Source organism: Polyergus mexicanus, unplaced genomic scaffold (assembly GCF_030449975.1).
Source record: "Polyergus mexicanus isolate NDT 795.1 unplaced genomic scaffold, iyPolMexi1.0 SCAF_2, whole genome shotgun sequence".
Taxonomy (NCBI): Eukaryota; Metazoa; Arthropoda; class Insecta; order Hymenoptera; family Formicidae; genus Polyergus; species Polyergus mexicanus.
This window is the reverse complement of record NW_027223322.1, coordinates 4,726,735-4,870,913: the sequence shown is the minus strand read 5'-3', so window position 1 is coordinate 4,870,913 and position 144,179 is coordinate 4,726,735. Positions and strand designations below refer to the sequence as shown.

The 144,179-nt window shown below is 33.7% G+C and overlaps 6 protein-coding genes across 9 annotated transcripts in view; 2 read left to right on the top strand and 4 right to left on the bottom strand.

Moving 5' to 3' along the window:
* LOC138944686 (sialin) overlaps positions 1 to 10,512 on the bottom strand; it is an 11,154-nt gene extending 642 nt beyond the window's left edge. Inside the window, exons 1-8 of one of the 3 annotated variants that reach the window (XM_070315559.1) lie at positions 9,922 to 10,512; positions 2,307 to 2,614; positions 1,693 to 1,938; positions 1,349 to 1,433; positions 919 to 1,136; positions 451 to 600; positions 206 to 338; positions 1 to 22 (exon numbers count right to left, since the gene is read on the bottom strand). The exon at positions 1 to 22 is cut by the window's left edge and continues 642 nt beyond it. In XM_070315559.1, the coding sequence (XP_070171660.1) occupies positions 1 to 22; positions 206 to 338; positions 451 to 600; positions 919 to 1,136; positions 1,349 to 1,433; positions 1,693 to 1,938; positions 2,307 to 2,614; positions 9,922 to 9,949 (1,190 nt within the window). In that variant the 5' untranslated portion in view covers positions 9,950 to 10,512. Of the gene's footprint in view, positions 23 to 205; positions 339 to 450; positions 601 to 918; positions 1,137 to 1,348; positions 1,434 to 1,692; positions 1,939 to 2,306; positions 2,615 to 3,559; positions 4,048 to 5,207; positions 5,230 to 9,921 lie in introns of those variants that run through there. The other 2 variants (XM_070315560.1, XM_070315561.1) reach the window with 2 other exon arrangements.
* A 2,024-nt stretch (positions 10,513 to 12,536) lies between these two features.
* F (espin protein forked) lies at positions 12,537 to 27,602 on the bottom strand. Its single transcript, XM_070315558.1, has 12 exons — positions 26,497 to 27,602; positions 21,793 to 21,921; positions 21,212 to 21,485; positions 19,770 to 19,965; positions 18,899 to 19,077; positions 18,503 to 18,569; positions 17,724 to 17,872; positions 16,126 to 16,378; positions 14,981 to 15,333; positions 14,492 to 14,667; positions 14,093 to 14,283; positions 12,537 to 13,451 (listed from the first exon to the last, which is right to left on the bottom strand). The coding sequence occupies exons 1-12, from the start codon at positions 26,506 to 26,508 to the stop codon at positions 13,220 to 13,222; spliced, it is 2,211 nt and encodes a 736-aa protein (XP_070171659.1). The 5' UTR covers positions 26,509 to 27,602; the 3' UTR covers positions 12,537 to 13,219.
* Positions 27,603 to 32,009: 4,407 nt separating this feature from the next.
* Positions 32,010 to 38,323, top strand: Hgo (homogentisate 1,2-dioxygenase). The gene is made up of 8 exons (XM_070315555.1): positions 32,010 to 32,119; positions 32,463 to 32,598; positions 33,027 to 33,172; positions 33,383 to 33,569; positions 33,656 to 33,835; positions 34,100 to 34,323; positions 34,645 to 34,771; positions 37,039 to 38,323. The coding sequence occupies exons 1-8, from the start codon at positions 32,102 to 32,104 to the stop codon at positions 37,350 to 37,352; spliced, it is 1,332 nt and encodes a 443-aa protein (XP_070171656.1). The 5' UTR covers positions 32,010 to 32,101; the 3' UTR covers positions 37,353 to 38,323.
* A 979-nt stretch (positions 38,324 to 39,302) lies between these two features.
* LOC138944682 (uncharacterized) lies at positions 39,303 to 42,907 on the top strand. The gene is made up of 9 exons (XM_070315554.1): positions 39,303 to 39,653; positions 40,234 to 40,294; positions 40,369 to 40,524; positions 40,641 to 40,871; positions 40,947 to 41,255; positions 41,339 to 41,443; positions 41,506 to 41,663; positions 41,822 to 42,227; positions 42,446 to 42,907. The coding sequence occupies exons 1-9, from the start codon at positions 39,498 to 39,500 to the stop codon at positions 42,670 to 42,672; spliced, it is 1,809 nt and encodes a 602-aa protein (XP_070171655.1). The 5' UTR covers positions 39,303 to 39,497; the 3' UTR covers positions 42,673 to 42,907.
* Positions 42,908 to 42,936: 29 nt separating this feature from the next.
* Positions 42,937 to 95,783, bottom strand: Ret (Ret oncogene). Its single transcript, XM_070315557.1, has 20 exons — positions 95,576 to 95,783; positions 94,779 to 94,872; positions 65,727 to 65,948; positions 65,497 to 65,618; positions 65,048 to 65,187; positions 63,554 to 63,800; positions 62,031 to 62,211; positions 61,816 to 61,913; positions 58,536 to 58,813; positions 57,620 to 57,814; positions 55,834 to 56,018; positions 55,192 to 55,404; positions 54,787 to 54,889; positions 52,969 to 53,137; positions 48,644 to 48,951; positions 47,600 to 47,804; positions 47,215 to 47,344; positions 46,560 to 46,761; positions 45,654 to 45,832; positions 42,937 to 45,366 (listed from the first exon to the last, which is right to left on the bottom strand). Exons 1-20 carry the CDS (start codon positions 95,633 to 95,635, stop codon positions 44,963 to 44,965), a joined length of 3,735 nt encoding a protein of 1,244 aa, XP_070171658.1. The 5' UTR covers positions 95,636 to 95,783; the 3' UTR covers positions 42,937 to 44,962.
* Positions 95,784 to 109,242: 13,459 nt separating this feature from the next.
* LOC138941562 (synaptic vesicle glycoprotein 2B) lies at positions 109,243 to 116,219 on the bottom strand. Of its 2 annotated transcripts, XM_070311379.1 has the most exons (12): positions 115,900 to 116,219; positions 115,137 to 115,184; positions 114,886 to 115,047; positions 114,343 to 114,505; positions 113,854 to 113,975; positions 112,987 to 113,225; positions 111,652 to 111,821; positions 111,387 to 111,564; positions 110,851 to 110,968; positions 110,363 to 110,522; positions 109,930 to 110,057; positions 109,243 to 109,528 (listed from the first exon to the last, which is right to left on the bottom strand). In XM_070311379.1, the coding sequence occupies exons 1-12, from the start codon at positions 115,943 to 115,945 to the stop codon at positions 109,443 to 109,445; spliced, it is 1,620 nt and encodes a 539-aa protein (XP_070167480.1). In that variant the 5' UTR covers positions 115,946 to 116,219; the 3' UTR covers positions 109,243 to 109,442. The 2 variants fall into 2 exon arrangements, with proteins under 2 accessions (XP_070167480.1, XP_070167488.1); XM_070311387.1 differs by lacking the exon at positions 109,930 to 110,057.
* Positions 116,220 to 144,179: the final 27,960 nt, after the last annotated feature.

Here is a 144,179-nt window from a genome sequence, read left to right as displayed (position 1 = left end):
AGGATGCTGGGAGTTATAATAGCTGAAAATTAAAGTTATTTCATTAATCAAAAATATAAAATCCTTTGATCCAATTAAGAGAATTAATAATTAATTTATTTATTAGAAAAATTTAATCTTGAATTATTTGATTATCTAAGAAATCTTGTTGTCATATTTAAACGAAGAGAAGAAATGGCAAAAAGTTTTGCGTAGCTTTACTCACCAAATGTCGTGAAAATTTTGCGTATTGCAGTTACGGATAATTTGTTCGCGCGACGCAGATAATCGGCCAGAGTGGACATTGATAAAGCGAAAATGTATTTGCCGAGATAGGGTAACGAGGATAAGAGGCCGTTCTACAAATCATCATTTCCATATCATTTCCATTCTCGAATAAGTATAAATAGAAAAGAAGCGATAGCGACATATATGAATTTTATCTATTATTATTAAATTAATAATATGTACCTCCTTAATGTTGAAGTGTAAGATATATTTCATATAAGTCGGGAGTTGATTTACAATGGTGAAGTAACCGAAAACGCTGCATGCGTGCGTTATCACAATAGCCCAAACAGGTCCCGAGGTAACAATTGAGCGCCATGGCACTGGCAAATGCTGCAATTAAAATATTGAATTAATATCTTAATATTAATCAAGTTTTTTTTTTAAAGAAAAAAATAATAAAGCATTTTTTATAACCGAGACAGATAATTATAAACGAACTGCATTATTTAAAAATTAAAGCAATGTGTAAACTTTATTTTAAAGATACAAATCTATTTTTAAAAAGAAATTTTTAATGCTTTTTGAAAACATTTTTATTTGCTTGTTTTTTAAAAGATTAAAATAAATTAAAATAGTTTACTACAGGGATTAAAATAGATTCTGAAATTAAAATAGACACTTTCTACTGTTATTACAAAGACCCTTAACCTTGTTGGTGGCGGTCGTTCCAATCGAATCCTCGATATAACGTCGCTCCTCCACGCTGATACGCGGATGCTGCGACGGTGAGTCGAACACCAGCAAGAACCACGCCACGCTCCATATAATCCCGATCACGCCGGTCACATAGAAGACCGACTCCCAGCCGAGTGAGTCGATGAGGAAACCGCATATCGGCATAGTTATCGCGGCGCCGAGCGACGAGGCTGTAAATAACGATTGCAATTTATGGTGCGGAGTTTGATGCGGCCGGCGCGCATCCGCGATCATAAAACGTCTGCTATTTTCCTGTGTACGTTTCGAGTTTCTCAAGTTTTTCGAACGATGGAAAAGGGCGATTATGGCGACGGCGACGATCTCACGCGGAACTGATTACGCAGTCGCGCGCGCGATGCAAATTACATCATGATCCATTTACCCATCATGTTAGAGACGAACTTGCTACGCTCCATCGGTGGAATCCATCGAGCAGTCATTGGCTGGATGGCAGGCCAGGTAGCACCCTGATTTACGAGATATTAATTAATGAATTTTGAGAGATTGGCAAAATGACTGTGCAATCGTTTGCGATCATGCATAATCCGTGCGTGAAATTCGACTGATTTGGATATAATATAGAATTGAATGTATATATACGAAGAGAAAGAGAGAAACGCTCGATAGATTCATTTCACGCGAGTCGCCTGTTAGATTATTCTCATCCGAAGCCGGACGCGTACATTTGTCATGATTATAGTAATCCGTAGAAAAATAACGACGTACCAGCATAAATCCCAATATGACTCTCAACGCGGCAACGATGGCGTAGCCGAATGTAGCAGCTAATGGTGTCAATAGAGTGATGAAACTCGATACCAGCATGCTGTAACCGAAGACCTTCCTGGTGCCAATTACTTCTGCAAGTCGACCGCCCGGTATCTCCGTGCATATGTAGCCCCAGAAGAAACTGCCGAGAATCAGATTCACTTCGTATTCGTTCCATGGATACTTGGTCTGGTCTCGTTCCTCCTGAGGTTGAAAATCGAACAATTCACGAAAGTGGATTGGGAAAAATGAGTGAGAAAAAGATTTTGAAATTATAAGAGAGAGAAATTAAGACTAAAGAAAAGATATAAACTCAAACGAATTGAGAAAATGCTTTTCAGACCATCGTGTGCGCGCGATTAAAGCAAAAGAATTTATTTTAAATTCTAAAAAAGAATCTTGTATAATTAATCGTGATTGGATTAGCATGAATAAATTTCCGTGTCGATTTCTCGATAATATATTAAACGCGAGTGAAAATAAAATATGTGTTTAAATGTAAGAACTCGTTCTTGGGCAATCGATAGGGTCGTTAACCGTTCAAGTTCGACTTTACGTGAGTTTCAACGAACCGGCTGCCGTTGGAGGGACGATAGGAGCGTAGTAGCGTTGTCCGTTTCGTTAACTCTATTAACATTGATATGGATCGCAGGGGTGGTCCTGGTGTCGTCGATCGTGGTAAGGTTGTTCGTCATCGTCGTCCGGGCAGCGCACTCGTCCAACATCGACAACGATTCATTGGAATGCGAATGTTGACTGCTACTATTGTCCGATGTCACCATTGAGACGATCGCTATCGTTAAATTCACGCGTAGCATATAGTTTAACATGAAGCCGAGGATCACCATGATATTGAGCACCTGTCTGCATGAGAGGCGATCTGCACAAACGCGTTTCCGGTCATTCTTGTGACTCTACATCGATCGCGAATATTCGATCAATGGGTTGAGTTAATGAAAAAGTAATGATCAATTTGAATATTCTTTCTGATTTCTTGCTCTATATTCTTTTTCGCGAAAGAATTTTAAAAAGAAAATATTTATATATTATAAATATATGTATACTATTTTATAATTATCTATATAAAATCGAAATATATTTAATAGAATTGATCACACTATTTTGAACCGTTTTAACAATTCTTATTAAATCTTTTACCAATATTGTATATAGTATTCGTATTATAAAATTATTAATATAAATTATAATTAATATAATAATCTCTTTATTTATTTATATTACAATTTGTTTTTTCTATATTTTTTGATTTATTTTGTATAATTAATTCTTTAAACTATTTTATATATAAAAGTAATTCGAATATCTTAAAAATTATAGTAATCTGTATTTATAGATATCCGAAAAAGATTATATTTTTCTTGATTTCCGCTTTTATTCGAATGATGCTGATTTAACTTTATTTATATTATCATTGTATCGTCTTTGATTCTAGGATTTTTACACAATTACAGTCGATGCAATATATTTGATCGAAAACAGGACGTTAGCGTATATATATGTAAGATTGATGAGTGATCTGCGTCACATGTTTTAAGCGGCGTAAACAATTTTTACGTAATATACACGCGCCTGATACACGCGATCACATATATTTTCGGTCCATCATCAATCTCGGTGCGTTGCAACATCGCGTACCGTGATTCATCTGATATGATTGCTGTATATCCCGGATGTTGGGACATGTGAGAGATCATGCCACTTCTTCGTCTTCATATCAGTTCAAATTTTGAATTTTCCTCTCATTCTCCGCGAATTACAAACAGAATAGATTAATTAAAAGTGCGTTGCGATTGTGCCAACTCACAAGTCGTCTGCTCGTGTCTGTTTTGCTTTCACAAGTTGTCGTATAAGTAGTGTCGGACCTTGGTCATGATAATTTTCCCATTCATTGGCAGATCATTGAAATTATTTCAAGAATAATGCGAGTTGGCCAATTTTCGTGCACGTGTAGTGCGAAAGCTCCAAGTTTTGCGAAATGTTACGTCAATGGATCGAACGAGTTCGAAGAAGCCAGCAGAAAATAGCGGGCAAGCCCGCACTTTAGTCGCACCGCACAAACAGGCGCACCTCGTCCCCGATATTAATAGTCTGTTGAGCATTAGATTGTCTTGCAATACCTATGCAATACTCGTGGCAAGTCGGCTAGTTACTTTGCTTATCGCAAATGTGCGTTGGAGGTTATCGCACAAATATACGATGCTTCAATATACACACAATGAATCGCTATATACTTTGTACGACAAATTCCGGCGCATATGAGTAAAATTTCAATGGCGAATTCCTTGACCTACTTTACATTGATTTAAAACCGATATTTTTCTCAATGTAAATAGTGATCTATGATAGTCTATGATTTTCGTGTAATGTCGTTGAATGAAAATAAAGCTTATCTTGCGATTTAAAAAAAAAATAGACGCTGGAATCGTAATCGCACAAATTTTTATTTCATGTATGAATTTTTTTAAATTTATTTTGACGGGGTTAAAGTTTCTCAATACTTCTTACGTTAATCTGCTAAACGTTCTTATCTTTGATACATTTAATTATTACAACAACGAAGCGCGAATCAAGCGACAAATAAGTTGATTCCAATGATTTGTTGCATAATTTTAATGCACATGTTTGTCTCGAGCGATGAAAGTGAACGGTAATCAACCAGTGAACGATTAAGATTTCGCTCGAACCGTAAAAGTACGTAAACGCGACGCTTATAAGAATCGGTACGGATAATTCGCGGATTAAATTTACATTTATTGACGCGGACATATTGTCGATGTATTGTCATGCTATAACCATCGTATCTGACGTAACCACGTCCGCGAGGAAGGTCGAACAAAATCGCAGGCAGACGGATTCTTATTGTCTAGTAAGCGCGCGTGATTCAACCGATTTTATGTTTGTCAAAATCGTTTCGTCTTTCGCATTTTTACGTGAGGATCAACTTAACTACCGAGTTAAATAATAGCTACTTTTTCGTGCTATTGCTTAACTTGTTCGTTTTAACTGGCGACTGTTAAAAAATATATTGAAAGAAAAACATGTTCAGTGTTAACTGTGAATACATTCCGGATCTCCGTGTCTTACAATAAATAAAGAATTATTATATGTATCTATTTTACACGCGTGTAAAGTAGGTAAACATTTACACGCTACGTTTTTTTAATTTTGATATTTTATGTAATAATTTATATAATTTATGTAATTTTATTCATTTATTCATTTAACGCAAAACACTTCCGCGATTAGTTTTATCTATGTGTATATTGGATAAATGAATTATACTGGATTAATGAAATTATTAACTTTTGAAAACTTCGTTTCTTTGACGGGTAGGTTACATTGTTTCACTCTATTCGCTCGTGTCGCACGAGGAAATGTTATTACTAGTGAACCATGACAATGATGACGAAACTGATTAGAAACGAACGTCTCTGTTTATTTCTTATTTTCACCTTAATCAGCCTGTGTCTTTATACACGGTGTCCCATAATAATCGTATCACCTCTCGTGTGCAAGTAGAGCTGAAACCGAGAAGAAAAGTCCTTTACCATTTTGCGATTTTTGTAATTATTATTGAGAAATTAATTTAAAAAGATCGACCAATTTGCGTGAATATAAGCGCGCAATAAAAAGGGACAACCCATTGATGTGTAGTTGTTAAGACGCGAGAATCCATCGTTATGTACCACTCGTATGTAACCGTTATCATTTGTAGAGCTCTCTTCCCAAAATTTCATCCTGCGCCTAGCGACCACAAACTTTTGGGTTGTCTCTAGTTTATTCTTTCTTGCCGCGTGGATCTTTTTTAATTAATTTCTCAATAATCATTAAAAAAATCGCAAAATAATAAAGAACTTTTTTTCTCGATTTCATCTGCTCTACCTGCACACGAGAGATGATACGGTTATTATGAGACATCCATGTATATTTGTTGACATATATCTATTAGTATATCTATTAAATTCCATGAATTCTCTTTTCACGTTTGATCTGAATAGTCAATTGAACGTTTTAGCACATATTAATTGCAGGCTATTCCATATTATTTATCGTATTAGCCATACGTTTCTATTTATTTTAGTATATTGACTTAAATACACTGCTTGTGTACGTAGAATTGGATTAAAAGAGACGATTGGAGAGGAGTACCTGTTTAAAAATTCAATCTAGTCAATGATAATGATGCTTGCGAATCAAGAGTCTGCCTGTTTCGCATATCGTGCTATTCACTTAACCACCATTACGGCTATTATACTCCCCGATCATACAGCAATTGAGTATTGGTATAATAGTTAAATGCAAGCGATATATCATGTTTCTAGTATTTAAAATATGTTGGTTTTGTACGTTCGCTAATAATAAACATAAAATAGCAATATGCTTGTTGAATTTAATTTAAATTATAATGAAAAATTCCGGTTGTTAATGAAAGATACTGATAATATACATGAAAAATTAAATAAATCCGTGAAATCAATAATTTATAACTAATTACAATCCGACATAATTCACTTTCAATCCGCGTTTCAATCTATTAGTTTTGGTTATTAATATATAATTTTAATGAATATTATATATTGTGACTATCAAATCAATCAAAATGAGACATCAAAGATTGACATAATAAGAAATAAAATTTATCTCTAATGATAATTATAATTATTTACTTTTTTATTAACTATTATCTAGAATAAATAATATGTTGTATCAATATATTATTTATTCAAAAACAGTAGCGTCGCTCTTTCTTCAACCATAATAAGCAATCTGCGCTATTCTATCTCATTCCGATGCGCTTCATACAAATTGCGCTTCGTGTAAATTTGTATAGAACAATGTTAACGCACACGTCAGTTGTACCTCGGTTTACCCAGCGTTGCAGGATCAGTTTAAACGGTGTCGTTAATTACAACTTTTATGATCATCTTTATACTTGATCATCAAGACTTGACTCGAGCCAACTTTAATAACCTCGCGATATAGTATTATATTAGTTTTAATGATCGAAGAAATTGTGGCGCAAAGCAATTTAATTTCTACAAACTATATGTAAAATAAATTATAAAAGCTTGGAAATTTATTAATAGATAATATTATTTAACGTGACTTTTGTTTTACGTCACAATTTCTTGGGGATGCAACTTTGAACCGACATGTATTTCGTTTGTCATTCTATTGTATAGACGCTATCACGACCTTCACCCAGGACTCTCCGCACGTTTTCCCGTGAGCTATTTATATCGGGTGTATCTCATCGTTTCGCGTAGATCTAAAATAACTTACCTGTGTGCTCTTCAAAGCCGAGTTTGATGACTCGCTGTTTTAAATGATCGAAAACATCGATTCGGGTCAAGACTCGAGTTTAACATGCACATGGTATTATCTGCGGGCGTCGTTACACGAATTCGCATCTCATTGGATGGAGATTAGAGACTGATCCATCATCGCGTGAACTATGAGCGACTATTAATTTGCATGACCATCTTCTGTCGATAATACGCGAACGTTGTCGATGACACATATTAACCCCAGGAGCATCCAGTCGATAGTTCGAGATAAAGAATTCTCGCGATATTTTCAGTTATGATAAACGACATGCTCATTCGACATGTTATTTCATGGAAATTTCATTTAGAAATTATCGATTATATACGCGTATGATCATTTCTTCTATACATATATGCTAAATATCAAGATTATATCAATTTAATAAATTATTAATATTTTTCCTCCTGTTCTAAATTCTATTTCATTTATGTTCTTTATATCTTAAGAACGCATTAGAAAAAATTAATCTTATTTCTTCAAATATATAATATTATATAGCATTTATTATTATGTTCTTTTTATTTATTCTTAGATGTTTCATCATCACACTTGACTTTTATTTTGCAATTCGCGTACAATTAGTAACATATCAATAATAATAATATAATAGTTATATGTATTTTTTAATAAGAGATATTTTTCTATCAATATATTTTAACATATGTATTATTAAAAAATAATATCTATTTTTAAAGTTAATATTCATTAATAATTATACAGGAAGGAAGATTATTTCCAGGAAACTGGCGCTTTTTATTACTTTATTATTTTTTTATGACTTTAATTTGTTAAATTATGCGATTTCTTGATAAATTACTATCTCTTTTTATAATGTAAGAATACATTAACGCTTAAACGGAAACCGCGTTCATTGCCGTCTGTCGCGGGATTTATGCGCGACTTAAGTTCTATCCACACTTGAAATCCATTCTTTTTTTTTTTGTTTCGCATCTCTGCAGAAAAACATTTTTGTGAAACAAAAAATAATATTCCTAAAAAAATATAATAATGTTAACAAATAAATTTTATATGCATTGTATTGCCAGAGCTATATAATATTGCAATGAGCATCTCATACATTTTTACGTTTCTGTTTTCTTTTTCGCATCTAAATATAATTCAGTTTTACAATTATAAAGTCTCTTTTATTTAGACTACTATACAAGATCATTTTTGAAAACGTTACAATAAAACTTCAATTAATACTTAAAATTCTAAGAATGTTAAACAGAACTATTTGGACCTTATCTTATAAAAATGAAAAATAGATTAACATAAAAATATAATTAAAACAATATTTTGAAGGATTATATACATTGTTTTGCTACAATTGTTTTATTTCGAGAAATTATCGTTTTATCAAGCGTTAACAAAAATGTGCTATAACGGAATAAAATCTCTTATATTTTACTTATGCTTGATTAAATCTGAAATAATTTCTTTTTCAATTTTATGTTTGGAAAAAACAAAGCAATTTCGTCGATTATCAAACAGTTTTTTAAAAATATTTATGGACGCGCCAATTATGATACTTAGATCCCTGTACTAATGATGAGAAAAATCTAACACGGAGTTAACTGTGGAATCTTTTCTCACTTTTGTGAATTGAAGTCTAATAAACACATGTTACGTTATACCAAACATTAAGAATAATATTTGTAAATTGTAAGAGGACATCAAATATCAAATCAATCATATAGAGATATAGTATTTGTTTATACTTATATATCCTTCTAATAATAATATCACCAATGCGGAAGATTAGAAAATTTTGATTTTGTAACTGAAAGCATATATGTGATCTTTTTGTGTTCTCTGACACACACCATACAATAAGATATAGAAATATTTTATATATTAATTCAATGAAAGGGAGACAAAATAAACATCAATTCAGACTACTTCTATTCTCCGTTAATTTGTTTATGCTTTCTTCTTTTTTACGTTAATTAACAATTATTATAAGTAATTGTGTATTTAATTGTGTAATTGTGTATTATAACAATTATTTTAAGTAATTGTGTTCGTAATAATGATTCTTACTATATTCTTTACACTTTGTAAGATTCTTTCATTTTGTAACAATTATTTGAAACAGTTATGTTAATAGAGCTCTGAATATGCATACACGCTTCGTATTTTCATTCATGTTTATATTAGCTTGTTGAAAATACAAAAATTTTTTTTTTGTAGAGGAAAGAAATAGATATAGATCTTCTAAATCGATATATTTCTATTTTTCAGTAATTAAATGGTGCATTTAATTAGAGTTGATATGAACTTGGTCAGCTTAATTAGTTTACTTGTTAGCAGATTATATTTTGTATATTCGTTGTTTGTTTATATGCTATTTTTGAAGTTTAAATATCTTTTTCTCTGAATTTCTTTGACGAATTATAATCTAAATAGCAAAATATCATTTTTGATATCACGTTATTTGTTTGTATTTATAAATTATTTTATTCCTATTTTTATTTTTTTTACCAAGATGTGTTCACGTTTCTGTAATTTTCAATGGATACTTTTGGGGATCAATGTTTCAAACCTTAATTTTTTCTTGCTTCTGATAAAACTAATTATTGAAAATAAAATTTTGAACAATATTATCAAAACTATGATACACATCTGATAAAGAAACGCAATCTCTAATAAATATTTGTGGACATAAATTTCTATTTTAAACTTTTGATTGAAATTACAGAGCTCAGAGACAAATTAATATATCTATCTTCTATGTTTTTAAAGGACATAGATGAATAGGATATGATAATAAACATTCCTATTTATCTATTTAACTTTTCACTTCTCAAACTTTTCACCATTGAACCATTGACTTACCCTTTAACACACTGCGATTGGATGCCATTTCACTAGTATCTGCCAATTTTTGTTTAGCGATAATTAAAAATCAGGCACGCTCACTATATAGAAGGGGTGCACCAGTTGAACCAGTTTTCTTCGCCCTTATTACTTTAATGCACTATTTCGAAACTCGGCTATAATCTTGTTTCTTTATTACTTATACACTATTATTGATTTATATTGCCTCCGCAACTGTAATTCTTCACTTCCGTGCGTTCACAATCATCATATCATCTGAATAGTATGTGTGACACAAATTATCTCAACCCCGTAAAAGTTTCGAAGAAGACTGGGAATTCAAGAGAGCGTTCTCGTCAGCCGTTATAACTCGCTCGCTTGCTCGCCGCTCTTTAACTATGTTTACTGTGTTTCGTTAACGCTGCCAAAAATCGCAACTGCGATTCGCCGCTTGTTGCTCCGAAGACGAGGATGGCGAAGAGGCCCGTCTATAACATCAGCAACGTTGCAACACCGACGTCTTCCGCGGGCCGCGTCGTTCTATCGCTTCGCTAACGTTTCTCGGTAGCGTAACGAAGGCTACGCATGATGGAGGTGGAGAAGAAGAGAGAGAGAGAGAGAGAGAGAGAGAGAGAGAGAGAGAGAGAGAGAGAGATAAAGAGAAAGAGCGGCACGACCACGCACGTCACAAGCACACGTGTCTATGCACAATGACGCGCTCTGTTCGCCGTATCGAAGAGAAGACGAAGTGCCCCACCAATAGCTTTTTCTACCCCCCTTATAGTCTACCTCTATCCGGAGAAGAGACGCAAAATGGGAATTCAGGTATGTGGACTAGAGCAAAATTTTCTCCGTTACAATAGGGGAAGATGCGTCCTATATTGTGCAAACAGAAATTCAAGGAAGAAGAAGTCAGCCTGCAAAATTTGAGGCTGGGCGATTAACCCTTGAATATTTGTGAATATTTTTTTAAATTCTTGTGGTGTTTTATTTTTTTTTGTCTCTCAGATCTACACACATTCATTTTCTAAATAATTTTTAGAAAAACTATAAGTATATTGTGTTTTCTCTTTATGCACACACTTGAAATTTATGAAAAATGTTCTTTTGCTATTTAAATCTTTATAAATCTTTTTTAAACAATTTATTTAAATAACTAATAACGCGTGAAAGATAATAGTAAAGTACACGCATATACATACACATATACATATATGTGTGCATTATTTAATAAGTAAGGTAAACAACAAGAGAAAAACAACATTTAGATTGAATAATATTTACTTTTCAACATAATCTTCTCTTATTAATTTGACATACATACAATACACATTTACGCATGTTTAACGCAACGATGTTCGAAGGCCTTTATATCATTTTTATAAAACAATTTGTTCGAGCTAAACGAGCTTTTCAAGATAACCATTCATCATTTTGACAACATCGATGAGACATTTCTTTAGGTTTGGGAATAGATGGAACTCGTAATAGGCCAAATTTGACAAGTAGGCCGGATGCAGTAGCAATTTGAAACTCAATTTGTGTATTTTGCTCGGAGGAAAGAACTTGTCTGGCAACAGTGAAATCATCCATGCTATTTTGGCTATTTTAAAGAGTTTATTTAGTTCAAACAAATTATTCTATAAAAATAATATAATGCTCCATGAACATCATTGGGCTCTGTGTGCGTGTGCATGCGTGTGTCAAGCTAAAATCAGATTATGTTGAAAGATAAATATTATCCAATTTAAAAATACTTATTCCTTTTGTTTTTCGTTTATTTTTCTTATCAAATAGTATATATATATATATATGTGTGTGTGTGTGTGTGTGTGTGTGTGTGTGTGTGTGTGTGTGTGTGTGTGTAAATATAATATAGTTTCAATAAGTTATTAATTAGACAGATATTATATATGTAAAATTATTAGTTGCTAAATAATTTCTCGCGTATAGTTGTGGATTCGCAAATATCCAAAAGTTAAGGAGTTAGTATAATTCCACTCTCTTAAAATATCTCGTAATCGTTCCTTGCTCCGTTACTTCACAAAGAGATAAAGATTAATCATTGCAAAGTGTCGGAAGATAATCGTTGTCTGGAACAACACACACAGAAACATACATGTTGTAACATCCCGGCATTATCGTAACTTCGTAAAGATCAATCAATGTCAGTATTAATTCGTTGATCTGTAGCTTCTGCGTTCTAATGACTGTCATTGTAGTTACAAGCCGTATTTATCGCTCTACTGCTAATGTTCTCTCTCTTACATGATTAATCAGATCTAGAATTGCCAGCTGTCTCTTGACTCAAATATACCTACTTTTTCATGAAATTTCACAAACTTTTTTTTGTCATTTAAGTATTGAATGAAATGATTGTCGAATTAAAAAGTATATATATAAAATTCAGAAAAATAAAATTAAAGTAACGAAAGAACGAAATTTTTGTTGAATTAAAGTGATCCTTAACCGAAAAAATAAAATTACAGTAACTAAACCAAAAACGGGGAGTTTTAATATTTTTTTTCAACTTTTAAGAATGGGATTTTAAAATTAATTACTTAGAGTTTGCTTTTAACTTTATTATGCAAACGAAATTATAAGACTTATTCATATGTACATATATCGCTTTTAATTCGTATTACATAATTTAAAACACGATGATTAATTTTTTACATATATAGTTTCCGTATTTTCTTGATATCTATATTTTATGGAACGCTTGCGCAATAATTTTTGTGAGCTTATTCAATAAACGTATTTTCAAAAATTGTTTTCTTTTCATCGATTTGAGGGAAATGTCTTGCGGGAGATTCTTTCTCTGAACCTCTCTCTCTCTTACAATCTTGCTCTTTACAAACATGCATTAAATTTCGCTATGCTTCGGTAATTTCCGTAAAAAAAGATATAAATTCAAAATATATATCAAAATTATAATATTAGTTATGAGTGAGAATATTTGCAAAGACGTGTCCTTGCAATGATACTAAACACATTGAGTATATAAAAATATCTATTTAATTCCTTTTTAAAATATTTATATCAGTACGTGCTAGTCTTGCAGAGAATATCAAACACACTTCCTATTTTGTGTAATTCCGTGAATCATCCTGTATGTTCGTTTATATCTCAACTAGCGAAAAATCTCTCTCTTTCATATTTATTTTTTGCACATAAGTTTCCTTAACTTCAGGCAGATTTCATAATATGCGAGACATGCGCGTTTAATAACAAATATTTTTAGCAGAATACTTACATCACGCGAGTTTTTTTGAGAGAAAAAAAAAACGAAAGAAACGTTCGTAACGTTCGATGATTAATCAAGGATATTAAGCTTGCTATTAGTCTTCCTTAATTGAGCCCGCCAAGGTATAATTTGACCGTCGTCGGAATCGTTCTGGACGGGATCGTCCCGTTTCTCGTCGACCTCGGATTTCTCTTCCTTCTTAGAAACGCACGATATCGGTACCGGTGAAGGATCCCTCTTCGGATTCGTCGTTGTTGCCTCCAGCTTCGACGTCGACGCGGACGGCTGTGTCTGGTTCAGTCTGTAACCAATAACATGATACTTGAAAATTTTTTACGTTAATATATATTATAAATTATTAAAATAAAGGGTAAAATAAAATTGTTGAAATAAAATCATATAATGAAAAACATAACAAAAAATAAAACATGAAAAGAATGTATAAAAAATATTGTACGATATAGAAATTCTTGATATTCCTATTTTGCTCGAAACTTGAAAAGCTCAAAATGTTTTGAATAATGTATGTGTGTCATCGGATAATGACGTATCTTTCCATATGGACAAAGATATTGCTCGACAGATTCGACTGGCCAATCTTTTAATTTACGCATATAATATCACGGCGTACATTACGTAATTTTTCATGTAACACGAGGCAGAGGAACTTAAGGTCAATTGCAACAAGGGGCAATTGTAATACTTGCGATAATTCAAGCACTTAATCCCCCTATATACTTTGAAAGCAGATAGGGCTAAATCCCATATAAACTAACATGACGTAAGTAAATCTCTTCTGAAAAATATCGAATGCCATTTTATTGGGAGCAGTTTAAAATGTTTTGCATTGCTGTGAAATAGTTTAATTAATTTCGACTTGTTCTAATCGCTATACAATTATATCACACTAGTTGATGATACAAATTTAATTAATTTTTATACCTCTTTTCCTCGTTATCCTTCTTGGCAAGAAGCTGTCGTTTCCACGGCGGAATCGCTTTTTGCCGCCTCTCTTCGTTCTCTCGCGCTATTTGCTCCTCGAGTTCCTTCTTCGCTCGTTCGGCGGCTTTTCGGGCCAGCATTTGCCGCTTCCAGATTGGTATCATATTTCCCGAACTGTCCTTCTCTGGAATCTACAAAAATATTATATGAAAATAATCGACGATTCGGAATTGTTAATCGAACTGTAAAAAAAAACACTCTCCCTTCTGAAAAAAAATTAAACAAACATCTAGAAGAATAGACATCTTGCATTTCTTTTACATGGGAGAGGGAGGGAAGGTAATATGTATATATATATATATATATGTCTTTTTAAAAAATGTAAAGTAAAATACTTACTTGATCAACGAACTTTGTGACGTTAAACGCTTTGCTGATTTCCGACATGAGATTCTGCTCCTGAGTCTTTTCGACTTGTGCTCTTTCCACCTTTAGTTTTTTGATACCAGGTATGTCCTTGGTACGCTTCAATTCGGCGATTAGATCCGTTTTTTGCACGAAGAACGGCTCCGAAACTGGACAATTTCATTTTTTATTTGTTAATTTATTTGTATCTTAAATTTTCGAATTTTACAAGAATTTTGCAAGAAAATAATGAAATTTTATAAATTTTTCAAAATTTAAGGATTTGTTATATACATAGTTATTGTATAAATATATTTTTATCTTTAAATAGGGAATATATATTATATGTAAAATAATCGAAATGCTGAGATATAAATGTTGCTAATGTAATATAGAATATAGCTCTTGAATACGAGGTGAAAATCTCGCATGTCGTTAAAGCATTAAATTATGTGTACATGTGTGTCGCGCGGACTAACTTACCGTTAGTCATAGACACGCTGCGCGGTGGCGGTGCGGAGAACGTCTTGGTAGCGTTCATCTTCGTGCTTGTCCGTCGTAGCTGGATGCTCGTGAGGTCCTGGATGCTGATCGTGGCTAAGGGTTGCGGAGTCTTGGAGGTTTCGGTCTCGTTGCCGACACTGGCGGAATTCGGACCTTGATTCGCACCTCGTGCTCTCTGCTGCAAAGGAGACAACGGTGGTGGCGGGGGACCCGTAGGAGACCCCTTGACCTCCTCGTTGCTCCTTCGCGTTCCTTCCTCCTCGTCCGCCTCTTCCTCCTCCTCCTCACGCGGCTCCGTATTCCGACTCTGAATGTCCAAGTTGTCCACTGACCTGCGAGCGCGATTTTCGCATTGTCATGCGAGTAGAAAATTTGAAAATAACGCTGCTCGAAAATATAAATCCGTTTTCATTTGGATAAGATAAATGAAAGAGAAAAACTTAAAAATTTGAATTTATTTTACTCCATGACATTATTATACGATATATATTAATATAGATAGATTTTAAATATATTAATATCATAGATATCGAAAAGATATTGCTTTGGTTTTAATAAGCAAAAAATAATTCCTCTGAGAAAGAACATTAATTATAATTCATGTTTTATGTTCTTGTATATATCATCTTGTATGTTGTCAGAAAATTAAACGCGCACGCGAGTTTACGTTTTTATTCTAGCTGAAAAAACTTTAATTCATGGCACCTCTCAGCCGTGAAATAAAATTTGTTTTTTAAATATACGAAAATTGAATTAATAAATCATAATTACTAACGATAAATAACGATATTAGATTTTTCTCAATACTATGGAATGAAGCAGTGAAACCGCTTGAGTCAAAGATTTAAAAATCACCAATTTAAGAGCAGCAAATCGAAATGGCTAACACTATAATTACATTGTTTTTCGTTTATTTGAATCACACATAAAACAATGTTGTGTATACATCTTCTAAAAGTACACTATACGTTGAATATTCAAATTACGATTTTGAGAGAAATCGACTTAATTATTAAAACAACGAGATGTAATCTTGGCGGTTTCTCGGAGCAACTTACACGCAAAAGATTACGAAACAAGCGGAAGTAAACACCGTTCTATATATGACAGAAAAGATCACTGACCTCGCCTTCGACAGACTGTTCTTAGACGTCGTCTTGCAGATACTTTTGAGATACTCGGACGGTTTCAGCAGGGTGTTGGAGTCCGCGTTGGCGAACTTGGGCGGTATGAACGGCAATACCATGTGCCTGTTTACCAGGTGGGACGCCTGGTTCGCTTTAATTTCGTCCGCATCCACCGGCGCACTGGCGAGAGGCGGCACTTCCGGCTGCTGCTGATGCTCGCCACAGGATGATACGTCGGACTTGTTGGTCGCTGTTCCGAGACCGGCGATATTAGAGAAAGAGAGACAGACGCGGAAGAGAGATAGAGAAAGAGCGATAGGGTGTAAGAGGTAAAGGAGGTAGACGGGTAAGTAAAAGGAGAGGGGCAGATTGGGTCCTCGTTATATCCTCTAGCATTGGATGGGATGGTCGTTACCGACGCGGGCAAGTGAAATCTAGGTAAGTATATTATATGCCCGATGAGCGCCATGGTCTAGTAAGTGAGCCGACTATCTCGGCGCTAAAGCGTGATCCGCTAACAGTTTAATTAATCGGCGAAGTATGGGGGCGCAGCGCGATCCCAAATCGAGATCGACGGGACGGGGCCTCGCCAGCGCCAAATCGCAAGCCGGTCTAATTAGAGCCGCAGATAAACATCGGGCGAATTAATTTTCGCCCGAATCTAACTGTAATCGCTGCTTTATTCGATTCGCGTTAATTGCTCGCTCGATGACGTCACATGAATGCATCGAAGCGTATCGGGAGGAACGCGCCGAAAATGTAAGCGTAATTCGCGCGAGGCAACACGGCCGGCCGATCATCGGGTGATTAACGCCGTGATAAAAACACGGTAATTCAGCGTAGATTATAAATTTTTATATAACGCACGCGCGGTTTCCTGGTAGCCCGATAGTTGCCTCGACGACTTCGGAGAATCGATCTTCTCTCTCTGATAAAAATTTATTAATTAGCGAGGATTATTAAATTTCCGGAGATGTTATTATCGATGACAGACTCTAAACTCGACAATGTATTCTGCGAATAACAGTTATTATAACGAATGAATTCATTAAGTAGAACCTGTCGAGGAAGTGATTTGAGTACGGTTGCCTTCGACCGGTAGTCATTAAACTACCGATTGGCAATAAAACTGTTCATGCGCGACGTGATTTCTCGAGATGAGCTTTCGGCAGGAACTACAATATATTCTTTTCGCTTAGTACGAGAATCCGTTCGCGATTATTGCGAATAAGGTGAAACAGTTGATGCGTTCTTTTAATGCCTCGGAATTATTTAAAAAAAAAAAAAAAAAAAAAAAAAAAAAAAAAAAAAAAAAAAAAAAATCTTCATAACCGTTAGTTTTTAAATTATCGATAAATGCGATCGCGTTTATAAAGATATTCCGGAAGTAACGCGTTCTCTTTCGATTGCAAATCTTTCGTTAGGCAAAACGTTTGACTTGAATCGAATGCGTTTTTTTTTTTTCGCAATAAACATGCATGGAAATGTCAAGTTATTAACGTGTTTAAAATCAAGCTGCAACTTTCACGCGGTATTTGTGCAAGGCAGCTAAAGAATTGTAGACTCTGTAGAGAAACTAAAGTACGATTCCTTACCGGAGGACTCGCTCCTTCCATCCTGGCTGCTCCCTCGCGCGTCTTTCTTGTCAGCGTTTATATCTATATTCGGTTTAGCGTTTACTAGAACGACCACCACGTCATCATCCGGCGGCGGTGGCGGGGGCGGTGGCGGTGGTTTTGAGAGACTAGAAAACAAAGATCTCTTGGTATTAATACAATGTTTGCGAAAAATAGAACAAATGAATGAGAATTTGATTAAACTTTGTCATCTTTATAAAAGCACGTAAAGGTAAGAACAATTAAAGTAATAGATACGTGCACTTAATAACAGGCAACGAGATAATAAATAAAGATAAAAAATAAATAAAGAAATGCAAAACATGGAAAGCGGTTAAAGCGATAGATAAAAAAAAAATGACGGGGGTGTTTTTTTATTTCGTTTCGATGGCAATCCTTTTTCTTTGAGAGAGAGTATTTTTTAATCCAAATCTTTTTAGGTTGATATTGATCCATTTAATAGCCCGCTAGATCACCCGCATGTTTCGTCATCGCGATTATTCACATCCGTTTCGTTGTGTCGGTGCGTTTGTAACCGGAAACAGTTATGTGGTAAAAAAGCGGTTATCCTCTGTATGCGCGTGACACGGGATATTTCATCCGCGCGATGTCTCAAGACGAAAGAGTCAGAAAAGTCAAAGGACGAAGTGAGTGGAGTCGCGCCAAATGATGGCGAGCGACTCGATCGATCTTCCCTTCTTCTCTAAATGACGCGGCCAAAGTTAAATCCCAATCCGGTATCGATCCGCCCTACTTACCTAGGTCCGCCATTCACACGTATTTCCTTTTCACTTTCCGCTTGCACGCTGGACAAGTCCTTCCTCTCTGCGAATCGAGAACAGAGATGATTAATCACAATCGTTCGTTTCTTCGATCGATTCAGAGCTCTACAAGGTAGTGATCATAATGTTAACTATAATTACCATTTTTTTTCAATGTATTTTTATTTTTAAATTAATATTGATATCGATTTCTCGATATACTTTCTCCGAATACGACACATAATGAACGAATACGTCTTTCACTTTACATTTTTTAATAGATGGCAAAAAGATTGTAAAAGTCGAAGAAAGTTTCACTTTCTCGTTTTTTTTAAAAACATCATCATTTTTGTCATTGTATTATCCTTCGGCTACTTTCAATTTTCGACGTACCATGAGACGCTTCCCCATTTGTTTTCATTCCTGGCTTGACGATTCGTTCGTTACTGCTGTGTCGCGATAAAGACGGGGTGGATGTCGTCGAAGACAAGCCGTGGATCTCGCTGCTTATGTTGGAGGATTCGCTGGCGCTGCTGGATCGACTGTATCGCCTGTCGGTTTTTCGGGAACGGCTGAAATGTCAGAGACGAAATCTATCGATGTTTCGCGTGCTCGCGATTATAAGAAATATCCGGCGATTAAATTTAATATCCACCCGCAATCTCATTCGACTGCTTATCTACAATATATGGTAGATAAACGATGAGCGTGAAAAATGACGAATCGAAAAATCGCCGCTCTCTATTCGCGTTGCTTGCGAATGATCATCTCTTTCTAACTAAGAAGTCATATACATATTCACAATCTTGATTTCGTAATACTGTTACGTGTCGTTTTTAGATGTTGATACTACTGCATCGGTATTATTTACCTTCGTGGCTTTGTAGTCGCCGATATAATTTTTGTTATGCTACGCTGTCATTAAATATTCTCTTTGCATGCGCGTGATTCGATATTGAGAACGATGTTAATAACATTATATTCATGCTACAAAGTATGTTCGCTGTGTCAGATAAATTTTTATGTGTAATAATTCTTGTAAGACAATCTTTTTCTTATTCTTTCTAAACGATTTCTTTCGTATTTTATCTGTACCGTATCTTTGACAATCATTCGGAAGATCTCTTTTTCAGAAAATTAATTTCATAATTGAGAAAATTAAATTTAGATTAATTTTCTTAATCTTAAATGAGCTGATATTGAATCGAATACTCTGTGATTTGACTTTGTTTACGATGAATCTCGCCCTCATAATCTGTGTTACCTGCTGTCGGAGGCATTGTCCGCCAGCTTTTTGCGCGACGACGAGCTCACGCCACCCGTTTCCTCTTGTCTCACGCAGATCTGCTCGTAAGCGTGTTCCGAGGGCTCTCTTGCGAGCTCGGAGCGGGCCGTGTGTCCGTTACTGGGATGCGGCCTGCCAACGAATCCGTTGTTGTTGATGTGCACGTCCACTTTCACTGAAAGCCAAAGCCTCGCTCGGAATATACGCACGAGAAAACGTAAAACGACGAGGTATGCTGTCGCTTCTCATGCGAAACATCATTATTCGAAAAGTTTTGCAGAAATTGTGTTTTTGCGCAAAGCTCGATGCGATAAAGGTCGCCAATCGATCGATTATTTCATAAAGATGTAATTTTAATTTCTATAAAAATTAATTCCAATTTCTCTTTAATTACTTTTGTGCATTTAGCGATGCTGGGACTTGCCTCGATCAATCCGTCGATCGCACTTCTTATTACTCTTACTTATTAAGAGCCACTGCACTGTAACCGGCTTAACGGTATCCGCGGTAAATCGCGCGCGAGTCTTTAACCCGGTTTCGCGAAGCGTGCGTGTAGTTCGCGACGCGCGTAGCTTTTTTCGCTCCCTCGATAATTATTCAAGTATCTCCTCTTCTCTCTTTTCCCGAGACAAATCCCGCGAAATTTTGCGCACATTAATCATACGTCGCTCGTAAAACTCGCGATCAAAGTTATCGCTCGCAAAGTAAAATGAATGGGAAAAGATAATTACGAGTTAAGTTCTCATATACACGGGGCGTGCCGTGAATAGTCGATTTACGCGCGTGATTTTTTTTTAAATATATTTTTATACATTTTTTATATATATATTTAATTATTGAATAATATTTGCCAATGAGAGAGAAATCCTAACTTCTTAGAAATTCGATCAATCAATACATTATTGGGGAAGCAACGAAGGCAAATGACTTCAGCTTCGCTTAATCGAATGCGATACTTTGTAAATATCATCGGGGACAAAGAAAAGAGAGATAGAGAGATCGACAATGCCGAACATTGGATGCGAATTGAGGTCATTCTGGAGCCATGCAGTTGTCGAGAGTCAACAGAGCGCATAGAGTGCGCCAGAAATACTGCCTTAATTTATTTCATCTATAAATAATTCGATCGACGGATTCATCTTTCTTTATATTCGAATCGCGCAATATTTTATCAAAAAATATCTTTGAACTTTATTTTTTTATAATTATAATAGCTAAGATCTTGCTAAGACTAATCACTGTTGTTTATATCTAAGAATTAATAATAAATATAAAACCGATGATTATATATAATAATAAATTCGAATAATCATCACTCTGCGATGCTTTTTCACTTTCGTTAACACTGAGCATACTTCCTGGACACCGTATGTATCGCGGATTATAACGTAGCGATGAAGTATCTGGGACGTGCTACTTACCAGTCAGAGTATCGTCTTTCCTCTCTGCCGCATGACGTTGATCCGCCGCGACGTCGTTCCGCGGCTTCTCGGCGTCGCCGAACAACCGCGTGATCCTGGTGTAAACGAGATCGTGCGGGCTGTGAAGGTAGAAAGACTCACCAGTGTCCTTGGGTCTGGGCGGCTCGCCAATATACGCGCTCATAGGGTTTATGTAGATGCCGTCTCGCGGCCGAGAACCTGGCGGATGCAGGAAGAACGGTTCTTGGAACACCCTGCAGCCTCGTAGCGAGCACTGCAACACGTTTTTTTTTTTGTAAATTTTAAAACCTGGTGAAATAATCACGTTTGAGTATATGTATTTTGTAATAAATTCCGCGAGATAAATAAAAATAAAATTAAGAGAATTCTAAATTTGTATATACAATCATGAAACGAATCCTGCCCTAACATCCTGATAAAGACAAATTTCTTATTAGCGGAAATATCCAGTGGTATCTGATAACTTTATTTTAAAGGAGATGAATTTGAAAATTTTATATTTTTTTTCGATAATCATCAATTATAATAAAATTATTTGGATGCATAAAATCTATACTTGCCTTTTCGATGGAGCTCGTGACACAGCTGCACGTGGTGGTGTCGCTCATGTGACCCGAGTGGTCCGACCCGGCTCGATCCCTGGCCATTTTCGGGGTAACATTAGGGGGAGGAGGCTTGCCGGTTTCCTGCTGCATGTCGGGACAAACGGAAAATGATTAGAACTATTCGTCAATGATTGGCGAAACGAAAATGATTTTAATCTCAAGTGGAGAATCTGTCTGCGGAAGCAATCGATCCTTTCTTATTACGTGACTAACAGCGACACTTGTACTCTCTGTTTCTTTCCTATTTTTTCTTTTATCTCTTTAGTGTATTTCAACGTATCTCAATTCAGAGAGAAAGATTGCATTTGTCGAACTCGCGATAATACACGTTGCTCAACAGCGATTACCTACGGTTGCGCAAATGTCTGTGTGACTGACCTCGTTTGTGTTTGCCAGAAGAGTTTACTTCATGAGAGAAGAAGAAAAACTCCGATGATTCGGCGAACGTCGCGAGAACATCGTTATTGTTACGAGAGAATGCAATTATTTGGAGACCTTGCATATGTAAGCGGCTTGTAATAAGGCGAAAGTAGAAGCGTGCAGAATGTGATTAAATATTCCTATGCAATTTTTACGCGGGGAAGGATCTTTACGTCAGAAATTTATATCCTTCTTCACCGAACTATTATGGAATAGTTAATAGAATAGTCCGAAACAATAGAGAGAAATTAAGTTTTTTCCTTGATTCAAAGTTTTTATCATTCTTTATTATTTTTTTGTATATCTATATTTATTATTAATTTCGATTTTCTCTTTTTCTTTCTATTTTGTACAGTTTTTTTTTTTAATAATAGGAAACGATTTAAATAATCAAATTTTTTATATATTTTTTTTACATATTAATTTCTATGGGCTTATCAAGAAACACATTTCTACTATCGATTCTTGATTTCACTAAATAAACTCAAATAAATATAAGTATTTAACGATAAACGATGTAATGCAACCAAAGCGTTTCGGTGATAGATTAACAAAGTTATAAAAGGAAAGCGGCAATTATAATCGGTAAATTTCGCGTAATATCGATTTAAATACTTTGTTCCGCATTGGCTTTGACACAACGGAAAATAAGCAATGTAAAACGAATTTAATCATTTGTACGAAGGAGTAGCGAATGTCGATATTTTCTTATCGATCACTCCGATCGGCAGTAAAACGGGAACAAGCTAGATATGTACGTTCCAGAATACGACGCGTGTCGCATGCTTTAATAAAATCGTGGCGAAAATTTTACTCTCGCATGTTGCCAGTCGGAAAGTCGGATTTATAGCGTTTCGCGTTAGACCGCTGGCGCGTTAATTAGATTATACGATAAGCCACCGGGCTCGTAACTCCTTTTTCGCGTAATTCGTGTACGTGGAAATCGCGCACCGCCACTTCCCAGTCGTTCTTTCATCGAAGTGAAACTACGTGTCGATATAGCACGAGATTCCGCACTCGCGCGGTTCGATTAAGTCGACAAAGTTTAATTACCCGAAGGGTAATCTTTCTATAATATATTACGGAGCGTTTTTTTTGTGGGAGGCGAATAAAACTAATTTATTATTGATCGAAAAATTAGAAGTTAAATGTAACATTGATTAAAAATAACACGCATTATTAAATATATATATATATTTTTTTTTAGCACAACTGTTATATTAGTAATATTTTCATTATTTATTATTTAATTAATATTTATTATATATTTATGATATTATCTGTCTAGAATTAACACCATCTTCCATTTATAAAACTTACGATATTAATATATCGTTTAAAGAAATATTCGACAGAAAAGCTGAATGAATGATTATAGAATATTAGTTTAAACTTATGTCCGAGCATCTTAACATCGCGGACTTGTACGTCACACTTATGTTGTTATGTAAATTTGTATGTTTAACCCGTGGTGTAATTGGGTTGCGTGACGAAAGAAGGAAAGGAAAGAGAAGCGCGCGATCGCGTAAGAGGAAATTCGTCTCTATAGTATTGCAATCAAAGTGACAAATCTCGTATCACTTAATTATAGCGGGAAAGTGGTACTTAGACGACCGCGTACATATAGATATATATATATATATATATTCTGATTTCCGATCCAACCGAGAAGAGAAATTCGCACTATGAGAGATCCCTCAGTATTTAAATATCTCTCTAAATATGGGTCAACCAACATCTCATATTTACTGTTTTGTCGATCGCAAAGTGTTTTGTACCATAAATTCATCAAAATTCATCTTTTTCCAAGAAACAGATCTTTTTTTTAAACCTGAATTCTTCTTCTGACTCGAAGAAATTATTTTTTTTTGTTCTACTCTTATTTTAAATTGTCGAGACAAAATACAAGTATGATTTTAGAGTCTGCTGCATTTTTATGGCTTCTTGATCAGAGCGTCGCGTGAGACAAGATACCATTTGGCTCTTTACGAACGTAGGTACGAAAGTATATCGTGACGCAGATTGTGACAAATAGTCGTGACAGGGCGATGTCACCGATCCGTGATGGGCACTACCACGGAAAAAAATGTCCGTCCACGCGAGTCCTTTCCCTTGTGACGTGTATCCCGTTGCGTTATGCGCCAACGATACGCTTTTCGCTCAACCGGGTGAAGGACGATAAAGCGAAAAAGGAAAAAAAAAAGATAAATTCGTTCCTACGCAGAATTAAAGAATAGAATTTGAATAGAATTTATAATGTGAGAAAAATAAAACTATAACCTTCTAGAGATTTAAATCAAAAATTTTTTGGTTTATTATTGAGGTATCTGCCAATTATAATAAATTTTTCAGACTTATGTTTAAGCGAAGATGTAGACGTCGATTAAAGTGCCGCTAACGTATTAGCTTTGATCATCGGTTTATTATTTACCGTAATTATGAATTAATGCTTGACGCGCCTTTCTTGTTTCCGATTAATTTAGGTGGGAAATCCTTCTGTTTTATACATTTATCGTCAATATAATTTAAATCATTGCGAAGTAGGTGAGTTCGTGTGTGGGCAATGATGAATATTAGAAAGCCACGGATGAAACTATCGTTACATTTTTATTATCGGATCGGTGATTTCAGACACGCACCAAATCAAATGTATCGGTCTTGAGAAAGTAGACAAAAACTATCTTTTTATAATTTCACTTGAAAATAATCTAATATTATAAGTTTTAATTTCTATTATGCTTATCATTAATATCAATAGATGAACTGCCGCAAATAGATTGTTCACAAATGTTTAAAAGTATCAAAAAAATGTATAATTGGATATAGAAATAAAAGTCGCTCTTTTAAAATAAATAATAAACATAATAAAACGACAATTGATGTAAAAAGGATGCAAATTAGACTTATTACATTTTTCAGTTAGAATATTTTTATAATTATCTGTTTGACCAGTCATAAATATTTCTTTGTATTATATCTTTTGAAAGCTTTTAAAAGCGCATTAATTTCGTTATTGGCTGTGAATTGCATATCGTAGAGTCTCTTTTATTTTTACAAGCGTATTTGACGTTCGACGTTCAAGGCGATACGCGGAGAAGGATCTAGGTATGGTACTGATCTACACAAGGTCGCGCGATTCCACGCTATTATAAATGCGATTCGCGATATTGCCGCGATTCCTTTTCAATCACCGTAAACGAATAACTCGATGATATTTTCTATCAAATACAAAAAAAGTTCGCTATCGGCTAAACTTTCACTAAAAATCGTTTTCAAGTTTGACAAACGATCTAGAATTCGGAGAAAGTGCGTGATGTACATGATATATCTTTTATCCTGTATTTTACATCTTGTATACTTTTATGACAATATATTTTGTGTTAAATATGTGACTTGTCCCCACATCTGATATTTTAAGTTTAAGGAAAATTAAATACGCGCGCGAATATAATTATATGTTGCATGCTATCTTAGCAAAATATGAAATAAAATGTACGTTAAAAGTGTCGCTTAATTTGTGCGAGAATATAAATATCGCTGAATTATTGAAATAAATTGTAATGATCGATCTGCCATTTACTTGTAATTATTTTGAATATTGTTTTTGTGCAACTTTTTATTTCAGTAAACCATTTTTTTGCACCTGAGTATGTATTTATAATAAATACGCATGAATGTGCGTGCCGTTTGTGGAAGTGAAAAGTAGCTGCTATTAGATTTGCACGCAAAACCGGATCGTACGATAGAAACCGCAGTTCTCCGTTACAGCGAACGGATTTTACAAGGAACTTTCAAGTCACCGTCGAGAAATTTGACGCTAGCGTTAGAATTGATCTTCAAGATAATTCGGCGAATTAAATTTTATACTTTACAATAATTCCAAACTTAAAAAAAAAAATTATCATTTATTAAGTTATATCAATTGAACAAATTGAATTCTTCTATTCCGAATTTTCATAAATATGTGTGTATCTAGTCTAAAATATATGTTCTCTAAAAAAACGTATATTTAGAAAAATATGCAGAAGCTTTATGCAAAATATTTCCGTGTATTTTTCGCATAACTCTATTTATTTAATGTTAATATGAAATGATGTATAATATTATTTCAAAGCCACAAAGTCACACTGTGGGTTACAAAGAGAATTTATCAACGCTGAACGTTGCTTCTTATGAACATGGAGAAAGGGGATAATGTGCTCATGATATTACGGTACTTATGGATTACGGTTCACTTACGTATACACCCATGCAAAACCGGATTTCACCGCTGCTATGTATAATGCCGGAAACGAAAAGTCTCAGATCGACCGTTTGTTGCTCGAGGAAATTTACTCCAGGAGAAGAAGAAGAAGAAGAAGAAGAAGATTTCCATACATTTATCGGAATAGACGATCCGGTGTCCTAGTTTGGACCAGATCGAGACTCGCCGAGACTCGTGCCGTCAAGGCCGTTCATTCGCGAATCCCCAGAATGATCGGAGAGACAACGGTACTTCCGCTTCGTGTCAGTCTTTCAAATTGCTGATCTTCCTCGCAGATAAATCCTCTAGATCCAGATTCTTTCAAAAATAGCCGTCGGGAATTTCTAAGCTGTTATAGCCACTCTTGATCTCCTTCTTGAATCTCAAATAAATGTTTAAACTTATTAATTTTTTTAAGATTCAAATTTCAAAAACTGAATTTTCTCACATTTATGTATGCTGACTTTTTATCTTTCAAGGAATATCTAGAACTTTGTTAAATCTTTACGGTCACTTCTGATCGCATTAGCCATACTTAAAAAAATATTCTCAGAATCTCCTGGATCTCTTGCAATTGATCTAACAATAAGATTATCTTCTATTCCATCCAAAATGTTCCATTTGGAAAAAATTCTCAGGATATCTTCTGGTATCCAGATTTTAAAACTGCTCTGCAGAAGAAACGTCCGAAATCTTGGAAATTTTCTAACACACAGTCTCTATTTTTCATTGACTCTCGTCAGTTTGGCCAGCACGTTCGGCCTACGCGAGCAATCGTGCGACTGTGACTCGAAGCTAACACCGGAGTCACGCGCGAGTTAGCACCTGCCGGCTGGCTGGCCGGGTGACGCGGGTCGATTTCTCGAACTGCGAGTGCATCAGGTTTTTACCTTTTCGATCGACGAAGCGGGATCGAACCGGCATTAGCCGCTAGTCGGGTCCAGGTACCCTTTTCCGATCCGGTTTCCAGAATTCACGCTCAGCTTTCAGAGAACAGCGAGCGCGTGAGCGATCGCGAAAACGGGCGCGCGCGGGTGACGGTCGGCCAACGAACTCGCATCAGCACGATTCTCTCTCGGAGGAGGCCGATGCGAGCGCAGGAAGCGACGGACCGGGACTCTCTCATCGCTCTCGAGTAAATCGCCGAGAGCCCACCTGTTCTCGTACGATAAATGTCGAGGTAGGGATACGATTCTTCGGCGCTCTGCCCATCGGAGAGACTTTTCTCGAATCTCTCGTCCTTTTGCCTTTCCTCGCGCGTTTGTCCTACTCCCGACACCGTCATATCCTACCGGCTTATTCCGCTATGCTCCAGTTTACCAGTGATTTTTGGAAGGATGTCGGCTAATTCTCGTGGAAAGTTTTTACTGACAGAGATATCTTTAAATTTCTAAATTGTTTTGATAAATATTGAAAACATTTTTGAGAATCGTTCTTTATATTCGTACCTATATAGACGCTTTAATTATTTATTGAAGGATTTTGTAGCTCTTTCTGTATATTAATTCTGTATTATTATGGGACATTCAAGAGAATATAACGCATTAGATCAATTGTCTAACATAATTTTTACATTAATTTAAATGAAAATTAACAGAAAGAGTTGATTTATCATTTTTATCACTTTTACTTTCTTCCAAAAATTTTGGTTACGAAAGATCTTATCAGAACATAATATAATTATCAGCATAAATTAGCATCAACATTCTTATTTTTTATTAGTTTGACGAAAAGCATCCTCTTGAAAAGTAAATGCGACTTAGAAAGCGTGCACAGGAGATTGAGTTCTTTTTCTTTCAACATGGATTTGCGTTCGCCGTTAGTTCTCTCTCTCTCTCTCTCTCTCTCTCTCGATATGCAAAAGGAAGTCTCCTCTCCTGCAAGGAGATGGACAACAGAAAAGTCGTCGTCACCACGAGGTGGCACCGCTCTTCCCTCTCTTAGAGGCATCTTGTGTCGCTCCCACCATGCTCGGATTTCTCACCTTCTCCTCTTGCCTGATCTCACTATAACTGTAAAGAACAATCTTTTTGCTGCGTTGCGTCTTTTCTCGCAGATGCCGCTGCGAGTCTTAGTGCAAACCTCGTCAGTTTTTGTAACAATAAATGTTTATGAATAGAAACTCATAATTCGTAGGATTATCACGCATACAATTTCTTGCGAATACTAATACTAGTAATTTATAGGATTGAGCAATTCTAAAGAAGAAAGCCGATCTTTTCAGCATCGACCATTTCTTTTTTTCCATTCATTTTATAGTTAGCGATAATGGTTACTTTAGTATTGTTCTTGTCTCGTGACTAATTAATCGAACGAGGCTAATAGTCTGAGTATAAAAAAGAAACCTGACTCATTACTTTATAATCAACACAAAATATAAATTAATGTCTCAAAGGAGAGAGTAATAAAAATAATTCAAATTTTTTTTTTCAATTGCGCTTGGCAATTATTAGAGAGATTAGTTTACCAATAATTGTAACATTTTTTAATAACAAAATTATTACTAACTAAACTTTTAAATTATTCCATTTACTTATGTTGAATTTCATTTTTTTAACTAATATAACATGAAGAAATGTCATAAGTAATAGAATCAACGAATGGAACTAAATCAAAGGTCGCTAAATTTGACATTTATTAAATTAGCTTTTAAGCAATTTGACATTTTCCGCAAACGGAACGAAACTAGTTCAAGCGGTTTTCGAGACAACGTTCCAAAAATTTAGTACTTCCCGATATGTAACCGCTCTCTTAGCAAAAAACTCTGCACTATCACTTCAGTTTTTGTCAGTTCGAAAACTGGTTTGAGCGATATTTTATGCAATGTATAAAGTGCATCCCATTAGAGATCTTCGTCGGTTTTTCCGAGCGAAAAATTAATTTTTGCAAAATGGAGTAAAACTTGGTAAACCGAATTTATTTATATAAATATAAATGAAAATAAATAGATATTTATTCCACCATAAGCAATCAAACTTGCAATAAATATATAAGCAGTATATGAGCGCACGATAAAAAATAATAAACTAATTTTGCAAATAAACTGATATATTAGGAAAATAAATATTAAGCTACATAATAAATTTTATTTTTGCAAGAAATGCAAAAATTTGATTTTTGGAATGTATGTTAATTAACGCTTATTTTTTATCATAAACGTACTAAAACAGGCGATTTTTGTAGGAATTGTACTATTGCCACAATGTTGCGAATTATTTTATTTGTCTTATCGTGATTATCGTGTCGTGAGATTGTCATGCAAACGCTGTAATTAATATAAATTCCTCTTTTTCTGCGCGATCGTCGCTCACAAAAACAACGCGTGATCGTATGCAAATCCGTTACGCATTTAAATTAAACTCGTCGCAATTTCCATTTACTTGCTAACATCGTGACCGATACTTGAAAGTGTTTCGTTGCGTACGATCCTGTTCGTACTGCAAAAACTAAAAACTTTTGCAAGTGAACGTGATTGGCTTGTCATTATGTGTCATCAGTAAATAACTAATTCTACTCGCGGTGAAAGTTCGAAAATATAGAGCACAATTATAGCAAATGCCTTGTTTATAGCGAGCGTTATTTTCTGCATCGCAATCGCAGCTATTTAAATGAGTTTAAATCTGAAATTTTATTATTATTACTGAATGTTATCAATTATCAACTGATGCAAATATAACTCTATGTAAAATGATAGAAAATTATTTGACCAGCGTATAAATAAAATCTATTTTATATATTTATATATATATATAATTGCAATATACAAGTATATAGATAAATCTTATTTATATAATAATTATTATAACACACACACACATCTTCTTATCTCCTTTCTCCCAACAGTTATAAAAAGTATTATAAAAGGATTGTCAATAATACGAGTCAGCGAATTCTGGAATTAAAATGATCTCTTTCGTTGACTTTACCTGAATCATGATGAAATAAACGTCTTTGTTGTAATCATGATTAATGGAAACTCGCGTGTAATTACGCCAAAGATGCGAGGAGGCGTATTCGTTCGGCGTGACGTGAAACTTTCTCGCGGTCAACAAACTTTTCGCGAAAACCGATAAGTAATCAGCAAGATGAAAACGATTAGATAAATTTATAAAATTTTCTGATGAATGCGCTTCAATGGAAGCATGCTGCGGATTTAGATATTTCCGGGACTGTAAGATGATCGATTAAGTTCGATGAAAAATAGAACGAATATATTTATTGTTTTTATCAGGAAGATATGAGAAATTTTGAGACTTTTCTTAATCCCTGCATTGTAATCTATAGAAGGCTGTGAGATAAAGCATACTATGATAAAACAAAAGAGATTGATTTTATATATATATATATTTTTTATTACTCTATGTATAGTCTAAATTATTTTCTGTTTTCAAATTGTTTATATATAATCAATGTAATATTATATTATATTATATTAATTATAAATTATATAAGAAAGTTTTTTGCTGCATTAGAATAATTTAAATTAATTTGAAAAGATTATTAAACCCGGGAAGTGACAACATAACTCATTTGTTCAATTAGATTATTGATAAAAGAATATAATAACTTTTTATAAATAATAACAGAATGTATTATAGAAATACTGCAAAACGCAAGCATGCATACTCTAATACGATATTACATAACAAACAAGACGAGTTTGTAAATTTTAAAATGACGTTAGGCAATCAACATGAGAGTGTGATAGTTTTCAAGTATACTGTCTATTGCTCATAAATCTTTCTTAAAGATACGAGAATGTTTTCAATCAACACGATAAAAATCAAGCATCTGATCAGTATGCAATAGACAAGTAATTATTTAAAGAAAAATATATGTAAAATATTTATATATTATTTTTGATTTAAGAAGAAAGTATTACGTTATCATTATATGTAATATATTAAATATTCATATATCATATATTTAGATATAGTTTTTTTTTTTTCGAAAAATTTTGAGCAATACTGGAAAAGAATTTTTTAAGATTTTCGAATTAAATCTTGTTTGCAACGAGTCTTATGCGACTTTATGCAAATTAAATTTTATAATTGGGGAAATTATTACTGAATAAAATTAGATACATATATAATTATTCAGAAATATACAAAGATATACGTAAAAAGAATATTTCTATATTGTCAGTGCTGCCTCAAAATTGTGAAAACCATTTACGAAACACAGATATATTTGGCATTCTATGGAAAATATCTGGCAACGTTAGAGACTAATTTGAATACGAGTCACACGAGTCGATAAAATCAAATGACGATTAGTAAACTAATGAACCATAGTGTTGTTGCGAGGGGCTCGTCTAGGCCACGAGAGGCTCGATGATAAATTCCGTGGCATGAAGTGGAATTTCTGGCTCTTTAACTGGTTATCAGACGCCATGCCGATTAACGTAGTCGTGGATAGTTGCGTCTGATTGGTCCACGAGCAGATAAACATGTTTTTTTGTATAACATTGATCTCGCTATTGCGTCGTCTAAGGACAACCGTATTTATATAAAACGGTGGAGTGCCGTGGAAATCTCCATATATTTTACGTCAACGAAAGAGACGCCGTGCCCCAGAGAAAAGAATTTCACTGTTGGCGTCATGAAGGACGAGCTCAAGGTAGCAAAGTTATTGATTTCGATATCAATCAAGCAATTTTTTCAAAAAATTTGATTTGTAGTTTTTATTTTTGTTGTCTTTCTATTGTAAAAATAATAGCTGGAAAATCGTCTATATAAATGAGTATTATGTAAATAGTCTAAATTTTTCCATGTGATATATTTTTAGAATTTATTTTAAATAAGCGTACAAAAATATACAATTTATATTTGGAAGACAATTTTGATATAAAAAAAACCTGCGAAAGTTTAAAAAGAAAACTTGATATAGTGAGAACTAGTGTATTAATCTAATAAGAAAAAATAGTATGATGTTGTATCGGGAAGTGATATATATCTTTTAGTATCTTACGGGTTTCGGCTGTGAGTTCTCCAGCGAGGATGCGCGCTGTCTAGGGGCATTACCCGTTGGGCAGAATAATCCGCAGAAATGTCCATACAATCTTTATGCCGAACAATTGTCCGGAACAGCATTCACCGGTGAGTAAAATCGCGCGTTTTATTCGAGACTTTCCATATGTTTTCAGTTTATCGACTATCTGAAATGAAGATTTAGAAAATTAGTATATTTTAGAATTAAATTAAAAATGTATTAACTATGATTTAAAAAATATGTCGTTTTATAAAATTAAAATATAGTGAAATAAATGAAAAGCTTTATCTTTGTTTGAGAAAGATAAATCTTAGTTTGAAACAATTACATTCCTATCACGATTCTTTAACTTACTACGTGGCATTCTTATCAGACTTTGATAAGATGATAAGCAAAGCATTAAAATACTACGAGTCACTATTTTGCAGCAATATCATTGCAATTCTGAGTTGTTTAAATAATTTTTTTTCGTCGCTAATATAATATTTTATTATATAATATAATTTTTGAAAGAGCCATTATTTTTATTTCTTAGTTCCACGAAATCAAAATAAAAGATCGTGGCTCTATCGGATAAAACCGTCTGTCGTTCATAAACCGTTCAAGCCCTTTACTCGAGCTTACGGTGTCGAATCTTACGTAACGGACGACTGGAACAAGACATATCCCAATCCCAATCAGGTAAATTTTCGCGATATCGAATTCAAGAATTTATTGTAATAATAATTTAAGTAGATAATTAATCTAAATCCAGTTATATCAATTTTGAGATCAAATTTCTCAAATTAAAAGAACCAAGTGAATCTATAATATCTGTTGCATTGAAATCTTCAATCGAAGTATCGAACTTTAAAAGACTAATTTCTCCGAAGCTAATCGCTCGCATTTCAGTTAAGATGGAAGAGTTTCGATGTCCCGAGTCGACGAGATCCTGAAGTCGATTTTATCGAGGGTCTTTACACCCTGTGCGGTGCCGGCGATCCCAAAATGCGTCAGGGCATTGCGATTCATGTGTACTTGTGCAATGCTTCTATGAAAGACAGAGCTTTCTATAACGCCGATGGTGATATTCTCATCGGTAAGCAGTAGTAAGAAAACGACGTTTTATTAAAAAAAAAAAAAAAAAAAACATATATTAAAACAAAGTTCTGATTGTGATTGCAGTGCCGCAATTGGGCGCTCTGCAGATCACTACCGAGTTTGGGAAAATACGATGCGAGCCGAATGAGATATGCGTCATTCAGCAGGGTATGCGATTCTCCGTGACCGTTTTCGGTCCATCAAGGGGTTATATTCTCGAGGTCTTCGACAATCATTTTCAATTGCCGGAATTGGGGCCGATAGGTAATCGTCGATTCGAACGATCGCATGTAGAAGTTGCAATCATCTCTACATTTTTAGAAACTTTACAAAATTAATCCAACTTTACAATTTTCAATGTCAGACTTTAAACTCTTTGTATTTTATTTTCGAGATAAAATTCCGTGAGAAAAAAATATGACGTGCGATTACACATCGCATTGTTGAAGAATTAAATTTCTTTGATTGAAAACTCGATAGATTAATGTTTCTTTAACGAACGAGTTAATAAGCGGGGCTGATGCGTAGGAGCGAACGGCCTTGCGAGTCCGAGAGATTTTCAGACTCCGGTAGCTTGGTACGAGGATCGCGAGATCGATTACGAGATCGTATGCAAATATCAAGGAAAGCTGTTTACGGCTGATCAAGGTCACAGCCCCTTCGACGTCGTTGCATGGCATGGCAATTACGTACCTTACAAATATGATCTCGATAAATTCATGGTTATCAACTCGGTCTCTTTTGACCATTGCGTGAGTAAATCTCCAAGATCGTAGATATCCAAGAAAGTTCTGAAAAGAAATTTCTGCGCGTGTAAAATTTCTCATATATGTTAATTAAGGTTTCTATATATACAATACAGGAAGAGTGCTAGTAATTGAATATTATCTTCATCGATGTGTTAAATTTCTTCTATCTTTTCTTTATTCTTTTTTACTACAAAATTTATTTTAATATGAAATTTTTGCGTTATATAATATGAATATATGCATAACAAATAAGTTTTTTATATATATTTTTTAAGTTCGATCATAACATTCTCAGTATGAATAATTTATTTAATTCTATTTTAGGATCCGTCCATCTTCACTGTGTTGACGTGCCCCACTGACAAGCCTGGAACCGCCGCGGCGGACTTCGTGATTTTTCCACCCCGATGGTCCGTGCAGGAACACACTTTCCGACCCCCTTACTATCATCGTAAGTAAAAAGTAATATATTCATTTTGCACTTTCGTACATGTGTCGATGCTAGCTGAAATAAGAACAAGATCCGGCACGCGTATTTTAATTTCTTTTCATATGAATTAATATATAAAAGAAATCACAGGATGTGCCAGTGATGTCTGGCAAGATTATTTAAATTGACTATTTATGCGCCGCAAGTATTTAATATCGTACATTTTCTAATATTGCATTAAAACCTTTATTTAAACAAAAATAGAACGTAAGTTTGACAAGTAGTGACTTTGAACGAATATAAGATATCAAAAGATATTTTAAATATTTAAGACGTCCTTTTTAAATCTTTCTTTTAATCATTCCTTTTGGATTCTTCTGTTATTTGATCATTTGTAATTATACGATGTTTGAGCTACGCATTCATCAATTTATAACATATTTATTAATGTGGCAAGAGTACGAGCGAGATATTCTGCCGAACTCGACTCGGTGGCATCTTCGTTTCGGAAGAGCGCTCTTGAAAATTGTACAATCGAGTTGGCACAGAGAAAATTCGAAATTTTTCCCGATCGCACGATATTTCTTTCTTCGATAGGTTTCACCGATTTTCTATCGCGATTCGATCGATTAGAAGACGAAACAGGTCACTTTCGTTTAATGTCGTAGTCGCCCTTGTCGTCATCGTTGCTGTTGTATTTCGCTGTACTATTGCGTTCTTATTGAGAAAGTTCGTTGCATGCAAAGAGAAAGACGCATAGGTATAATGCTTATCGACGAGAACGCATCCTTCGGGTTAAGTAATTGAAAACTACAAGAAGCGATCATTATCAGAGCCCCGAGAGCGTTCGTTCCGTTGTATAGAAATTACACACGAAATTATAGGATTGATTGAGATAATTGTGATGATAAATTAAACGCGTGATAGTATTTTTCAATCATAAAATTAATACTGATCTTATCGAAAGCCGACGAATTTTCTGTGCTTGTTATGGAGAAAGTAATAATTATTTTTATCATCGAATATCGAACGTGTAAATATATACATATCATTAAAAAGATTTATGAAATTTATTCGATAAATAATCACCTTGAAATCGGTAAAAAATTATTACAAAATATGACTGGAAATTACATCTTTGTGAAATATTAATATCCTGTCAAATAATCATTTTTTTTAGTATAAATAATTCACTACAATATACATTTTATAAAAAAAGATTTAATAAATTTCGTTATTCTAGAAAAAAGAAAAAAAGAAAGTTATTTAAAAAAAAAGCAAATAAAAATAATAACAAAAGAAAATTGATGTAATTGCAGAAAATCATTGTTGATTTGTTGTCTCCTAAAATAATTCAATGATATTTTAAACTAATAACTATAATTATTTGCTTGCTTCTTTAAAATTACTCTACTTTCTTTCTTTTTTCTCGTAGAGTAATGAAATTTGTTAAATATTTTTTTATGCAATGTATATATCACAAATTGAAAAGCATTTATACGATTTTTTATTTTGCTGATACGATACTATGAAACACATAACACATATCTCAAAATACTAGCGAGCGTCAGTAAGAGTAGCCGCTCGCTGCTTTCTCTGAGATTTGATAACCAGTATAGCAGCGTGTTTTCAATGCGGGCCATTCTCCACGTTAATGAATAAGTCGGCAGCGTATGGAGAGCGATAATATGCAAGATGCGCGGAATTTTCCATTGTAGATCCTACCGGTGCGTCTTGTTATACGGATAGGGAATCGTCGTGACACGCAATGTGCGTTGTTTCGCCTACCAGTTTTTCAATGATATAAGTCAATGATGAAAATCAACGGTGACGGATCGACTCATCATTTAAATGATTCATTCGACATTCGCTGTCAACAGCATGTTGGATTTCGCAAGAATATCCGTCGAACATCGGACATTTAATTAAATTGTTATTTAATGTGGAAGAATTTGATTAACGACGTAAAGCTTGGATTGGGAGGTTCCGTTATATTTCGCGAATTAATTTACATAATTGAGCAATTGATTGGGTAATCCTTCTTTTAAAACATCATAGTTGAAATAGAAACACAACTAATTAATCTTTCGCTCTATAATTAATAATATTAATAATTAATAATAATGTTAATTATTATTTTATTTATTTAATATTATTTATCTGTATCTTTTTTAATTAATCTGATAATTATGATTTTTTTATATATATAATAAATTTATTATTACAGCTTATATATAAATTATTAAGAAAAATAGACCTTTGATAAAACTTCGCGATTTAATTCTTAGGAAATTGCATGAGCGAATTTATGGGACTGATAAAGGGTCGTTATGAGGCGAAAGAGAACGGTTTCTCCGCCGGTGGTGCATCGTTACACTCTGTCATGACCCCGCACGGTCCTGATAGACAATGCTTCGAGACCGCAACCAAAAACGAGCTGGTACCGGAGCGGATCGGCGACGGTATGCAGGCATTTATGTTCGAGACCTCGTATAGCATGGCCGTGACGGAATGGGCCGGTAAGCTCTGCAACAAGTTAGACGACGACTACTACGAATGCTGGCAGGGTCTACGGAAGCACTTCGATCCTATCGCTAATTAAGAAGCGGCCAAAATTACTTAATGCGGCGATCAATGCGTCTCGATCTTAACGCGTTTGCGATTGACCGTTGTCAGCGAGATAAATTTCTAGTATTTTTCATTTTGTTTATGTTAAGCATGTTGATACCATGATTATTAGACGTATGTTTACTCTCTTTATGCTGATTTATTTTGATGAAAAAGAAGATCTTTCTCTTTTAGAACGTATTGTATTTTTCCTTTCTAATGACTGCATCTCATCTCAAGAGCTTTTTAAATATCTTTTATATATAGTTTATATATAGTATCTTTCTCTCTCTCTCTCTCTCTCTCTATATATATATATATATATATATATATATATATATATATATATTTTGAGTCTTGTTACGATCCTTTTCTCCTACAAGAAATTTTTTCATAGCGTGTCGCGATCAAAAGATATCGTGCAAAACTATAAAATTATCTGGTGCGTGCAGTTGCAAATTGATTATTAATTCGCTACATCGACAATATCGCGATTGCACGAAAAGTATGTTACTGAGTGCAAAGAACTTTTAATCGGATTTAGCTCCTACCAAGACACTCAATGCGATTTGACGAAAGAATGTCAGATAAAGAGGCGATGTATATATGGTGTCCCGAAACTTTTATAATAGCAAAACGATTTGGACAAACGTAAACTTATTCAGAGTTCTGAATATATTTTTAATGAAAATAACCAGCGTAATCAAACTTTAAATGGAAAGCGCTTTAATTTAAAAAAGAAGCGCATTTGAAAAAATGAAAAACATATAATTTCAATTAAATTATATCGAACATATTAATGTTGAAGATAAAATAAAATTTTTTAATATAGTATAGAATTTTTAATTATGATTAATCAACAAATTTGTCGAAAAACTGAAATGTTTTGTAATAGTTTGTAAAAATTACTTATTTAAGATCGCAACATATATTATAATTGTAAGCAATTCTTGTCTCTAGCGATACAGTTTGCAATAAATCTCATTTTATCTAAAATCTGACGTTTATGAAATCAACCAATTGTGAAGATAAATATGAATCATACTATTTTTTATGTCGCAATGCGCCAAATGATAATTTTGTTACTTAATTCTTTCCCTTAACATATATCAAACTTTATTCTTTCTTTTATAACATGTATCTCATCTTCTACAAAATTGACAAAATAAAAGTTAATTATAAAATAAAAAATAATGCTTTTATGCTTTTATCTTATATTTAATTTCTATAATTTTAAAAGTTATCAATATTGTTTTAATGCTGCACCTTTGTTTATTTATCTTATCAAAATCTAAGAAAATTTATCTTTTTTCTTTCATCAATTAAATTTCCACATTTATGCTTTGAAGATACGTGTCGCATTTATATATATGATAAAATTGCATAAAAGATAATACATGTCTAATTTTATCGCTACTTAAATATTTCGTGGGGAGATTCTTCTCTGCAAGAAATTTGTAGGGGACGATATTGGTTTAGGAAATATAACAAATTAAAGTTTTATAGTTTTAATGCTTTTTTTATTATAAAATAAAGAAAAATGAAATTTGTTTACATTGTATTTGCGCAGAGCAGATGTGGAAAAAGTGTTCGTTTATATTTACGGGATAGATATGCACTCATAGATACTTCGTCTCAGAAGAACCTCTCTTACAACTATTTAAGTAGCGATAAAATCGGAGGTGTATTACATCTCTTATGCAGTTGTACCATATATATATATATATACATTATAATTCAAAAATATATTTTAACATTGAGAAAATGATAATATAATGCAATTTTTCTTCTTTCGGTTTTTTTTCTAATTTATGTAGTTCGTGTAATAATTTTTTTGATTACTGATTGATTCAAATGACTTGAATCATTGATGATTTACTTTGTAGAGATCGTTTTTGTCGACTCCAAGCTATGTAAGCAGTACCTGTTATTTCCAGCAGAGTCTTCGTCACGTCAATACGCAGTTTGATCTCATCTCTGATAGAAATATTCGTCGACGCCGTTTTGTGTCGTATACGGTATTTTGCATTGTTTAAATCCACGACGGAGCATGTAAGTCGGAGTACGAGATGACATCGGTACCGTAAAAATTAAAGTTGTTATCAAACTTCGGAGCAATTGACATGTTGAGGTCGATGACATGTGCTGTTTACCAAATGCTATGCATTACCAAATAACGGGTAACCTAAAAATGCGGGTAACAATCCACAGCTTATTCTTCAGCGCGATCGTTCTGTATTTTTTGACTGAACATGTCTTGGCCTCATATTGTTATCCGGACTACTGTAAAAATATGGTAAGTATCATATTCTATTAGTCATACGCACAGAGCACAATGGAACACACCCATACACACATATAATACATACATAGATTTCAAATCATCAGCGGCCTCACGTCATGGCATACATACAGGGTGTTGTCAAGGAATTGCGTGTTTTTCTTTACATGTTGATCTGTCGATAAAATATAAGTTGGACTCAAATGAATTCAATCTTTTCGTTATTTTATAATTTAAAATTATTTTTTAGTGTGGCTTTTCTAGTGTTGTCAGAGTGTTATTTTTAAAATAATATGTAAATTATGCAAATATGATGATTAGCTTACGCACTATTATGGCTATTCATATAGATATGATTAACGTAGATTTAAATTGTGCATAAATGCGCAGATGTGATTGAGATAAGCGAGCAAACACTACTTTTGCATTATATAACCAACTGATAATAAGATTGAAAATGAAAATTTATCTTTGAGTCTTATTCAATCAGTATAATTATCTTCTACCTTGAATTGATTAATTATCAATATCATATATACACAGGCAAATATTTTATATCTATAATAATTTTTTTTTTTTTTTTTAATTCTTTTAGACTCATTTGGTACCAACACCAGATTTTCAATGTATACTCACGCCAGTACAAAGGGGGGAAGGTAGGAAATGATAAATTAAAGACGATTTTTTCATTAATTCAATTTCATTCACCCACTATTGCATGATTTTTTAGATTGCATAAAGCTAAAATTTGACGATGCTGATAAGAAATTATCTAAACCAGATGACGCTGCAATCTTCACGTTATATGCGTACGTGAAAAACTTTGATGGTATTCAAAGTAAAGCGACCGCATTTAATTTATCGATCTCAGATATCAATTTTCATAGTAAGGAAATATCACGATTATACTATCGAAATATTTAATATTCAGATTAAAAACTAATATTTAATTGAATATTTTCCGCTGTTGCGTTTCGCATTAAAAATTTATTTGTAAAATAGGATTAATTACGCGTTATCAAAATATCGCCAACGAAAATGAGAATGCGTGTAGACACGTGCAATTATATGAAAATGCCAATCATCCCGTGCCCAAAGTCCTATACGTGTCATGTCCGTTTTCCGATGCTACGTACGAAGGATCTCCGTATCGCTTGGAATATTCCGTGATCGAAGAACATTACGCATACAGTAAAAAATATATCTTCTACGTGCCGCAACACAAATTTATCGGTAAGTTTTTTTTTTTTCACGTCTCTTTATTGCATTGTTTATAAATTCTCAACTATTTCTGCGAATCTTTTACAGAGGATGATATTCCAGTCGAAATATTCACGCCTTTTATATACGTAGACTTGTCGGATTTGTTGAATCTAGCATTGTACGTACAATCGCTTCCGTCGACATACAATGTGACGGATTACAATGTGTGGTTAATCAATAACGATACGGAGTCGACAGTCAGCATCGTAATTGTATCCGCGAATAAAAATAGTGGGCACGTGCGGTATAATTTCTCGGTACCAAACGGCGTGTATTATGTCAAAGTCGCGGCATTACATCCAAAGTGCGGTGAATATGGATGCGCGAACAGCACATCACCATACATACACATAAGTAAAGATAATTTAGCGAGAAAAACTTTTTTATCTTGTAACTTTAATGACTTACTAAACAGCGTTTTAAATCGCATTTCTCAGAACACGCGTCCCATCGATTGCTGATTATGATAATCAGTTTAATATGGATACCACCTGTTTTAATGTACGCGCTGTATCACGGATTTAAGCTTTACAGAAAGAGAGGTAAGAATTCAATTTTTTTTTTTTCAATAAATATTACTCTTTTCTTTTTATCTGTTAAATAGTTTTAAAGAGAATAGCAATAAGGCCAAATTGTTTGCTGGTGTATTCACCAACACACCCGGCACACGTGAATGTAATGGCAGAATTGACAAAATATTTGAGATGTTGTAACATCAACGCCATGATAGATATGTTCGATATCGCAGAAACTGCTAGCAAAGTGAGTAATGAAATAAATCGGTATATCTGCAATTTTAATTGTTGTCAAAATAAATTATAACTTGATAATAAATATGTGTAATGAGAGCTTTCAAATAAAATAAAATAAATTATTTAATTAATGCAGTTCGGGAAAATAACTTTGTAACATTGTCACAGGATCCGGGATTGTGGTGCAATACTGCGTTTCAGTCCGCGGACGTTGTGCTAGTCGCGACGTCCCCGTCGATATCGTCCACGAAACCCGATACAACGATCGTTTATCGGAACGTAGACAATCACCTACTGCGTTTGCTGAAGGAGAACTATCCGCAGAGGAACAAGAGATATTACGTGATACATCTGCCGTACTGCAAGCCGGATCATATACCGGAGGAGACACGACTCTTTAAGAAGTTTCGCTTACCCAAGAATTTGACAAGGCTTGTAAAGACGATCCATGGTATCAGTTGTTTGCAATTTCTCACGGCGTCGGATAGAGAGCTATTGGAGAGTATTAGATGCGCCACAATGAAGATATTTGAGGACGAAGCTAGCAGTACGACAAAAAACACTAACGAGACTGGTAAGTCGCGGTCAATAATCGATTTTATTATTATAACAATTTTTGCTATCATATCGATATTCCATTATCTCCATTTTCTTGATTTTTATATTAAGATATATGGCCAAAAAATTTTTTCTGTATTTTTTTATTAGTTGCATTTGATAAAGTTGCCATCATTGTCATATATTGACATTATTGTGTCAATATTTTTATATCAATTAGTTTTAATCTTTTAGATGGTTTATTATCACCAATCATCCTACAAGAAACTACCAGTCATAAAATCGATCGATCCAATGAAATTCGTAAGCTCGATACGCCGAATGGTGATGTCATACCTCAATCTTTTACGACAAATATCGATGAATTGAATTTGCTTGGTGAGACTGGCGAAGAGAAGATCTTCGACTTCAATTCTACAAGGAATGACTGCGAATTTCGCATCGATAAATTGAACTTGTGATTTTTCTTTAATTTTATACATGTAAAAATAGCTTGTAAGATATTCGTTTTCTATGCCGTGATTGATTTTTATGCAACAATAGTTGATTCAAATAAAGAATAATTTTCTATTAAAAAATCCTATTGTAACTCGTGTCAAGTAAAACTTTTATCCCGTTTCTATGTTCTAAAAAATATCTAAATCATACCTTTTTATATAAAATTATATTGTAAATTTGTAAAAAAGGTTATTATATCCATTATATATTGTACTATCTTTTATATTATATTGTATTAAAATCATATAAACATTCTTAAAAGAAAATTTTTGCAATGCTTAATGATAATATAGAAAATCCCTTCTCCTAGTCTTCCTAAATCTCCTTTCACGTCTTGTTAACTTTTTTTACTTTCTCTTTAGATTTTTCTTTTTAATAAAATTATTGTTGAAAAAACAAGTATCGGTGAAAACCAAGTTGGTAATATAAAGATATACTCTGTCTGGAAGCATCTTTTATACATTTTATAATATATTAATTACAAGAAAATAATATGGCACAATGTTAACCGGTTCGTAAGGCGCGTGTTCGATATCGTTGTCGTTTAACGCATCGGTCAGCAATAAAAAAGAAAGAAAACGTAATATAAATCGAAATCATGCGTGCGGGGGCGTTTCGATAATCTTAGGTGCTCCTATGCTGAAATTCGTTCACGCACTCCAGCAAAAATGTCTCAAAAATTCCTGCTTTTAGCTTTTTTTTGTTTAATATTCTAATATCTTTTTTATGTTTTAATATTTTAATATTATTTAATATTTTTAAATTATTATATATAGACCGAGCGATCAATTTTCACATGTTTTTGGACACTTCAAAAATTATTGCCGCCTATTAAAATTTTACGCCCTACGCTGGAGCATATTAGTGTACCCCATCCGCACGCCCTCGCATGCGCGGTCGTCGATGAACCCGTAAAACGATAAATAACTAGGCTAATCTCTCTCGTGTGGAATGTTGTGTTTTATACATAAAAAGAGGATTTCTCGTCTATTGTATCCATTACGTTTTGAGGTACGTCGAAGCACATTACGGATACGGTTTGTGTCAATCGGAACTCGCACATACATATATCTCGTAAAAATTCTACCTTTCGATCGTATCACTTCGTGCGATTTGCTGCTTTGTGTTAAACACACGAAGCCACAAAAGCTAGTGCGACAATAGAAAATATTTCGTTTTCAAGGAAGCGTGATGATTAAGTCAATTAAGTTAGCGCCATGAATAGGGTATCCCGTCGTACAACTTCACAACCACAGATATTTATCAAGAAAGATATGATGGAAGATCATCTTCAACTTCTTATAACATTAATAATATCTCTCGCAATTATATCTTGAATGAAATTTCTGTTGAAGTGTAGTTCACTTAAAATCGAATAATATTGAAGTCATAATTAAAAATTATAAAATTATTAGTAATAGTTAAAAAACAATTTATAATTTAAGACACCCTGTAGTGTTCTTAGATCGCCAAAAAGAAGCTTAATGTACTTAATGAACAACTATTTTCGAATTTCACAACACTTGCATAGTTCAATATGCAAAAGATTTTTAAATGCTGAAAATAAAAAACCAGACGATTTTTTTAAAACATTGCACGAATGATTATATTACATAACTATTATTATCGATAATAATAAAAGCAGCCTCATCAGTGATCATTGACGGATAGTCGTACGACTTTAAGTACATAAAAGTAGAACAAATTAGTTACTAATTTATATCTAGTATAATAAACGCTCTTTTCGCGATATAATTTGCTCTTAATTTTTGATAGAGCGTTTCATTCAGTCGTTTCAAAAATACCTTCTGCGGTATTTCTCAACTCACAGTTTCTCCAACTTTATAAAGATGATACTCGTTGCTATAATTGCGATTTTAACAAATTTTTATCATTTATTTTCATTCAGCACTTTTTTATATCTATTGTATCATCGTCATTCTCCGCATCGCGTCGTCTTTGAAAATGACATTTTTTGTCCCACGCGAATCACATTGGATTTCAATCGTTTGCACATATTTTTTTCTCCCGTCTCTTCGTTGAATAAGTATTCTCCTCTCTCGCATAACTCGGAATCGTCAATTATTTTATCATTCGGCTGTTTTAACTTTTTTCACTCACCTCATGTTAGTCTCAAGTTAATAAATATCGAGACTCAGAAAACTGGTGTATTTCTGGTGATTTTGAAATTTTCTCATTTGTGATGCATTTCAAATTCGACACAATACGTTATTCAATACGAGATTGTGTCGATCAGTTCGTCACGTTATTATCGTTCTTATCATCATCCATACTGCTAAATACGAGAAGGTTCTCTGTCTCCGCCGATTTCTTTCCCTGCATATCGATGTAGGACTGAGGACGTTCGTTCGAAGATGTTGTCAAGTCGTTTTCGCTGTTGCTGGTCATACTGATGTTCCGCAGCTTTATCGGGCTCTCGTAGTGATTGGCATTCAGGCTCGCTGGTCGATCGTTCACGTACGGTGACTTCACAGCTTCCTCGGGAAAAGACGCTACGGACGGATGCCAAAGCGCCTGTAATTTATCAACTTTGTCACATTTAGTAACCGGTTCGGAAGACATTCGACCAAGATAGTTGACGGTGTTTGTTTTCAAAATAGTAGCAGCCCCGTTGTCCACCTGATCGTTTTCAGAACCTAAAAAAATGAAATGAAAATTGTGATATAATCCTCCCGAACGTACTATCCTAAATCGGTTAAATATTATTAGTACTTATTGGCGATAATAGAGTTAAAATGATAATATTTCGAAATAATTTGGAATTGTTAGAATATGTATATATATATTCAATTTATAAATGATAATTTCTAATATAATTAAGTTATTGAACATAATTTATATACTTATTAAATATAATTTATTAATCTTTATAATAACGAATTGTGTAGATGGTATTTGGAATCGGTTTATTGATTTCACCTACCACTCGCGCTATCCAAGGCCTGTAGGGATGCAAAGTAGGTCTGATTATGGACGGTTTTTGGATTAAGATCGAGATATTCGATACCATCCTCTAACATGCGCTCCCAATGGCTGGTCAGTTCCTTGAACGACGGTCGCATGCCAGGCTCTTGATGCCAACAGGATACCATCAGTTTATATCTGAAAAAATATCTTTTATACGTAATCGAACATCGAAGAGATGTGTTCCTTTAATAGTTATATAGATAGGAAATTGATTATTTCCCTTCTGGGCAAAAGAAAATAAATTTTTACGACAAACTATAGAAAAATTAACCTACTTTATTTTATGCCGTAGCGCTTTTCCAAGAATATAGCAACGATAATTGAAAATACCGAGAGCGAATCGTCTCTGTACAAATTATCACCTTCTATCTCATATCACATATATCACTAATTTAATAATAACACGATACGTACTGAGGTTGACTCTTTGCACCTAATCTTCATGAAGATGATGAATGTTTCACATGTGTTATGAAGTCACGCTATCATAATTATGAACACTCTTTAATAATAATTACAGACGAATTCCCTTCAGTTATAAATATCATATGAATGATGGTCACATGTAGTTCTAGGCATCGTTTTGAATTAGCTAACTAAGTTAATTATATAGAGTCTAATCAGAAAATACTAAGTTTACCAAAAGATACACATAAATTTAAAAATTTATAAAAGAAAATTGTTATATAGCAGACAAGTGTGTACAGAAATCAATTTTCATTTAAAAGACAAGCTAAAGAAAAAAAAGTTAGATTTTTGAAGTAATTCGAAACTTTTTTTTTTTTTACTTTCTCTTTGTCTTTCTTTTATAAGAATGCTAGGTAAATTTGAAAAGATGACGCGATTGTTGCTAAGCACTTACAATTGTTGCGAGCAGTTGGGCGGTTTCTCCATACGGTAACCGGCCTTCAGCAGATTGTAGAGATTATGTACGTCCACTCCGGGATACGGCGAGGCTCCTAATGTGACCAACTCCCACAAGAGCACCCCGAAGCTCCAAACGTCAGATTTACTGGTGTACACGTGGTCGGCCAGGGATTCCGGCGCCATCCATTTTACGGGTACTGCGAGCAGCAATCGTAAAACCTTGGATAATGCGAAGTACGAGTCGGGCGAGTCATTAAAGGTGTTTTTTCTCGCGAATCCGCTGAGTGAATTACGAGCGGATTACACTCGGTCGCGGTTGAATTAAAGTCGTTAGTATCAGGTTAAAATGGTATTACTTACGGCTTGCACTATTACATTCATTATTTTCAATGCCGAATTATAATACATTTTTCAATTTGTCTACATATTTTTCTAATGAGTAACAAAGAATTATCATTGTATTATTTATATTATTGTATATATTATATTGATAAGTTTCGTATATTTGTTATCTCCTGAAGAATGAATATATTAATATAATTAATTGGTTAAGACATTGCTAGCTATTGCTCCAAAATGATATTTTAATGATAAAATGTAAAAGAAAGTCTGTGTGAATTTCGGGAATATTAATTAGCGAATGATCTTACCTCGTCCTTTACTTCGTTTCAAGTACGCATCGTCCTCGTACACATCGCGAGTTAAACCAAAGTCCGAGATCTTACAGACCTTGCCGGTTGCGAGTAAAACATTCCTCGCCGCAAGATCCCGATGCACCAACTGCAGTGCGGAGGAAACTTTGATTAATTGCTAACAACCCGACCGAGTTGAAAGACATTTCGCGACTTTCGCATTCCCTTCCAGAGAAATATAGTCAAAATTATAATAAAAATTGATTTCAACGAAGCAGAAATTTCTAATATTGACTTATGTATATATGTATATAATTAACAATAATATATAATTTAAATATTTTCAAAAATAATAAGTTAAATAATTTGAAATATTAAATATCTTAGAAAAGTTTGATCGCACCTTAATATCGGCGAGATACGCCATTCCTTTGCTTATTTGCCAAGCGAATGAAAGGATATCGCGAGGCGTTATAATGCAATTTGACGCATTATTATCGGCGCATCGCGATTCGTCGATGGCGTTGATCGGCGAAGTGGAAAGCGGAGATGTCGAACCGAGAATTCTGCCTTCCGACTCCAAATGCCGGCTGTGCCTCAGATAGTTGCTGAAATTTCGTATAAATTTATCCTATAAACCGCCAGCAATATCCGGAATACTGTTGGTCAATAATCCGTTCATTCCTGAGAGCCTGGATTGCAATAGTGGTGTACCTTGGCATGTGTTGCATCCGCGGAAAAATTTAATTACCGAGAGCAACTGGTTTCGCAAAGGTTATTGTCTCGACAATGACGGAATTCCACGTGCGACGGAATTTTAATACGATAAATTTCCGGAGTTATTTCCGCATTTATAAGTCGGCCACGTTCGTTATGTAATTTTAATGTATATATGAACAATCATAGTTATCGTTGGCATAAGTAGAATAAAATTTTCTAATTATCATTTTTATATTATTGCTAAACCATAAAGAGAATACCGGAGAATACGATAAAAGTACTAAATGAATGACAAGCTTTAATATCCGTATGCTATTTAGTCATTTTTTTTTGCATTATTCTTTTAAATTACAAAAGAGAAATTTTTTTTTAATTTTCTCTATTTTAATATGTATTTATCTAATAATTTTTTGGAATTTTTGAAACAATTTTGTATAAATTATTTTATATAATATATATATATATATATATATTTATAATTTATAATTACTAGAAGCAAATGTAACATTTCCTCAAAATATGATAAATACAAAATCTTTAAGTTGAGAAAATACATATTATTCATTACAACGATAAGAGATATAAAGATAAAACCAATTTCGATAACATGAATTGTTTCGGTTCACTTCTAGTCGATTAGTAGAACTTTTATCGATAACATCGAAAGCTCGTAAAACGGACATAACATCAGGAGATAACCGTCGAATATATCACAGTGCATACTTACCGTAAAGAGCCGAATTCGGCGAATTCGATGATGAGATAGACTGGCGCGCCTGGTGGCATCGTGCAGGCACCTAGCAGTCGGATCACGTTCGGATGCTGTGCTTCTTTCAGCAGCTGGTATTCAGACAGCAAATCCGCCAGTTCAGAAGCACACGCGTCTTCCTTTAGCGTTTTCACTGCGACGGTCGTGGGGCCAGGCATCCCGCCGATGTTCATGGCTTTGGCGCGTAGAACGCGTCCAAACTCACCTTCGCCCAGCACTTGCTCGATCTTCAGGAGTGAGCGTGGAAATTCCCATTTCGGATCCGGCTGAAAGGAATTTCACACGAAAATGGAATATTTCTACAAATTAAAATTTAATTTAAAATTTTTGAAAACGTAAGCTTATTACATTAATAAATAATAATTTTAATTTTATATCATATAATTTTTTTCTTATTAGACATTAAAATACTGATATCTTAACTTTAATATTATTAGCATTATCTATAGACATATACTTATTCATTACTTTAATTCATTTTATTTATTTAATTGATTATATCGTTTTCTCCCATTCTAATTTTTGCATATTTTTACAATATGGAGAACAATTCGAGAGATTTCGAGCAAAGATAGCGAATGTGAGTACCGATTAATAAATCCTTTTGTGCCAGTTGCGATAAAAGCTCTATTCTCTCTAATCCGACGTTACGCCTCGCTAGAACATGTTTCCAGATTCATGTTAGACGATATCTACTCGTATTTACTTGGCATGAGCTGCTTTGCAAAGGACGCAAGAGGATATTCAATTAAACGATATTTTGGGAATGATAATAGGATCAGGTGCTTAATGAGAGATACTGCTCCGAATTAGCAGCCGCGGATTAGTATTAGTATTAGTGCACTACAAGATTTACTGGAAATTTTGTTAGAAAATCCTCCGATTAAACATTCTTAATCCATATTATTTATTTTATGAAGATTTTATCTCAATAAATGAAGTAATGAATTAATAAATGAGCGTAAATCGGTAACAGAGATATTTCAGAAAATACGGCGCAAGATGGATTTTTTTCGCTCCTACTCCGCTTTACATCTCGTACAAGGGATCAATATCAGAGAACTTTCTCTCACGCCAATATGATTAAACTTTTTCATACGGCATATCTCCCAATACGCTTTCGTTACATCAATTTTGCAACACCGTGATATCCACTTACGAAAATAGCGTTATTTTCAACAATCTCCTTTCCCGGTAAATTTTTTTTAAGATTAGTCTCTCTCTCTCTCTCTTTCTCTGCCAAGAAAAAAATGGTTTAATATGCTCAGATGTAATTGTTATGAAAAGATCTGATAACATATATAATTTTATACGATCAGATATTTTCATAACTGATTATGTATATTTACATCTGACCATTATATCATTTTTTTGTCGAGCTATTTTTTCCATACAGATAATGCATGAATAGATCGTTGGAAAATGGCACAACTTTAATATATCTTGGGCTTTTTTAAATCAGCGATTTCGAGCAGAATTATCAGTACATCACAATTAATCTAAACAAAAAAATAATATAATCGAGTCGCGTTGAGGCTAAACAATTGAACAAACCGATTTATGTAGATTTCAATTTCGTGATAAGAAGGAATTAATTATTAATTGAAGCAGATTAATTCTGATCAGGTTCTCGTAATAAAATCAGTCTCCTCTAAGGTCTGATAACAAAATTACGAATGCAGAAGTTCGATGGATTTAGGTATACGTCACGAAAGACTTTACGTGTCTTACAAATCTACTGAAACGCTCACGCCATGTTAGAATCGCATTCGCTCCAACTTCATCGAATAAAAGCAATGACTTTATCTCGTTGCTATCGCTTCAAGAAGAACGCACACCTTACCAAAGAATAGAAATATCACAAATTCTCTCTGCCGACATTTCACGGGTTTCCTATCTTCTTCATCGATATTTTTGCCGCTTTTTCATTCGATTGTGGATGCCACCAAGCAAGGAAATGCGCTTACATCTCTCTATTAATTCAATAGTTGAAAAAAAGTTCTCTATCTGTCTTTTCTCTTTCTTTTTCCTTCCTTCGTCCTTTTTTTTTTCTTTCCTAAGAGACATTATTTCACGAATTCAAAATCAAAAATAAATAAAAATTATAAGATTACAAAATAATAAAATTATAAATTAAATTATAAATAAGATGTGTACAGATACGACATACACATACAATATATATTAAATAATATTGGTATAAGTTTATTAAAACATGTCTGTATTTCGTAATCCTTTCTTATTTGGTATCTGGATTTGTGATCTTTAAAGAAGATGCAATGCACTTTCGTATTTTCTTCCGGTTTTATATGAAGAGACAAAGAAGGAAAAATTCTCTTTTTAACTGAAATATTTATTAACTAAGCCACTACTTTTTCGCGGAATAAGCAAAATCAGCATAGTAAGATTTTCAGAAGATTTTCAGAAGATTCTGCTTTTCTGAGCAAAACTTGCGGCTACCCCCATAATTTCAAACGTTGTTAATTATACGAAAAAATTTCGAGAATTAAGATGCGGGAGAGATGCGCCGAATTGTACTTTAATTTCGGAGCAACTTTCGGAGCAAATACGAGCGATGCTAAAAAGTTTTCGTCATTGACAGAGAATAAATGCAGCTGTTAGATGCGGCTTTTTTTGCATATTTTGTTCAACGTAAATTACCGATATCTACATGCCAAAATCGCTATTCGTAACGCGCGAAGCACGCAGTAAAACACGCGATTTTCCGAGATAAAGAAAATCATCAACGATGCGAAGTATGATGAGATGGGAAACTATTCGCTTTTTTGCTTTTGAAAGAAATAGTAAAAAGACTTCTTTCGTATCTCTCTTGACATAGTTTGCAGAATCCGTAGAGTCACATTCTATTTAAAATAATATCCACGATTTTCCAGATTCTCAAGATTTATAAGATTCCCGAAATTTTCAAGACTATCTTCAAAGAATTTTAGATTAATCTTTAGATTGAAGCAATCTTAAATTTTTTTTTCTCTCACCAATCTCACCAGTTGGAACGCTATATTCTCACGACGCTATATCCAAGAGCGATCCTCTTGAGAAGATGTGACATGCGATTTTGCGAAACGCTCGTCTTCCAACATGTTTCTAAGAGAAGCGATCGGGCGATATGCGCGAACAACGGGATTAGCAGACAAATATTCTGGACGAACCTGAAGACTATGTGACTCGACCGAGTTTCCGAACTCGTATTTAAATTCCGGGAAGCGACCACTTTGTAGTTTCACGCTTCTTCGTGCGGAAAGCTGAGCTTACGCGCTTTAGCATGCCGCTGCTTATACGGGATTATGCGGCTGCATGCACGTATACGGTATATCACGTACGGTAGGCGACTGCAAATCGTGTTGTGCAATTAAAAACACAGGTGCAGAAAAGAGGTGACTTTTTACGATTTTTCTTTATAATATGAAAAGAGAATTTATATTAAAGAAAAAAATAAGTAAAAAGAATAGTAAAAAATTTTTATTCTTTCGGTAAAATTTTTCTTCATAAAAAAGTTTGGACTATATCTTATCTGATATATAATTTGGAGCGGTTTTATTAAAAAAATACGACAAAGAAATTTAATTCCTGAATTAATATGTGAAAAGAATTTTACGGTATACGATCTCTTCACTTTGTTTATTTTGTATCTTTTTTCCTTTTATTTCAAGTATAGCAAATATATGTGTATGTTTCGTAAAAAAGCAGAAAAAAATAATCTTGTAGAAAATACTTTTGTATCTCTAATATTAAAATAAGAATTTATCTTTCTATATTTGATGAATTAAGACTTAGAAAACTCTTAAATTGCAAGATTAATATGATTGTTCAGAAGATGTCGCGCATATATATATATATATATAATTGGTCTACAGAACAATTTTATTACTATATTAAAGAGCTATTAGAAAGCTGAAAAGTTTCAACTCTGCTGCGGCTAGATTAACGTCGACGTTAAAGTAATAAGAAAGTTTCCGCAACTTTGTGGACTTATTAGATAATGTCGATTTAAAGAATAATACGTATCTTACGCAATTACTTTGTTTCTATTCACGAATAAACATTTTCCTCGTACATATTATTTTTTGTATTTATGACATGTAATAGCGATTTTATAGCATAGCAATTCCTCAATATCGATTTCAATCAAAAATTGATTTAATACAAAAATAAAATAACTTCATAATTTATATGCTTTTACCTCTCTTTTTTTCTTGCACTTAATTCTTTATAAATTTTTGATTGATATGATTGCAAATATAATCGATAAGATAAATATTTACCGGACACGTCTTGGGCAGCAATAGATGACGATTCGTCGCTGTGAAGGTGTCCAGACCGATCAAGAGACCATCGCCACGATCGATGTAGTCGGACGGCAAAATACCAATACCATTTGCCGCATCGTCCACCCTGTGTTTGCGTTCCCCTCGTGCGCCCTTCGCCGCCATTCTGGAACGCAGAGCATTGCAATGCGGAAGACAAAGTATGTTGGCTCACCATTTTGATTTATAGCGTGAAATGAGGTATCTCGGAGTTAAACTCTCTCTCTAGTATTGTGTCATTATCAATTATAGCATAGTTAAAGTTAATTCAAAATTCTCTATAAAAGATAATTATTAATCATCGGAGAATAATTTTTTATTAAATGACATTAGTAAATTATTTCAATAGAAGAATAAAAAAAAAATTTATCGCAATGAATTATATTTTATCGCGGGATAAAATATACTTTGTTCTCTTCGCGTTTCGATTGATTCAAAATGTATTAATGCAGCTCAACAAAAGTTGGACTATTGTGGCATTAGTTACTTTAGGAGAGAAATTCTAATAGACATTGACCTAAATTTGAAAGTTTGGATAGCTTGCGGGCTAGCGAGTTTATATTGCCTATACAAGACCAGAGTATTCGTAATTTCTTACATTAATTCGATAGAAATTTATTTGGCACAAATGGAATCTATTAATTCTTTAGATACATGTATATGTATCCTCACAGTTATCTTTTATTTTAGATTGCTATATGTGTTACTCTCTCTCGGTGTTTGGATAGTGCTTTAATGCCTTTTATTCTGGCATTAATAAATATGTATCAATGTTCAAATTTGATTTATATTAAATATTAAATGATAAATGATAAGATTATAAAAATGTATGTAAAAAAAATAATTACATAGAATATACATATATGTAAAGTTTTACAAAAATAAAAAAAAAACGAAAGAAAAGATAGTTGATTGCAAGCTGCAAAAAGATGTGTAAAGATAGCAGGTGCAATATGCATATCTGCCGAAACTTTTGCAATTCTCTGCAAGAATTTTTGCCGACAAGTTTTTCTAGTGAAAAATTCTTTCGATCTTATATTTCTGCAATGAATTGTTCTGATCTGTCCGCAAGTTATGAAGTTAGAAAATATATCAAATATTTCGCGAAAACGGTACAGGTTCTCAAGCAGAATTTGCAACATAGTGCAAAAGGCGATAAGTTTGTCTCGAAGGCAACTATCGAAGTTTTATGGATTATCGATCTGTGTTATCAGCGTATCTGATATTTGAATGACGCTTTAACTCTTTTTATAATGGAATTAATAAATGCGATTAATCAATCTGTTTATGCTTCCGTTGCAAAAAATTCTGTGTATTTTCTATATTTTGGAAAATCGAAGGTTAAGTAAATCATGCTCGAAATCCTAGTTAATCACGAGATTCGTAATGTCCTCAATTCCTCGTAAACATGAGACTCGAGCCGATAAGCCCTGCAATAAGCCGCTGGTCCAGAAGGGATAGTTCACTACGTGATCGAATCCTTCTTAAGATCCATATGGACCAAAAGATTTCTAACAAGGTATTGTCAGAAATCACTATCTTGACGCATCGTCACATTCTTAATCTTTTCCAAGCAAATTTTAATATAATTTTTACTATGAAAAACTTTAATAACAATTTTAAATTATTACAGAATAGAAAGCTTCAATATTATGTATGTTTTCATTTAATAATTAACAATAAATTTCTATATAAATGATGTTGAGTAAAATTTTAAAATCGTTTTAAAAAGATAATTTCATTATACTATATAATTGATTTTTTTTAGCTTCTTACCTGTACCTCCATGTAATAAACGAGCCCACAATCACGATCAGAACAAACAGACTAGCTCCAATAACGCCCATCATGCATGTGGGACCGCATGGTCCGCTGGACGCTGCAAAAGCGTAAAGGACAAAGGTTAATAATGTTTAATAGAGTGAAAAAACAAGCTCTTCGATGTAAAATGACAATAGTAAAGCGGTTATTTTCAAGCTACTTTTCCAGTCATTGAAAAAAGTCTGAAATGGGCTAAAACATTTTAAATATTAAACTAGTTTGATGATTTAAACTTTTAAATTTTGATATCTGAAATAATTCAAGAACGCGCATTCTCTTCTATCTTATTATTATAGTTCAATACTATTTAACACACGCGACTTCTATGTGAAAAAAGTTATGCGTCGCGACGCGACTGACCTTTGCGCGCACCCGACACAGGATCGGGATTTTTCCGAACCCGCGATTTTCTAGATCGTTCTTCCTCAGTATCTGGCACATCGTTTCCCTGTTGTCGAAAGGCACCGGGCCCGCAGGCGCAATGCAATTCGTCGTCACAGGTGCAGATCTCTACACCGCTCTTTATGCCGTGGCCGTTCTGGTTCATGTGGGCGAAAAACGTCGTACCGTCGGCTGAGAAACGCGAACGGGATCACACATTGATCAAAAACAAGCATAGTAATTTTTATGCAATGGTTCTTAAATTCCTTTCGATGAGATCTATGATGAGAATAACACAAAATTCCTTTAAATCGAAAGTTGTCTCCTTAAAACTGAGGATCTAAACATAACTCTATGCTTGCAAAAATCTTCTTAAATAATATTTCGAGTATTCAATAATATTTATCAAAAATATAGAAATATTTTAAAATTTGAAGAGTACAAATCTTTTCGAGAGTATTTTAGAAAAAAATATTATGTTTAAAAGCATCTCAATTATCGCTGCAAATCTTGTATTATATGCATTTTTTACAATACTAGCAATGTAACGTAACAGCAGGATTCTGACATTTTGATACGCACGGCTTTACTACGTTAATGCGATCGACGCATATTACTCACATTCGACGCAGTCTTGCGGACATATACGAGGATTGTTGCGCTCCAGCTCGTCACATTCGTTGTCCGGACAGTACGTGAGATCCGGTGAGCAGGTGGAATAATATTCCGTCATTTGAGTCATACCATTGGTTCGATTGTTTCTCTTGTTGTCCCTCCAAACGCATCGATCGACGAAACTATCCTTGCTACGCATTATTAAAGTTTTCTTATAATTATACATGATATAGAATTGTATAAAATTGTTTTCTCCAAAATTATTAGGGATAAATCTTCGCGTGAACCATTTGATATCGTAGCATAAGAAAATAATTCTGACATATTTATATATATCCTTAAAAAATGTTAATTATAAATGATTTCATTATAAATTTAGCTTTTTTTTTTTTAAACTAACTAATTACATTATATTTAAAATAAATGCTTATTTTTTAAAAAGATTATTAGAGAAATGCGAAATATACAATATATGAATGCTTAATTATTTAAAATAATAAAAGTTAATTCAGAAAAAATTAAAAATTAAAAAAGCAATAAATAAAGAAAAATTATCATCATAAGTCAAATGACGATAAAGTTATATGTCTCTTGTAAAGAACAATTTTAATAATAAGCAACGTTCTGTGCAAAATTGAAATATTAAATTACACTAGCATGTTCAAGAAATGGAAAACGGAGCAAAGAAAAATGATAACCATTATTTTTTTTTTAATAACATAGCAAAATAAAGAAGAGGAACGATAAAAGATGAACCGATAATTATTGCTTTTACCTTATCACATCACAAAACAATAGTTATCGGAAGGAACAGCGAAAACGAGTCAAGTGAAATGGAAGAGCCATAAACCTGGACGCAATATTGTCCGAAATAGTCGTTACGATGAAATTGAGGCTCATGGCGACGTGACGCTTTTCCAGGAAAGAGAACGAAAGTAATGACACAGAGAGCTCCTCCCTTTACTCTATTATGGAAAATCACTGCCATTTTCAAAATTAATTTACGTATGATTGCGCATAATGCTCGATATAAAAAAATGTTTTTTTATAGTCATGTATAGATGTCATTGCCGATCAATTACCGTTTTCTTTAACGCGTCAAATATCGTATAAATTTTATACGTTACTCGTAAATTTTTTAATTTATGAATGGCCTAAATATATTTTTCCATTTTTTCTTATGTAAGATTTTATTTACATTTTTTGGAAGATAGAGGTTTGTGTGTAAAAACATTCCGAAAATTCTTCATTTGTGGAAATAAAGTGGTATTCTACGCTATGTGATTTTAAAATAAGACACGCAACGTTTGTTCGCTGAATAGAAAGCACTGTGGAATGCGTTTCTGCTGTTAAAATTTACTAGTATCGGATTTACATCGCCTGAAAATTAAATGGAATGCTTCCCTTGTGCAAAATAAGAAAAACTTTTGAAAAAACTTTTGAAAATATAATAAATTTTGGGTGTGACAATTAAAAATAATTATATTTTTGTTTTAGTTAAATGCTAACTATTATTGAGCTTGCCAATTGTTGCTTCGTGATTATAATTGTACTTTAATTATTCCGATATATTAGCTATTTTATTATTTTATGAATAATATATATATTTATAAAAAAATATATTTATTTTTCGAGATAAAAAAAAGTTTCTATTAAAGTTCTTATTAAAGATTTTATTAAAATTTGAATTGAGATAAAGCATTCCTATTTTATCGTTAATAAATATTGCGTTTATATACTTAAAAACATATTACTGTTGTACTAATATTGTGAACAAATAGTTTAGACGTACATAGTTAGGACTCCGCTGGCGATTCCGCAGGACTTCTCGCAATCCTCGCGTGATTCCGCATTCGCGCATGAGTGCATTTCTTCATGAGCCAATTGTTCGCACGTGTTATTCTTCGACGGCAACACGTTGACTAATTTCACTTGTAACGTCATGATTGTCGACGCGCGATCCTCTCCGCTCCATTTTAATTTCAGCCTGACGAACAAGCCGATATTACGTCATGTTTGCATGACAAGAAAAATTGCCCTAGACGGGCGAAATGTCAATACTCGTTGAGATAGGATTGACTTTAATTAAGATAGGGATTTTCTCACATCAATGGTCTTATAATCTTACGCTTATTTTATTTTTGCGATTTTATTGCGATATAAAATTAATAGAAATTTTGTAAGTTAGTAGAAGTTTTGAGAGCAAACTCAGTCTTATTAAAATTTAAATCGTACATACCAATCGTAAAATATCCAAATATTATCAATATTATTTTAATAAAAATATTTAAAATGTATATAATTCAGATTCGAAATGCAATATCGTAAAATGTACATGAAAGGAAAGAAATTTGAGCTAATTCGTGCCAGAGTACTCTAATTTATTTTTAAATACATACATACATATATATATATATATTGATCGAAATAAGTTTAAATATCTGGCTCTTTTATGTAGGTACATTTGAATACATCATTATCGTTCTATAGTTTTATAGCTTTTCTATGCATATATGAAATCGACCGACGCAAAATGATGACTGACGCAAATTTAATTTTACTTTTGCCCTCTAAACACCAAGCATTGAAGATACATCTTAGAAAATATCTGAACTTAATGGAGCTTTACTGTTCTCGTGCAGAGATTATCGGAAATGTTTCGCTCTCGCATGACATTGAGCTATTTAGGGTAGAACGGGTAAACTTACTGAATGGTGTCGGGCTCGGATCGTAGCTTAGTTTCGTTGGACACGTAAATGATGCCGTCCCGTCGGGTGATGTTGAATGCACTGGAACCATGCAGGATAAAAGTTACCGAGGGATGGGGTTTTGCCGTTGGTTTCGCCACGCGCATGTAGTTCGGCGAAATCCTGGCTATTTTCACAATCGCCGGATACGAGAATGATTCTCGTGTCGTGACGGATGATGGTGTCGCAATATTCGAAACTCGGTGTACTGGCCCCGAGAAAGTTACGCTAATGTTCATCTAAACGTGAGAGAAAATGCGATGAATAAAATTGTGCAGCTGAAATATCCATTTCTTCATATATTATTTTTTATTCTTTCATAGTATTATATTCTGATTAAATTATATTGTAAAGAATAATTATTTTTTAAACATTATTAAAAAAATTTGTCGCTACATATTTAAAGAGGAAATGAGATAGATTGTTACGTGAAAAAAAATTTAGAAAATTTGTCACGACTAGGAAGCTTCTCAAAGTAGACTCAAGCAATATTTTATAGTAGTAGATCGATATTAAAGACCGCGACCGCTACAGATGCGATTGCTACGTGACAGTTTTTATTAGAATTTATTGTTCATTCTTAGTACACCCATAAAATGACTATAGCGGGAAAAGGCACTTAAACCAGTCTTTTCTTAAACAGCGTGTAGAAACTGCGAATAAATCCATATTTCGGTTTATAATTTCATTGTGCCATTGTCTTTTTATAGAATTTCTTTCTAACACAAATATATTCGCACTTTTCAATTAAAGAAAGGACATAAAATTCAAGGCAATAGCATATTCGATAAATCTCATCATAAATTTAATGAAGGCAAGATTATGTTTCCATGGCTGAAGATCAGCATTTAACTGCGAAAGGGTGTCGCGTTCAGCGAGGAAAGACAAGATGAGGATCAGGGATACCTAAGACGCGCGACCTGAATTATAGGATATATATGAAGAGCAGGTCGCCCAGGGTCGCTGGATATATCGACGTCAAGATTTATTTTCCCATGTGGTTTCAATTTAAACCTAGTCGTGCGCTACGCGGATGATGTAGGGTATCCATTAAAGGTGCACGACATGCGCGGTTTGAATTAAAACGAATGCCACCCGATTATTATCGCGTTCGCGGATTGCGCTCCACAATCATTATCCTCTTTCCAATTACATATTCAGGATGATGTACGCTCCGCACGTGACAACGCTATGCGTAAAGCGTGCGGCATTTAATATCGCCGAACAATAATAACATGCGCGTCTACAGAGTGTTTGGTAATTACTACTGAATCGAAGAAAGATTTCCTCATAAATATATCGGTTCATTTTAACGAAAATTAAATGTAAATCTTTAATGTTTAACGTTGAATATTTTTATGGCAAATTATTACGATCGATGTTCACTTTTGGCGTAAATCTGGAGAACAGAATTTTATTTTATAAGTCATCGAATGCGTCTTAATGGTTTTTTATTATTAAATAAATAATCTTGCAATTAAATCGGTTATTAGAGAAAAGAAAAAAACTTTTAACATGTTTTGCGATTTTAAAATTCATCAAGAATATAAAAAGCTTTTCTTTTAAGAGAAATGGTATATATATTATCATACACTCTATACGAATATTAGCTATAAATTTTACTGGTAGACATTTCTATCACGTAAACGGCAAAAATATTTGGAAATTGCATTCTGCAATATACATATATGCAAAACAATGCGTTTATTCATGCATGTTATAATACTTTTGTATCGCAATTTTTGTAGTTTCTTTCATTACACATTGAGCGGTCAACCAAATTATTTCATGCGAATGATTAAACCACTGTTTTTTTCAGGGTCGAAAAATATCCGGTATTCGATGAAAGATCATTGTTTTGATAGGAAAAACATTGAAAACTACGTTTTAATGATAATTGCATTATTCGAAACGAAGCTTGATGATAAGTGACTTCACCCACGCGCCACTCTCAGACGGTGGACGCGGTATTTAATCTGCGATTAACCGCCTCCACGAAATCAATGCCGCGCCTATGGAATCTCTAATAAGGCGAGATTTCACCACCTAATTGTTTAATGACCTCCGATTATACCGCGAAGCGCGCGATTACGGATGCAAGGTAGACGATTAATGGCGACTAATGAGTCGCTTATCTTTCGACTTCCTCGATACAAGTCCGGCTCGATTTCGTTTCGTGCCGATAGGAGGTGAGCCGGACATAAATGAGAGGAAATTTGCATTTAAGAGAACGCTTGCATTTATCGAAATATGGAAAGGTGCCTATGAGAGTTCGCCGTATTTAATTCATAATTAATGAGAAGCGAGAAATTATTGATAAAAACTATTAATTGAACAAGAGATCTTTAAGAAGAATTAATAATTATTTAATTAATATTATTATATAACTTTTTTCTTATGGTTAGATTTTACCTTGTAATAATAATTAATCTAATATAACCATGTAATTATTAAAAATATATATTTGTTGTATAAATATATATTTATACTTGTTGGATATGAGTGAGAATTCTTTAATAAGGGTGAAAGTTTTATCTCAGAGAGATTTAGCCCTCTGATATAATTGGTGTCTTGTGCTTTTCGTACATTTGACCAGGCACTCTTCGCGAGTTATGAGATCAGCATGGCGCACTTTTGCCCCGAGTTTTACCCGTGCAGTTCGTAAATGACATACGGCGGTGAGATATCGGCGGGTTCTGCCGATATTGCGAAATTTATCGCGACCGGGGTGAACTTTTTTCATCGGACAACGGATTTCCAGCGCAGCATACTGCTCGTACGTTGTTCATTTCAATGAATCGCCAATGCATTACTAAGAGCACTGATTTGATATTTCTCTGATGTACATTAATCAATTTTCAAAAAATCATAATATTTTACCAGACAATAAATATCATCTTTTTTCTTCGCGATAAAATATTAGGATTTTTGGCTTATTATCATTTATTAATAAAAATCCAATTTCTTGATTGTTTAATTAATTTAAAGGTAAATAGAAAGTTAATCCAAACTGTTCATAATTAGAAAATTGTAAATAGAAGTATTTTAAAATTCTCTGATCTCTAAAGTGGAAAGGACAGTTAAGAAACTTTGCCGATGTTAAGAAACTCTACGTGCTATTTTGCTCGAAATCGGCACTTAAGTTACTTAGCCATTGTCCTTTGACAGTTTTGCAAATGGAGCGAATGTATCAAGTAGTTTGTCAATGAGTGTTGACGACGTAGACTCGATACTGACTCACCGAATTTGCTCCGTATCCTTCGAGAAGCGATTCATCCGTAACCTGAAGGACTACGTGATACGGCGATTCCGGTAACAGCGTCTTTCTGGCGTAGATTTCTGGAAAATGTGAGATAAATTTGCAATCACGAGTATCGAAGATATACGCGCGGACATCCCTCAAAAATGAATTGAAATGCGAATAGAGGCAACGCTGCACGAATGCACGGTACTTACTAGGAACAATGGCGGTATAAGGCGCTTGATCCGGATGTTGAGGATGCTCGACCGGAAAAGTATCGTAAGCGATGTTCAAAGCGTGAGCGACATCGCCAATCAGACGAATGCTGTACTGATTACTAGTCACCGCGTCCGCGTCTTTCACGATCACGTGATTATCGTCTATCAATTTATAGCCCTGTTGCAGAAAAATGTTTATTCCTCGTTAGAACACAAAAAAATTTATTATAATTTAATATTAATATTGTCTTTATACATTTTCAATGTCCACCTCATTATTTTCTTATTATTATCTTTATTTTTCCAGTGATTTTCTTTTTTAATTTATTTTTATTTTTATTTTTTTACCCACCGTTATCACAGAATAATGTACAACACACTTCAATTTTATTATATTCTTACAAGATTTCGTGCGAAAAATATGTGGAAAAAGTATTTTCAATGCAATTACTTTCTGCAGTTTTTAACAGCGCCAGATTTTTTCAATAATAGTTTTAAGTATTTTCATTGCATTCAGCAAAGCACGTCGAATTTCGATTAACCAATCGAACTTTGCCCATTAAAGTCTTCAATTACGTTCGTAGAAACTCTTCAGGTATTTCACAGCATCCAAACCTAACTTCTTCATAGAAGTGAGGAAATGAACGAAAAGTGACAGTTAAACAAGGAGCAAAAAGAGATGTTTGGTAAAGATTGAAAAAGTGGGAAAGAAGAAAGGCAGTTTGACGAGCATTGGAGAGTGAGACACCCTGGGGGTTTAATCAGGATCAGTTCCAAAGACTGTTCCTCTTCTATATCTCATCATTCTCGTATGTCTCTTGTGGCGCACTTGGCGTTTCCTTTTTACTATGCGCGTCGCTCGCAAAACAACGCGGTAATTACGCGAACAATGAGCGCTTGATTAAGTCTCGTTTCCGACGTTCCGCGACGCCTCGGTTAAAAAACAAGATTTATTCACGAAAAAACACTAAAATTTGCCAAACAGAATACCGCAAAACGTCGGAATGACGGAACTAAGCGAAAAAATAAGAACACTTGGAATTATCTGTACAAAAATGTCTTGGTAAAAAAAATATGACAATCTTTGTTATCATATTAATAATTAAACGAGAAAAAATATTTTTTTATACAGAGATCTTTTATTTCGTGATTTTTTGTTGATATTTATTATTTTTAATAAAAAGATATAAATTTAGATAGGATATCTTATTACTCTTGATTTCTTAATCGTTATTAATTTTACGCGGACATTATTTAAAGTTTTATTCAATCATAATTTTATTTTCTCAAGAAAAAATAAAATAAATATCACAGGACCCTCACAAAATTAGGGTACAACTAATTGTAAGATATAGATCGGATAAAATTTTAATACAGATTAACGGTGTCCTTCGGTGATGATAAATCTACGAGTTCCTTAGTATCAGAAAGTTAATTGTTTCCGAATTACTCGAAATTACTGTAGCGAGCATTAATTCACACCGTTGGCTCGATCTTACCCTTTGATACTGCAAACTTACCTCGGTAAAGTCCGGAAGCGTTATAGCGATGGAAGTTTTGCCTTGCGCTGTGGGAGGATTGTCGTCTTGATCCAGGATATCGATGGTAAGAACGTCCGTTTGCACGTGCTGCGCCCCGTTTTTTTCCCAAACGACGCATCTCACTTCGATCTGAAAGCGAGGTCCAGGTCCTCCTGGGGGACCGATAATATCTCGGTCCAACGACGCGTTTGCGAACAATTTATTATCATCTATGTGAAAATAATCGCTTCCTAAAAGATGAAAATAAATTTCATCTCATTACAGCATACTATAAGATCAGTATCAAATTTTATATAGCAGTTACAAAAGTAGATTGTAATAGTGTACATAATTAGCATTATATATATATATATAATTAGCATAAATTAATATAATCGAAGGAATTCTGGGAAAGAGAGAGAGAACAAAGGCGCAAAATTTATCAGATTATCAGATTTATATACATAATACAAAATACTGTCATAATACAATAACGCTTTCATAACATATAGCTCTTTTATATATACACATATATATATATATATATATATATATATATATATATTATTTTAAAATTAAAATTATATCTTAATATAAATAATTATTATATATATCTCTAATATATAAAAAAGAGATTATTTTTATAACATTATCTAAATATTGGTATTAATATTATTAATATTGCATAATAGTAAAAAAAATCTCTACATGTAGTATATAATTTTATGGTTAATAAAAAATTTAAGTTAATATTTTAATGTACGCTATTTATTTTTGTTTTTATATAAGTATTTAATAGTAATATTTCTCTCTCTTTCCTTCGTCTATTAGTACTAGATTAAACTCTTTTTACGAAAACTCTACGTTTGAAATATGATGTTTGCTACATTTTTTCGGTAGCTTCTATTCAACGGCGGAAAAATAAAATTTAAAACCGTTGCTGAAAAGATATTTGGGGCTTTGATATATGTTCGTCGCACACAAAGATGACTGCAGATTCGTGTTGCTACGTATTATGTGACTGATGGTAATGACGTCTTCAGCGAATTTTAATGACGATAGTTTGAGCGGATCTAACGGCAGCTTTAGCTACCGCGGCAGCAACAGGATTTATTCGTATTTTACGTCGAATGATCCCAATCAATCACCGTTTCGTTGTGTTCCCGGCTTTGTCAGTGAAAAATGCTCCATTTTTGACGACGAATTTATCTTTTGCAAATAGGAACCCGGTTTAACGAATGTCACTAGAGCGACAATACGATTCATGGAGATTATATATCAATTAACAAAAATGAAGATCTTAAACACGAGGAAAATATTGAGTATCTTAATTTTTTATGAGTTGATTAAAATGCGCTAGAGATACATTTCGGATATTTGTTTAAAATTTATAGATAAATTGATTTTTGAAATTCAAATTGTCGTGGTAATAAATAAAATAACTGCGTGGCTTTAAAACTAAATTTGAAAGGATTGAGATGTCACGAAAGATACTTGCCATTTGACAATTCATATCTGGTGACGCTAAACTCGGGACACACATGGCTATACGCCTCCGGGCCGAACGTGCCAATCATTGTAACTGGTTGATTCTCATAAATCTTGTAGTTTGATGTGTTCCAGAAGCACATATCCTGCAACATTCGAAATCTTGTGGACCACGCTTCGATGAAATATACTTCGACATGTTAACCCATCAATGAGCAATTATCTTAATGTTTCATGTAACATGAATAATTCAATAAATTTCCATGGTTATTTATAATTTATATTTATATTTATGGATTATAGCGAAATAAATTATTATTCAATATTTTCATTATGTAGATCGGCTTTAATTATTTATGCGCGCTACATGAATTCTAAATAATGATTGCGACAGTTAATGGGTTAAGTGCACTCGAATATTCAAAAGAAAATAAAAATTTATAACGATAAATTACCTGCATGTAGTCCGTACAATTGATAGTTTCTCCCATTACTGGTACCGGTTGTACTTTTATTTCGAGTAGCGCTTCGCTGCTACCCTTCTCGCTCGCTTTGACGATGATAGTACCAAGGGTTCCTTATTCATTAAAAAGTTACAATTTTAATTAAACTCAAATATATATCTCGCAATATTTAAATAAAATTGTTTTAGATAATGAAAAGGGAAAGGTAGAAATGCACCTACCATGTTGCGGAAGATTCTGCAATAGAATCTTGCTCGTGTTTTTCTGATAAATTGCAAACTTCTCCTGCAGCCTGATGATCTGATATTTCACATCTTGCGATACAGTGGAGTCATTCCGAAGGGTCCTAAGGCTGATTAATTTAACCTCCGGTACAACCCTTGTGCCGTGTCGAACCAAGTACGGAAACCTTAGAGTGAGATTCGATTGCGGGAAATAGAGTCCTGAAATACAAAAAGAAGAATACATTTATCGTTTCTCTTATCGCTAGTCTCTTCTTCTGCTATTTTTCCGGGCATTTTCGGATTGCGCCTTAGGCTGACAATCGGATGTCGTTTCTCGAGAGTTGTCAAGCTCAAGAACAATGGCTCTGTGCTCATAAATTCTCTGCGAAACGAATTCAATGGCTTGTCGGAAACGTGGGAGGGCATGGCTGAATTTCGAGAAATTGGGAGTGGTAATAATGGCACGTATATAGCGATATAATAATTCTAGTTTCATCGATTTTGTTGAAGATTTCGCGAGCATGTGTCTGTAGTTACTTGGTACAAAAGGTACGAGAGAATGTCACGTACACAACTCGCCGCTATTTATCTCATTATCGCATTAAAAGTTACAGGTATAGTACGGGAACAACAAGATTGTGGGATAGCAGAAAAATAAAAAATAGAAATGATGACTTCTTTTCCAATATTAATTGACTACTAGTTTCATTAAATATTTTTTCTGTCTTTGCTTTTCGATGGCCGCAATATTTTTCTTTGTCACGAGAAGCACGAATTATTATACAAATTATATGTATATTGCACGGATAAGATATTTTCTTTTACAAATAACTTCATTATAACATTATGAATTTTGCTGCCAAGTTTACTTAATGTTGCATGAAACAAGTGGAAAAAAACTTGAGACTAAAATCCGTGGCTAAATGGAAATTCGATAGTGCTACGAAATCTTGCTTAATGTTTAAATAAACGGAAGCCACCGTCTATCAGAATCTGATTCCAATTTTGTTGTTTTATATGCAGAGATAAATTATATCGCACAGAAAAGTCTATCTCCCTGATGCATATTTCATAACTGCAAGAAAAATTGCATTTTTGCCGAAAGGGGAATATTGAAACAACAGTTTTTTGCATATTCCCTTCTCTCGTTTTTTCAACTGAAATATTACGAAACCAATTTCCCGGAGGAAAGAGGACGACCGATCGCATATCTTCGTTTATTCGTGATATCGCAAGGATTCTTTCTGTAAGGTTTCCTGGCACAAGAACTCCAGTATGCGCCTGCAAGTACTACATTTTCGAAAGACTAGAACGTGTTCAGCCGCAAAAATGTGTTCCGTTGAATAAAATATACCACGAGACGATCTAAAGCCGTCTGGCACGAGGCATACGATGTATACGTCGAAGACGACCGTTTGACGGCTTCCACGTTTGAGCTTACTTCGAACGCGTTCTCGAGATCGCCACGTCCGACGAATAAATTATATCATGGGACTCTTCCTCTTATACTCTTTCTGTCATACGCTATAAATTATATATAACGATAAGAGACGCAAGACAAGGAAAATTCTTTTTATGCACAATTTCGGATCTGAGATATAGGAAAATATGATGGAAGCTATTTGTTTGTTGATCGGAAGCGATCCAAAAGTTCAATCTTACAATTAGAGGGTGTAAATTTTAGAGAAATATGGATGTAAGAATTGATGCGTTTTATTCTAGTGAAAGATTAAAACCGAATCTATAGTATCTAGAAAAAATAGATATAAGAAAAGTAAAAGAAATAATATAGTTATATTCTTACTTAACCAAATTAAAAATATTTATTTATAATAATGTTTATATATATATATATATCATACAGTATTAAAAACAGACATATAATATCGGAATAACGGAAATAATCATGGCAGAATGTATTTGATCGGTGTTCAGACGAGAAATTACAGAAATTGTTCCAGTTTTATTTACGTTTCTTATAGTTAAACAATCCTTTTCTTATTCAATGAACATTTCCAATTTCGAGTGGAATAGACATTCGTCGATAGTCCATATACTCGATAGAGTCTATATCGATTTGATCGTGTTAGGAACGGTCTGAAATATTCTGTCGTTCTCTCAGAATGATATTACTCTCCTTAAGTACAATTGTTGACTAAACTCAAGCGATTTTAGAAATAAGCTTTTACATTTTTTGTACTAACAGGATTTTATAATATAAAGCGAGAATGTAAAAAATATATAAAATATGTTACATAATAAAACAAGTATTATTTTTTGTAACATTATTTAATATTCTTGATTTACAATGTTTTGCAAAAGTTCTATCATTAATTTTGATTAATTTATCAAATGTATATATAAATTGCCCTTTTTATAGGTAATGAGAGTTATTTCCTGTTACATAATTTTCTATAATTATATGTAAATCTATCTTTAAAAAATTATATTAAAGATAGATTTTCTTGAATACATTTATATGTAAGAAGAATTCTATCATATTTTTTAATCATATTTTTTGCTATAATATAATGTTAAACATATTTAGTTTTTTTCCTCTCAAATTGAGATTAATTGAAGCATTATTAAAAAACTATCGCAATCCGAAGCTAAATAATTCACGGTCAGATTCGACTTTCGATTTAATTTTTGCAAAGTGCTCGCTTTAAAGTCGCGTTAAATGCTAAGACAACGATCCGATTCTTCGATGGAAGATGGCATTTAATTTCAGTATTTACAAAGGAGATTCAATGCCGAGAAAGGGAGGGTGTTATCGAAGTTTTCTCCCTCGGAACCTTCGCGTGCGGCTAACGTCATCGGCAGAGGAACAAACCTCCCGCTCGGTGTCAAGGTGAGCGTGCAATCAATATATGCCGAGCGGTTGTTAATTTTAATCCACGGATCGCGTGTGCGGCCTGATACAGACGAAACGATTACGAGCACTTTTACAATTCACCCTTCCTCCCACGCAAGTTCCTCAACATGTACTGCCTTCGAACAGTAGCTTTCCAATGCATACCGACAATAGACGATAACATATTTTTCATGATAAATCTTTTGATATTCTGAGGAAATTTTTTTGCGATTAAAACGTTGAGTCAAAATAACTTTCAAGCCGGAATTCACTAAGAACAAAAAGTTTCTCATAAAGTAAGCTATTGCAAAATAATTAAATAACAAAATTTTATAATTTTAAATTCAAGTAGATAAATTGAAATTTTAAATTTTTTAAAATTCTGTATTCAATTTTCTTTAGAGAACTTTCTCTAGAAATTTCATTTTAATCTATAATATTTTTTAGAATGTATAAATTTTTTAAAACTTTAAGTATACATTGCAGTTTTATTTTCAAAATATTTAATATTGAATATCTCAAAGAGCAAGCAAAATAATAATTATGTTCGAAAAGTTCTTCCTAAACAGTAGTCGATTTCTTTACACGTGCTCATGTTTAATGTGTCTTCACATGTAAATTTATCATGTAAGCAATGTGTTTATATTAGCATATGTTTGAATGTTCTCTTCTCTTTCTACTACGTCGCCCATAAGATATATTCAGTGTTGGTCCTTAATTTGAATAATAATTTCCTATCCCCATATATTGAATGAGGACAATTAATTCTGCGACTCGAGGATAAAAGAACAAATGTTCTATATTCCCATGTAGAACATTTCCTTCGTTATGCTCTCGGGCTGCAGAATGAAATTGGCTGGTCGCCTTCCAAGATATAGATAAAGATTTTAATGAAATCAATAATGTAAGAACTCTACGCAATTTTACATATGTGTGTGAATTTATTATATGTAATAATTATAAGTGAATTTTTAAAAATCTCGCTAATTAAACAAATATTGTTAAATATATTATATTGTATATCTGTCACGATCAGTGAAACCATAATAAATTTCTAAAGTCTAAAATAATAAAATTTATGATAATATAAAAAATAATAAAATTCAAAGGAAAGCTTTTTAAACAAGAAAAATATTGTAAATAAAAATTCTTCAAGTTTTAATTTCAAGATACCTTTGCGTTTTATATACTGTACTGTAGTACTTTATCGCCCAATAAATTTCGCTGTACCGTAAAATACGTTCTAACGTTGCACATGCATTTAGATACACCCAGTGCAGGTACGGTATCCGAAATGCGATCAACTGTAGGGGAGTTCTTCACGTGTTAAGCGGCGCACAAAGTAGCGTTTGCATATTCAGAAACAGATAATGCCGCCAAGGCATACGTCTCGCAGACGTCTCCTTCCCTCTGTGTCTTCTCGTATAATTAAACTCATGGCGCCGAATATCAGGCTTCTTGATTGGAACACTTGGACAATGTATTTATGTATTCGAGTATACTTACATCATAATAAAATAATAAATTTTTAATAAATAAAATTAATATTCAAATAATAAAAGTTAATAAAATTAATATAATAAAGTTAAAAAATTAATATTGTTACTTGTGTGTGTGTGTGTGTGTGTGTGTGTGTGTGTGCATATATAAAGATATAAATGAATAAAAAATAACAGATAATAATATATAAGTTACGAAATACATATAATAATAAAAAAGGCAACATAAATTTTTCATTTCATTAAAATAAAACAAATATCAGACTTATTATATTGATAAATGTATATATTGATTTTATCTGTTGTCATTCACAAGCCCGTTAAAAATGCGGGTTTTACATATACATAGTTTGAATAAAACGGTTCCTGCCGAGAATACTGCTGGAATTTTGCGTACGGTCATTTTCGCGATGGATGGATTCGATTTGCGCTTATACGAATCGTAAATCAGCTTCGGATCTTGAGAAATCAGTTGTACGAAATAAGCTGCTTCGATGAATGGTTATTAATAGCTAGACATTATCGCACAAGCATAATGTCACATTTGGTACATCGCATTTAGCCTTAATCGCGTTGGCCATTTCGTAACAGGTCTCACCTGTAATAGTGGAACGGAATTTAATGAACTTCGAAGGCCACATTTCTCCCTGTCCAATCGATCGATTTAACATTTTCTGGTAATATTGAACGAGCTAAGGACGATAATTTGCATTTCAATGCGGTTGTTAAGATCTATTCACACGGATCCCCATCTAAAAAAGGCATGTTATGCCTTTACACTCGTTTATACACGAAGTGTATTGTTTCACCTCTTTCATTCGTGTTATATGCGACTGTTAAATCATGAGAATTTTGACAGTTTGACAATTTGTGAAAGAAAAATTTAAAGTTAGGGAAGAAAAGTTAAAGAAATCGGAAAATGTCCATAAATAAAAGCGAGCGCGCAGCGCGCGTCTGTGTTATTCTAGTAATGCTTAAAAAAGGGGCTTTTATCACGAATGTCATTTTATTTTAACGTCGTACAGCAAACAGCATTATATATAACTACGATTTCCCTTTAATTTCTATAATCTTTAGTACTACAATATATTATTAGTTATTTGTAATAATGTAATATTCGGGAATGTTTAAATTTAGTTGGAACATTTTTGATGGCCTCCGCCTTTTAAGTAAAGGGATAGTTTCGAGGGGTCGTAAAAATAGCATTGACGGCGGCGTAATTTTTCGAGGTAGTAATGAAAATAAAAGAGCCCTCGTTTCTAGTAGGTGAACTAGGTGCGCGGTATTTCCGCCGGCTGTCTAACGACCTTCTGTAACCCTGCTTTATTAGTGCGGCGTCGGAACGTTAATCTTGGGGATTCTCCACGAAAATGCCTGGAATTGTTTATTCCGCATTTTCGAGCCTGTCCTGACACAAACGATGCCACGGGTCGTTTATTAACCCATTTTATCCGACGTGTCCATGGCGCCGTCTGTCTCTCGCCTCACGCTCGTCCTCGTTCCGGAAAACGGGGATCCACCTGACTTTCGTCGGGGATTAGAAATGAATTACGTATATTGCTACGCAAGCTATCCTGCTGGAATGGTCGCAATTTCATTCTACTGTACAGATGGTAGAGTAAGAAGCTTAAATAAGAGAGAGACAGCGACATATCTATAATATTTATAGCCTTTAAATTGAAGCAATTGAAAATTTAAATACTTGCAAAAAATGTAATATTTCAAAGATAGAAATACATAATGCAATTATGATTTATATTATATTAGCCATTTTTCAAAAATTAACAAGTTTTTTAAATATATATATATATATATATATATATATATATATATATATATACCATATATATATTTTAAATACTTTCCTATTTAATATATTTTTTATACATATAACAATGAGATAGAGTACCCAGTTTTTCGCTTCAAGAATTATTATATCGAAATTCGAGAGCAAATATATCGTCAAACTTTTGCGATATCAAAGTTATATTATGAAACTTTACGCGTTAATAACGTCTGATGATACTTGTGCCTTAAACTGTACTGGCTTTAAACGTCTACGATGATATGTCATCATAGCATAAGAAAAACTGACCATATCCGTGGAAGACTTCTTGCTCTTAAAAGAGTTTTCGCTTAGAAAAGAAGAGCGGCGGTCATATTCTTAAGTGCTGGGCTGTCGATATGACTCACGAGACGGGAGCGTTTAAGGCTTTCGACACCGAGCGTCGAAAGCAACGGATGAGCTCGGCTTATACTGCTTATAGGATTTTCTTCACTACGACATTTTATCGTCATAGCATCGAAGAGATATATGTTAAACGTCAATTTGTTTTTATACTGACTTTTGATAGACTTATGAAATGCATATTATTGACGTTTACAGCACAACCATTTATTCTTATTGATATAACAACAGATTTCGTCGCTTCTTTTAGTAGTTTGATATAATTATTTTAAAAAAAATTATTTTATAGATTTATATTATTAATATATGTATGAAAATTTGAAATTTGTGTGTATATGTGCTATAACATTATGATAAAAATGTAAGTTATATATATATATAAAACTTACATTTTTAGAAATTAAGAGAAATATACCAGAGTTTAAAAATAAATTATCTATTTGAAAAAAAAAAAAGAAAGAAAAGAAACTTGAAAAGAAAAATTTTTTTTTTATTTATCTTAATATATTGAAATTGTGAAGAGCAATTAGGGGCTTGACATTTTTATAATATTTATTATACAATATAAAACTAGAATATAATGTGTATGATTATAATTTAGATTTAATATTAATATATTATTTTACACAAAATTTTATCTAATAGATAATGCTCCTGAGAAATAAATCTTTTTGCTTTCATATGGAACACAGCGGGATACAAATACTATCTTCTCTTGTACCTCACTCAAGCACCTCGCTCTATTGTGTACATCCCGTGAGAGACATCTTAACGTTTGCGTACTTCGTCTTCTTTACTGTCTTACTGCTCTTATCAGGTGTCGCTATAAAGATGCCACAATAAATACCACAACAATGAAACAAGAGCACCTATAAAGATGCATTATCATCGTCTTAATTTTAATGACAAATACAAATATTTAAAGACGATGTATTATAGGCTTCATAAATAAAGGGATTCTTGCTAATTTTGCTCTGAGAAAAAAATTAACTTGCATTTTTTTACGATTTTTTTAACGATCTTATGATTTATATATTAATATTATAATAAGAATAATTTTTTTTTATTAATTATAATAATATTAATATAATAAAAAATAAATCTCTTTATATATTTAATTAAATATTTTATCTAAATAAATACTTTTCAGAGATAAATACTCAGACAAATAAATTGAAAAATAAATTAGTTAAAGAATATTAATCAAGGTTGAGATATTAATTGATGCTATAATCAAACTTAGAATTGACAGGTTAAACAGTATTAAGTTCCTGTACGCGAATTTCAGCGGCACGTTATCTGTTAATCTCCAGCTAATGACTGTACAAGCCGACTTCGCGAAGTTCGATAGCTACAAGTAATCACGGCATTTCGAAGTTAGATATGGAATCGGTGTAGCCGGCTTAAACCTTGCATATAATGTACGAGGCATATAGAGAAACGAACGCCAGAATCTGTCCCAGTCGATCGATGTAACGTGTACTTCATGCGGGCGATACGCACGTACGCACGTATACGCGGGATCGTTACACGTGGAAACCCCGTATTTGCACATCGAGTTACAATTCCCGAAAACAGAGACCGTGAACACGATATGAGCAGCCATACAACGGGCCGCGTGGCCCTCGCTTTTCGATCTCGAGGGACCCTTTTTGTCTGTTGTATCCCGAACAACGCATCGCCTCTTGAATCCTCGTGTTGTCGCAGTCATGCTGATTAGCATTCTCATGCACTACAGAATTATTAAATAACCTTCTTTTTTCCGTTATCAATAATATCTTGAATTCTGTAAAATTAACCGTTGTAACTAGATAAGAAAAATATTCTTTTTTAAAAATAAATATATAAGTTATATATTATAAAGAGAGACAGAGAGAGTTTCATATATATTACGGATTTTGCATATTATATCGAAGAATTTTATGTTAAATATTTTTACGTAATCTTATTTTATCTTTATTATCATATTTGTCATGAAACGAGAGAAATATCACAAAAATGATACATACAGAAAATATCTTGATATTTAATACTGACGATCTGTTGAAGTCAACATATCGATCCGACATTAACGTGCACACGTGTGTCAACAAGTCTGAAGAAAAAAAGTGGACTACTATTATCGTGACACTTGATAAGTACATGTCCTGACGCGATGCACGTGACTGATGTGAATACACTATAGACGAATATGAATACTATAGATATCCAAACGGAGACACCTGCGTGTATGCGACATCAAGAAATAACGAGGGCCGCCTGTTATCCCGCCTTTTTTCCTCCCCCTCGTTTCCCTCATTTTCCCGCTTTTATCCCAATGGTCTCGACCTCTCCGTCCCGAACTTCGAAATAGCCTAACTATATTTAGGACACTCGATACGGTTGTACGGAAAACTCCACGTTAGTTGAGCATCCGCACCTTTTAGAAGACGAACTTACGACCTCGTTAGCATGGACGCGTTAATACCCGGTATGGCGTGTTAACGCGTTCGTAACATATGTGGTAAAAAATAAAGCCGTAAACATTCTCGCGATTGGTTATTGCATTATGGTTATTTCTCCATTTGATCGTGAAGGTGAATTTATATTGAAGAGAAGGGTGTTGAAAAAAATGTTGTAATCTATAATCTGCATATATAGAGATTTTTCAGATCTCTGAAAACTCTTTTGCATGCTAAATTTTTCAATAATATTAATAAAAACAGAGAGATCCCTTGAAACTTGCAACGAATCACTTTATGATTCTAACTAATAATTTGTATTGATTTCTAACTAATATTATATATTCGTGATATTTATTGCGAAAGGTAATATTGGCTTAGTCGAAAAGTTATATATGAATGGTCTATAAATTCCGCGCCACATTCCTCTGCTTAATTACATTTCAAATCAATAACCGATAATTTCTAATAAAACTTTGCGGATGTAATTGCTTTAAAATTTTGGCAATTGAACTTCAATTATCATTAATTAATGTCAATTTTCTACAACAATACATTACACACTGTATAAAATATTCTTTAAATAATTGAGAAATAACTATAATCACAGAAGCATATTTCATACTCTATTCTAAATTTCAAACTTAATAAATCCGTTTTATATGTGCAATATATAAAATATTATCATTTAATTTAAAAAAATATCTATAAAAACATATTTTAAACTATGTTTTATCATTAATTATTCATTGATTGACCATCTCAATTATTGATTTACGATATTCTCGCGGGTACAGTCAGGTCTCGAATGATATTATTAATTAATTTACATTGCTCTGGTAATCGAGCTTCTCATCCAACAATAAATAATATTACGAGCGTAATGCCGAGCTTAAGTAATTCGCTTATCGTACGTGATATGCATTAAGTTTTACGGTACACGGATAATCGTGCTGGTATATAACAATGCGACAACGCGCTCGGTTGCATATTTCGCGGTAACAAACCTTTCCAAGAACCAAATTTCCGTATACACACTGCTAAATATAATATAATAAAATCATTACACGCGGAAATAAATAAGAACTTCGAGAAGCACTCTTCTAGCAGAGCATGAACGTGTACAATTTTTTTTCTCTCTCGATACGTCGCGCAATTTCGTACTCGCGCCAAGTTGGTTACTTATTAGAGAAAAATTTTTTCCTTTTCATCTCACTCATGTTGTAATCTCGTTCATCATGTCGCCCTTTGCAGAGAGACTCCTCATTTCTCGTGGCATTTATTTTTAGCCAACAAGATAAAATGGTATACGGTGCAATTTTAGCTAGATTAAAAAAAATATATATTTCGTAATATATTGTTGTCTTTTATATTTTTTTGGCAATGAGGAAAATAAAATTCTCCTCTAAATGTTGGCGCTCAAAATATTTTCAATATCATAAAATGAAAACGAGAATCGACGATATAAAACAAAATAATTAGAGATAGACCGAGATAAATATTAACTTGGTGATTCGATTCTAGTCAACGCGAGAATAATTATTTCGCATTGGACGTCACTTTGGATGAAGACGCAGAAAAATTAGTAAAAATTTAGAAGAAACAATAAATTTAATTATTTAAGACAGCAGGATTCCTAGATATCTAGATATCTAGATCGCTCTATTTTATAATAGTCATAAAAAATGATTACGCTAGCTTTAGGAACTTGTGATTAAACTTGTATGCCAACCGAGTCTCGGTCTTCATTAAATACGCAAACCGACGCGACGGACGTAATTTCTGCACGCCCGGTAGTGGAACTAATTCGCGCGACGTTCCTTTCCCGTACCAGCTCAAATAAATTAACCGAATAAATTATGAACAACGGCAATTGTTCTCGCGGAATGCGTTAATTCAAATCGGATCGATCGGATTGCGGGACATCGCGTTAATTTTTGTGACGAGCAATATCTAGATAGTTCGGGTAATCATCGATTTTTTTTTCTTGCCCATCCCTCTATCTAACGGTCGGGATATAATTGCTTTTAATTTGACTTTTATGTTCCATTCTTAGTCTCGCAGCCAGGCAACAAAGTTTACCCAGCAGTCCGACCGCACACCGGCGTGCTTTTACCGGCAATAAGATGCCGAGGGCTTAATCAAAGTCTCGGTAAACATGGCCCGGTTTTCATATCGCGATCGTCCCACGACTAACACGCAACTGCTTCCTTAATTTTGCCACCTCCCGACGAGCTTATTGAACGACAGTTAATTAATGTTTATATGTCATTGATTATGTTAATTTTGAAATATATACAAAGTCTGAATAAATGCTTGCGTATAAAAACTTTTGCTAATAATTTATAAGTCTTTTATATTTAATCATATTTTTGGATAATTAGTGTTACTTAGAATTATTTATTATTATTTTATTCAACCGTCTTTTGAGATATATGTACATATATATATATATATATATATATATATATATATATATATATTTTGATTTTAATTTTTATTATAGTTTTTTTTTTTTATTATGGACACACAAGTTAAAAACAAAATAAAATAAACTTGAATGAGATATACATATTTTTTCTATGAAAGATAAAAATGCTGATTTTGTATAAAATTAATTTTAATTGAGTTTAAATTTTCTTTTATAGAAAAGGAAATAGAATTTCGTAATCATAATTGATTTTTTATTAATTTCTAATCATAATTAATTTGCTTTTATATCTATACAATAATGGAAAAGATTTCAGTTAAAATCATATGATATAGGAATGAATAATATATACTTAGGCAAGCTAAAATATATGTACAATATATCGCCTATAAAAACAAAATTTTTAACGAGTCGTAATTTCTTTTAAAAAAATTATAAATGTCAATTAAATATATACGATTATAAACATCTGCTTAATAAATTTTAATCGATATAATTTGTTTCGATATAATTACAGATTCTATATATCTAGAATTGCTTGCAAATTAGAAAACAAATAATTAGAAGAATAAAATAAATTAATATAATGAAATGCAAGATTAAAACAAAAGATAACAATTAGCAAAAAGCAGCGCAATAATTTGCCACATATTATATGTGCGACATACAGTATTAACTGTACTAATACACATGCCAACGATATAAAAATATATTTTATTCATACGTAGAAAAATATGAACAAAGAGAAAGAATATTGAGACACAAAAAGAATATATAAAAGCGTATTAACCTGCATTGCATACGATAAAACGCGATGTCATTTTGACATTTGAAACTGTGAAACAATCATAGCGGAGAGTGTGTTATTATAGCGCGATATTCTCTTTGTGTGGTTCTTGGAAATTGGAGATCGCCGGATGCGCACCCAGCCACGTGCGTATCGTTGAAAACCAAATATTGTTTTCAAATTGATTGCTTCTGGGTGAAAGAGAATAGAGTTTCTCTCGTTTTCTCGCCAAAACACTTTACGTCTCGCCGAAAACGCACATATTTCTGAATTTGCCGAATTTTCTCTTTAATATGTATGTGTGTATATATGTGTACGTGTTCAAACTTGATCATATATTATATTATCATACACGCATATCTACGTTATTTTAATTTAATGCATATATATTTATTCATTAATTTTTTCCGTGTCATAATTCGCAAATATCGAGCAATTATTAATTCCAATTCAAACACACATAATATTCTCATTATCAATATTTATCAATAAATGTTACGATATTAAAGAATCTCTTCCTGCGCGTAGAAATGACAAGTTAAATACATTATATGATCAAATTTTGCATACCTAGTTAAAGTTTCTACGACTGCGTTTAACTTGCCACTGCAAACGCTATAAATGTGATCGATTAATTAAGACGAAGCAATTCTTGCTCTATTTATCCTGACTGGTCAATCAAATATACCTAACGTCAAGTCGAACGCGAGCCTATGTCGCGTAGTAATATCTTGCACCGTGAGTAATATTTTGCGTGATTTCTCGAGAAATAATATCGCGAGTGGCTCATAAATATATGATTGATTTATAATCTTGCTGTAATTAATCTTCTTTCAGCACAATAATAAAACGTAACATCGCTAAGTAATCTTTAAGCGTCAGCGAAAATGTATTTACGCGTAGATTTCCCGCCGCGTATGTAGCAGCGTGAAATTAGGCGAATCGGCGTGACGTCACAATTTCTTTAACCGTCGGCCAGTTCGTGTCCAGTGTTCGCGGAGACGAGTCGGGGTCCGCGGTTGCTCCTCGTCGTTTTCGTCGATTTCGGGCAAATAAATATCGCGTACGAGCGTAAGTCGGGAGTGGATCGAGTTTAGAGATCGAGAACCGTATTCTCGAGACAGTGGACTTGTCCGCAGGATCGCTATCAACGACGTCGCGCGATCTTCGAGATCCGCTCGATCTTGCGATCTTTGTCGTCGCGTCGCCATGTTCCGATATACGCCGTGACTTTTCCGCGTATTTCGACGCTGTTCGCTCGATCGACGAGCTTCGCGAGTCCTCCAGCATTTCGAGGACATATCCGGAGTGTCGCGAATATTCGCGAGTGTCCAAGGAAGTGTCCAAGGATCATGGATTCATCGGAGACGGCGATTCGGATTTGGAGGGAAGGAGAGAGAGTGAGAGAGAGAGAGAGAAAGGTAATGCTCCTCGCTTGAGATATCGTTTCGTCGTTCTATTCCGATATGTCGCGGCTTTTGCTCGACCGACGAGCATTTCGAGGAATGCCGGAGTGTCGACGGGTACCCGCGAATATCGAAGGAAATGTCGAAAACCGCGGATTCGAAGACTTATTCATTAGATTAAGGAAGGAAAGTGATGGGGGGTGGGGGAGAGGAAGAAAGGGTCGACGCCATTACTTGAGATATTGAGATATTCGCGTAACGGTCGAGCGCGAACGTTGCCTCGCCATGACACTTTTCAAATTTTGAAAAATGTGACGTGTCACAGTCGCCGAGACTGTCGCGGATCAGATAAACGGGCGTTCTATGTCTGTGTGATATATTAATCCGCTTGATCGCAGTAAGTTTTTTTTGACATTCACGAATTCACGTAGTATCCTCGGGCAATCGCGTAATTTTAAATAAATATAAGAAAATAAAAAATTAATATATTTGAAAAAAAAAAAGGAAATCGATGAACAATACAAATTAAATATATATGAAAAATATTAATAATAATATATCCAATTTATTGGTCAATATCTAATATTAATTTACAAATTTAATGTTCATCTAATGATAAATGATAAAAGGAACGGTCAGTTTAAATGGAGACAAATTTTAATTTTGTTCATTATTTCCCGAATAATCAAGAGTTAACGTTCTACTTGTAATTAAATTACGCTTATGTCTGAAATTCGATTAAGTTGCCCGTCTCTCTGTCTCGAATTTATGCAATATATTTATATACGACTCATATTGTGTATTTATTTAAAGAGCGAATGGAAATATAAATGTTTCAATTTTGACTCGCGCACCTAACGATATTTATGGTAAGTGCACTTGATGTGGTTATTAAATCATATGTTCTGCGCCTCTCTCTTTCTCTATTCCATATATCGTACCTCTTATCGAGCTTCCTAAAATAATTCACCGATGCAGATTACACGTTATCAAAACTGAACAATGTTTGAAATATATAATGTACGGTGTTGTTGCTATAAGAATTAATCTAAATTAGAAAAATATTATTTTATAATCCAAATCAAATTTTTAAAAATATTTATACATTATATTTTTCAATATATACGAAGACTTCTGAACAATCGCTTATATTTTGCAAAAAAAAAAAAAAAAATTAAACAATATTTTTTTATATTTAAAATATATTTTGGTAACGTTGTGAGAAAGAAAGAGAGAGACATCTTTATATTATTTTTCGACTAATTATTTATGTAACGTAACATTTCTACCATTTTCATTCGTAACATCTCGACGTATTTGTTCAAGACACCGCGTAGGCGACGAAAAACAAAACTTTGTTCGTTCTCAGAATAGCAGATGGAGACAGTCGACGTTGTTTGAATTTTCCCGACACTCGTTAGAGCTATTACTTGAGTGCCACATCATTAAAACTTAATCCTTTTTTGTTTACAGAATGATAAATTATATTATAAATTCGAGAGAAAGATTGAAAAAAGGTAAATTAATTAAGTTTTGAATTTGATTCTATTTATTTAATTTTCTGTCTTGCAATCTCTAACTGAATCTTTAATCTGAAGTAAAAACAAATATCTCATTTGAATATAATATCGTAAAAAATATAATATTTTTGAATGATACAATTAATATGAGTATGTATATAAAAAGGTCTTATATAATTATTTGCATAACATGTAATGCAAAACATTACAAGACAAGAAAAGAATCTTTTTATTTCCAGGGTATTATTGCGAGTGATTTTCTCATTTTTCCAATTGACGATTTAATTAGAGTGATTTAATTAAGCTGAAAGAAAATAAAAAAAAAGATGGACACATTTCCAACATTTTTTCTTTTTATCGTGAAACTTGTTGAGAGATGCGAAATTTCGCTCGTAATTAAAATGATCGCGACACCGAAATGTATTAATCTGCGGGGAAAAGCCACTTCGGGTTGTAACTTTGCCTTCCGGGATATTCTTTAACGTGGATTAGCGTGTGTAGTTCGGCGTCAGTTCGGGGAATTTAGTTTCCGGACGCGCACGTTTGTCCTCCTCGTGGTTATATCGAGATGGACGGATACGGTCGTAGAGTGATGTTGACAGATGGGGGAGAGATAACGTATGCGCGCGACAGTTTTCTGTTTGCTCAAATATATATGTTTCGCACGTTAATGTTGCGGATGCGCCGCGAAAATGATACGGTCAACACGAACGTACGGCAATGCTAATTTCTCCGGCATTATGTTCGTGTTGTGTAAACATGCCGATCGAGCTTGGATCGAAAGAACTTAATCAAGCTCCTCTAACGCTTGCGCGAATCATTGCGAGGATGTTAACGTGACGAACAAGCAGTTAAAAATTTTATTTCTTTTTATATTTTATTTTATTCCAAGATTTTAATTAAGGCGAAATATCTTTTTTTCATAAATGAGATATATTCTATATTAATCTCCGATCATAAATAAAATACAAATTAAAAATAAATATTTGTGAAGAAATTTTATAATTTAATCTTGCAATTTTTTTTTTAATATGTCACACAACGTCTCTATGTATCTCTTCGTATTTTTAATTTAAAAATATGCAGCTCGTTTCAACTTCCCATTTTGATTGCATTTTTTTACGACCAAGTCATAAATAACAGCTTATCGATACTAACGATAATGAAACATTGCTTTCGCGTCGACAATTAAAAGCGATTGTGTAGCTGATAGTGTAACGGTCAGCTATTATATTCCAACGATCGAAATCGGCGATATATTTTTTCATTATGAGACATTTTCGTAATTTAATACTACACAATGTGATATATTTAATATTATTTTTTTTTTGTGTTTACTATTACGCACTCTCCAATTGAAATTATTGAACATGATATGTGCAAAAGTTGCAATCAAAAAATTTTGGGAATGAACGAAAAGAAAAAAATATGGAAGATTTTATAGTTCCCCCCTCCCCCCAAATAAATACACACACACACACACACACACACTAAAATATATATATATTTTCTTTTGTTTTTTTTTATTTTATTCTATTTTATCTTTTTTATTATTATTATTAAAATGCAAATGCGAGATGAGGATGAAGTTTTTTTCGAAGCATATTATACATGTACAATATTTTGCACAGCGCTCGAAAGTGTCAACGTTTTTGTACGTCTCGTGATTCATATCTGCTCGTTTTCTCGCGGGGACAAGTATTTGTCTTTACAAATAAGATTAATTCTCGGCTCCTCTCGTTTGCGTATTGCGGGATTTATATCCCTTTTCAGTGGTATAAGTAGATCTTCGATCGGACACGCGTTGCCGCTTTCGTCTCCGGTATCGCCTGCGTAAATATTAAAAAGATACGAATTTTGTTTGCGACATATACAGAGTATCGACTATATATAGGGCTTATCGCGGATTCTTCCGGTACACTAAATCCTTCCATTGAAAGGAATGAGATTTAACATTTCGGAAAAGATTCTTTCTTCTGAAACGGTTGCTATACTGCTATTGAGAATACTCTGTCAGTTACGCTAAATACTCTCTTTGGAAATAAGATTTAATAGTTTTTATTATGAGGCTTATTGTATTTTTATTGTGATTATATGAATCATCAATAAATAAAGAAAAATAAATTTAATACAAGGAGAGAGAGAGAGAGAGAGAGAGAGAGAGAGAGAGAGAGAGAGAGAGAGAGAGAGAGAGAAGGAAAAAATCAATTCAGTTTTTAAATTAAATTAAAAGATATTTTTTAAACTACTTTTTCCTGATTGATTAACCAATTAATCTTTCTAATAATATTATTGAATTGGTAAAGATTTAAATTTTTATATTTAATCCTGGGTAATTTTTAAAATTAATTTTTTCTTTGATTTCTATATTAACATTATTATATACTGTTATCCTATCATTATACTTGGTGTAATTTTGCAAAGATTGTGCAAAACTTTGTTCGGCTTTGTATCAGGTCACTGAAGTGTGTCGTGTCTTTTTAATCATTCTGCGTATGTGTGTGTGTGTGTATGTGTCGGTCGAGATACACAACTCGCGTCGTGTCGCGTATCTCGCGAAAATGGATGATTTCCGCTGGGAAAACTATGCAATAAGCGTGTTATGGATACAACAGCGAAACGCTGAAGAAGCCTAACGAAGAAATTAATGGTCTATTATGAAGCACTAGATAATAGTGAACATTCGAGGCTTAAGCGGATTTAGCGTGGAAATTTTCGAAAATAAAACCCGCGACAAGTAACATATAGGATGATCCAAAAATAACAATAAATTAAATTCTTACAAAGCCCATTTAAATAATATATAAAACGGTATATATATTTTAAAAAATTTTTAACTTTTTAATACATATATTTTATTTGCGATATAATTAAAAAAAAAAAATTTAAATAGCCAAAATTTAATGGAATGTCACTAAACGCGGATTTTTTTTTTGGACACTCTATATAGAAACGCCTGGTGGAACATTCGGCAAGAGAATTCTGTTTGCATCTTAGGTTGGCTCAGCATTTGCATAGAACGCGTGAAAAATACAACCGCGAATACATTTCCATACTTTCTCGTTTCGTTACTATAGACTTAATCCATATATCTTTTTAAATCACGATGTATCATTGTTAATTATCTCGTTCATGTTTGAACAGTTCGACAAATTATATTTATAAGAATATTACATTCATCGTCATCATTAACTATTAAAATTCAATTAAATTATTTAATTAATAATTTAATTATATTTTAATTATATATATTTATTATCGGATATATTTTTCAAATAGAGATACGCAAACAACGGTAAACCATTTCTTGTCATTGTTTATTAACTGTTGATTTAAATGCTGTTCTCATATGTTATCGATCGTCTGCGAGAACTCGATTGCTCGTTTTATAATCTCGTCGCGTTTTAACTTGCCTACTTATTTCCGCGATGTTCCATTTAAAGTAGAGACGTCCGGCTGCTCGGCTAAAGGTCAGATGTTACGAGACAATAAAGGTTACCATATTTTCTACCGATGTTTTAGTCGAGATATATCGCATGCGATATCTGTACATTCCATTAATATCTCTACTCTCGCTTGACTTCAAAATTCCGGAAGAAAATTTAAATAGATACTCTTAGTTGTACGTGACTCGATTATTTTTCGCAAAAAAGGACACTTTACTATGGAATATTTATCTGCTTTGCGATATATTTATCAGACCCACAAACTCAAATTTTATCTCAACGAAAGATATACCGTTTATCGTAATCGTCTATCACACTTTATATGTAAGCATATAAATATTACATGTTTACAAACTTTAATAAACCAGAAAATATGAAGCTAGCATTGAGCAAAAATTTATTATACGCGTGTTTACGTTATATAAAATACATTATGTAGTAGACGAGCAATGCATTATATTTATCCAAATTATGAATTATTGGAAATTAAAAAAGAAAAAGAAAAATATATATATATATAATATATTATATATAACATATATTTTTTATACATTATATAGCGACAATGTTAATATTTTTCTGTATTACGCGTGAAGATAGGGGCGAGGAGAATTAAATGCGAAATCATCATCTACACAGTACTGTACACAGTTAATTAATAACAAATGTCAACGGTCGCCGATGACATACTCGTGTATGTCACACGTGCGTTTTTGGTATGTGGGTTACGGGGTGTGGCAACAGCCACCCCTCTTGTGGGACCAACACACAGGATGGATTTTTACCTACATACATGTCTTTGACTCTTTTTCGCGGGGTGACGATAGTCAGATTAAATTACAAGGATGCGCGTTGTAACGGGCATGGCGTTCGTGTCGAGGAGGCGAGTCCCTCGATTACATTATCGCGCGGTCCCATTACATCACGTTAATAATACCGTATTCATTACGAGCGTCGCGACGCAAACAATGCTCACTTGGAGTCACGTAATCGTCGTTATACCTGTCAACCGAGTTTCGATATAAAACCGGCGCAAATTTACGCAAAACCTTCTATTTAGACGCGCATCTCTGACAAAGTGACGATCGCGATAATAATCTCGTAAAATGTATTCCCAATTTTATGGCGAGGTGATCGCACCGTTTTGCGATGGTGCGAATGATAACGATATCGTAAAACTTTCGTGTCTATAATATCCCCAAAATCGCTGGCTCACGATGTTCGTATTCTGTATGAAAGAGCGAGACGGCAATACACGATGATTAGCGTTGCCGAGGATATTGAGTATTCACTCTTTTTGATGCATTTTAAAGATCAGAGAGGTCTGTGTAAAAATTATGCCGCGTGTAACTTTGTTATCGTTGATACAATTCTAGATATATCAAATTTACTGATGGTTTCATGTTGTTCCGTACTTATCAGATTATACCGATATGAATAATGAATTACCTCTATTAAGCTAGCAGGACCAAATCAGCAGAATCAAACTGGACCTATCAGATTATTTAGTACCCATTTTGTACTAATTTGTACCAATAATAATAATTTTGTACCTCGTGCCATTTTCAAAAAAACCGTGGCGCTGCTATCATCAAATTAAGCTAGCAGGACCAAACTAAAACAAAACGAAAAAATAAAAATAAGACTAGAAATTGAAAGGGCTGAATTTGTACTAATTTGTATCACCCAAATAAACTCAATATATCTAATCCTTATGCTTAAAACAACCCCCAATTGAATTTAGCCCTATTAAGCTCAAGAGTAAAGTATTCTTTCCAATCAGCAGAATCAATCGCTACTTATACACTGGACGCGGCATAATTTGTACGCGGCCAAAATGTGAAGTTTCAAATTTTGTACCCCCGCCGTTCCTTCGAAAACTACCCCCGACTTCTATCCGTCTCAAGAGTAAAGTACCCTTCGCGACGAGCAGAATCAATCGCTACTTGTACACACAACGCGACATAATTCGTACCATCAAAATCTAAAGTTTCAGATTTTGTACCGTTTTTTTTTTTATTATGTTTTTCATGTACTCTTGAGACGGATAGAAGTCGGGGGTAGTTTTCGAAAGAACGGCGGGGGTACAAAATTTGAAACTTCACATTTTGGCGATACAAATTATGCCGCGTCCAGTGTATAACTAGCGATTGATTCTGCTGATTGGAAAGAGTACTTTACTCTTGAGCTTAATAGGGCTAAATTCAATTGGGGGTTGTTTTAAGCATAAGGGCTAAATATATTGAGTTTATTTGGGTGATACCAATTAGTACAAATTCAGCCCTTTCAATTTCTGGTCTTATTTTTATTTTTTCGTTTTGTTTTAGTTTGGTCCTGCTAGCTTAATTTGATGGTAGCAGCGCCACGGTTTTTTTGAAAATGGCACGAGGTACAAAATTATTATTATTGGTACAAATTAGTATAAAATGGGTACTAAATAATCTGATAGGTCCAGTTTGATTCTGCTGATTTGGTCCTGCTAGCTTAATAGAGGTTAATGAATTCGTGCGTTACGAGTTAGAGCCGAGTGGACAAACAAAACAATGATCATATTTATAAATTAAAAATTAATATTTTTTTATTAATATTATATATATATTTTCATTCTGATTATATATTATTAGACATTTATTAAATGTTTTATATTAAAGATTTGTGTTATTTCTAATAATTATTAATTTTACAATACAATACAATATAATACAATATAATAATAATAATAAATTTTTGCATCGGGTATTGAACGTGATTATATATAGATATCTTTTCGTTACCGATGTTGAAGTTATTGCTGACGCTATTGTTGAACATATTTTATCTTTGCTTATTACTCGCGAACAAAAAATTAATGAGTCTTTGTATTATTGGTATTTTATAACACGCATTAATTTTCTTCGAATGTATATTGCAAATTTTGAGAGACGAAGCCTTTGTAGAAGAGATAATAATCGACATTACAATCGTCATACTCATAATACGAGGGATATTTTAATTTTATAAGCACATCCACCGACGTACGTCACACACGCGCGATAAATACTCGCGATTACGTTTAATGAACATACGTGGTCGTTGAATGATATAGTTTTATGTTTCGTTAAATGTCACGAGAAGGCCAAGGTACGCGACGGAATCTTCTTCGAAACTATTGTATTATTTTATATCACGATTCTAAATACTCGATGTATCCGTGATTGTGCGCATGGTTGAAGTGGCTGGGTTGTTCGATTAGACTAAAATATGAAATTATAATAATAATCCTATCAGACTTTCTTGATAGAATTTTATAAAGAAAGATTAGAAATACATGGAAAAGCAAAGGACAAGTCGGTCGAGGTTAAGGCCAGGCACTTGCACGCTTCGAAACAATAGCTCGAATTTTATTTTCTACTATACTTCGTAATATGAAGTATATGTTTAGCGAATGTGCAGGTCGATGCACATTGATCGACATATACACTCGCATTATGTGTGTATATGTGCAATGGCAAAATAATAATATTCGTAAAATAATTGTTTACTTAAATCGCGCGCATAAATTTCTTTTCTATTATTTTAATTTAATTTATTTTTCGATTTGCATCATTAATACTGATTCATCAAACTGTAACCCATTGTTTAAAAACATGTAGTAGCAAAATATACAATCCATAATTTTTGCAGATATATATACGGGATTCATGAAATTCAAAAAATGTTGAGATTAAACGCGATATTTTTATGTTTTATTTCATCGTATCTAAAATGATACTAAAATGATCTACTTAAAAATCTTCTTTTATAACTTTTTACTGTCCTCGTTACATTATATTTAATATGACGAGTATTGTTGAATTTCTTCATTTGTAGTCAAATAACCTGTCTAATTTTAGTGCATTTATTCGATTAAATCTTTGTTGACCTCATTTCTTCTGAAAAGAGAAAATATGATGGAATATATCTGAATCAATTTGAAATAATAATAAAAAGTAACTTTACTTAAGAATATTTTTGGAAACTATAACACACATTCAAGACGAATAAATCTAACATACTTTGCTCGAATTTTAATTTGTCGGATGTTTTTTAACGTTTTAATATTTCATGATGGAGTTATTAATTTGATTAAATGTCTCACATATATGTATACACATCTCGCGGAATTGTATTGCAGTTTTTACTTAATGGATAATTAAATTATCATGTAATTCTCGCATTATATTCTCATGTAATGCGTGTTATTTTGTATGCTTTGCAAAATATAATGCATGAAAGCGATCATCAAATAATCGCATCTGTCAACAATATCTAAATATTTTTTGTGGCAATTTATTCGCACAAATAGGACGCGTTGAGATACAATGAATGTTACGAAAAGAGAAAAGGAACAATTTAGAATATTCTGTATATATACATATAGTCGATATTTTATACTTTTTTTCTAGGATTCGAATATTTTTGCTGGCCATTAGTTAGTGATAATAAATAATAGATCTCGATATAATGTGTCCTAAGATATTAATCTAATAAACTACTTGAGGGAGATATATATATATATAGGATGTTCTGAAATTCGTGAAACAATCAACTGAGCATGAAATTTATCAAAAAATTAAGTAAAACTATTATATTTTAAATGTTTTCATTTTAAATAATAGTTTTTTTGACATCGTGCTCATAACTTTAAACTATTAATATGAGAAATATCTTTCCAATTAATTCTACGCGATGGAAATCGATATTGAATCAATTATTATTAGTATCAAGTATACAAACATAATTTTATTCTATTAAAAAAAAAAAAAAAAAAAAAAAAAAAAATTGTGTTTTTCGGATTTAATTTCGCAATTTCTTTAACTCCGAGTAATACACACACGATACCAGTTTTCATTAATCAAACTCAATGTTATCGTAATATATTTTTTTATACTGGAAATCTATCCGTGTTCGTGCACATAATGCACACGTGCTTTTTTATTAAGTTGCAACGAGGGTGAGGGCTGCTTTTAGAACTCGTCTTTGATTAACGATTTCAGTGCGGCACGCGATGTTTGATTTTCTATTTCGACCTGTAGTTATGACGTACATTAATTTTCGATTGCATTGCTCTGGGAAGCCACAATTTACATTTAAAAATTCGGACACAATAGAATGGATTACTATTAATTTTCTATTTAAAACACATACACCACACACATATACGTTGTATTTATAATAAAATCAATAACATTATGCAATAAAGTAATAGTGAAAGGATATAAGAAGAATATACATGCGATTTTTATTTATGTTAATTAATATATTTTATGCTCATATTGTATGAATTTAATCAAATTATTAAATAATATAAAAATATATTTATATATTAAAAATAGTATAAATAATAATAGCCTTAACGAGATGAAACATTTTAGAAAGCTGATTCACCCGGGAAAGTAACAACAGCTTTTCCTTTATATCTAGCACCTGGCAATCGTAATACCACCGTAAAATATATTGCCGGCAACCTAATCGGCAACTTTACAGTGAGAAGACTCGCACCAGACGTTTTGCGTGCTCTGCCGCGTCATTAATAAGGAGTCTTGTCATTCTCATTATTATTTATAGTATACGATGACTTGACGCGCGAATACGAAACGCCGTGCCTCGTGGCGATCGCGATAAAAATTTTTTTTTGCTCCTCTTATAACTCGTCTAATATCGTTAATATCTTAAATTATTAATATCTGAGAAACATAAAAACTTGTCGCCGCGGTATATTCTAGCAAATAAAACCATTATTATGCGAAAAATTAAGAAGTGGCTATCATTTTAACTCAGATATATTCAAGTATCAGTAATAAATGAATAATACATCAATTAGTTAGTTATAAAAATAGATCGTATTCTCGTGGAATATCGCGATTTATTAATGCGCAAATCTCATTTTATTTGACAATCTTGCCGATATTGTTTCCTTTTGAAAAAATGGTGAATATATTTCCCTGTATTTTGCAATTCATGCTGTTATTGTTTTCGGCACACGATGATATCCTTTTATCCCACAAAATCGCTTATCGTCGCGTGCAATAACGTTCATTAATTACTCGCATAAATAGTGCGCGGGTGGGTGCCGGATTAACATTCATTCGCGATGCTTCATCGTCGACGTAACAGAGTCTCGATTATCGGTAGTAGCTCGACGGTTGCATAACATTCTATAGTACGATTTGTAAATAAAAGAGTATTACGACGAGGTAATAAATGTCGCGCGCGCTTCAAAAGGTTCCGCGCGACGACTTGTACTTATCGTCCTTTCTCGCGCGAGGTTTTATCGATAATATCATGAAGGGTCCCTTTCAGGGTCCCTGACGACAGTGAACGCTATTGTGCGATGGACCATGGTTGCGATTTAACGTCCTAGTTTCGCTTTGAATATCGCGTGTCGTTTTACCTAAGAATTCGCAGAAATCGTGATCGCCGAAGAATGTCACGCGAAATTATACCGTTTTCTATTTTTGTCCGAAAGACGATGCGAAATGCTAATATTTCCCTTGTCACGAGACGCGTTATCCCTCTTGCGGCGATAACTTATCGCGATTAAACAAATCTTCGCCCATCTTTTTTTTTTTTTTTTTGCGCCGGTAACTTTATATCTGTTCGGTTATCTGTATTTTTTTTTTATATTTCGTGATTCTGTATCGTATCATGCTAAAGTTTCATATTTCTTATTATTTTTCGAGTCGAGCGTTACAAATTTTACCTTCTCTTCATTGTAGTACGTCGTAAGTTCACCGCTACAAATTGCACAATAGTTCTCGATGCATTACCTCGCGTATCTGTCGTTAATAAATGCACATTTGTTTCCCTATCTCGCGAAACTTTATTAACTTTCTGCACATTTAACTTCCTGTCGTCCGGCGCACTTCAATCGCGTGTGTTCGTGTTGCTAAATTACACGTTCGCATGGCCTTTGGCAATCTCATAATTAATTTCTTAAAATTACGCGGCGCCTCGTTAATTCGTCGAGAATTTTGACGCACAAGAAATTTCATTATTTTTGAGCATTTATTGTAGTATATCCGGGATGAGGATAATGACAACGAACGGTCGTACAACTCAGAGGGGTTGAATTATAGTTTCGCGACCTCGGTGTGGCCGTAGAAGCGCAGCCAAGGTCGTGTTTTGTTATCGAATGGTGCATTCAATGTCACTGAAGAACGCGGACGCGGCTTTCTACGGCGAGATCGATGCCAAATTTCGTTGGCTGGCCGGCTGGCGAACGCCGTGTAGCGTGACGCGAGTAATAAAATCGGCGTAGCCTTGCCATGCTGGGGTTCTGCATAGCGTCGCGAACTGCGTGGGGTGGGATTTACCCTTTGCCGCGTTCACCCTCGCTTCGGTATCCTCCCTCTGCTGTTAATGCGTCGGGATCGCGGCAAGAAAAGAAGCAAAAAGCCCTATCTGCGGGAACCGTCCATACCAAACATCGAAAGATACTATTGATACTGTAATAGCATCGAATAGAGTTTGCTATCTTTGAAATTGAATTTGGTCAAAAGAAAGATTGGTTCTTTTCATCCTGCGTCTCGCGCAATCGAGATATTTTTTTTTTTTTTTTACAGTGAATCTAATGGATAATATTGTGAGATGTTTAATTGCTTTGATTATATTAAACTATATCGTCAATTTCTCAGGTGGTGATCTCGATTTTAAGAATATTAAGTTTTTAGAAATAATTAATAATAAATGATTATTTAATCTTTATTTTTTCAAAAATCTAGATTCTATTCTTTGAAACTATTTTCTTCTAAATTGCTTCCTGACAATTTTTGTACGATTCGAGATATAAACTTTATATAATCAGGATATTCGATCATATTTAATCTGAAAATCTTGCTTTCATTCTTCATAAGTTTTTATAGCACATTCATCATGCTATTTATTTTTGACATTACTTCAAGATTATCCTTGAAAAATGATCGTCTTTCAGGGATTATAATCGCGATAGGCTATACTGAGAACTGTCGCACGGTTCAATCTTCTCACGCGTGACGTATCGGCCTGAATGGTTGGCAGAAAATACGCTCGTATGCGAAAGGGCGGTATCGATTCTCGCGATTCATCGGAGTCGTGCACGTGAAAAGTTGCACGCGACATTGCGATCATCGTTACATGGTCAAGTACAAATGTCAGCCTTATTACGAAACCGTTTGAAGATGGTATGTAAATTATAACTGATATTCTTTCAGATCGGATTTAAGATCTCGATAATCACCGATCTTTCTAAAAACGATCACGTGTTTCATATCAAAAATTTAACTATACTTATACTTATCGAGAAAGAAACTTCTGTAATTTTGCTTTCGAAATTATTGCGTTAAGTGGTTGAATATAGTTAAAATTTCATTAATAATATCTAAAGTTAAAAATCATTGTGCTAATAACAGAGTCATAGGAAAAATTACCAATTTTGTTATGTTTCTTTGGAGTTTGTATACATATTTATAAATATTTTTGGGTTGTTTAAAATTCGTTGAACAATCCAAAACAATTGTTTCATTAATTATTAAGATTTAGTGTTTAATTTTATTCATTGTGAATTTTATTGTACTATCATTTACGGGTCTTATCGTTAGTAGTTTTTGTAAGATCTCGAATGGTATCATAAGCTCTTTAAATATTGTATTTTGACGCGATTTGTAGTATCCGAAGAGCGAATCGACCCTGCTAGTCGAAGCTGCGGAGTTGCGTTCCGCGAACTTGTTATCGGCATCCCCTATCAATGCACCCTTGCCCGAGACCCTTTTTCGCACTCGCGCGATTATGTTCGCCATGCACGAAATCGATAATCCCGCAGGCGTGTGTCGAGGAGAAGTCGAGGAAAGACTGACGGACGGGTCTGTCTGTAACTTGCGGCGTTTGCAGCGGCTACGTATTGTTTTGTATGACGTATATGCTTTCCCCGAGAATCACATATATTCCGTAAAGCATACGGGATAAGAATCGAATTAGACTGAGAGATGTTCTCTCGCTGTTGTGCGAGAAGACAATTTAACGCCGACTTGATAAGCGTGCAACTAAATACGAGTCTTCGCACATCGCTGAAAACGTCAGTGCAATATTATAATCTTATTATTTACACGTTGTAATTGTAAGATTATTATTATCACATTATACGCGTAGTAAAATTTTAGTGTTATAATTATCGATAACATAATAATGTACCACCGTAACGTATGTTACAAAATTATTACAAAGTTAAAAGACGTGCTTTAAGGCTATAAAATTAATTGCAAAATAGTTCCTTTTGCTTGAACTATCGACATTTACCGGCAGCGCAAGCCGGAAATAATTGGATGAGTATAATCGATGCATTAGGAAAACGCGGCGCATCTGTCACACGAAGAATTATATTTCTAGTGCAAAGATTAATTCCACGTAGCCACCCTCCTCCAATTCCCGCACTCTACCAATTAGGGATTGGTCTCATGTCGGGTGATTTCGAGTCAACTTGGTTGTCATCTAGAATCTAGAGTCATTCATTCGTATAATATATATAATTGCCATTAACTATATAAAATTTTGATTTTTGTCAGTATTGGTAGAGAGATCATGATATGGTTGAATAAATTATTAGATTTACGCTAAAATATATTTTTGTCAGGCAAAATTGTATTTGCATTATATCGATGAGATTATCGAATCGATAGTTTCGAAAAAAAGTTCATCGCGTTATATCCATAATTAACGCTTAATGGTTACGATATCTAACGAGATTCGATAACGGCATATCCGCTTATTATTTTCGATACGTTAGTCCGATCTAACAGTTAAGAAATATTGCACGACGGTATTTCAACATAGGATTGCAAATGGACCTTTTGACATGGCAATTTAGCATACAATGACGGGAGTTAATTAATTAATCATGGATCTGGCGCGTCTTGAATGATTTGGTTACAATGTCGTAGTATAAAAATCGGTCGTACTTGTCGTTTATTATCGTTTTTAATATAATTGAATATTGTTTAAAAAAAATTCTGTTATAAGTATTCATCGCGCGTCACCTTGTAAGAAATATTTCAATAATATTTACGTGTCAACAGTTAAAACACTTTCGTTTTATTTGAAATTATAATAGGTTACGATATTAAACCATAAATTGCAAGTGCGTTTCTGATGTCCTCATAAATCGCACGCTGACTATATATAAATTGATTGTATTTTCCATTGCGTTGGTTAAATTATAGACCTATGGAACAAGAAATATATTTTCTAAAATCAAAAAACAGTAATCAATGAAAATATTTATAACAAGAATGAAGAGAATTATCGGCTCTCATCTATTTTATAAATATTAAATAACTTTAAAATCATTTTGCCTTATACGATGTACAGTTATTTCCGCGGATGTAGACTTTAATTTATCGTGATTAGAAATGATATTTACGCTGTAGAATGCACAGAAGTGTAAAATATTAATTATATATATTGTTGAAATTTTTTTTGTACGTACCTGAGACCACTGATATCCTTGTCATCATCAATGAACACAATAGCAAAGTCATGAATTGCAATTCAGGAATCTGCATGATGGCAATGTACGTTCGCTGCTCGATTAATAACAAAGATCACTCTAACATCATAGTCACTGCGACTTAAAATTGCACTGATTCGACAAAGATTTTGTCCCGCGAAAATGTACCGCCACGTTCCTCACATATGTCCTTCCGTCAAGTAAAATAATGTCAAAATTATAATCGATATAATGAGATATAATCCGTGATTAATAATTATTGCTTTTTTTTACGTAACAAAAGTAACGTTTTGAAGCTCACTAAAAAGCAGTTGATCTTTGCGAAAATTGAATGAAGTTTTTTTCTCTTTAATGCGATAATATACAAGTTGCTTCTTCAAATTATTATTTGAAGAATTATTTTTTAATATTTTTTATTTACTACAGTTAATGAATTATGATAAGATAGAATATTATATTGCTTTCTTAAAACTTAATCAATTGCTTTCGAAATACACTGACACAATTATTTCGCTATTCACAATTAACATAAGTTATAACGTAGTCTTTAGAGTTCCCTTTTTTATTCATATATATTTTAGAAATGTATTTACGTTTTTACGCAAAATAAAATAGGTATTATCCCACTTTGGAATATCAGCATTCTCTTATATTCTGCAAACATTGCTGATTTTCGCTCGAATTACTTTTTTTTTAATGCAAAGTTATGAGACGAAAAAATAATATCGATATCAATAACGAAAACAATTTTAATTATCGAACAGGCGCGATCGTACCTTTTTTTCGCGAAATCCGCTATACTTTTGATCGTGGCCGAATGACAATCGGAGCAACATAAAACGACGCCGATCTCGGACGTCTAGGATGACTCTTTATTATTGCAAATCGGTATATCATCTTCCGATTTCGTGTTTGAACAATTTTCTTCAGAGACGCGTCAATGTTTTAGAGAAAAAAGACCGTATCCGGACGTCGCGACGTTACGGCGTTACGGCCGATACTAAACGACGTCGAGACGCCTGCCGTTATCAGACTCAATTTTCCACGCGTGCGCATACGCCCCCGAGATATCCTGGGGAACGGCTGAAGCGGCGTGGGGTGACGCGGGGCGACAACGCCAAGGGAATCCCCTATAGCCGCACTGGGAATAGGCGCGACTCCTCTTTAGCACATCGTAGAACTTACTTCTGATTATTACCATCTCGATACGCGATAACGACTTTATTCTATGATCTGAACTGCAAGAGTCCTCGAATTTGAATCGTTTCGATTTAAAGTAGAAACATAATCGCAGCAATTTGAAAAACTATATTTCTTTTCTACATGAAAACAAAAAAAAACTCAAATTAGATAATTAAATATAAATTAAACTAAATAATGATTATAAAAATTAGTCAAATAATAAATCAGAAATCGAATTTTTTAAGTAATATTTTTAGAAAAACTATTATAAAATGATTAAGAATTTCTTATATTTCTTATTTTATTTTTTAAATAAAAAGTGAAATGTAATTTCTGACATAAATTATCATAAATTTATTTGTCGAAAAAAGATATTTATAATAGACATTTTTTTATAAATATTCTGTAAAAAAATGTCTCGCGTAATTTTTCAGATAAGTTGTTTTATTAATTTATAAAATACCGTAATTTTCTATTGAATTTGCTGCATTTGAGCCATTATTTATATTTATATTATTTTTATTCTATTTTTAATAATTTTTTTTAAGCACAGCTGGCGAAACCGATTCGGTTTCGCATCGATCGCGTTTTGTCTCACCTGTGATAGGTTACATTATTCGCCGTTTCTCCTAATTTAATTAGAACATCGATTCGGCGGTTGGTTCACTTTGTTCTCACTCGCTCTCGTAAATTCAAGGACTCGTGAAATCATAGAGGACAGTGCGTCCTTAATGCTGAGTGTGCAGTAGGGGAATACCGTCGTATTTTTCCTTTATTTTTCTAAGCTTAGCCACACGACATACGTTTGATTTAGAGCACGACGTTTAGACGCTGGCGTTTTTTCAGCCACGCGAACATTTCATTCGCGACGGAAGGCGTCTTTATGATTTAGCGTCTCTTTCGTTGACAGATACACTTAACTAAATGCTCTTTCTGTTCAGTATCGTCCTTATACTTTTGAGAATCTGCTCATATTCAAGCAATTTGCAATATTTTTTATATAAATTATTATATGCTATTGTTCTTTTGTGTTATAAGGATCTTTATATTGTACATTGTATATTAAGCACAATTATTGTTAATTTATTTTATAAACATTTAAAAAAATAATAATTTGAGACAATATCTAATAAGCGATGAATTTTTCGAGGACATTAAAATTAAAATTTATTAAATATTTTTTTCTTGTATATTATTGATTATAAAAGCTTTCTCTTTATATCGTCCGTGAGGCTTGAAGTATTCATTTGTTGTTTCCTTATACTTACGTTACTGCAGTTTTCTTCGCGAGACGCATGTTTTAGCAAAGATTGCGTGTCGTCGCTTTGCTTGCTTTCGCGAAGTTTGCAAAAAAAGTTAAATCGATCGCGACGTAAGAAACTAATGTTCAACGCATAATCTATAATTTATACAACAAAGTTGTCAACAGACAGCCTTTGAATGATTCATTTGCTATATGTATGCGATATTTTACTACGAATGCCGACGAATCGAAGAAAGTACAAAAATTTATGAAAAATTTAATACAATTCATCGGACGTATTTAATTATGAAATAAAATGAAATAGAGAATTTTTTTTTTTTTTTTTTTTTTTATGACAATGCTAATGAATGGTCGGTGAAATGCTAGTGAAATTGTGATCTGTTAAATTAAAAAATTTTTGTAATTTTTATTAATTTATTTAATTATATAATTTGTTCTTATTATCACATAAAACTGATTATTACATGAAATTGGATAATCCAATGAATGGATACACTAAATTCACGATTCAAATTACGTTACGTCGTATAAGTATCACTAGGTATTCAGGATCTATCAGAAATTATACACTTTTTTTAATAAAAAATTCTTTAATAAAGTTGATTTTTTTATCAATAAAAATTTTTTTATTCTGGTATATATTGTTGATGCATCTCTGCATTAAAATAATAATTCTTCTTAATTTGATTCTTCTTTTGTGTTGTTAACAATGCAAAGAAAAGAGCGAGTTTCAAAGATATCCCCTATATAAAACACGTGACCCCCTATAGGGGCAAAATGATGTAATGACCAGGTGGATGGTTTTATACATTCGACGATATATTGTATACGGAGACCCTTAATACGAATTAGCCCGACAGATTAGGAGTCCTAATGATAATCCGCGTGTTTATATATGATTTTTATTACGCTCATCTGTTTCATTTAACTGGATTACAGTATAATAAATATATATATATATATCATAAAATAAAATAAATTAGGATGAAGGTTACTTTGCTCTTCAGTAAAAAGATGCTGATTGACAAATTATTAATAAAAATTAGATGATTTGATGAGATTAGTATATTTGTCGTGTTGTTTTGATATTATTTTGATACTATCGATTTTGTTATTTTCCGCATATAAAAATTCACAAGTTAAAATCTTTCTTATTTATATTTTTTTGTTTTTATTTTACACATACACACATACATACATACATACATACATACATATATATATATATATATATATATATATATATATATATATATATATCATCAGAAATATGTGGTAAATATATGAGAGAGAGAGAGAGAGAGAGATATCTTGTATGTGTGATTAGTATATCATGTATAAGTTTTATAATTAAGAACTAAAGATTTCACAACTAAATCTTTTTTTGCTCTTTGGAAAAGATAATTACAAATTCTCTCTCTTTCTCGTATTATATCGTACTTAAGGAATTTCAATATGCTTAATACTTAAGTCGAACATTATCGAAGAAATATGCTTTCTTTTTGTTGATCGTTCTTTTCTATGAGCGCAGTATTTTAGAATTAGCATTCAGCATCTTCGCGATGTCAAAGCCCGACATAAGCTTGTTGTACTAATCGATATCGTGCGTAATACTTTATTTGTTGCGACATCGATGAAAGTGCGAACGATATAACGGATACGCTATATCGTGTCTATATCTTCCTATGAGTGGAGCGCGATCCTATCGTCAAATTTTATCTATATGCGCGTTGCACTGTCGATAACACTCACCCCGTAAAATAGAGGTATAGATTGTAGCGTAGTAACATTGTTTGCCGTTTGGTATTACGGCTGGTCAAGTCACAGACAATGACTGTCGTTATTGCCGTTATATCGTGAGAATTCCAATTTCATAGAGAATCTATCAAAAATATCATTTATTAGAAAATCGCTGAATAATTTTAAAATCGATTACTTTACAACAAAAAGATTTTTATTAATACTTTAATCCTTAATAAATTGCTTATAAATATTTAAATCTTTTTATCTGTTGAAAAATTAAGATACTTTTTATTAGAAAAAAAATGTAAGATATTTATGGAAAGTTTCTTGGTTATCTTCGTAATGTCCGAGATGTATAAAACCTTCCCGTTTCCATCATCTCGGATTGCGATTTGTATAAACTATGTATATACTCGCGAATGCTGTAACTTGAAGGAATCCTGTATTCGTAAAGGACGTTTCCAGTAAGAAAATGGAGTGGCCCCTTGCATCGTAGTAATGGCCGGTCTGGGATGACGCGCGCGAGGGGTGCATTTCAATTGATCCACCGCTATCGCGAGGAGGGTTCGTTGACCAACATTATCGTATATAACAAGGCGCACGCGAAGTCTCGATGCGCGCTCGCTTCGGGTGTCCTTGAAGAGCAATCGCTTCCCCATTAAGGTCACCGACGCTATTAGTTTTCTACCGTATGTGTATGATGTGTATGTTTGATTATAATTAATGGACGCAATTAAACAAAAAGAAATTAATGTTTCTTCCGATTAAATCTTGTAATTCAAATTTTAATCGATCGAAAATAACATAATAATGTATAAAAGATTACAGTTTTATTTAGCAAAAATTTTTAGACTTATTTTTCTCTCCTAAATTTAGAATTATTTCGCAAATTAAAATTATGATTAATTAATTTTATTCGAGATTAACTGAAAAAGTATAAAGCAATACTACATAATACATTAAGAGCGTTAATTGGCTTGAATATTTAGTTTCTTGCCTCTTCTTTATTAAATTATGATCATTTATTTAGTTTGACTTTTACGATTCTAGCAACGATCCAAAGAACATACGTGATTCATATAATACAATATATACATTTTTGTGGAACTACTTTTATGTATATTAAATCATCGAATGGAATATACATATACTCTGTCGCATCATTTTATTTTGTCTCGAAGCAAAAGTTTCTCGTACTTAACGATAGAATCCTAAATTTCTAAAGGGTCGCTCGTTTATTTTCGCGATGCATTGAACTGCTCGATTGTCCGTAAGAAAATCGATATACAGGGAATGATCTCCTTTCTCTCTTTATTGTACTTTAATCGCTCTCTTTAATAATATCAACGATTTTCGCTCGTAGCATTGAACAATATTTTTCATAAATAGAAATTATTTTTTCCTTTTATATTATAATACATATTTCCGAACTTTACTTGTTTAATGAGCGCGAAAATGACGTGATAATCGAATCAATGTGATAGAACGAAAATATATATTGCAGGTAGATACATTTTTTTGTGCACTGTTAAAAACACCCAGAAGGTCGTTAGTCTTGTTAATCTCGGTTGCTACAGATATATATGTTGAATGTAAATTATTGTCAAGGAACGTTAATTACTACGGTAGAACGAATTACTGTGTTTTATGCGAGTCTTTACGAAGAACTTGATAAATAGGATACTCTTTGACGTATTAAGCTTTTAATTCTTTTACGAACTTCGTTCAACTGTGTTTTTGACAAAAACTACTATTATTTCTATAATGACGGACGAATACAGAAAATCAATTATTGTTTTCTATTTTATTTCGCTTAATTTGGTTTGCATTAATGTTGCAAATATGCTATGAGTAATTTTGCTCGGAAAAAACTTTCTTACCGCGTATTTCCGCAGGAAGTCAGAGTATTTATTTATGTGGAATGTTTCATTTACCGATATTGTGTATATGAATGATCATGTTTATTGGCTAACATTCGATTCCGAGCATCATTACGCAAATGAGATGAATAACGACGCTTGTGCATTGCGACTGTGACTGACAGCCCGTGATATATCGATGCGACTGTAAGGATACTAATGATATCACATATTATTGTTTTCGCTGTGTACGACGCGACGTCCCAGCGGAAGATGTTCTTGTTGTTTGGACCGGGAAATCCCGATGAGTCAGAGTGGTAGAATCATCCCCCGAGAGAAGAGTAGTTTGCCATATTCTTTTCGCAACAATCACAATAGGAAAATTAATCCTTTGATGCTTGACATAAAGAAGATATCTTGCTATTTAGAAAGAATAAGAATTATCGTATTTAATCTCTTTTATTCTATTTTATACAATTTTATTTCATTTAAATTAAGTTAATTGTTAATTTCATTATTAATCATGAAATTATTTTAACTGAATTGTTTAAATATATAAAAAATTTTCCCTTAAATATAAAATGTATTTTTATTTTATTTTAATTGAATTTTTTAAATATATAAAAAATTTTCTCTTAAATAGAAAACATATTTCTGTGTGTATGTATACATATAGAAAATTATTATATTATATTATATTAAATACTAATTGCCAAATCCAATTATCTTAAACACTAATTGAATTAAAGAGGCTTAAGCTTCTTTCCGAGCATCAAGAGATTTGCCCGTAAAATCAGCTTGGTAAAAGAAATATAATTGCGCAATTATAAAATATAGGATAAAATACACCGAGAATTTATATATTTGTCGTCATGTAAAAATCATTTCTTCGAGACATGCGAAATGTTGAAAAATAAAAATCACGTTCAGAGAAATAGCATTATATCTCGATAGTTTATGGATAAACCTAAAAGGGTTATATAATTCGGAATATGATGAAATTTCCAGATAATGTATTTTCATGTTCCATTCTTTTGATTTGAGTGTCACGATTCTGCCAAACTTTATATACCCTCTTTAGCATTTCGAAAAAATAATGCATACCTTGTAACGCTGTTATGTTTCCAAACATTACATTCTCGTCGAGATCTTTTCAAAATATTTTTTATATATCGAGTTATTTATTTTATCGCGAGCAGGATCAATTGCCAGCTGCTCCGTTCTCGCTATCGTCGTTCACGAATTAAAGATATTGTACGTTTAACGACCGTGGTAGTATCGCGAGCTTAATTTATGATTTGTAATGTCGGACATTTTTACGATAACGTCACACTTGTGATACTAACAGCATAGATTGAACTCTCGATCTAATTTCGCGATTGCTATTCTAGCGCTAAGAGAAAATTTTGACTATTCAACAACGTTAGTCGATAATCTCTGCAAAGAAATATCATTTGTTGTTTCGTTGGCAGATGTAATTCGTGAAATTAGATTTTCAGCAGGGCTGAAATAATCGGAAACGCGTGGGGGTTGCGGAACCTAGATATTATAATTTTTCACTCCACTCGGCATTCCCGGAATTTTGCAAATGTGCAACCGGGAAACATTCGACTAAGTTGATAGTCGACGAGAACGATTTCGATATTATTATCAAGCTTCATTACATACGTGTGTGAAGTTTGCATCTCAAGTGTTAGCATCTCACAAATAAACTTCATATTAATTAGCATCCAGCATAGTTCCATAGTTCTTGATAGGTTTTAACAATAGTTCCGTCTAATTTACTATTAAAATCGTATTTTTAAGAAATGAGATGCTAACTTCCGGTAACATCTGATAGCATCTCATCGTATTTCGAATATTTGATCATGGGGGAGTAGGATTCCGTGGAGTTTTACAGCCTAGACACATTCTGTCAATAGTTCTGACGATTAAATTCTGTAGAAAGTAATTTATCGTCACAAAACCCATCTAATCCGCGCTACTGGCACCTTACTTTCAAAAATCGGAAGTTTTATTAACAGTTCTATTTGCATCCCGAAGAGTTCTATCGATAAGTATTAAGGCCCGAAGCTGTAAAACCAAAAATGAAAAAGTTCTGGCCACTTTTAGTTATACGCTCTTAAAAAATTTCTAAGTCCCGAGGGGTTGATATTTTTTTCTAATTTTCGAAGTTCCAATGGTAGTTCTATTTGCATCCCGAAGAGTTCTATCGATAAGTATTAAGGCCCGAAGCTGTAAAACCAAAAATGAACAAGTTCTGGCCACTTTTAGTCGTACGCTCTTAAAAAATATCTAAGTCCCGAGGGGTTGATATTTTTTTCTAATTTTCGAAGTTCCAATGGTAGTTCTATTTGCATCCCGAAGAGTTCTATCGATAAGTATTAAGGCCCGAAGCTGTAAAACCAAAAATGAAAAAGTTCTGGCCACTTTTAGTTATACGCTCTTAAAAAATTTAGCACCGGGCCCAAGTGGCCAGAACTTGTTCATTTTTGGTTTTACAGCTTCGGGCCTTAATACTTATCGATAGAACTCTTCGGGATGCAAATAGAACTACCATTGGAACTTCGAAAATTAGAAAAAAATATCAACCCCTCGGGTCTTAGATATTTTTTAAGAGCGTATAACTAAAAGTGGCCAGAACTTTTTCATTTTTGGTTTTACAGCTTCGGGCCTTAATACTTATCGATAGAACTCTTCGGGATGCAAATAGAACTACCATTGGAACTTCGAAAATTAGAAAAAAATATCAACCCCTCGGGACTTAGATATTTTTTAAGAGCGTACGACTAAAAGTGGCCAGAACTTGTTCATTTTTGGTTTTACAGCTTCGGGCCTTAATACTTATCGATAGAACTCTTCGGGATGCAAGTAGAACTACCATTGGAACTTCGAAAATTCGAAAAAAATATCAACCCCTCGGGACTTAGAAATTTTTTAAGAGCGTATAACTAAAAGTGGGCAGAACTTTTTCATTTTTGGTTTTACAGCTTCGGGCCTTAATACTTATCGATAGAACTCTTCGGGATGCAAGTAGAACTACCATTGGAACTTCGAAAATTCGAAAAAAATATCAACCCCTCGGGACTTAGAAATTTTTTAAGAGCGTATAACTAAAAGTGGCCAGAACTTTTTCATTTTTGGTTTTACAGCTTCGGGCCTTAATACTTATCGATAGAACTCTTCGGGATGCAAGTAGAACTACCATTGGAACTTCGAAAATTCGAAAAAAATATCAACCCCTCGGGACTTAGAAATTTTTTAAGAGCGTATAACTAAAAGTGGCCAGAACTTTTTCATTTTTGGTTTTACAGCTTCGGGCCTTAATACTTATCGATAGAACTCTTCGGGATGCAAATAGAACTACCATTAGAACTTCGAAAATTAGAAAAAAATATCAACCCTTCGGGACTTAGAAATTTTTTAAGAGCGTATAACTAAAAGTGGCCAGAACTTGTTCATTTTTGGATTTATAGCTTCGGGCCTTAATACTTATCGATAGAACTCTTTAGGAAGCAAATAGAACTGTTAATAAAACTTCCGATTTTTGAAGGTAAGGTGCCAGTAGCGCGGATTAGATGGGTTTTGTGACGATTAATTACTTTCTACAGAATTTAATCGTCAGAACTATTGACAGAATGTGTCTAGGCTGTAAAACTCCACGGAATCCTACTCCCCCATGATCAAATATTCGAAATACGATGAGATGCTATCAGATGTTACCGGAAGTTAGCATCTCATTTCTTAAAAATACGATTTTAATAGTAAATTAGACGGAACTATTGTTAAAACCTATCAAGAACTATGGAACTATGCTGGATGCTAGTTAATATGAAGTTTATTTGTGAGATGCTAACACTTGAGATGCAAACTTCACACACGTTCATTACATTCCATTTCATGCCAATATGTTATATTTTTTGTAAAGGAGTTTTTTATAAAATCAATTAAAATTCTTAAATTAATTAATTTGCTACTTTTTAAAAATAAAAATTAAAAAGTGAACTTGATATTATGTTTCTCCGAAAATTGAATATATGTATATATGTACATTATCCGAATATTGATTATTTTGTTTTTACCATACTTTTGATGTAAACACATTCTCCTTCATTATTTAAATCGTCATATCTCGTGCGTGTGTGTGTGTGGACCGCGAGTTTGTTGATTGAAACACGAGAGTTCGTCCGCTATATCCTTTGGATAATAACGTGACGCATGTCACTCGAGTGAGCGTAACCACCGTCAACAGTGGGAGCGAATGTAATTTGGGTTTAAGGGAACCCGCTATGGTACGGGATGGGATCGTCGGCACGTATAGAATTGATCGGCGATAACTAACGCGAAATGTCAGCGAGCGCGTCAGGACGTCACGTCGTCAGGAAATGATCCCCGATGGATCTCTCGCGTCAGACGACATAAGACAAGTTACATATATTTGCGATTAAATAGACGACGGATCGATCCCCGCTCACGCAGATGAACATAAGATCGGCGGCATTGAAAATTGCACAATATAAAGAAATGCTAATTTTTTCTCGAACGATCAGGTTTGTCCATGGCATCTGCATGCATTGTTTCGGATAAGCGCGTTGCGTGCTTGATGAATTATTCATGGCGAAATAACGTAAGGGCGCTAAGCTTAATGCCGCTTGATTCTACCATGGATAAGAGTGCATACTTTATTTCACGGCTGAGAGGGTTGTAATCACGAACTCTAAGCAAGAACTTACACGAATATATTTCTTTGGCGTCTTTAAGGCGCGCGATCGAGATGTTTTTGTAAAATAAAAGGGAAATGGCTGGTTTTTCGTTTGTTTAGATTATTTGTTTCTCAATTCCGCGATAAAGTATTGTACACAGCAAATAAATAGTAAATAAAAACATAAAAAAAATAGAAGTAAATAGAAATAGATATATAATTAAATCTATGAAATTATTTGAATAATTTGGAAATATATTTTATGTTTTATGCTATTATATCTTGAAGACAAAAGTTTTGAAAATTTATTTAATATGAAAAAATAGGACGTAAAAATTTTTATTAAAATAAAATGTCCAAACTTGTTGCTTCGAAAATGCAATTTATTTTATATAACGCTCTTTGTTAGATAATTTTTACAAACTGCACAAGTTCGTTTCTAGAAGATCGGCGAAATGATACATTGAATAAGGATTTATACGTAACTTGGTTTTGGAGGTCTCTCACTCGCGTTACTCAGACAAGTTGCGGAAAGCTTGATCGCGAGGATGAGGTTGCTCTATCTGTAATAACTTTTTTCTTCGCGGAAAATTTCTGTCGAGATAAATCGTCGTCTCACCAACGCGTTATTTTTCATCCGGCACACACGGTTTGCTATACTATAGTCAGCCCATAGCGATAGAGTTTTACTTGACTTGACAATTGATGTAAGCGCTAAATAGCATTTTGTCTCTGAAAATTATATTACAACTTTCTTGTTTCTCGTTTTTTTTTTTTTCGCGGAAGAAAATGCCAAGACGAAATGAAAAAGATTAGAATGAAATAGATGTACGTTCTTCCTACTCTCAAGAATGTTTCAGCGAAAATTAAAACGCAGTTTGCGCATGCGCGCACACTCCTCTATAGCTCTGTAATTTCTGTATGTATTTTGTCCTTGTTCCATCACCGAGGAATTTCCACTCACCATTCCGCTTTTACCGCAACAAATGCACTTTTTTCCAACAAAGCGGAAGCTCTTATTCGCCATGGCTACTCTAATAAATTATATTGATTGAATTTCCTTAAATATATTAAATTGCATTTTTCACATTATTGACAAACATAATATTTATACAGAAAATATAATTACAACATATTGATACTGTATTTATTATTTTTACGTAACTAAAGTAAAATAATGATGGAAATTAAGAAGTTTCGATCAAGTATTGATATTTTTAAAATTATTAATTCTGTGTTTATAATATTGATCAGTGAGATAAAATTGATTCTGGATATGCATCTGAGGGAAACTAGTTTGCAAGAAAATGCATTCAAAGAAATGTGCACTCGCAGTCAGTAAACACGAGTGTATCGTACAAGGCGGCCGATAAAATAGCTAGGCGTGGATAAAATATCAGTATTTGATACTTGTACTCGACCGATAATATTTTAGGCATTGAGCCACTATGAGAATACTCAAAAACAGCGGTACTCAGGATAGTGTATGTTAAATTATCCATAGAGTATAAGCATTGGGTATCGATAAATTTTAGCATCTCATTAGAATCTATATCAGAGAGGGCATCAAGATGCATTTTCATTTATCTCACTCGTATAATAAATGTATGTAAAAATTAATAAAAATGATTTTAATTTAAAATTTATAAAGCCAATTTGTTAGGTTACTGAATGTACATAACGATTTATCGCGAGAATTATATGGCCGCGTATTTTATGAAGAGCTAAACAATAATATTACATGTTAACCAATTTGCACCATAATCGAGTACGAACATCTTCATTTGCGATGTATTTGCTTTTAATTAACGCATTTAATAAAGCGACCGCGATATTTATTGCAATAATATATTAATGAGATATTATGACTATTACATGATTTCAAAATGAATAACATATTAAACGCAATAGAGATTAAATCGGAGATAAAATTGCCGAAGTGATCGACCATGCGTGGTCTCGTTTAAATAATGATGTTGGTGTTGAGTCACGGTATATAATTTTATAAAATAAACTATATAATTATTGTCTACCATACATTTATTCGGCATACAGATTTCCAAATAACATGAAATTGTTGCGTTTATATTTATTGTATAAAAATTTACATATTTATTTTCTTTTGAAACAAAAAATTGTTTTGCAAATTGAATTGCACATGAAAAACTTTCAGAAATAGGTAAATAGATACATAGAAAATTTTTATTATCATTAAGATCTTTATATATTTTATATAATTAGTAAAATTATATAGTAGTTAATAAATTATATAGTAAAATACTACTTCGCATAATTTAAATCTTAAATACGCTTTAAGTAACGTAGATTTCGTCACAAAATTTGAAACAGATTTTTGTTTATAATTATTATTATATAATATCATTTATAATTCATTTATATTATTATATTTTTATTATTATGTGCAAGAGATATTTGAAGAAGTAAAATACACGCATATATAAAAGACGTGTTGCAGAATACATACATACATTAGGATACGTAGCGCATAAAATTATATATTTTATCCTGAAATTTATCGCGGATTATAGATCATCTAAAGCGGGCTTTACAGAAAGGCTTTCATAGCTAATACACACACGTTGCTCTTTCGAGATATTACAATTGTCTGAATTTTGATGCTTGAGGCAGCACCCGACGTTCATGTAAGCCAGGAACTTACGGAAAGCCTTTAATCCTGAGATAGAATTAAAACATTCTCTGGGCCCGCGTTATCCCTCGAGTCTCGAAAGGGTTAAGTGACGAATAACTGCGCGGCTTACGTTAATTCCGCGGTATGTAGGCGCCCTGCCCTATGTATCGCACAATTGTGCCGAAGCAGAGGAAACCGCGTACAAGTTTGGATGTTTATGCTTCGGGCGAAACCAGGAGGAGTGCAGCTTTAACGGGGTAACTCTTGCCTCGCCGCCTTGCGACGGCAATAAGCACGTGTTTATATGGTTCCCTCATGTATGTTCGGTATAGGTAAAGTTTACGACGAATTTGCCCCTCGGCTAGTTTCGCGCGCACAACTAGCTAATTAACTATCACGTTGGATGAAACTTTCCATAACTCGCGATTGCGTACGACTCGAGCGGCTCTCACGTGCTACGCGTAATCAATCTGTCGCCGCTTATCTGCAACGCGATGCTCACGCAGGTTGACGTAAGTCCCTCGTTACTAGGCGACGACGAGGAATTTTGAATAATTCCATACGAATTGAAAGCGCAAAATGTTTTCCAATTCAAATGCGGCTTCCTCAACCCCGCGGACGAAACTGAAAGCAGTTTAATCAAAAGGACGTAAAATATGCATATAAACAGGTGTAAAATGTAGATAAAGTAAGCTATAGGATTATATTGTGTATTCGTGGTCTAGCCTAGGATCTAAAATAATTATAATTATATTTAACAAAAAAATCTAATTATATAAAAATTTGTAAGAAAATTTCATTTAATTGTTTGTTGTGCACTTTTTTTAATAGAAAATATGAAAGACTATATGTATAGTCAAGAGATATAACGACATTTCACATTATTACATGTAAATGTAGAAGATAGCTGTTCATTCATAGCTGTTCCTGTTTTATGATAAATTATTAATTATCGCATTGTTAATATAAAGAATATTGGGGAAGGATCGAAAAAAGAAAAGATCAAAAGTTTTTATAAAAAATACTGCGTCCATTTCTCCTAAGAAAGAGAGAATAGAAGGCATATTTATTTAATATTAAATTTCTTGTTACATTTTCCTAAATTTTCTTTTCGGTAAATTGTTTTAGAAAAATATCACAGCTCAATTTAGAGCTTTTTTAAGCAGCTATACATTTAATCTAAATTTTATAATCCCTAAATGTGTGATATATGAATGATTTCAAAGTTTCTCTATTATCTTCTTCATATTTTCGACGTGCTAGCTTCGGCAAGTTTCTTCGACGATTCTCTCACGGGTTGCGGAAAGAATAAGGATACGCAGAAACAGACTGTGAAAAAAAGAAATATATATTAAAAGATTTCTGCACAAATATATATATTTAAAAAACATTTTTATCTTTATCAAAAAAATTAAGATGTTAATCTAATTTAATTAATTCAAAATTTTAGTGATGCGTTATAGATTTTTATTTAAAGCTTTTGTGATAACTTGATTAAGAGATGAGATTTATGGATCTTACAAGTCTTATGAGATTTGTCGAATCTTTATAATTCGTACTTTAATTAACTTGATTAAATATTTTTAACGCTCAATTTAACATTACGCGTAAGGTGTCTCGCATTAAAGATTTGAATTTATCATCGTCGAAAACAGTGATTTTGTAAATTCTTTTATCCGCGAAACGATACGATTCGTTACGAAAGGATTAAATCCTTGCGTTGATCGTACCAGAGAAAAGGCAGCCTAATCCCATGAAAGCGACGATGCACTTGGTGCCCAGAAGCGCGGAGAAAATCAAATTTCCCACAACGGCAGCGATATTTCCAATGGCGGCGAGGATGCTGGTGCTTGTGGCTCTGCAACGAAAGATTCATTTCCGCCGACCGAAATTATATTTATCTCGCGCAGAGCAGCGTATCCTCTTTTTCTCGCGTTAACGAACGACGATGATAAAGCGACGAATGGAGAATTGCACCCGATAAAATCTCAGAGACACAACCTCTTTCCTCCTCCTCACCCATCCCCTCTCGTTCACTCATTCGCATCTGCCACGCGGTCGCAATTAATCTCCAGGGTTACACGAGGGATGCGCGAGCGAGAAGAGGGAAGAGGATACGGTCGCGCGCGTCGAAGAAACGCGCTTATATTCGCGCGGCATTACCTTAATGGGACGGGAATAACGTCGACATTCACCGCGGTAACGATATTACCCGCTATTCTTGTCGTCACGATAATCGCCGCCGCCAGCGTCAGCATGTACGGCGGAGACTGCGCCCAATTTATTCCGAAACTGCTTGCCACCGATATCAGGAAGGCCGTGACTGCAACAATGGTGTTGTATCCGTTAATTTACGGATTATTTCCGCGCCGAGTATAAATAATTATGTATCCTGTAGACAATCTTTAAGCACTTCTATGTCGCGTAATAGGAATACGTAAAAAATTATGCGACAAACGGCATTTAAGAAAGAAAAAAAAAGGATATTTTTTTTCAATGCAAAACATGTGTAATATTATTTATCGCATTTGTACTGTTAACGTAACTTATAGTTAACAAATAATTTCTTGAAAAGTATTGATTAATAGAAAAAAAAAAACGGAAGTTTTTTACTTTCTGCAGAATAAATATGTAACAATGTAATATCTTACGCATTATAATCTGTTTTCGAAGCTTGGTGATTGTTATGAATCCGGCGAGAAATGAGAATATCACAGCCGATGACGCGATAACGGTGGAATTTTTATAAACCGCGGGATTAATAGTCCACTGGAACATAACATTATAAGACATTATAATTACTTAATTAGATAAAAAAGAAAATATTTATATAGAAAAATTTTGATAAATCACGGAATTAATAGCCCGTTGGAATACAACATTATAATTACTAGTGCCATAAATAAAAAGGAAAATATTTATATAGAAGAAGCTCATTAAATTTTGTGAAACATACTGTTTGCGATCAATTAAAAATATTTTCATTAACGTTAATTAAAAATGTTGCGAATATTTAATAATAGCACACAAAGGTCTTTATTTTAAAATTAAGTTATCAACGCAATTACTAATTAATAGAAACTAATTAACAGAGAATTTTCGCAATTAAATTTTACTTTGTATTCCAAGATCGATTCTAATACGAACATGGATGAAGTGTCTCTTGGTTTCGCGCCATTTCACCAACCTTGAAGCACGCATCGTCAAAGTTCGTGCAGTTCAAGTACCGTCTGCCGGGTAGAGCCGCGTGTCGGTCCAACATTTCGCATATGGTCGGTTGCCTGTCCTTCGGTGTCCAATTCGCCGCGTCGAAATTCTTGAGGATGATGAAGAGATGCGGCACCCACAGTCTCATCGTATTAAATCTGCGCGATCGAACAGCAAATCGCGTCAATTACCGTCGCGCTGATTATCGTCGCGTCGAAAAGCGCCGCGACTTTACTCAAACTTACCCGAGCATACTTCCAAATTGGAGGAAACTTACGAAGCAGAAGGCGGGCAGGTAAGCCGTCGTCGTGAGTAGTAGCTTCGTGTTGTACAACGAAACGCGTACCCTCTCGAGACTCGCCTCGAGCACGGGACGCGTCAATTGCGTCTTTTGCTGAACGAGCAACGCTTTTATCTGCAACGAGGAAAAGGCGACGATGAAAGGCGCTCTTTTCTCGGCTCACCGAGTGAATTATGCGTTCGATTTGTGCACTGCTATCTAAATTCAGTACCGGTAGAGCGGTATAAAAGCGGACACGAAAGCAGACACTATACAATGTGTGAGAGAGATAAGGGAAAAATATGTAAGCACACAGAAACGATATAAATTTATCATTATTTTTATTATAGTATTATTAAAATCTAAGAAGTAATTATACGATACTCGATTTACTATCTAAAGATTTGTATGACAAAAAAAAAATACGAAGCTTAAATTTGGGAAACGCAATATATACGACACCCGGTGTTGGCCGACTCTGCCTTTATCCGTCTAGAAAATGCGATTTGCGTCATTCTGTATTTCCATTTTACTCTCTTACTCTTTTTCTCTTCGCTGCAGACGTGTCGTAAATAAAACGTGTCATTTGTATCTAGCAGAAGCGCTACGAAGTCGCGGAGGATATCTCGCAGCCATTTATTAGAGCCCGAAACAACGAGTTTTGCTCGATAAACTTGGTAAAAAGATAATAACGCCCGAATAATGCAATATCGTCGTTGCCCGAGTCAGAAATGAAAATGAATCTTAGTTGAGTGTTCTATCAAAAAAAACGGCTGAAATAACGAGTCTGGACATACCCTGTTTGAAATCAGTCCTTAAATCGAGATGATTAATTTCTGCAACTCAATCTTAAATTCTCAATCACATATCAAAAATTTTTCAAAATTTTACAATAAATAAAATATATACTTTTTTATCTTTGTAGATTAAAATTGAGGCAATCTATAATGCGCGATAAAATTTTAGATAGATGTCTAGTTATAATTTTGTGTATGCCGTATATTTCAATATATTAAATTATATATAAATAAACACAAAAAATATACTACACACAAAATTATAAATAAAATTTTATTTGGAATTATAAATTATTTAAATCAGGCTTAAAAATTAACTAATAAAATTATTTTTATTATACATATTATTTTAAGATTATACTACGCCGAAAAGCATCAGATATTTAAATATTTCTATTCAAGTACTTAAATATGGTATATTTAGTTAAAAAAATAATTACAAAATAATAAGATCCGAAAGAGAGTCTTGAAATAAAAACTGAATTGCGTGTTACTCCACTTACTGGGAACGTTTCCGAAGGTTGCCTGGTGTTCATACAATACATTCTCTTGAATAATTTCAAAGCAGCATCGGACCTGCCAATTGCCATGAGATATTTAGGGCTTTCCGGTAACATGGTCGCTGTCACGAAGCCGACGACGGGTGGTATTGAGCAGATTAACAGGTATATACGCCAGGAATTGTAGTCTTGACCGAAGATATCAATGTGCCAGTCCAACGGCAATATCGTGAAGCCTAGAGCTGAAAAGTCAAACACATTTAATTGTTGAGATAAATTTATAAGAGTATATGTATATATTATGGCTTTCTCTTTCTTTATTAAAGCTTTTTTCCGGCAGGAGTATCGAATAGAACCGATCTTTCGATTTTTTTTTTTTTTTTATGTTACTATTTAGCGTCAAGTGTGATTCATCTTACGCTGTTAGATAAAATTCACTAATCATTATACATAGAACGCCGTGATAGTGTGACACGTAATCTAATTTCGAACTAGTTTCGCCAATCTCTCGGCGCGACTAAAGAGCCGCATGAGATCGACTCTGGATCCTTTTTACATGCGAGCTACTTAGAATATCATAGCTATATTTATATGAATTAGAAACAAAGATACTATAAAGATAATATAATTATAATTGAGGTATTATATCAACTAATTATATGAAGCTATACAGTGAGTATATGTATTTATCTCGTGTATATATAAATTATCTATATTTTATAAAATATATATTTTCTATCCACAATTTCTTTACACGAATTTAGCTTTTAATATATTTTTACGCGCGTTATTTATTTGCTATCGCGAATAACGTGTTGTTGTTGATAAGTGCGATGCGTTATACGATTTATTACGCGATCGCGTGTTTACCTGCTGGCACGATGTTTGCTATGGCGAAGAGAAATCCTACCCATGTATTGAAACGGGGCATGTACCTCGCCGAATGGAATTCCGTCAGATACGTCATCACCATCGCTAACGGGCCGCCTGCACTGTAAATCGTAGACGCGCGCGCGTTACACCTTATCGGGCGTAAGATTATGAGGGTAGAAGGTTGCGATAAACATAAAGAGATCGGAAAATCATGCATTTGAATCCCTCGAGATTTTTAGAAGAAAATTCAATTATATAAAAAATACTGTGCTATTAATGAGAGAAAATTAATATTGCGAATGTTTTATTATTTAAAATGATTGAATAATAAAATTTGAGAATGTTAATTATTTTTTTATCAATGTTGAATACTTATTAATAAATTAAATTTTTTTTTTCTCTTTTAATAGGCGAAGTACAGTTGGATTTTAAAAGACGTCTGAAATTTGTTTTAGTGATTTCTTTAGAAAAGTTACGAATACTCACAGGATCCCACTGAGAAACTTGACTAGTATAAATATATAATAAGACTGTACGCCACTGCTCACGATATTCAGAATAGAATCAGTTAATAATGCAAGCATGAACAATATTTTCATGCTTACATAGGGCGTTATGTAGTCCCATATGAAAGCACTCGTTGTCATACCTACAAAAGATCAAGATATAAATTAATACTACCAAAATAATAAATTACATTGTGCAAAGAAATGGAAAAAAATATTAATGTAAATATATAATATCAAATTAATTGAACTTTCAAATTAATTGAATAATAGACTAATTATGATACAATAATGATATTCAATAATATTCATATTAATACTTGATTTTCTAAAGTGTTTTTTTTTTTTTAAAGATTTTTATAATCTTTTTCACGTCAAGTTGTTATAATCTTAGAAGATTGCTATAATTTTATGATAATTATTAATATATTGTAGATTTATAGAAGCGTTACAATTATTTCTCTCTCTCTCTCTCTCTCTCTCTCTCTTTCTCTCTTAATCGGTTCTATTTGAAGTTCTCTACCTATGTAAGGAAATGCCACGAGTACGCCTTTGCGAAAGAATGTGAGTTCCAAGTCGCATTCTGCTGATCCCAAGATAAAAGCGCCGGAAGTAATATCGAAAATGGCGGTCCATGCGATTGGCAATGTTGCCAGTAGCAGTAACACATTAAACACTCCATAGCCTAAAAGATAAGTTAGGAAAACAGATAGACAGACCAAATAAAAAAAATAGTAAATATTATTATTTTGAATGAGACTTAAAAAACTTTACCGGTTGTCGAGATGGCTTTATTGAAGTCAGCCGATTCGTTAATGTTGTCTGAAAAATGAAAAATCAGTGATTTTACGAAGTGAAGCCTCGTGTTTATATTATGGATTATATAATAAAGTATAATTATAAATATAAGAGATATGAACAGAATTTTCAGATACAGAGATCTACTTGCGGGAGAAAACATTTTTACAGATAAAACAAGAAAAAACAAGAAAAGAAGCATAATAATTAAGAGATTCTTTTAAAAGTGCGATCTATACGTTACCTACATACGTATGTTATATTAAAAGATAAATATTAAATATTTAAATAAGATGTTTGCTTTTTTATACATTTAATTAATTTAATTTCTTAAATATATATTAAATTCATTTAAAATTTATACACAATATAAATTGTAACTAAATATGCATATTGTTTCTACGACGTAATATAATAAGTATGTGGATGGAGACTTAAACAACTGTCCTTAAACACAAACGAAATTTGAAGACTTTTCTAACAAAATTAACGATTCTCACAAAATAATTGTTTGTAAACATATTCCCCGATTATTTAAAGTTTTGATATACTTTTTCTCTCTTTTAATACACTGTTTGGTAATCTAGTTGAGATTCCGAAAACTGTTAGCTGTAGGAACCGAAAATTTTTATCTGCCTCTGCACACGCATCATTAAATTACACTCACTGTACTGTAGTTATTGCGAATTTAAAAACTGTCAACACTATCGAACGTTAATGCAAGAAGGATTTCTCTCACCGGTTATCGTGGCGATCTTGTCATTTTCACGGTCACTCGCGAGCATATCCGACGCGACGAGATGAAGAGGCGACTGTGCTCGACGTGGTGGAGTCAGTCCTACTTCTTAAGACGAAAATAGAAGCCCAAGTCAGCCGATTTAGGCAGCTATCTCGTTCCTTGCCAGGTATATGTCTCGGAACGAAATCATCTACGCCGTGCCTCCCGTACGTTATTTGCTTTAGACAGAAAAGCGAATATACTTTGCTAGAGCGCGATCAGATATACATTTTTTTTATCAGTGCCACCAGTATTGTCGCGAAATGATTCTAGGCATGCGGTCGAACTGTAAAACACGATAGCGTTCTAGCGAGCTCCTCGCTTGCGCAAGCTGCCAATAAAAACAGGTCAAATGATCCAATTGTTACAGATCCCTCTCAGCTGTTTCTCATTAGTGGAGTCGAGTTTCTTTGGAGCCGCATTATCTTTACGCATATGATATTTGTTTTGTTACCTGTTAAGGCCGTTGTCAGTAACTCTTAGAAGAAATATCATATGCATATTAAAATGTTTCATAACGTATTACAATTAGAAATGATAAGAAACAACCATTTCTTATTTATCCTTGGAGATAAGATATATCATATCTTATTTCCAATAATCCATATTAATCTCAAAACACTAATGATATACAGAAATATGATCGGAGGAGATAAATATCTATCTGTATCCATATTTATTCGATTCGGAAAAGATTCATGAAGGCGATATTTTCATTTTATATAAAAAAAGAGGAGAGAAAATTTTTGTCACATTTAATATGTATAAACTATAATTATGTTACGTATAAACTCTTTTCAACACTTATGTTATTAAAAATGAAACAGTTTTATATTAAAATAAATAAAATTATTCAAAGAAAAGAAATATAAGAATTACTGAAATAAAAATAATTTTATATCTTACAATTACCGAATCCGCGAGAAAAGTAATCGATCTACGACGTCTGGGCATCACAATGCGACTCTTACTTTTGATTTCTCATAAAAAATTAAATTTCAAACAGCGCTTTTCTTATCACGATTAACATATTACATGTCATACAGTCACTGTGCAAATATAATACTTGCTATCGCTACTGTGAATTGAAGCACGTGCGCGTGACGTTCTCGTGTTCTCGTTTATGTTCAATTATTTTTTAATTATTTTTAATATATCGAGACACGAGAATATGAAGAACATGGTTTCGATCACTTTCAAGTCGCGTTTATTTCTTCACGCATTTACATTTCTTTCACGGTACATAAAAAATAGTGAGAGTATAAAATATTGATAATAATAATTAATATAAAAAAGTACTAATTCAATGTAAAATAGAAACTCTTATTTATATGCTTCACTAGATACCAGGCTCTCTTAAATTAAGACAAATTCACCGTGTAAAATTTGAAGCAGTCCATATTGATTTAGGAGGACGATCTGATATTATTAATTTAGGAAAAAAGTAGTTTGGGGAAAAAACCAATTTTTTCTCTGTGCTCTTTTTTTTCCATTGCAAAATCCGTCGCATCCGTTGGCCTTTAGTCGCTGGCTAGTTCTCTCAGTTATATCCGACAGTTAGTTGACAGGAACACGAGAGTTCTCCGGGTTGAAACTGCACCGCATTCCGTGTGTAATTTTCTCCCTGATTCTCGACCGGTGATTTTCGTTTATTGGCAAGAGAATTATACATACAAATTGCCAACACTTGGGAAAAGCCCTTGCGTAAGGATCGATGTCAATTTCACAATGTCATACACATTAGATTTCTCTTTGTTTTTGCAAAAATGTTCAGAAAATTGCGATTAACTATTTTATTTTTAATTTATTAAATTAAATTTAAGTTTAATATTTGTTTTTTTATGCTCTTTATATAGAATACTTTGTGTTATTATATACATTGATTTATGAGAAATATTTAATAATCTTGTACTTGTTGATGAAATTAATATATTTTCCATAATATTCTCTAAAAAGAGAATTATCCGCTATTATGAGATTTTATGCGCTTTTTAATCTTTTTATTATTGGAATTATGAAGATACAAATAATTAATTAGATATTGATTTTACAGAGAGAGAGAGAGAGATTACTATAATTTTAAACGTTTTTAATGAGATATAGTATTTTTATTGCGAAAAGACATTTATAATATTCGACAAATGCGCAGTAGAAAATAGAGACGACAAAAATGATTTCGATAACAAACGACGCACGCCGAATTCTGACAGCTAATAAAATATTGTGGTCTTTTGATGACGCGATTAATACGTTGCAAAAACTGCATCAGCAGGCTTTAGGTATATCGCTCGTATGCATTCAGTGCCACATATTCGGTTCCGGAAATCACCGGGTGTACGATGATGGGAAACTAGACACTTGCATCGCATGCGACATATTAATAACGATAGTGGGTGGCAGGCAATAAATTTTATATTTTCTTGTTTGTGGAAGATTATCGAGAAATATTATACTTTCTCGCTTTTAACCTTAACACACGGTGGGAAGAAAGCTATTATCCTAAAAGGTATTCTAGCTGTAAATAATTTTAGACACATATTCTCGGAACATCTCTCGATATATATCAGAGCATTTATTTAATCGCACGAGAAAAACTGTAAAATGATAACAAATTTTAAAATATTGTAGATAAATAATAATTTTGTTATTGATATTGGCAATCCGTAGAAACAGAGCATCCTATTATTGTTAGCCATTGTATTATAGTTTTTTTTTTTATATCGATGATCGCTTGGAGATTTTGAATCATCCGTTCCTAATTTAGTCATTTTTATCCAATAAATTATATTAAAGCGAGTTAAATTTAGACGTGATTCATTATTGATATAATATCAGATGTACTTCGATTAATCGCTTGATCTAGCCATCTGATTTGATTCTTATTTTTCACATATTTTTCTTATATTCTTTTTTTTTTTTTTTTTTTTTTTCTCATATATTCGTGTCCATTTGTGTCCTACAAGTATATTTATTATTATTATTTATTCCATAGATAAAAAATTTTACTTATGTATATTGTTTCCATCAAACGCATATCAATTTAATCGTAAATAGAATAGGAATTGGAATAATATCGAAGCAGAGACGAGACGATTTGAGAAGTAACATAAATTATCTTGGCATTGAAATTTGACACTAATTCGGATAATTTTGAAGTCAAGTGCAGTTTAACAGATAAGCGCGTACTATACTTATTGTTTTCATTGCGAGGCGAGAGACGTAAACAGAGCCGACTTGTAACTAGTCGGATACTTTTCGTGTAAACCGTCTAAAGTCGAGCAAACAGCCGTCGCCATCCATACGTCGATCCCTCCCCACTTTTCCCTCCCCCACCCCTCCCCCCTTCCCGGAATCCTGTGCTACCCTCCGTACGCTCACTCGCTTGATGGGGCAACTCACTTAATGAGTTTCTCGGGGTATTCGATGCGGAATGCGGGCTCTATTCAAACTTGTTCGGCTTTCGTAATGCCCCGCTCTCGGATTTCTTGCAATGAGGCGGCATTGCACTCGAGAGAGCGGTAACGATATCTCATTTCTCTAGCATCTACTTAGCTCTTTTGACTTCGTGACATATCGGACTTAGCTTCTATTCGACGAATGCGAAATTCTAATGTGGACATTGTCCACGCGCAGGAAATTATGTAAATTTAGAAATAAACGATACAGCATTGGTAATTATTATTCCGATTTAAATAAATTACTTAAACGAAAGAATCTTAACGCAAAACCCTGTCTAACTCTGAGGAATTTTTTTAAATGTCGAAAGAGATTTAATAATCAAAAATTAAAAGGAAAAAAGATTTTTATTTTGATTTTGAATGATAACTTTTATTTTCATTCTTGTCAATGAGCTGTGTCTTCTTAAATCGTTGAATCGGTGGACCGTGCTTTTGGGTCCCCCTGTTTGCATCGACCCTCCTCTGCGTTCGCATTGAAAGCGGAAGGAAAGGAAAGAAAGGAAAACGGAAAGTTTGTGCTCGCGCGCGCTCGAGATCTGGCGAATGGAATGAAATTCGGGAAATCCGTCGCGCCGGAAACTTATTTCCGAAATGGATTATACGCAGACACAATGTTCTTTGATGGCGTTGCACGTGCGCGAATAGAATCTATATAATATTGAAGCGATCTATTTTTTTCTTCTAGCGCGACGAGATAATACGATTACCAGAATCATATTGTATGAGATCGCAGAATTTTTCAATCATTTCCCGAGAATTTTTACGGCTCGCATATCATATGATGCACGCGAGATAAAGAGAGGGAAAAAATTTGATATTATTTAATTAATATGTATATAATCCCTTGATAGACGAGATTTTATTTTTTTGGTAATGACGTCGGCTATACATGTTTAGATAATGAATTTTAAAATTATGCAAAATTAATAATCTATCGATTAATATATGCTACTTAATTAATTACGAAAAAAAAAAAAAAAAATAATTATAAAAAAATATTTCTGTACGATTTACGTAAAGATTAAGAAAGAAATCAGGATTCGACAAGTTAAAAAGAAAAAAAAAAATACAGTCACGAGATATGCTTCGTTATATACTCGCCATTGTGCGTGTCTTGATAAGATGAGATTTTATTTTCTTAAAAGCGTCAACTATATGTTTGATAGTTTTACTTTGAGAAAGCCTTATAAATATTGTATAAAAGCCTTCATTGTTTTATTATGTTAAATTAATATCTAATAATACGTTGTATTTTACTTAGGCCGTTATTTTTTCGTCACGAAATTCTTAATTCGCCTCGTATAATAATATGCACCCTCACGATCGCTGGACGCGGTCTTCCGCTTAATCCATCAATTCCGCTAAATGACGGCCTTTGGTACACGAGCGGAGGGGGTACACGAGACGCCGTCCAATATCCGCGTACGCTGCGTGAGGTCCCTTTCGATCCTTGCGGCATGTGCACTAACCGACGACTTAATGGAGCCTGGACCATACGGCGTCGCCATGTGCCGTCTGTAATTTCTATGTGCCCGCATACATCGACGTTGCATTATTGCGTAACATACGGCACAATCGGTGTCTATAATTAGCAATTAGCGAATGTACGAAGCAAGAATATGAAAGTGTAAGAATGATTTTATTTGAGTCAAAGCGATGTGCCAAAAGCGATTAAAAAATGAAAATATTTTCAATAAAGACTTTGATATCAATTTTAATATTTAACTTTAATAATAAATTATCGAGATATTTAAAAATTAAATGGCCGCCACGTAAAAGACAAGAGAGATCGATGTTTACCGATTGCTTTATTATTATTCTTCGTCAACATTTCGCAGCGAGAGATATCGCAGTTTGCCGCAAACCTAAAGTAAGTCGCAAGCGTGTGAAAAAGGTATGACGCAACGATGAAAAAGTCAGAGGGCCCGCGGGCTTCCCGACTGCGCGCTCTCGTAAAACGTTGAAACGTTCGAAAGAGGCCACGTACGTGCTCTTGAAAAAACGACGAGGTCCCTCTTCCTGCCTTCTCGTAATCGTCCACGAAATTCGTAGGCGCTCGCGTACGTTTCAGTTACTTCGGTTACTCTTGGAGAGTACGGGACCGGGGTGACGGTGCGAAAAATGATGCCCTTGTACAAAGTCGTCTATTACGGTTACTATCGCGAAAGTTTATCATCGCGCGATAGCGATCTTATATTTGCCCTAATGGTATGACGTATAATATTTAGTTATTGTTAGAATAAGCCACGCAATTATTTTATCAATCTTCTTTAAATAAGCTTAAAAGATAATTTTTATAATATTTAAGTACTTATAATCTCTTATTTTATTTTTCTTATCTTTTTTAACACTTACTAGTTGTCACTTTACGTGATAAGAGTTCGAAAATTACTTCTGCACATATCGCGTATCTTCTAACATTCGAAATAAATGAGAATATCGAAAATATTTTCGCCAAAAATTATTTGAAAACAATGTGTCACGCATGGCGCGCAGGAATTTACTGAGAATAATGGTTAAGGCGATTAAGACATAAAGGCATGAAGAGAAGGATTAAGGTATAAAGGAACGGTATATCCGATTACTCGCGCTCTGTCGTTGACTGTTATCTCAAGTTGAGCCACGGAAAATTCGATTCCGCTCGCGGGCGGGTTCATGAGGCTAACGAACTGGCAGACATCGAATTATGGCAAGGAGGAAAAGAAAAACATAGAAAAGATCTTCGGCAGGATCTACGGATGAAATTGGTTTACGCCAGTGGTAAATGTATTTCATCGCCACCCGCAACTGTTACCGAGCGTGACTGCATTCAACAGTAAATATAGTTATGGAACATCTTTAACTGTTTTATAGAGATATAGTAGCCAACTTGTTTATTTTCACAGATACAATAGATCCTTTTAGGTTTCTTCAACTATATTTTTCAGATTTATTTCTTGTTTAGAATTTTTTTTGTTTCTTTGGTAAAAAAAAAATATATTATAGAATTAAAACTCTCTCTCTCTCTCTCTTTTTTTTTTTCCAAACTTGACAGAAGTTTTCAAATCCCACTGCCATTTTATAATGCCATTCAAAATAAAAAAATCTATGACAAAACAAAATTAATTAAATTGTTGAAAATTTAATTTTAGATTTTAATACAACAAAGAGAAAGAAAGAAAAAGATATTTAATTTCAAAGACGAAAAAACAGAGTTTCTCAATGGAATTCTCAATGAAGCAAACTTAATTTAGAATTCACTTTCCAAGAATGTTTAATTTCGAAAATTGAAAAGATCTCCATTAAATTTTCACTCAAACAAAATCGCGTTCAGGTCAATCATTTATGTATGTTTTGCTTATTCTCTCTGTTCAAGCTGTCCGAATCAGTGGTGAAGCGCCTTAATTGTCCTACGTTACCGACATACGAATGTGGCGTATCGAAACAGGGGACGAGAAGGAAAACAAAGGGGAAGAGGGGAAAAATCAATCGGCGGAAATTTCGCGAGCGGAATTTTCACTTTTCGGGATTCCGGCCTGGCCGTGACTCCCACGAGATTCTCCCGAGATAATTGTTCGTATACAACGCGTCCCGTCTCGTAACCACTTTGCGTGTTCAAATCGGTCGCGTGCGAAATAATAAATTCCCCGCGCTAATTGTGACATTGAAGTGCCTTTAAATCATGTATACAGCCGGAATATTGTTTATTTCAAAGACATCCATTTTTGTGCGTATTCTATATATCGGGTTTTTTTTTCTTATTTTACTTAAATATAAATATCTATTTTTATATTGTTTTTATATAATTTTTTATTTTTTATATATAATTAGCAGCTGTATGCGCAAAACAATATTTTAAAATAATTCAAAGAATAGAAAGAGATTATTATGCAGTTTTAGAATATAATAATCAATTGTAAGATTAATATTTTTATTCGTCTTACCAATTTATTCGTTACGTAATTTAATTAGCTAGTATATTTTATGTAAAGTGCATGTTTTTCAAATTAATTTCATAAAATTTGTAAAAACTGACTTTTTCATGTATATCGGGATAATTATACGACTTTTGAGAGAGATGCGGCATATGCAGATTTATTATTCTCGATGATAAAGTCTGGCGAGTAATTCGGACACGTCAGGTGTGTGTAGCATTGCGTCGGCAAATCCACAGACTCCATTGATGTAAGTAAATATTGGAAACGCGTCAGCTTTGGTGCTAACATCAAAAGCTAATGATACAAAGACAAACTAGTGTTGCACGCTAATCCTCGTTTCCGCTTCCCTCCGCGATTCCCAAACCAGATCTCGCGATAATTCACGCGAATCATAAGGATCTTTACAAGTTGCTATCTGAATTTCGATGCTCTCTTTGGCTGTAACGTAATCTCGGATACGAAATTTGCGAAATAACGATCGTTATACAGTGAATACCACAGAAAAAAATTTGCGATGATTGATTATTTTTTCGCACAGAAATAATTTAGTAAATTTTATTTCTTTTATGGAAACAGAGAGGAAAAGCGACGCGTATGCTCCTTTTACGACTGCGTCTTTTCTAAATCTTTCTTTAAATATTCTCTTTCGTTTTGCTCTCTGTGCATTTATCTTCAATCTTTACTATTCAGCGTCTAAAGAGGAAGTTCTTACAACGCAATATTCCGCTTGTTTGTTCACGGATCTCTTTTAATGGAATTTGTTATTGTCTACTTTATTGAAGATGTTTTACTTTCAGAAACAGGACTCGGAAATCTTATTTTCACTTTCTGTTATTATACGCACCATTCACATTTAATATTTGTATTCACATTTAATATTTGGAATTTTTTCATTACTCTCTATTTCATTATCTTTTAAATAACTTTTTACCATATGTCTTTCCTTAAATTATCTTCTCAAATTTCTTCTTGAAGTTACGTTTACAAAACTGCAGTCTTTTAAAAAGCGTACCGGATGTAACAATCACTTATAGATTATTGTTGAAAGAATACTTCAAATTGTTAGAATACTTTCATGTCTTTTCAGTAAAAAGAAATCAAGAAAAACATCCAAACTTTTCTAAAGAAAGCAATTTTGAGGGTAAATAAATATCGATCAGATTTTCTGGTTGAATTAGCAGGTTGATGACTACTATCGCCTCCTTCTGTAAAATCTCATAAATCGTTGCGATCGACAGCTTTGACGAGTACGACGAGCGAACGATTATCCGCGGGAAAAGCCGGGAAGAGAAAAGCGAGTGAGTGGCAAAGGGCACGACGGAAGAAATTCCCGAAGATCCCTCTCGAAAACGATGCTGCCGCAGTAACCCACTTTACCAGTTGCCTCGTAGTAGCTAGCTACCTCCTTCGCTTCTCCTCGTTCCTCGAATTCTTCCGTTTGTTTGCACCGACGTGTACACGACGTGTACGAGATACGATGCGCGTGCAGGAAGCACGCGCTTTACGCTTACAATGTTGCACGAGCACTCGTTGGAGCGAGAGATATTCGAGGTAGCCAATTTATTTTCCCGGCTGATTCTTCAAAGAAACTTCCTTCGACTGGTATGTAGTACGTGGTATGTCGTCGTCCTGACGTCCTATGGACGTCGGCTCCCCCCTTGAAGACATCTCTCATATAGTAGTCGCGCTGCTTTTCCCTTCTTTTCTTTCCCCGATAAGGAGATACAATTTTTTTTATCGACATCATTTTCGGTGAAAACAATATGGCGCTTAGTGATTTAAAAATTTAGGATTCTTATTAGAAAACGAAAGACGATTGCGAGATATTTGAAAACATTTTCATGCTTCTATCGCTATCCTCTTTCTAGCACATAATATCATGATAAAGACTTGGGTGTATCTTAGTTATAACAAAAAATGTGCACAACAAAATATTCTATTTCTGGAGGAACAAATTTTTTGATGTTTTTAAAATATTTTAACTAGAACATTAAAAATAAAATTAAAAGTAAGACGAACATATTAAGTATAAAATTACAAACGATGCAATATTAATTTTTTCTATTATTTAGAATTAAATGATCAAACGATACAGTTTGCTACATCGTTTATATCGCGTAGCATAATTTTGAAAGGACATAGCAATTTACAGTCTATCGACATGATAATACCGTTATTCTGACGAGGACTAAAATTTCAATAGGATATTATGCGAGAGATGAAACGGCTACGAAGCCAGAGGAAGTATTAACTGTGAGGTCTAAGAAGCTCTTGCAGAGGTGCGATCTTTCTTTTCCTCTTCGAGTTTCAGTCCTCAACTTTCGCCCGCGAATTTACATACGGGCCCTACTTTGCGCTCCGTCGCGTTCGAGTCCGTGTAGGAGGAGTTATTCCAACGATCGTCGACGATGTCGACCGTCTTTCGTCAAGTACTAGTATTCACCGTGAGATAAAATCTTGAAAAATTGTTAAACGGAATTATCTCGCCAATTGATCCACACGAAATATTGCTTTTACGAAGCAAATGTCTTTTGATAGAATAGATGATAATATTCTTATCAAAAATGATAATATTCCAAATGATAATTCTTATCAAAAGCATCTAATCGGGTTTTAAATCAAGTTAATCGCAATTATTATCATTCGTAAATTAATCGAATAAATGTCATATGCGATTATATACTCTGGTGATTTCCAGTCACAGAATTAATTTTCTCCCTATTTCTTAATAATTTTATTATTTCATGAAATTTTAATATCGCGAATATATAGAATATTTCTGAAATAAGATATAAAATTATTTCAATAATATCTAAAAATCATAAATATCTTTAGGACCGAGTATCTTTCGGGTACGCCCCAAATATTCGAAAGGATTCCTATTTACGTTTTCGCGGGAATAGTTCCTCGGTTTACATGGTCTCTTATCTTCCCGCTTTTAACTCTTTTTCGCTCTTTCATGATGAAGAGACAGCGACTAAATCCGTGAGTCGATGCTGTGGAATGGGACAAGGAGGAAAATGAGAAAAGCGTAAGAAGAGAGAAAAGTCTTTTTCTTACTTTGTTTTCCACAAACGCGCCGTAAGCGTTAATTAAATTACGTCCTCGTAGGAAGGAGCGAAAGGGGAAAGATTCTTTTTAAAACTTGCCGGCCGTCGCTTCGCGAAAAACTAAAGGAACTCGTCCGCGTTTGATGTTGGATCAATTCCCTTGGGAGGAGAGGAGACGGGGCCTAAATTAAGAAGTTGAAATTTTCCCAACGCCCTCCAATATTTAGAGTTCGGGACGTTTCTTCGACCCGGCGGCGGCGCGGCGACGAGATGCAGGTATCGCTAAAGAGAATTTTTTGCGCGTACGATCGGATGTTGTACGGCATCATCGATGAGCACGTAGCATCTTCCCGGGTGTATTGCCGTTTTCGAACGTGACGGGGAAAATAGTTTCATACTTTATATAGTGAGCAACTAGCTTGTCTATCTGACTGTTTCTCTCCACCCTATCCTCTTACGGTACGTCGTTATTTTTGGTTCATAATTTATGACTGCGCGCCAAATACATCGAAAACGAGTCGCGTACCTAGTAGATGCTCGTACAAAGTCTTGCGAAAACATTATCGGAATATAATATATAGAGCGTAGCAGACGTTGCAGAGTTTTTCCGGCAATAAATTTATTCTTCAGGAAATTTGAAGTATATATATATATTTTTTTTTTGCAGTTGAAATCTGTAATCTGGTTTTTCTTTATGATTTAAAAATTTTTGTAAATAGATGATTCGTATAATAGAATATTCGTATTTAATCAGATTTGATTAAATATAGCTTTATTTATATTTTCAGTGTATTTTATTCTCTCTAACTGGATTTAATAAAATTCTAGAGAATTCAATATAATCTCCAATTCCTGGTACAATTTCACAAGTTAATAATTTCGCTATCTCTTCTCTACATTCGTAAAGTTTAATATTTTCTGGAATTAATTTATAATTGTTATTAATTGAAAATTAATAAATCTCGCTTAATCCTTGTCTTTTATAATTTCAAAACTACCGATATTCTAAGATTAAAAGAATTGCCGTTGTTTTTAGTTCAACTTTTAGAGTATTTCTCGTGCTTTCGCAAAAGCGAACGACTTTCGTGAAACATCTTGCTCACTATACTTCGGCAAACCCGTTTCGCTTCGGGATTCCTTCTTTTTCTATAGGTCCTTTATGTCTTTACCCGGCAATTACCGTAACTCTCTTTATCTACCCGCGACTCTCCGTCTATTCTCCCTTGATCCAAGACTTGCAGGAGCCCTTTTTTCCCAGACCGAGCCGTAGAATCTAGAGCAGTTCCCTCTGGTACTCGATGGCGGTGCACCGCTCCCTCGAGAACGACATTCACGCCGTTTGCTATCGCCCTCGGGGTACGCGAGGCTAATGTTCCCCTTAAAGGGAAGGGAATCGTTGTTCGCTTCGTCGTAGATGAACCCACACGCCGAAATTTATTTTATCTACGTTTACAAACTTTGTTAGGATTCGTTACAGCGCTAATGTCTTGACAAGACAAAATGTAATTTAATCAGCGATTGAAATGTCAATCCAATCTTTTCGAGTATAATTGTAAAACAATATTAACACAATAATAAACGTGCAATGAATATAAAAATTTCATACACACTATTATAGAAATTATTTTATAAGCTAAGAAATATATAATAATGAAAATAATAACACACAATATATTTAAATAAAGATTACTTATGAAGTTAATCATTCTATGAAGTAACCCATTATTATTTTAATAGTATATGTTAAGTATATTAAAAATCGTATAGTTTATATTATATTAAATAATTAATTATACACAAAATTTATTTTGATTGGATCAGAAAATACTACAGCATAAGAATAAATCAAATTACTTTTACTGCTCTTTCATGTATACTATGAGAATATTCAATACGCCATTGAGTATTATAGAGGGTATTTTTTTTTAAATACGTTTTTCTCGAAATTTTGGTTGAGAGAGTTATGCCTCGTTAACAATTGCTAATTCGATTAGACACTCGTCGCTGTCGCGACTCTGCGGGTACACTCGATTCGCTTCGATGACTCGTGTTTCTCTTTGATTCGTCGTCAGTTTGGCAAACGCGTGCGCTCAACGGCTTGGAATTAATGCGCGTGCACGCGAGACGGTTTCGCGAGATGCGTTACGCTTCTGCGTTTCTCGTTCTGTTTCGGTTCGTTGGTAAAATTGCACTTTATCGAATCAGTTTATACCTCTTCAAGCTGCCTCGTCTATTTCTGCCAGCTGTATGACACTGGGGATTTTAATTTTAGATTGTAGAAATTTTCATGTGCCAAGTTGTTTACAATTTTATTGAAAAGTACCATGTGTGTGGCACACTCGAATATAGATTTATTAAAATATTTATCAATCCAGAATTCTAAAATTAATCATGTTAGTTGTCTTTGGCAATTTTCTTTAATAATATTTCCCACATCAATCATAGTTAATCAAACAGACGTGCTATTTTCGTCGATGCAATATTTTGATTATTTAAATCATAACAAATAATATATGTTTGCGCGGAAAGATCTTACACTCTATTTATAAATATAGCATAAAGTTATCGGAATATATTTTTCGCTTATCTCGGCGGAATATTTCGTTTGAAGAGCTGAATTGGCTCTCGGGCGAGTTTTCATAAAATCTATTGAACGTCGGTTTTTTTCCCGGGAAAATCGTCTCGTGAAACGAAGCGTGTGTACAAGGCAAACGAAGTCTCGGACTTCGCTCTTTTTTTTTTTTTTTTTTTTTTTTTCATCAATCCGGGATATCGCGACGTCGGTCTTTTCGGCCGATCGCAGCTCTAAGTCACGATGGAATGCGAACGAGACGGGTTTTAACTTAAGAAAGCAGCAGCGTGAAATTGAAAGGGTCGCGCCAGCTAGTTCGAGGACGAAACAGACGCGACGAGCGAGCGAGCGAGCGAACGCGGTAATGAATTTCAGGCACCGTTCGACGAGAGAGACCTTGTGTCTCGTTGAACGAGAACTCCCTAAGAGAATGGAAATTCTCGTAGAATCACGCGATTCCTGAATATTCCGCGAGGTAGGCTCCCAGACTCTTCCTCGAAGTATGTCTTGAGTACACTGACGCGAATATTGCGTGTCGTTGCATTTGCAATTGTCACAATTCTGTCTTGAAAGTCAGTTGTATTCTATTAGACATTCGTAATAATAATAGAACAGCGAAAAAGAATTTTTTAATTAAAAATCTCTTTTATTACATTTCTTATATTGATATAAAGCTTCGTATCGATAATTATTATATTCAAAATTTATTTTATCTAACTGGCTTTCTCTCTTTTTATTTCGTTTTTAATTTTCTTGATCTAGAAAATTTTCTAAATATTTCTTTAAATGTACCTCCTAAAAAATTCAGAGTATCTAAAAATTAAAAATATTATAAAAGTCTAATACGAGAGAGAGATTTAAAAAAAGTCAATAACATACTTAATTACTAGTGGTTTAGCTTTATGCTCCAAAAATTCAACTATTTAGTTTGGTACGCGAAATAAGCGGAGACTTGAGAGTTCTTTATAACTCGCTTGCGAGGAACATATTCAAAGTTACACGACAACGTGTTTAAGCTGGCGGAATGAAGCAGGTCATCGGACCGTTTCTGCTTGTGACAAACGAACATTTTACATATGGTTGCAGAAAACTCGTGTGAAATGGGGCGATATGCACAAGCGAAAACGACGACGTGGTATTACACTTTAGGGGAATTGTTATTCTGTGTAGGACTATCACGGCTATCACACTGCCCCTCGACTACCGAATGCGCTGGAAAAGCGCATTCGGCAAGCACAGAGATGCACCGCTTGGATGCAGTCTTATAGGTGCACGCATTCGAAATTTCAAGCCAGTATTTAAAAAATAACTTTATTATAATTTAATTTAAAAATTTTAATCTAATATAATAATATAATCTATATTATAATATACATATTATATAATGTGGGATACAATTGTTATAATACAATATTAACAATGATAAATTGGAATATGTGAGTTTCTACAATTATTATTCAACCAACTCGAAATAATCCGAGCTTGACCACTGCAGTAATTGCAGCGTATATCTGATTAAACGACGGCTCACTCGCATGGCACCTCGTTTCAACAAATCATTATTCTCCTTTCAAATTACCGTAACAACGATTTTACTGGTTGGTTCTCAGCCGACCTATAATTGTGAATTAAATTTGGCAACATTTCTACAGTTTCACGAGTCTCTGTGCTTAGAGAGAAGGTGCTACCTAGAATATATTCTGCTCTGCGTCGCGGAACGAGGAAAGATCCTTCAGACGTTTTAAGTATCTATTTCGCTCGAGTGCCAATTGCTCTTGAAAAGCTCCGTCGTTCATTCGCCTTAGATTCGCTGATTCGAGAACAAACCATGTACCAAGATCTAGCATACATCGCATACATATATATGTATACATAGCTAGACTTGTCCGTCCGATTTAAATTTTTAACGTTTCTCGGATTTCTCTTTCTCTCTCTCTCTCTCTCTCTCTCTTTTTTTTTTTTTTTTGGATAATATAAATGAATTGAAAGAAAAAATTAATTTTTTTTTTAATTTTCTACATGAATATTAAGTTTCACAATCTGGTAATTAATAATAATGAAACAATAAGACAATATTTTATAATTAATTCTTACTATTTACTAACTTCAGTTTTTTAAATTTATTTAATAATCTTAATTTGAATGAGGATGATTTGATGAAAAAGAGAGAGGTAGAAAGACACTGCAGCAACAATTTTTTTAATTTTTCTGTTTCCTATTGTCACAATTATTTGCATTCAATCTACGTTACTTTCAATTATTTTGAATATGAATTGAGATTTCCATTATCCAAATATTCTGCAAATTAAGATATATGAAGAACAATATGCGATATGTACTCTCATAGAATTTAAGTTCTTTTGGGTACATGCGTTTCGGCGGATTTTCTTGGATATAACGGAATTTAATCAGACTCCGTTGTTCCACTTGATGTACATTTCTCTTCGTTTAACAACCGATAAATATTAGGTTGCAAGGCATATGTACCATATAGAGTACAAAGAAAATGATTTACAATTTTATTTTACAATATTTCCCTAAAGATAAAACTTACGGAAAAAAATTAAGAATCTTTACGAATTTTCTAGCGTTTTCCATAAATGAACAACAAAATAGGAACGATTATTTAAAATATATTGTATAAATGCAAGAGGGAAGATATAATTTCTTTGATAATTCAAAGTCAATGTTTCGAACAAATAAGAAATCGAGGCTAAAGCTTTCTGCAAATCTCGTGAGACGTAGGAGAAAACTCATTCCGCGAGACGCTTTATATCCGAAGTATCAATATATCTGGAGCATTAAAGTATCATTCGGTGCGTATGATTCGTGGAATGCTGAACGAGAGAATGAAGATCCGTTCTTCCCTCTTTGATTGCGCGTTTACCTTCGCCTTTCCGGGAGATGTAAGTACTATTGTAATATCGTGCAGATTTTCCATTACCTTTTTTGCCTGAACAATCGCGCTTCCTCTCTCCTTCTGTGGATTCCATTTCTCGCGTGTCCTGCGGCAAAAGTAAAAAAAAATGCTAAATTTCTTATCCTCGCTCGCGAAAATCTCTTACATGTTTGCATTACATTCGGCTACTCTTTTGCTATCGAAATTGCGAATAAATATACAATTACTACAACATTAGAATCTTTATAAATGTATTCGGAATTAAATGTGCGTATTATTTCGTGCAAACTTATAAATAATTAAGAGTTCTAGCTTTATTTTTAATAGTTTTATGGTTATTGATATTTTAAACACAAATAGACTATTAAACAAATTTCACAAAAATATTATAAATATTTTAGATATGTATTTTGCATTTGTTCTTTTATTATATTAAATCATATAATTTTTGTAAATTATATAATAACTAAAATAAATAATATTTATAAATAATATATTTGAATAAAATTACTAATATATATTTATATTAAATTATACGTGTACTACGTAAGTGCATAAGTACTTAAAATATTATTTTTATTAATCGGCGTTTAAAGTGTACTTTTCCCTGAATGCATTTATCATATCGGTAGATTTTATGACAATATTGTCACAACTGATGTTCACTTGTGTCTTTATTATTTCACGTTAAATAAATAATTCTAGTTTAGGAAACGTTCATCACACTAGTATCGATATTCTTTGACGGATAATGTAGCCTTTACAATATTCGGAGCCGTGTGATGGAGACGCCACCCGATCTACATCTCTGTGTGAATGCGCGTATCGTCTCTGTATACACATCGTCGATTCTCGAACGTGGCGAGACACACTCGATCGCTCTCACGCGGTATCCGTGATTCTGATCAGCGAGATCCGTGGAAGCTGAGTAAACAGTCCCTCGCCTTATTCCCCGCAAGAGAAGGCCACCTCTGCTCCCGCGAGCTTATCGATAAAGCGTGAACGCGATCGGAGATTATTGAACATTTACCGTGAATCGAGCTAACCGATTTTCGCAATTGAATCGCGACTCTTTACGTAATTTTTTATTGAATATTTTGAGATCGTTCGATACTTAATTTAAGTATGATTAACATTCATTTATATTAGGATAAGAGAAAATTTGATTTTTTTCTTTTTATGATCGCAAGTTGAACTTTATATTTAATATTTTTTTACGCTTTTATTTAAAATGAAAAGATAGTTTGTTCAATTTCAAATTTTCTGGAAGGAAAAAGAATAAATATTTTCTGAACGATAAAAAATTATGTGCGCGTTATGATGGTGAGAGAGTTGAAGTTATGGTCGACGGATATCGGGATTTCATTGCTAGATCGAAAGAGAATATTGAAGAAAAACTTAGATGCAAGAAGCAGAATAGCATATTTTTCTTATGAAACGTTATTGAAAATATTCAGTACAGTTTGCAGAATTTTATTTAATATTTTTATATTATTTCTCTATATTATTTCTTATTTATATCTATATTCCTAATATTTTAAGTCTTACCTATTTATTTTTAAAGAAACAAATAACGTGAAGCTATATTGCATTTTTTTGTGAATTTATTCACATACTTCCTTTTATCTATAAATTGAAATAATTTATTAATTGAAAAAAAAATTAGACTTAGTGTCAAATTTCTCACAAAATTAACTAAAACCTCTAAATTTAATCAGCTTTCTTCGTAGCGACTCACGCATCTAAAATACGATGAGAAGAAGATTCAATGAATAGATTCGAAGAATAAAATTCGAGATACCGATCCAGAACTTAGCGTCTTTAAGCACTTCGTTTGAGGGGGATGCGACTGGATACTAAGCAATTTGAATAAACAGTATGCGGCACCGAGACATCTCTATTAGACGTCGATATTCGGGAGGGTGGAAGCGTTAGAGAGGGTGAGTTGTCAGGGGAGGCATCGAAAGAGAAGTGCTGAGAAATGGCTATGAAACGTAAAGCGAACGAAATTTTCTTAAACACATCTATTACATTATATTTTATCGTATTTGATGATCAATCATTTGGCATAGGGTGTCCTAAAAAAGAGATGGGAATCAATATTATATATTTATAATTCAATAAACTATGGAAGAATTTTTTATTCGCGCAGATTTAATCAAGGGAATAGTGGAAAAAGTATTTAGTTTGTAAATAAAGATTTCTTATTAATTTTCAGGATTACAATTATATCATAAATTAATGAATATTAAGTCTCAAGAGAATAGATAGCGTATGAAAGAATATATATATATTTTTTTATACAATGTTAAAAAACTATTAAAGATGAGACATAAATTTTCATTGATAAGAGATTATTCAAATCGATCGTGTAGCATGCGTCTGTGCTATAGCATTTTTTATCGTATATATAAATAGATAGATGTAAAAAATTAAGCTGATTGGGATTTTTTTAATATAAGACAAGTTCGGCGCCATTCGGCCGAATCCTTTTAAGCCTCCTAGACATTCTTGCTTCTCTCAAAAGGACGCGTCTGTCCGTTTCATTACGCCGCTCGAACGTTGGATAATGCAAATAAGTCGAAAGCGGTATTACCAGGCGGCTCGAGGCGTTGTCCGAAGCAGCAAATTAAAACAACGAGACAATGCGCGTGATGCGAGAGCTAGAAATGTGACATTTAAGGCAATTGCAACATCCGACTCTCGCTTCGCCTGGCATGCCCGATAGCCCGATACCCCGACCATCGCACTTAATATTCCCACAAATTTCATTTTATTCTTTACGTTTCGCATCGTGCCGCGATATTTTTGCAGATTTAAGGGGAATTATATGAATTGTATCATATCGCTGTTATACATACGAGTTGTATGTTATATTTCCGAGATCTGTGAACATGATCGAAAAAAAATTGTAGGAAAGATTATGAACATCTTACAAATTCTGTTGTATTAAAGTATCAGACATCCCATTTTTCCTTATTTTATTGGAAAAATTATATGATATCAGATGCATTCTCTAAAATCTATTCTATAAAAATTTTATTTAAGATACACTCTTCAATTGTTAAAATTAACATTTTTTATATATTTATTCTCTCTCTCTCTCTTTCTATTAATTATTGTGTAGAATCAATATGAGCAATTTTTTATTGGATCCTACAGTGAAATCTTACAGATATTTGAATCATTAAACAGAATTAAATATACGATATCGAGTGCTTAGCAAGAAATAATAAATCAGGCAGGTAAAAAAACGAGGAAACGATCGAAAAATGTAAAGAGGAAATTTCACGAGCCATAAAAATTAACGTTACACCGCGTGCTTATAATGGAATTCGCCGACCGCAAGGAAATTTCTCGTGAAAATTACGACACTCATTGAGTATCCAACATTGGCTTAACCGTACATAGAATTACCGCGAAGCAATTAATCCGACTGGCAAACGTTCACGCGGTTATTTTTTTTTTTTTCATCTTGGAATTGCAAAATATGGATAAATATTGGTAATTATTAATCAATTTTTATGAATTTGAAGGTTGAAATACCGCTTTTTGTTTCCCTCGTATAAAATGGCGTTGATTGAGAAAACAGTTTCCTTATGTGAAATTGGTGACAGTTTTGGCGTGTTTAGCGTCGATTACCCGGTATAATCGATTCTGTGCGCGTTTCACTCGAAATTTCTAGTGCGGTTGCTCCAGATACGAGTTATAGACTTTATAATTAACGGCGCCTTCGACTACCGTGCGTTTTCGATAGTGCAACACACAGGCAAAATTGCGTCGTGCGCGGAATCGGTGTACTAGTGAGGAAACTTTGGTACGGAGAAGTTCTTCCACTCAGGCCGCGACTAAGTCAGGCCGATAATACACCGGCACGATGCGTAGAATATGAACAACGCGATAACAATGGCGGACCGAGATATCTTCACAGCCTCTGAGAAGCCGTAAATTGAGCACCAAAATATTCTCGAATTAAGTAGTTAAAGCTTAAATATCTAATTACAAATCTAAAGAACAAGAGCACGAATCATAATTTTAAAGAGCAAGAGGGTACATATGCGAACGCGCAAAAATATGCGATATTATTTTAACATTTTCCGTTCATTTCATTTATTCGAGGATTTTTTAAATATAACGTCCAACTGCGCGTAATTTTCTACTAAAGATAGCAAAAAAAAATAAAGTCGCAAAATTATTAACGGATAATAACCGAGAGACTTGAGTGCGAGATGGACAAAGCGAGGGAAGGAAGAGGAGACAGATGGACGGAAGAGAAGAGACCCCGCGAGGAGGCAGACAGTGAACTGTCAGCAAACTGCATTTACCATTGTTACTTCAAAGACGCGCGCGGCATTGTGCCTTCCACTCGGTCTAACTTTCCTTAACGATCCTGCGGGCCCGCGTCCGTGTTTTCTCTAAATACGACGAAACTCGGAGATAAGCTGAAACCAGTTAAGGCATCACGTGAACCCCCTTCAACCTATCCCCACCCACTCTCTACTTCACCAGGCCAGGAATCGTTTAATCTCGGCGAAAGGAGACAGCGACGCACGAAGAGTTTGCTAACTCCTCGATCCGTCCAGGGTATCCAATTCGCACTCCTTGCTTAATGATCTTTGAGCACTTTATCCTTTATCCGTCTCCTGAAGCAATCTTGGGTCCACTGTTTTTAACCAAAAATTTTGAAGAATGTATCACACCTACGCACACACAAAATACGCAGTTATTAAATTCTTGTTGTTCTTGAAAATGTATTATTGTCATCCAGTAAATTCAAAAGGTTCTCAAGAAAATTGAATTAAAGTTTGATAAGTATTTGAGATGGGAATATTATTTTTGCATCGTTTAAAATCAACCGCCCAGAGTATTCAGCAGTTTATGCTCTATTTTCGATTATGTTAAACTTCTGCAAAAAGTTTTTTGCGAAAGATTTTTTTATTGAAAATAATATTATATAAAAAAATTGAAATTGGATATATATAACTATAATTATATCTATATTTAAAGAAAGAAAAAAAAAGATATTGTTGAAATAAAAATTTATATTGATTCTATCGATTATTATATCGATAAAATATAAAAGGATGTGATCTTTAAAAGATTAATTTTTTTTTTACATTTTTTCTTGGAGTAAAAATTTCCTATTTTTGCCATATCAATGGAAATGTATTCAAGATTTTTCAAAGATTTAGGAAATCATACATTGTGACTTTTTAAATATTAAAAAATGTTTATTGTCAATTTATTTTATGTTGATAGAATAAAGGCGTTCTGGCTAAGCTTGTGAAACTTTGATAGTAAACGAACTAAATGCCAAAGTAAATGCCAGTTTCGCGGAAATTAGCGGAATCGCTGGGCGAAGGGATTCGCTATCGTACCGTTTATTTCCGGTCGTAACTTCCTACGCGAAAGTTCCGCGGCGAGAACGTCGTTAAATTAAACGCCCGTTACAATCGGCATACGCATAATAGCGTGTGTTCGATGGAAATTGACTGTGACATAACTTGCGCTCTACATCCTGAGCATAGCAACAATTTCATTTATTTAAAAAAGACTGTCTGAAAAATATTATCTATTATCTTTTTATAAGAATCGTGAAAGATTATTAAAAAAAGTATCGATAAATGATAAATGAAGGTAACACTATACGATACAATACACAAATGAATCATTCTTGAAAAAAATCTCTTTTTTTTTATTTACGTTTCTTTCCGCTTTGTTTTTTACCCGCATTTGCCTTTGGCATTCGCGGCCTGACGCGCATTCAGCAGAAGGGAAATGGTACTGGATTCCTTTCGCGAGGAGATTTTTCCAGGATATACAACGAACTTCATTATGCTTTGCGCTACCGTCGCTATCCCGTTTCTCTTTGCCCTTTTCGTGATCACCGTGATACCTTTTCATCTGTATGGGCGCATCTGATGCTATTTACAGTGGGAAACGGATCTTCGTTTTGCATCGTTTTAAGTGAAAAGAAAAGGGTACTTTGGCCCTTCGAAACGGCTATAGACGGATTACGCAATATCGTTTCGCCGACGCTTGTAAAGATTATCTTGATGATATATTTTGTTACATATAGTGTTCGTACTTACAAATCGGTTTATGCTCTATTTCCGACGATATAAATGCAAACGAAAAGGGAATCAGATGGTTATATTTTTAGATACTGATATTTTTATCGAGAATAGAAAATATCTAAATTGATAAATATTTTTAAATATAATGATCATTTTGTGCGTCACGCAATAATTTACGATGAAAGATTAAACGTTTGACTTTGCGATGGCAAAGCGATATCTTACGGTGGTTAAAGAGAATTGATTGATGAAAAAATCGAATGACCGCGCTGAGACTCTCGGAACTTGATGCGCGAACGTGATGTCGCGAGATTACAGTCGGATGATATTGTAATGGCGTTACATTATGCGTCGCCGTCCCCCTCGTCGCGCGATCTCGCGCGCGTTTAGAATTCGGCGCGTGGCGCGGCGTGATATCATCCGAGAGAGACAATTAAATTAGTCATTGAAATTGAATTATTTCGCGCTGACGATGTAGAACCGTGCGCCTGCGGCTCGACCGATCGCATACAAAGTGGCGAGATTTCGAAGGTGGTGACGACGTTCGTGTTAATTAGATAACCGACGATCGATAATTATGTGATGCTTATTTAATGAGATCGGAGTAGTCGTTCAAGCGACCTTTTGTTTCGTGCACATTCGAGAGAGATTATTTTCATAGGAAATTATACAAGCGGTTTGCCCTTGTCACACTAATAAGAAACGATTACTTGAAAAGATGCGAAGAATTGACGTTGTATTAATCGAGAGCGACATATATTACTTTGTGCGTGTTTTAAAGAGTATTAAAATAAATTTATGGAACTCAATCGCTATATATGTATTTATATTTAAAAAAATTTTTAATGAAATAAAAAATGAATTTTTAATGTTTTAAATCAAAATAATATATAGTTTTATAATTATATCATTTACACATATACTGTGTGATTGATGTGATTGATTTTAAATATATTTCTCAGCACACACATATACATACATCATATTATTGTAATCTATTTATTTATGATATATTTAACTATTTTGCATTATACTATTGTCAAAAGTAAAGGAGAACAAAGAACGTGTATATGTGATAGATTTCTGTCGATTTGGTACTATTTTTCAATTCGATAGATATTGTTCGAAGTCGTCGGAAAAACGGCCTAAAAACACGTCGATATTGAATAATACCCCCGTTCCACTCCCACCCCTCTCGCTCTTGCCTGACGACCCGTGTACAGGCGAAATAAGGTTCGCGTACCATGTCGCCGATCTAAATTGCAAAACGGAGATTCCACCCTCCTGATCGAAAGAGTCTCTCCATTCGCGTATGAGCTCCGGCGCACAAAGAGATGGAACGTGATTTATCGGGCACGGGGCGACTTTACGCGCGCACGAGAGAGCGACATGCCGCCGCTCGTTCGTGCCGATAAGTATTGCAATACTGCGGGCAATTTCGTAATATCTCGCTAACCGATCCCTATCGTGCAACCGTGTTGCCAGGCGCTTCCATTTCGTACTTGGACAGTTCAATTACCGAGTTGGATGCTATACAACCCGTCCTACGCTCTTTTCCATTCGTGCGGAGAACATTTTCCTCTCCTATTACTGACAATACTGAAGAGATTCGCGCGAGGTAATCGCCCCTTCCGTTCGTCCCGCGACGCGAGATGTACAGATATCAATAGTAAATATACCATATTTCTCTTCTCTCTCGACTTATTCATCCAGCTTTTCGTCTATGGATCCTTGCAATTTATAATCGACTTTCTTGTAAAGAAGAAAACTCCAATTAAATATATTTCCTGATACATAAATATATATATCATATATTGCGTATTAAATATATTTTTAGATTCATTTAAGAGAGAAAGGAGATCCAAAAATTAATTAATTACAAGACTTAAGACCCTATCGAATTTAGATTTTTCTTTTCGCGGATAAGATTTATATGACATTTAGTTCGGCACAAAGTGTGGGTACTGTTTCTCGTGTATTAAATTGTGGCTTATCTCGAAAACGATTGCATCGTAATAATTATAATTCACGCCGATAGGACCCACGTTAAGATCCCATTACGGATTTAACGACGATCTTATCGGCATCGTATACCAGGCGACGCGGTAGGAAATTCAGCCGCAAATCTGCCTAATCGACTACGATTTTCATAGTAGATTCCCGACATCCCTAAGATCACGGAATTATTAAGCCCAAAGACCTGAATAGTAAATATTAAAAAATACGATTTAAAAAATTGTTCATCTGTTTATACAATGTGTATGAAGAATTTTTCGATTTTATCTATATATGCATTATTTGATAAATATAGGGTTAATTATTTGATACAATTTTTCGTTATATATTTTGGCAATTGGTAAATCATATGTCTACACATTGCTTTTAATATTTTGTTAGAATAAGCTTCGGAACATGGCCTTTGAGATTGGAATAGTTGTTGCTTACATTAATATCTCTCATTCGAAGGAACACAACGTGAAATCGATATAACGTTATACTTTTCGAAACAGACATTCTTCTACGTTTTTCCCGATTTTCTCGCCAATGTTGCGCGGGAGAATCGTAATGATCGTAATCCATTATCGCCGACGTGGTAACCACTGTTATTCGTCTACGTAAATCCGAAAGAATGGTCGCGGCTGTGACATTAGACACGCTCGTACGCTCGTACCTTTTTTTCGAAACGAATGCGGAACGTTTCCTATTATCGCGATGGGTTCGCGAAAAGCGCGCAACGACCTCGTATGCAAAGTTCCTCCCAGATGAAATTCGGGAGCCGTTATGTAGATTTCGCATCCACTCTTCCTACCCCCGCCCCGATAGTCCCCGGACGGATTTATGTTTTTGGTATTGCGTGCTGAATGACTGATTTACGACATATACGGCACCGTACGTACGTTTAATCTATAATCCAATTTGCTTTTCGTCACCGCTACGGAAACGTACGAACGATTAGAGGCACGCAACGCGCGTGACCGGGATACCGTTCTCTCCATATATTTTATACGTGTTTTTTTAAACGCCACTCGCTCATCAATTTCGTCACTTTGAAGCAAAGCCATATATATAGATCACAGTGATTAACGTACACAAATTGATTTATTATAATGATATTTTTTTTTTCAATTAATCAATTGCATCATTGTCATGAAATAAACTCACGTAGTTTCACATAAAATATTTATTCTAACATCGAGAACGCGATTGATCGATTTTTTGTTTCTTATATTCTATTTTTTGCGCCCTCGCGTCTTTCATATTAAATTTTTTAACATATTTTTTAACCCCGAGGCAAATTCTCTGTCATCCAAATTAATTTCAATCTGCTTTGAAGAGAAAGCGATGTTAAAATGAGGGCACTAACAGCAACGTCACCGCGTCCCTTCTCGTTAAGTTAATATTGGACTTTTGCCGGATAAAGCTAGTTCTCTGTCTCCGATCATAAGTTTCTCTCCTCTCGGCAAATTTTCTCACACTCTTGGTAACAACTTTCGCAGAATTTTACGTCGTTATCGGGCGCCAACTGCACCGCGACCAATCGAGAAGTTCGGCAAGTTTAGTAACTCCGATGCGACGTTACTATCGAAAATGTGTTACCCGTTAGCGAAACGCTTGAGAAATACTTACGAAACTTTTCAGCACCGGAAGCAGTTTCGCATCGTCGCTGCGACGTCCGCTCATCCGTTTATAATGATGGATACTGATATCATTCCGTATAAGTTAATTCATAATTGATTAACTTCTAATCTTGTTATACTACTTTTTCCGATTCTTCCGAGACTTTTTCTAATTAACGTGCTTTTTCAAGTATTATTATAATTTTCAAATATTTAATTTATAAATCTGCAATTAAATTTAATTTATAGTTACACTAATTCTTATATTTGTTAAAAAATATTTGAGATTGTGAAAAATATTTATATACGATATCCGAAAATATCTCAAACTTTAAAAACAAAAATTTATGTTTTCTTATTTTGTACAAATTATTCGTGATTGAAATTTAAAGATTGATTCGCCGAAATCAAAGCTTTATAAAAAAATTTTTGAAATAAATATTTTAAACAAAACTATATTTAAAATAATTATATTTTCAACGGTGTATGCATTTTTAAAATATGCTCATCACCGGCGAAAGAACCAAATTGCATTAATATATTTTTGAATTATCATTTTATATTAGTTTTAGAATAATGAAACATGATTTATAAAATGAATAGATTTATTTTCATCAAAGGGGAAAGATAGGTCAGAGTGTTAATTCGCTGAGATCTGGAGGATTCGTGAATTTTCTGACAGATAAAGTTGGTTGCATTTGGAAAGTTCTCCAACGGAGAGTTACTTATCGTACCGGCAAACTTGCCATCGGAACTGGGAAGTTATCCTTCATTATTCGTGAGTGTTTTGAAACAGTGGTCAATTAAACTTAAACGAATTTCATCGAACTTCTCAGCTCGTAATTTCCATTTCTCACTGTCTAATTCGCTACGCTATCCTAATTACCTCCATATCGCTTGAGTTACATACCATTTTTTCAACATAGATCTCGCTCTTTCAAAAGGACATCGCAAGAGGAAATGAAAAGTCGTCCCGATATGCGTAAATGTAACATTTATTCGGCATAAATTATGACGATAGATACATAGAATAGGTATAGATACAAAATGAATTGACTGTAGACAGGACTGTAGTGAAAATACATCCAACACTCGCGCTTTCTTCGTTCCGTTACTGACAGCAAAATATTTATAACCTTCCCAGCTTTACGTATTATATATTTTTATATGTTTGCGAAATAAATTATTCTAATTGTATAATTTTGCTTGCACATTATTATCATTATTATTAGATGGACACGACGAAAATTTACATAATCACGCAGCAAACTAGACCTTTAATCGTTCAAGAAATCAAAAAAGGATATTATCATAAATTTCGTTGATGTTATTTCTTGATTGATAACACTTTCTTTAAACGATTATAGCATATCATGTAAAAAGACATAATGAAAATACATTCTCTTTGATTTTGCTGCATTTTATTTCACTCTCAAGCGGAGGAACGAAGAAATCGTAGTTAACTGATTATCTCTGTCGCTCGTTTTACAAATGCAGATGCGCAGAGGAGAATCGAAGGAGTTTCGATCATCTTCTCGGGCGCGTAGTATCACGCGATTAATGGCGCTGAACAGTGGCTAGAATAAAATACAGTACGCGATTATGTATTCTTTTTCGCGCAACTCGTAGAAAATATACACAGCCTTAAGTTTCGTGAGCGACATTCTCTGCCGTTAGTTCGTTTTGATATCGATTACATCATTGTGCAAATGAAAAAAACTTTACAACCGGTATTGCACGTAGCTTAAATGCAAGAGTGTTGAAATAATACGACTAATATTATTGGATAATAGCATGTTTTACAAAATCCAGATTATGCTTCAGTTAAAAATAATATACATTAAATATTCAAACATTTGAATTCCATTAAATTACATTACGTTAAATTTAAATTTAGTTATGCAGAAAGATGTTCATAGAACATCCAAATATTTATTCAAAAAAAGTATTCATTAAATATCCATCTCGAATATAAGTAGCAAATAAAATACAATTTTGCGAATTAATAGCAATTTTTTATATTATGTAATGTAACTTTCAATTAGTTTACAGATAATAAACTTTATATATTTTAAAATTTATTTAAATTAAAACACAGTAGATGATAATTATATGATTGTATACGGAAGAAAAATTTTTACCATTTTTTTCTTGAATTTATAACTTTATCGCATTTTGCGTCAGTATCATCTGTCATAAAGCCCCTTTATTCAGCTGCTACTATTCGTAGCGCAATCAATGTGTACATTCGTTAGCCAAAGAGCCACTGTTGAAACGTCCTTTCATCTCGTGTACCTACAATCTCGCGCGTTACCGCGCTCGTTAAGCCTACGGCCTAATCGATTAATTAGACGTACGGTTGTTAAACGAATCGTGTGTGCGTTACGCATTGACGGTGGGCTTCGCAGAGAGAGACCTTAGGAGCTATTGCGCTAACGGCTTTGATTCCGAGATTTGATTCTCAATCAAATGCGAAAGCAGTGAGCAATCGTTCGTCGATACGCGAACGTCGGTTATACTAGTAACCACAGAATTTCCACCACAAAATTATTCCACCATAGGATTTAAAACCAATATAATTTTGCCGAGTTCAATTTCTCGCGCTGCAAACACGAGAAAACGTTTCGCATTTTTTGCAGTTTGCAAAAAAA

Excerpts from the sequence above, each read along its gene's own strand:
- Ret (XM_070315557.1), bottom strand. The coding sequence starts at position 95,635 with ATGTTGCTCCGATTGTCATTCGGCCACGATCAAAAGTATAGCGGATTT. Across the intron at positions 94,873-95,575 it reads GCGGATTTCGCGAAAAAAAG|CGAACGTACATTGCCATCAT; the intron begins GTACGATCGCGC and ends TTAATCGAGCAG. Across the intron at positions 47,805-48,643 it reads GCCGAATTCGGCTCTTTACG|CAACTATCTGAGGCACAGCC; the intron begins GTAAGTATGCAC and ends ACGAAATTTCAG.
- F (XM_070315558.1), bottom strand. Across the intron at positions 19,078-19,769 it reads GACAATGCCTCCGACAGCAG|CCGTTCCCGAAAAACCGACA; the intron begins GTAACACAGATT and ends CTGACATTTCAG. Across the intron at positions 14,668-14,980 it reads CAGCGTGTCTATGACTAACG|TTTCGGAGCCGTTCTTCGTG; the intron begins GTAAGTTAGTCC and ends GAAATTGTCCAG.
- LOC138944682 (XM_070315554.1), top strand. The coding sequence starts at position 39,498 with ATGTGCTGTTTACCAAATGCTATGCATTACCAAATAACGGGTAACCTA. Across the intron at positions 40,525-40,640 it reads CTCAGATATCAATTTTCATA|GATTAATTACGCGTTATCAA; the intron begins GTAAGGAAATAT and ends TTTGTAAAATAG. Across the intron at positions 41,256-41,338 it reads ATCACCATACATACACATAA|AACACGCGTCCCATCGATTG; the intron begins GTAAAGATAATT and ends CGCATTTCTCAG.
- Hgo (XM_070315555.1), top strand. Across the intron at positions 33,836-34,099 it reads GCCGGAATTGGGGCCGATAG|GAGCGAACGGCCTTGCGAGT; the intron begins GTAATCGTCGAT and ends GCTGATGCGTAG. Across the intron at positions 34,772-37,038 it reads CCGACCCCCTTACTATCATC|GAAATTGCATGAGCGAATTT; the intron begins GTAAGTAAAAAG and ends TTTAATTCTTAG.
- LOC138941562 (XM_070311379.1), bottom strand. The coding sequence starts at position 115,945 with ATGCTCGCGAGTGACCGTGAAAATGACAAGATCGCCACGATAACCG. Across the intron at positions 113,226-113,853 it reads AGCAAACATCGTGCCAGCAG|CTCTAGGCTTCACGATATTG; the intron begins GTAAACACGCGA and ends TTGACTTTTCAG. Across the intron at positions 109,529-109,929 it reads ATTAGGCTGCCTTTTCTCTG|TCTGTTTCTGCGTATCCTTA; the intron begins GTACGATCAACG and ends TTTTTTTCACAG.